General features: G+C 52.4%; 4 protein-coding genes and 6 non-coding genes across 11 annotated transcripts; 6 read left to right on the forward strand and 4 right to left on the reverse strand.

Moving 5' to 3' along the window:
• Positions 1–12,821: 12,821 nt before the first annotated feature.
• Positions 12,822–12,893, reverse strand: TRNAG-UCC (transfer RNA glycine (anticodon UCC)). The gene has a single exon. It is a non-coding gene; the product is annotated as a tRNA-Gly (tRNA).
• Positions 12,894–17,671: 4,778 nt separating this feature from the next.
• Positions 17,672–17,753, forward strand: TRNAS-AGA (transfer RNA serine (anticodon AGA)). The gene has a single exon. It is a non-coding gene; the product is annotated as a tRNA-Ser (tRNA).
• Positions 17,754–20,659: 2,906 nt separating this feature from the next.
• On the forward strand, positions 20,660–20,731 carry TRNAM-CAU (transfer RNA methionine (anticodon CAU)). The gene has a single exon. It is a non-coding gene; the product is annotated as a tRNA-Met (tRNA).
• Positions 20,732–21,985: 1,254 nt separating this feature from the next.
• Positions 21,986–22,057, forward strand: TRNAG-UCC (transfer RNA glycine (anticodon UCC)). The gene has a single exon. It is a non-coding gene; the product is annotated as a tRNA-Gly (tRNA).
• Positions 22,058–39,556: 17,499 nt separating this feature from the next.
• On the reverse strand, positions 39,557–39,628 carry TRNAG-UCC (transfer RNA glycine (anticodon UCC)). Its single transcript has one exon. It is a non-coding gene; the product is annotated as a tRNA-Gly (tRNA).
• Positions 39,629–44,409: 4,781 nt separating this feature from the next.
• On the forward strand, positions 44,410–44,491 carry TRNAS-AGA (transfer RNA serine (anticodon AGA)). The gene has a single exon. It is a non-coding gene; the product is annotated as a tRNA-Ser (tRNA).
• A 12,383-nt stretch (positions 44,492–56,874) lies between these two features.
• Positions 56,875–61,601, forward strand: DUOXA1 (dual oxidase maturation factor 1). Its single transcript, XM_009469611.2, has 6 exons — positions 56,875–57,024; positions 57,921–57,978; positions 58,600–58,734; positions 58,888–59,101; positions 60,329–60,543; positions 61,368–61,601. The coding sequence occupies exons 1-6, from the start codon at positions 56,881–56,883 to the stop codon at positions 61,580–61,582; spliced, it is 981 nt and encodes a 326-aa protein (XP_009467886.1). The 5' UTR covers positions 56,875–56,880; the 3' UTR covers positions 61,583–61,601.
• Positions 61,602–65,852: 4,251 nt separating this feature from the next.
• DUOXA2 (dual oxidase maturation factor 2) lies at positions 65,853–72,102 on the reverse strand. Its single transcript, XM_009469709.2, has 7 exons — positions 72,003–72,102; positions 70,385–70,548; positions 70,187–70,244; positions 68,176–68,310; positions 67,773–67,986; positions 66,504–66,718; positions 65,853–66,052 (listed from the first exon to the last, which is right to left on the reverse strand). The coding sequence occupies exons 2-7, from the start codon at positions 70,529–70,531 to the stop codon at positions 65,853–65,855; spliced, it is 969 nt and encodes a 322-aa protein (XP_009467984.1). The 5' UTR covers positions 70,532–70,548; positions 72,003–72,102.
• A 1,354-nt stretch (positions 72,103–73,456) lies between these two features.
• On the forward strand, positions 73,457–98,959 carry DUOX2 (dual oxidase 2). Of its 2 annotated transcripts, XM_087744262.1 has the most exons (34): positions 73,457–73,554; positions 77,536–77,627; positions 78,315–78,398; positions 79,976–80,140; positions 81,237–81,424; positions 82,759–82,960; positions 83,549–83,715; positions 83,800–83,860; positions 84,007–84,103; positions 84,298–84,385; positions 84,745–84,853; positions 85,189–85,352; positions 85,801–85,967; positions 86,168–86,286; positions 87,638–87,775; positions 88,091–88,204; positions 88,821–89,023; positions 89,270–89,455; positions 89,881–90,106; positions 90,811–90,904; positions 91,138–91,313; positions 91,576–91,645; positions 92,123–92,218; positions 93,694–93,872; positions 94,764–94,994; positions 95,239–95,338; positions 95,456–95,505; positions 95,637–95,764; positions 95,979–96,132; positions 96,673–96,905; positions 97,068–97,226; positions 97,362–97,517; positions 97,602–97,730; positions 98,183–98,959. In XM_087744262.1, the coding sequence occupies exons 2-34, from the start codon at positions 77,564–77,566 to the stop codon at positions 98,303–98,305; spliced, it is 4,620 nt and encodes a 1,539-aa protein (XP_087600388.1). In that variant the 5' UTR covers positions 73,457–73,554; positions 77,536–77,563; the 3' UTR covers positions 98,306–98,959. The 2 variants fall into 2 exon arrangements, with proteins under 2 accessions (XP_087600388.1, XP_087600389.1); XM_087744263.1 differs by lacking the exons at positions 82,759–82,960; positions 83,549–83,715.
• Positions 98,960–100,059: 1,100 nt separating this feature from the next.
• On the reverse strand, positions 100,060–121,077 carry SORD (sorbitol dehydrogenase). The gene is made up of 9 exons (XM_087744264.1): positions 120,924–121,077; positions 117,357–117,390; positions 116,467–116,631; positions 114,187–114,346; positions 111,639–111,757; positions 111,076–111,141; positions 104,076–104,251; positions 103,110–103,231; positions 100,060–101,382 (listed from the first exon to the last, which is right to left on the reverse strand). The coding sequence occupies exons 1-9, from the start codon at positions 120,981–120,983 to the stop codon at positions 101,217–101,219; spliced, it is 1,068 nt and encodes a 355-aa protein (XP_087600390.1). The 5' UTR covers positions 120,984–121,077; the 3' UTR covers positions 100,060–101,216.
• Between the last annotated feature and the right edge of the window lie 18,082 nt (positions 121,078–139,159).

Genomic DNA, 139,159 nt, shown 5'->3' on the forward strand with positions numbered 1-139,159 from the left:
TTCTGGGCCGCAAGCGTGCGCTGCCAGCTCATATTCAGTTTTTCATCTACCAGTACCCCCAAGTCCTTCCCCGCCCGGCTGCTCTCAATCCACTCATGGGCCAGCCTGTATCCATGTCTGGGATTGCCCCGCCCCACGTGCAGGACCTTGCACTTGGCCTTGTTGAACTTCATGAGATTCGCACGGGCCCACCTCTCTAGCCTGTCAAGGTCCCTCTGGATGGCATCCCTTCCCTCTAGAGCATCAACCACACCACTCAGCTTGGTGTCATCTGCAAACTTGCTGAGGGTGCACTCAATCCCACTGTCCATGTCCCCGACAAAGATGTTAAATAATACTGGTCCCAGTACGGACCCCTGAGGGACACCATTCATCACTGGTCTCCACCCGGACACTGAGCCGTGGACTGCAACTCTTTGAGTGTAACCATCCAGCCAGTTCCTTATCCACTGAGTGGTCCACCCGTCAAATTCATGTCTCTCCATTTTAGAGACGTGGACGTTGTGCGGGACAGTATCAAATGCTTCGCGCAAGTAGATGATGTCAGTCGCTCTTCCTTTATCCGCCAATGTGGTAACCCCGTCGTAGAGGGCCACTAAGTTTGTCAGGCACGATTTTCCCTTAGGAAAGCCATGCTGGCTGTCACCAATCACCTCTCTGATTCCCACATGCCTTAGCATAGTTTCCAGGAGGATCTGCTCCATGACCTTGCCGGGCACAGAGGTGAGACGGACCAGCCTGCAGTTCACCAGGTCGTCCTTTTTTCCCCTTTTTAAAAATGGGGGTTATGTTTCCCCTTTTCCAGTCGCTGGGAACTTCACCGGCCTGCCACAACTTTTCAAATGTGATGGACAGTGGCTTAGCAGCTTCATCTGCCTGTTCCTTCAGGACCCTCGGATGCATCTCATCAGGTCCCATGGACTTGTGCACATTCAGGTTCCTTAGATGGTCTCGAACCTGATCTTCTCCTACAGTGGGTGGTACTTCATTCTCCCGGTCCCTGCCTTTGGATTCTGTGAATTGGGAGGCATGGCTCGAGCACTGGCTGGTGAAGACCGAGGCAAAAATGTTGTTGAGTACCTCAGCCTTCTCCATGTCGGTTATAGCTAGGTCTCCCAGTTCGTTCTTCAGAACGGGGGTGGGGTACAGCTTCTTTCACCTTCCTTTGTTGTCCTGTGTTCCTGAAGAAACCCTTCTTGCTATTTTTCACGTCCCTAGCCAAGTTCAGCTCCAGCTGTGCCTTGGTTTCCTGATCCCTTCCTTGCACTCCTGGGCCATTTCCCTATAAACTGCCCGGGATGGGTGTCCCTACCTCCACTGCCCATGCATTTTGGTTTTGTGTTTCAGTTTGGCTACGAGGTCTTGACTTAGCCAAGCTGGCCTGCTGCCTCCCCTGCCTGACTTCTTGCACGTTGGGACTGACAGCTCTAGCGCCCTAAGAAAAATGTCTTTCAATACCTCCCAGTTCTCGTTCGCTCCTTTATATCTGAGGGCAGTTTCCCAAGGCATCCCATGCACTAGCACCCTAAACAGCCAAACCTTACCCATCCTGCACCCCTCAAGACTGAGAATTGCACCAGGGCATGATCACTGCAGTCCAGGCTACCTCCAGTCTCGACCTCTTCTACTGAATTCTTCCGCACTAGTAAACAACACTTTGTTGTTGTTTAAACAGCAGGCTCTCCATCACCTGTACTAGGAAGTGGTCCTCAACACACTCCAGTAGTTTCCTGGACTGGTTGCAGTTCGCTGTGCCACTTTTCCATCAGATGTCTGGGTGGTCCAGATCAGTCCCCTATCAGGATCACGACCTGTGAGCGTGAGCCTTCCTAGCGCTGAAATGATTCGTCTGTGTCCCAGATTCATAAGGCCAATTAACTCGGAGGTCTCAGGCTAGTGTGGAGGAAGATTTTAAGTGGGTTTGTGTCATACGGATTGCCATTGTCACGTTGCCCTCTTCATGGCGAGTGTGGCCACCAGTCGCGGTGAAATTCAGCTATGAGCTCGCGAGTGCTTTCCGTGCAGGCACTCAAGCTAATCCTAAGAGACGTTTCTCCAATGGGTCATCGTAGACACACAGGAGACAGTGGGTAAGTTCAGGCAGAAGGTCAAGACTGCACAATCCCATACGGGAGAAGAGACGCACCTCTCCAGGCACCTAGCAAAGCTCAGTGGCAAAGAAGGATCATTGTGGGCTGGAGGGAAGCCCCTTGCGGGCAGGACTGAAGGCCACGAGGACCTTGCTTACAGTCATCAGGCTCTGCCACAGCCTGTTTTCCTGTTTTTTCTGCCCACAAGCCCAGGGAACAACGGCAGATGCTTAGCGATGAAGAGCAGACCAGAGGGTCAGGCGGGTCTCTTTCAAGTGACTTCTCCCTAGGCTCTCCATTGCCATGTCCCTTGATGACTTGGCCAGGCCCTCACGCTTCTTCCAACCAGGGGTCTGGGCCCAGCTTGGGAAGTGGAGAACCTGCTGGAAACAGGCAAATCAAGGCGTAGGAGGGTGATCAGAGAGGTGCCCGCATCCTTCCCTGAAAGAGACCCACACCCAAATTGACCTGTTTTGCTCAGCACGGTCACCCCAGAGGCCAAAGCCCTGGATGGCCTGCTTTTGAGGAGAGGCGCAGGGCAGGGAGCCAAAAGCTCATGGCCCTTTTTCCTGGGTCAGGCATGGGGTGGCCCCATTCCACGCATTTCAAACTATAAAGGGACGTGGGATCAGTCTCCCAGAGCACCTGGGAGTCATCGTGATGTGGAAGAGTTGGGGAAACCCCTGAACTCCAGGCAAACATGAGTCACCCTGCTGCGGACTTCAGTGGACACCGTGCCCTGGTCTCAGGCATGCCAGGGATTACCAGAGCTCATAGCCTCATTCCTCCCAAAGTGCCGCTTTCCTCAAGGGCATTTCCACACATTGTAGCACCATTTCTGAAACAACTGGTGCTTCTGTGCAATCTCGTGCCACTGCTGCCTTCCAAGGCATTGCCTTTCAGTGGCTCATCAAGGGCCCGTGAGACTCAGTGCACCTCAGAATAACGAAGGTTAGAAGGGACCTCTGGAGGTTCTCTGGGACCCAGACTTCCTGCCCCGAGCAGACTAAGCTTCCCATTTACCTCAGGAAGCTCTGGGCCTTGCCCCATTGACTTGTGAACACCGCCACTGTCAGAGAGCTCACTGCCTCTTGGGCAGCTCTTGCAGGGCTGCACTGTGCCCCCTGTCACTTCTTCTCCCCCAAAGACAGCTGGCATTTCCCTTGTTGCAACTTGTTAGTGTCGATCTTGCCTTTTTGCAGTGCACCTCTCTGGAGAGACTGGCTCCATCCTTACACAGCCTGCTGTAGCTGTTGGGAGAATGCAGTTCTTCACTTGCCTGGAATTTTCCTCTCACTGGCCCATCTGCTACTCAGGTACCAGGGACCTTGCAGGCAGCATCCAAGCTGCTGGCCTAGCAGGCAATTAGGCAGAAGGGAACTTACAAGCACATAGCCCAAAATGTGCATGCTGCTGCTTATCAGGAACACAAGCACCTAGCACAAGCCTTGTTCCTGCAGATGGCCTGCGGAACCAGAGGTGACAACATCCAAGGAGGAGTCTCTGGTGACAACCAGAGGAGTCAACATCCAAGCCACGTTCTGGCTTCTGGCCAATCAGGTACTCAGGTAGCAGGGAGCTCCCTTGCAGATAGATACCCATGCCGTCCTCCTGCTGCCAGCTTGTGAAGCACTCAGACAAGGAGGACTTCTGGAAGAGGCCACTCTGGATTGTCTTTGCAAGGTGACGGCAATTGGCAGAGGTTCCTGAGGCCTGAAAGAAAGTCAGTGTCACTCCTATCTTCCAGAAGGGCACAAAGGAGGACCTGGGGAACTGCAGGCTGGCCAGCCTCACCTCGATCCCTGGGAATGGGAAGGAGCAAGTCATCCTGGAAACCCTTTCCAGACACATGAAGAACATGAAGCCCGTTTCTGTGTGACTGTGCTCTCCTCTTTTTGGGTGTGGGTGTGGGTGTGGGTGTGGGTGTGTGTGTGTGTGTGTGTGTGTGTGTGTGTGTTTGTGTGTGTGTGTGAGGTGTTGGCCAGGAAACTTCAGCTTGCATCAAACCAAAATGGGGCACACCAGTCTGAATGTGGCCTCTGCAGTGCCGAGGGAAGGGCAACGATCCTTCCCCTCAGCTTTCATCCATGAGCTTGTGTTAGAAGGGAGCTTTCGAGATGACCCCCTCCAACCATGTGTCCACCAAACAGGCACGCTTTCACCTGAGCAGGAGCTTGAGGCATGGTCCCCATCCTACCAGCCAGGAGCTCTCACAGCTGAGCCTCCCAGGCCCACAAGTGGGCCACCAGAAGATGACAGTGAGGGTGCCAGCGCTGGTGAGAAGATTCCAGGGTTATGGGGTAATGTCTGGTGGTGGACAGGAGGTAACTATAGGATTAGGCGTGAAGGCTTCCTTTGCGATTTGCAGTGAAAGCTGTGAGCCAGACTCTTCTCTTAGAAGAGGGCACTGCAAAAGGGCAAGAGGCAACAATCACAAGTTGGAACAAGGGAAATGCCAGCTGTCTTTGTGGGTAAAGAACTGACAGGGGGCACGGTGTAGTCCTGGAAGGGCTGCTCAAGAGACAGTGACCGCTCCGACAGTGGTGGTGTTCAGAGGTTGACGGGAGCCTTCTGAGGTAACTGGGGAGCTTGGTCTGCTCAGACCAGGAGGCTGGCCAGAAGAACCTCCAGAAGTACCATCCCTCCCGCATTATTCTGGGGTGCACTGAGTCTCATGGGCCCTTGAGCAGCCACCAGAAGGCAGTGCCTTGGAAGGCAGCAGTGGCACGAGATTGCACAGAAGCACCAGTCGTTTCAGGAACGGTGCTAGGACCTGAGGAAACGCCCTTGAGGAAAGTGGCACTTTGGGGCTATGAGCTCTGGTATCCCTGGCATGCCTGAGACCAGGGCACGGTGTCCACTGAAGTCCGCAGCAGGGTGACTCATGTTTGCCTGGAGTTCAGGGGTTTCCCCAACTCTTCCACATCACGATGACTCCCAGGTGCTCTGGGAGACTGATCCCACGTCCCTTTATAGTTTGAAATGCGTGGAATGGGGCCACCCCATGCCTGACCCAGGAAAAAGGGCCATGAGCTTTTGGCTCCCTGCCCTGCGCCTCTCCTCAAAAGCAGGCCATCCAGGGCTTTGGCCTCTGGGGTGACCGTGCTGAGCAAAACAGGTCAATTTGGGTGTGGGTCTCTTTCAGGGAAGGATGCGGGCACCTCTCTGATCACCCTCCTACGCCTTGATTTGCCTGTTTCCAGCAGGTTCTCCACTTCCCAAGCTGGGCCCAGACCCCTGGTTGGAAGAAGCGTGAGGGCCTGGCCAAGTCATCAAGGGACATGGCAATGGAGAGCCTAGGGAGAAGTCACTTGAAAGAGACCCGCCTGACCCTCTGGTCTGCTCTTCATCGCTAAGCATCTGCCGTTGTTCCCTGGGCTTGTGGGCAGAAAAAACAGGAAAACAGGCTGTGGCAGAGCCTGATGACTGTAAGCAAGGTCCTCGTGGCCTTCAGTCCTGCCCGCAAGGGGCTTCCCTCCAGCCCACAATGATCCTTCTTTGCCACTGAGCTTTGCTAGGTGCCTGGAGAGGTGCGTCTCTTCTCCCGTATGGGATTGTGCAGTCTTGACCTTCTGCCTGAACTTACCCACTGTCTCCTGTGTGTCTACGATGACCCATTGGAGAAACGTCTCTTAGGATTAGCTTGAGTGCCTGCACGGAAAGCACTCGCGAGCTCATAGCTGAATTTCACCGCGACTGGTGGCCACACTCGCCATGAAGAGGGCAACGTGACAATGGCAATCCGTATGACACAAACCCACTTAAAATCTTCCTCCACACTAGCCTGAGACCTCCGAGTTAATTGGCCTTATGAATCTGGGACACAGACGAATCATTTCAGCGCTAGGAAGGCTCACGCTCACAGGTCGTGATCCTGATAGGGGACTGATCTGGACCACCCAGACATCTGATGGAAAAGTGGCACAGCGAACTGCAACCAGTCCAGGAAACTACTGGAGTGTGTTGAGGACCACTTCCTAGTACAGGTGATGGAGAGCCTGCTGTTTAAACAACAACAAAGTGTTGTTTACTAGTGCGGAAGAATTCAGTAGAAGAGGTCGAGACTGGAGGTAGCCTGGACTGCAGTGATCATGCCCTGGTGCAATTCTCAGTCTTGAGGGGTGCAGGATGGGTAAGGTTTGGCTGTTTAGGGTGCTAGTGCATGGGATGCCTTGGGAAACTGCCCTCAGATATAAAGGAGCGAACGAGAACTGGGAGGTATTGAAAGACATTTTTCTTAGGGCGCTAGAGCTGTCAGTCCCAACGTGCAAGAAGTCAGGCAGGGGAGGCAGCAGGCCAGCTTGGCTAAGTCAAGACCTCGTAGCCAAACTGAAACACAAAACCAAAATGCATGGGCAGTGGAGGTAGGGACACCCATCCCGGGCAGTTTGTAGGGAAATGGCCCAGGAGTGCAAGGAAGGGATCAGGAAACCAAGGCACAGCTGGAGCTGAACTTGGCTAGGGACGTGAAAAATAGCAAGAAGGGTTTCTTCAGGAACACAGGACAACAAAGGAAGGTGAAAGAAGCTGTACCCCACCCCCGTTCTGAAGAACGAACTGGGAGACCTAGCTATAACCGACATGGAGAAGGCTGAGGTACTCAACAACATTTTTGCCTCGGTCTTCACCAGCCAGTGCTCGAGCCATGCCTCCCAATTCACAGAATCCAAAGGCAGGGACCGGGAGAATGAAGTACCACCCACTGTAGGAGAAGATCAGGTTCGAGACCATCTAAGGAACCTGAATGTGCACAAGTCCATGGGACCTGATGAGATGCATCCGAGGGTCCTGAAGGAACAGGCAGATGAAGCTGCTAAGCCACTGTCCATCACATTTGAAAAGCTGTGGCAGGCCGGTGAAGTTCCCAGCGACTGGAAAAGGGGAAACATAACCCCCATTTTTAAAAAGGGGAAAAAAGGACGACCTGGTGAACTGCAGGCTGGTCCGTCTCACCTCTGTGCCCGGCAAGGTCATGGAGCAGATCCTCCTGGAAACTATGCTAAGGCATGTGGGAATCAGAGAGGTGATTGGTGACAGCCAGCATGGCTTTCCTAAGGGAAAATCGTGCCTGACAAACTTAGTGGCCCTCTACGACGGGGTTACCACATTGGCGGATAAAGGAAGAGCGACTGACATCATCTACTTGCGCGAAGCATTTGATACTGTCCCGCACAACGTCCACGTCTCTAAAATGGAGAGACATGAATTTGACGGGTGGACCACTCAGTGGATAAGGAACTGGCTGGATGGTTACACTCAAAGAGTTGCAGTCCACGGCTCAGTGTCCGGGTGGAGACCAGTGATGAATGGTGTCCCTCAGGGGTCCATACTGGGACCAGTATTATTTAACATCTTTGTCGGGGACATGGACAGTGGGATTGAGTGCACCCTCAGCAAGTTTGCAGATGACACCAAGCTGAGTGGTGTGGTTGATACTCTAGAGGGAAGGGATGCCATCCAGAGGGACCTTGACAGGCTAGAGAGGTGGGCCCGTGCGAATCTCATGAAGTTCAACAAGGCCAAGTGCAAGGTCCTGCACATGGGGCGGGGCAATCCCAGACATGGATACAGGCTGGCCCATGAGTGGATTGAGAGCAGCCGGGCGGGGAAGGACTTGGGGGTACTGGTAGATGAAAAACTGAATATGAGCTGGCAGCGCACGCTTGCGGCCCAGAAAGCCAGTCATATCCTGGGCTGCATCAAAAGAAGCGTGGCTAGCAGGTCGAGGGAGGTGATTCTCCCCCCTACACCACTCTCGTGAGACCACACCTGGAATACCGTGTTCAGCTCCAGGGCGCCCAGCATAAGAAAGAGATGGACCTCCTCGAGTGGGTGCAGAGGAGGGCCACAAGGATGATCAAGGGGTTGGAGCACCTGCCCTAGGGGGACAGGCTGAGAGAGCTGGTGTGGTTTAGCCTAGAGAAGAGAAGGTTCCCAAGAGACCTTCAGCAAAGATGGGGAGGGACTCTTTATCAGAGAGTGCAGGGATAGGACGAAGAGTAATGGCTTAAAACTGAAAGAGGGTAGATTTAGATTAGGTATTAGGAAGAAATTGTTTCCTGGGAGGGTGGTGAGACAGTGGAACAAGTCATCCAGAGAAGTTGCGGTTGCCCCCTCCCTGGCAGTGTTCAAGCCAGGCTGGATGGGGCTTTGAGCAACCTGATCTAGTGGAAGGTATCCCTGCCCATGGCAACGGCATTGGAACTAGATGATCTTTAGGCGCCCTTCCAACCCAAAACCATTCTATGCTTCATTCTACAATTCTAGGTGGTATGAAGTGGGAGAAAAACATTTTGAGTGAAAGAGACAAGGGCTTAATCACCAGCGAGGCCTCGGCAAGCGGCAACTACTAGGTGTTTAGATGCTTCATGAGCGAGGAATGTTTGGGGCCCCATGGGGCACGCGGGACACAGCATAAAAGCCTGTGCTGCTCCAGGCTCTGCATCCTCCTCTTTTGCCTCCCTTTCCTCGAGGAACGAGGTAAGCCTGAGTCTGCTCCGTCTTTCTCTGTGGGCTGAGCTGCTGTCATGGTGGCTACTCAGGCTGATACTTGGGCTGCCTCAGCTTGGCCTTGCAATAGAACTGTTGAAGGGCTGTCACCTCTTGCCCTTTTGGTGGAGGTGGCTGGGGAGAGGTGGGAAGAGGGGGGTTCTTTCAAGCAGAACGGCGTCAATGGGGCTCCGCTGCAAGGAGGTCTGCCCACCAGAATTACTGCCTAAGGCAGGTGGTCTCTAACCAAACGGACAAGCGCATCCAGTGCCTTCTGCAATGCAGCAACGTTTGTTCTGGAGATGGGCTATGATCAGTCTTTCCACAGGTGCTTTAAACCCCCTGTGCTGGCTCCTATCCCACAAGCGGGTCAGCCTTCCTGTGCTGTGGAGCTCGGAGGGCACGATGAGTGCTGTGGCAGCTGTAGGCACAGTGTGTGTTTTTAAAACAAAGAGCGTCCACAGAGAGAGCTGAGGAAAAGAAAGACAGACTGATACTGAGGTTCGTGCTCCCTCCTTGCTCTGTGTTTCAGCTTTGCCTCCCTCACTGAGAGATGTCTTGCTTCAGACCCTGTCTCCCACCGCCCTGTGGGGCTTCTGGCCCAACCCCACTTGCAAGCAGCTGCAGTGAGCCCTGTGTCGCCCGCTGCGCCGACTCGACGGTGGCCATCCAGGCCTCCCCGGTGGTGGTGACCCTGCCGGGCCCCATCCTCACCTCTTTCCCTCAGAGCACAGCTGTGGGATCCTCTCTGTCAGCTGCTGTTGGGAGCTCCCTCAGCGCCGCGGGGGTTCCCATCTCTTCTGGGGGCTCCCTTGGTCTGGGGGGGTCAGGGCTGTGTCTGCCTCCCCCTCGCTGCAGTCTGAACTGCTGAAGCCGGCGGATCATCCCGTTCGGAGCAGGAAGGAAGACGGGGACCCTGCAGCAGCAGGAGCGTGGCCACGGCTTGCAGATGGGCTGGGTGTCCGCATCCCACCTGGCAGGAGGGACCTGTGCCCGCTGCTCCTCGCTGCACGGCAGGCCTCGCCGTGCCTCCTCTGGCTCTGCTTTGCTCTGGGCTCCTTGAGAAAGGGCTCGTTCTCTTCTGCTTTGCTGAACCTCCTGCTGACGGGGGGGAGGGTGCCGGAGTTAGGGACTGCTCTTGGTGGGCTGGGATTGCCAGCAGCGAGAGCAGAACGGGGAGAGGCAAGCGCTTTGCCTGGAGCTTGTTGTTGGGAAATGGGCCGTTCTCCATGCCTCCCTGAACCCTGCAGACGTGTTTCTTGGTCTCTGTTCTGTGCCACTGCAGTTGCTCCTTCTCATTAAAGACTTTGTGCAGCATAGCTGGAGACTGGTGCTGGTTTGTTCTTCTCCCCCTTCCGTTAGCCACCTGCTCTGCAAGGAAGAGGGAGAACCTGCTCTCTCCCATGACAGGAGCCTCCGATGCTGCTCCTCCCTTTGGGACACTGCAGGGAGGACACTTTGTGTCCCCCTTACAAGCTTCAGTGGGAAGCCGAGATCTCCCAGAGCTCCCCAGAACCTGGGAGCTGCAGCTCAGGCCAGGCTGACCCACACAGGAGGCCAGGCCGCTCCTGGGCCCTGCACTCCCGAGCTCTGTCTGGCTGAGGGCAGGCCTTGGCAAGCCAGACAGCCCCCTTCACACAGCAGAAGACTGCAGCCAGGTGTGCCCCCTCACCTTCTCTTCTCCAGGCTGAACAAGCCCGGCTCCCTCAGCAGCTCCCTCAATCACCACGTGCTCCGGCATGCTCTCATACCACCTTGTGCATGTCCCCTCTTCCTCTTCCCACGTGCACAGGAAGACCTCTTCTATGGCTCACACTTCCTGACTGCGGTCCTTCCGAAAAATGCCACCAGTGCTCAGGCAACCTGTGGTGGGATGGCGTGAGGCTGTCTCTGTCCTGTCAGCGGCGTTGGAGAGAAATGCCCCAGAGCCTGCAATGTCCCTGTTGGCCTCTTACTTGTGGGCCTTTACTCCCACCTACCCCTGTTCCTACTGGTGCTGTCCACGTTTGCTGGTGAGGAACCGCCAGCTCAGGGAAACTTTGTGGGTTGAAATCCTGCTGGTCAATGCCACATCCTAGATTGGCACCTATAGAATGTGCCACTGGGCCTGAAAGAGGGAAGGATGCATCTCAGGAGCCCTCCAGCTTCGGGAGCAGAGGGCAGAGGGGCTCCCAGGTGACTAACGAGAGGGAAAAGTTGCCCCAGTCTCCAAAAAAGGGGAAAAAGGACTACCTGGGGAACCAAGGAAAGGTGATGATAAACTGGAGCAAGTTCAGCGGAGGATTCGTAGGATAGTCAGGGGCCGGGGGCTCTGGCCTTGTGAGGAGAGGCTGAGGACCCAAGGCGTGCTTAGCTGGGAGAAGAAAAGGCTTTGCGGGGATCTAATAGGAGCCTCCCAGTGCCTACAAGGAGGCTACTGAGATGGCTGGCAGATGAGAGCTGACGGTCAGAAATTGAACAGGCAGTTTGTGACTGGCTAGAGGAACAAAAAGGATCACCCAGAGGGTGCCAAAGCAAGGGAACAGGGGTCCAGAGAGGCTGTGAAATGTCTGTCCTCAAGGTATTTTATGACCCGAGAGGACAGAGCACTGATCAGCTGGTGTGAGCCTGCTTGGAGCAGGAGGATGCACTCTCTGACTGCCTGAAATGCCTTCCAACCAGAAGAGTTGTTGGAGGATAAGGTGGAAGCAGGGAGAGAGCATTTTGTGGGTGAATGTTTGAAGAATGTCCCATGATCCACATTTTAGGTGAGAGGCATGCAGAATGTGAGTTTTGCAGGGGAGAGTGGAAAAGTGGAATTTCTGTTCTAGGCGTAGCTACCTGCAACTGGTGGCCACATGGGTATGCCCATTTCTTCTTCTTCAGGAGCTGGGACTGCAGCAAGACATAGTCAGCAGGCTGAGCAGAACCCCCAGCGGAGAGAGAAGGAGGCCAAGAGAGAGAAGCCATGAAGGAGGCCACCCGTAGAGAAGAGCCTGCCACAAGCGGGACTTGAACCCATGTCTCCCTGGGAGACGGGAACCTGAATGCAGTGCCTTAGACTGCGCGGACATCCTGACCTCCTGCTGCTGCTGCTGCTGCTGCTGCTGCTGCTGCTCCCCCACAGCTGCCAGAGCCAGCCCAGCTCAGCCAGCCTCCTCCGGGCACTGCTGCAGGGGGAGCTGGCTCCAGGGAGCACCCTTGCCCTGCTCCCACCAAGGGCTGCTGACAGGCAACCGCAGCTCCTACACGCACTTCCGACCACACAGTACCCAGCACGGGGACAGCGTCTCGCAAGGCCAAGGCAATCCTTCATGGGAGCAAGCAACAGAACTGTCAGCAAACTATGACTCTGCACATGCCGACACCTGGTCAGTGGGCTCCAGGCCCAGGTCTGCCTTTCCCATGACTTCCTCCATTCCCTCACGATATGGTGAGCCAAGCACTTGGACGGCAGTGCTGCCTCGTGGGTGGTTCCTGGGGCAACAAGGGTGCTTCCTTCTTCCCTGCACGGGGCCTGGAAGGCTGGGCAAGGAGGGCTCTGCCACACCAACCCCTGGGGGAATGCTGTGCCGGTCTCAAGGAGTCAGTGTGTGGGAAAGGGGCTGGAGGGTCAAGGAGAAAGGACAGGAGATGCGCCGAGGGCTGAGCAATGGCTGAGCTCCGGTTCCTGTGGGGAAGCGGCTCGCTTACTGCCCATGGTGCAGAGGAAGGAGGGCACAGCTCTGTCTGTGGCTGAGCTCCGGTTCCTGTGGGGAAGAGGCTCGCTTACTGCCCATGGTGCAGAGGAAGGAGGGCACAGCTCTGTCTGGGACTTGTTGAGCTTCACGGAAGGAGCTAGACTGCAAGGCATCTCAGCAGGTCACTAGTCCAAATGCCTGCTCAAAGCAGGGCTAGCCCCAAAGCTAGAGCAGGCTGCTCAGTGCCTGAGCCCCATTGAAACTTGAGTGGGATACCCCGGCACGGAGAATCCCACAGTTCTCTGGGCACCTGCTCCAGTGCTTCAACGCTCCCTGAGAATCTCTGCATGGTGCAGAGCAGCCCCCTCAGCCTGCTTTTGCCAAGGCGGGCCTTGCTAAAAGCCCGGCCTGTGTCTGCTGGGCTAGGAGGTGCCCAGAGGCCTGGCCATGAGGCAAGGCTGCAGGGGGAGTCAAGGGGAGCGGCTCGACCACCCTACGGCAGCTGCACTTGCTGAGGGAAGCTGGGCTCTTTTGGCGCAGGAGAGGCAAGGCCCTGTGGAGCCCCGCTGAAGAAAAGTTTCCCTGCGTTGGCCAGGAATCGAACCCGGGTCAACTGCTTGGAAGGCAGCTATGCTCACCACTATACCACCAACGCACCTCCAGCAGCCCACATCCAGCGTGCGTGTGGGGGTGCGGGTGGGGGTGTGCGCGCACGCTTCTCTGTGTGTGAGATGTTGGCTAGGGAAACGCGAGCTGCTGCGTGCTGGTAATGGTGCCGCTCCCCATCGGCGTTTATGCGTGTGCCAGCTGTGCATGCCCTGTGCAAGCGTACCTGTGTTTGTGTGTATGTACCTGTGGTGGTTTAAGCACAGACGAACACCCACCCACTTGCTCACGCCTTTCCCCACCCTCGGGGGATGCAGAGCCCTGAAAACAGGATGAGAAAACTCATGGGTCAAGATAAACACAGGGACAAGGCCTAGCAAAAATTGTTGCAGGTGAATCAGGCTTGGTTTGGGGACAATTAATTTCTTGCCAATCAAGACAGATTCACGCAGTGAGAAACAACAAGACAAACCTAAAACAGCGCCTTTCCTCTCCCCTGTCCCGGGCTCAACTTGACTCCTTCACACCACACTCCTTTAGCTGCCCAAGTGGCATGCTGATGGCTCAGCTGTGTCGTGCGTTGGGTCCACTGTGGAGCTGGAACTGGCTGTGTCTGACACAGGGCAGCCCCTTACCTTGTCTCACAGGGGCCACCCTGCAGCACCCCCTCTCCCCTCCACTACCAACACCTAGGCACATATAGCCAATACGGTGCCCTTTGGGAATACCGTAGGGCATAACATTGAGCTAACACAGGTCTCCCTCTGCCCCAGACAGAGGCACATTCACGCTGTCCCAGGCTAACGTGTGCTGGCATAATGTGCCCTTTGGTTGAATTAAAAAGGCACAGCAACTAGCCTGGATTTCTTCTTAGGCACCGGATATGTCCATATCTTGTACACTTGCCTAGTGTACATCAGCTCGGCAATCGGTGAGTGAAAAGCGGGCAATGCTAGGGTAACGATTCTCTACCCTGTCGTATAATGTGCAAGTAGGCCAGGTGGATCGTTTCTAGCAGAGGTTTCTTGGCCTATATAACTTGGTTGGATACGAGCATCTGCCACATGCCACGCTGCATGCCCATAAGTAATTTGTTTTGCAGGACTCTACCCATTACCTGTTCCTGGGCTGACAGCCATTTCTTGACCCCGTCCTACCCACCTGCTCTCAGGCAGACCTGTGGTTGGCTGTCAGGACCAGCCAACCCTACCCGTGTGCCCAGAAGCCCATCTGGAAAGGCAGCCCCCACTCTCTACATACAGGGAAGAGGCAACTTTTGACAGCGTCATTCCCCGTGGGTTCTCATATTGCTCTGTGATTGCCTGACAACCATTTTGGACACCATCATGCCTGCGTGTTCTCAGTGGCACTCTGTTCTGTGCCACTGCATTTGCTCCTTCTCATTAAAGACTTTGTGCAGCGTAGCTGGAGACTGGTGCTGGTTTGTTCTTCTCCCCCCTCAGCTAGCCACCTGCTCTGCAAGGAAGAGCAACTGGACTCTGTCCCGAGCTCTACCGCCAGTTGAGGGTGGAGCTCCAATGCACCAAAAATAAGCAAGCGGGCAAGAGAAAGACCAAAAAGCCTCGGGAAATGGAGTGTGAGTCTGTAACCCAGTCATCACGGCCCTGTGGTATCTCTGAGCGTCACCCTTGAGTACCACCATGGAAAGCATTCAAGAGCTAACATAATTTCTTCTGCCAGTGCACCCAGTGTGTCTTGCACGTACGCTCAGGAAGCAGTGACTTTTCACTGCCTGCCCTGAGTACCCCCTGACAGAGGACAGAAGCAGGCTTATGAACTGGGCAGAGGTGACAACACTTCTGAGGCCGCAGGAAATAACGGACACGCGTGCTCAGCTGAGTTGTGGAGGGTGCCTTCAGAAACATGCTGGGACAACTTGCCTTTCTGAGCCTGAATCTCAGCCAGAGCCCTGGCATTTGGAAGTCAGGTTTTATAGCTCCTTTCCTTTTGGTGATGCACCTTGCTGCTCACAGTTGTTTTGGAGGAAAAAAGCACCTAAGCTGCTCAGCAGTAAACCAAGGCCCCCTACATGCAAGCGTGCAGCGAAGCACAAAGCGAGATCCAGTGTCGCTGCTTAGTCTCCCAGATGATGCATTACTCTCCTCAACACTGCGCCACCAAAGCCTCTCAGCAGTCATTGCTGCTTAAGGTGCATCGGCTCTGGGGCAGGTGCACGTCTTCCCCTGACTGAATGCTGTTGCTTCCGCTTTCTCTCTTGGACTAATCTGCTTCCGGAAGCAAGTGGAAAGCCTTCTGCAAAGTTTCCTTCCTCTGCAGGAGACCTGGACATCGGCATGCCAGGTGCCTTCATAGGGACTCCATGGGTGTCGCTGTGTGGCTGATTCCACCTCCTGCACAGCTAGGGCTCTGTCCGCCCTGCCAAAGGGACACTGAGGTGATCAAGGACTTGGCTCATCTGTCATACAAGGACAGGCTGGGAGAGCTGGGGTTGGTTAGCCTGGGGAAGGGAAGGCTGAGGTGGCATCTTAGGCGTCTGTCTAAACAGCTGGGATGGGAGGGTGGACAGGCAGAGTAAAGAAGAGAGCGCCATCCTTTTGTCAGTGGTGCCCAGTGAGAGGGCAAGAGGCGATGGACAGAGGTGGAAATACAAGAAATGTCACACATAGTAACCCTGTTTTACTGTGAGGGTGGTCAGTGTCCCCACTGGTCAGATGTGAATGTTAATACAGACCTTTTGATAGGTCCTCTCAATTGTTGTTCGCAATCTTCATATGAAAAACAGCCATTGCAATTCGCCGTTTCATTGGTGCTGTGGAAATAAACTCAGGGGATGGGTACGGAGTGGAAAGGAGGAAAGCGCTGGTTTTCAGGTCTGGACGTAGGCAGTGTGACTGCAAGGTGGGGTTAGGGTGGGCATTTCAGTAGGGAACGGAGCAGGCGCAGCCACGATCCCCCTCTTTGTAGTTCCACCGACTTGTAGCATTGCTGACGACAGAGTGCGAGTCTGTAAATACTGTGCTAACACAACCCCCCCCATACAACCCTGAGAGCACAGCAAAGAACGTTGTTTTTTTCTTTAAGCAACCTTGGAATCGGAGGCTTAGGAAGCTTCGTCCCCTTCAGGTAGAAAGTCTTGTTGAGAGAGGCTCCTTGTGTTTCCCTCGGCCCACAGGCCATAAGCTGCGAAAAAAATGAGGGTGCCTCAGTTCTCAGCTACCAGGAATATCATTAAACCCAGTTCCAGTAACCTTCAGGATGCCTCTGCAATGCCGGATCCTGGACGGGGTAGGTCAGCATCTCCAGGGTGACTTCAGATCAGACAGACAGGCCTTTGAGCCAATAGACCTCCTCCCACCGCACTCCAAAATTGCATAGGTGGCCTCATGAAGCACAGTCTGTGCCCTGGTGACTACCTAGGCATTGTTGATCTTCATTTGTACCCTGCCACAGCAGCATGCTTTTCCTGCCAGTTGCAGCTAGCAGCACCACCAGTTCCAGGACTAAAATGCCTCTCTCCTGGCTCCTGCACCAGCACCGCAGTCTGAAGCCCAGCCTGCAGCCCTCCCTGCAGGCAGAAAGCACAGGTCTCAGTTGGTCTCAAGGCTACAGGGAGGCGAGGGGAATGGCTTGAACCCTCAGGGGAAAGCTGGGTGGTATTTCAGCAGGAGAGGCTACCTGCAGAAGATATAAGGCACCCTGGAGCCAGGCTGAAGAGACGTCTGCCAGCATTGGCCAGGAATAGAAACGGGATCCACTGCTTGGAAGGCAGCTCCGCTCAGCACTATACCACCAACGCACCTGTGGGCAGCGCTGCCTCCTGCTCCTCCAGATCAGAGCCTGGCCTGCCTCCTGCTCCTCCACTTCACACATTGGCTGACCTCCTCCTTCCAGCACCACCCGCCCCCACTTCCTCAAGTCACTCCTCATGCTCAGCCTCTCGACTGCAGCCACCTCCTACCCTTGCTCTGCATGCAGACACGCACTGCCACATGTACTACCTCCGTACCAACTACTCAACGCCATTTCCCAATAAGTCCTGCTCCAGAGCCAAAAGGGAACAGGAGCTACTTTCATCTAGTGATGGAAATGATCAGTTTTGCAGGCCGCTTGGTATTTTAGTCCATGTTCAGGAATTGGACAATGCTGGCCGGAGCTGGAAAAAGACCTAGACACTCCTGTTCCACAAAAACAAAGTCTCTCCTATCTCCCTTTAAGTCATCCACACCTCCCATTTATTCTCCCTTTCCCGTCCACACTTTTCCTCAGCCAGGCTCCACCTTGCCCTTTCCATAGATCTCTCCCACTCTTGCAAACCGTTCCCTCTACACACCCACAACCTGCACGGCAGTTGTGGGTTTTGTTCAAGGGTTGACACCACCTTACGTCCCCAAGAGGCTGGAGGTGTTGCCAGGAGGTCACCATCTTCCCTGCAGGAGCGTCTCCACCCTAGTGCTCACAGCAGGCTTGGAGTCCCCCTCAGATAAATTTGAGAAGCAAGGCGGGGTCTAATAGCCCACCCCACAGTCACGGCCATCCCTGGTTGCCTCCACACAGCAGCCTTCATTTCTTCCCTGGGAGCAGATGAGATGCCGTCTTGGGAGCGAAAACATCCCCCATGGCAGGATATCCCAGATGCCCGGCTGAGGACAAGGCGCTGGGAGCTGCAGCTGTAGCCCCTGGGGTTACGCCCCTCAAGGGCTCTGGAAGCCTGGCACCAGGTGCCCGTCATGCTCAGTGGAGGTCTGAACCGCAGGGCTTTGCATGAGGCCTGGCCTTGAAACTGCCAGGGAGGCAGGCGTCGTTGCAGAGGGCCTATGATCAGCAGGTCAGAGAGGGCTGGAGCAGGTAGTTGTGGCCGAGTGGTGAAGGCGATGGACTAGAAATCCATTGGGGTTTCCCCGCGCAGGTTCGAATCCTGCCAACTACGGCGCGCAGTCGCCTTTTGGGCTGCCTGCAGTTGACCCCACTGCAGCTGTGGGGCTCAGCTCCACACTGTACGTGGTGCCCAGGGAGACAGCAAAACCCCCTTGCCTACTGCACTTGTCCTCGCCCCTCCCCCCCCAAATTCCTGGATTAATGGGAAATTCTGCTCCCATTGACAAGGTGGGCAAGTCGGGGGAAGGGAACGGACCAGTGCTGAGTATGGGCCGTGATAAGGGGTCCACTGTTGGTGGTTGTTGAGCAGAACTTAAGAGCCTGGTCTCGCTCTGACATCCCAAGCAGCACAGCGTCACCAGCTGTCTTCCCTACACCTGAAACTACAGCAGCTCACCTCCAAAGAGAGCTTCCACAACATGGCCCTCATTGCTAACAAAGCAGGGAAGACACCTCATGGATCTGAGATCTTGCCAGCACTCACAAAGCGCCCCTCACTTTAGGTGTCACGAAGGCAGGCAGACCGGTGTGGAGCAGCAAGCAAGTGGGGGAACAGCAAGAAGGGGACAGCACTGACTATGACCTACAGAAGAGGTCCTTCTGTGCATACATGGGCCGCAGTGCTAACGATGAAGTGAAGACACGTCATAGGTCTGAGATCTTGTCTGGGGTTCTGGGGGTATTCTGCCTGACCCCTCCCCAGCCCTTGCACACATGGACAAGCTTTCGCAAGGGGCTTTCCAAATTTAACCTAAGGATGAGATGATGAGGGGTGGGTTTCTCCTGTCTCCGCCTCTTCTGGGAAAGATGTGGAAGTGCAAAAGAGGACATGGTGGTGACTGTGGCATCAGGAGACCATCCCCTGCCATCACAGACCCTCATGGGTGGGACAGAAAAGAGCTGGAGGCTTCCCAGAGGGCTTCTTTCAGTCCCTTACCCAGCTGCTCCCAACAGAGCAGCAGCAGAGGAGGAGCTGCCGGTAGCCTGCCTGGATGGTGCAGCATCTTAAGGAAAAGGGAAACCCTGACGGTTGGTTGCTGGTGCATTGTCCGTTCCCCGCAGCCGTTCCACTGTGGGTGAGGGAAGCATTGCAAGGGAAGAAGCAGCTCAGAGAGATTGTCAGTATGAATGGAGAAGGAAAGGGGCCAATGGAGAGGGCACCTGGAGCTGTGCCAGGGACCTCTTGATCTGCAGTGAAATACCTTCCGCTGAGCAATAGCCCCTGCAGCACGCAGGCTGGGGCCACACTCCCCATGCTCATGTCTGCACCCACTTGCCAGCCATCTCCATCCCGCTTTTGCTTGTCTCCTCTACCTGGTTGCTGCATTCTCTGGCCTGCGGATGGGACAGGAAACGAGCAGACAGAGCCCAAAAATGCAGGCCACAGCAGTGCCACCTCATCCCTCACCCTCACCAGGAGGCTCTACCAGCTCAGGCTGCCCAGAGCCTTCCTGGGATGCCTTGCAGCATTTAAGACTGGCCACCACCCAGTCCAGCTGGGCCAGCCCTGCCCTGTGGTGACTGGGAACCACCTCCACCTCCAGCAGTGTTGGGCAGGACAGGAATGGCACCAGGCATGGAGAGGAGGGGTTGGGGATTTTCTCTGGCTCTCTTGGCACCCTGCATGGTGGCGGGGGCAGCAGCTGGCTGTCTGGGAGCAGCAAGGGCGGGGCTGTGCCAGGAGGGAGGACAAGCCGGGAGCTCTGTAGGAGTACAGCGCAGCACGGGCAGGGCAAGGCCCTCCCAGCTGGTATGAAAGGCAAGGCGCTAACTGCTATGCAATTTGTCTGCCTCCTTGGCCAGCAAAGAACTGACTTTTACGCCGGGCACAGTCCCCCAGCCCCCTGGGAGCTGAATTGCCAAGCAGGGTGGTGTAGAGAACCGCTAGTGCAAAACAACGAGATGTCTCAAACAGCCTTGGTGCTCAACGGCTGCTAAAACCACAACGTAGAGCAGCGGTCGCTAGGACTGCAGGACCGGACAGTACCAGGAGTGGGGCTGAGGGAGGGAGTCCTGCGAAGGTGGGACGGTCTTGCCTCGGCCCCACCCCCCCGCGGTCTATGAGGTGTCTTATTTCTCCCCACACATGGGGCCTGGGGGAGGGACCTGGTATCACTCCTCTTGGTTTGACTGGTTGCCCCTCTGAATTCGACTGGTATCTCTACCACTCCTGGAACCGGGACGAGAGAAGGTTCCAGAGGTCCCGAGACGGAAATCTATAAATAGGGAGTGAATACCCCCGTTGGCAGGTCCAGCGCTGCATCCAGGACTGGTGATTCTCCTCTTCTTTCCTCTTTCTCTCTCTCTCCCCCTCTCGCTTTCACTTCTCCTAAGGTTATTAAGTTGTTAAGGTTGTTAAATTGTGGTGGGGTACTGCACGGCCTACCTCAATTTCCCATAAAGCTGCATAGCTTAGCCGCATAGCCGGGGTAGACATAATCGCGAGAGGGCTGGCGAGCATCCAATATTCGTACTCGATACTTGTTTCTGTAGAAGCTTTCCATTAAAGTTGGTGTTTGCGTACGGACCTTGAGTGTTGGCTCACCTTAATCCACACCGAGGGGATTTGCGAATCTTAGTCACTCGCCCTCTTCCCCCAGGTGGGACGTGACAGGTTGCAGCCCTCATGAGCTCGCTGGAGAGCAGCTCCTCTCCGCCCTGCAAAGCAACAGGGCTGCCCTCTCGCGCCGGTGGTTCCCTTCAGCGCCCGCAGAGCCAGCCCGGGTGGTCAAAGAGAAAGTGCCCCTGCAGGGTTCTGCGCAGGAGGCGTGGGGAGAAGGACAAAGCAAGACCCTTGAGCTACCCACCACAGGCCCCAAGCAGGCAAAGTTTCCAGGGAGACAATTTTCCTGCGCAGGTGAGGTCACAGGTAAGAGGAAGGGAAGGAGGCAGGAGTGCTGGCAGTGCCAGGGAGCATCAGGCAGGGCTGCGGGAGGTCCCGGCCGAGGCGTTGGGGGGAGCAGAGTGGCGCAGCGGAAGCGTGCTGGGCCCATAACCCAGAGGTCGATGGATCGAAACCATTCTCTGCTAATTGCGCTTTTTTTTTTTTCCCCCCTGCGCCTGGCAGCTGCTGCCTCTCCCAGCAAGTTTTAACCTGCACTGCTGCAGCCCTCTGGGCACCCATGCCCACAGGCCTCCTGTTCCCTCAGCTCCTTCTCTCTGCCACTGCCGCCTTCTTTCTCCTTTGCCTTCTGAGGAGCCAGCACTCCCAAAGTGCCCCTCAGCAAGGCAGACGGGTGGGTGTGGAGCAGCAGGCGGAGCTCTCCCCAAAAGGCAGTGAGCGGCCCGGAGACACAGGTGTTTCTCCCTTCCCATCAGGCAGCTCAATCCCAACTTCCCAGCCACAAGCACAACCTCCAGGGATCTGCAGGTGGGGAGAAGGACAAGGCTGGTGCTATTTTGGCAAACACCAGTGCGATCAGCTTGACCATCTGGGGGTTTTCTCCATCCTAGTCTCTTTGCTGCCTTGCCCACGCGCAGGTCCAGCCAGGAGCAGGGCCGAGCAGGTATGCCCAATGGGCACCGTATTGGCTACATGTGGCTAGGTGGTGGTAGTGGAGGGGAGAGGGGGTGCTGCAGGGTGGCGGCCTCTCTGAGATAAGGTAAGGGGCACAGCCTGTTCCAGCTCCACAGTAGACCCAACGCACAACACAGCTGAGCCATCAGCAAAGGTTGTGGCCCCTCTGTGAAAACGTGTTCCGGGAGGGGCAGAAAGCACCAGACAGGGACAGGAGGAAGGAACAAAAAGAGTGAGAGAAAGCAGAGGGAAGATGCATGCCACTTGGGCAGCTAAAGGAGTGTGGTGTGAAGGAGTCAAGTTGAGCCCGGGACAGGGGAGAGGAAAGGCGCTGTTTTAGGTTTGTCTTGTTGTTTCTCACTGCGTGAATCTGTCTTGATTGGCAAGAAATTAATTGTCCCCAAACCAAGCCTGATTCACCTGCAACAATTTTTGCTAGGCCTTGTCCCTGTGTTTATCTTGACCCATGAGTTTTCTCATCCTGTTTTCAGGGCTCTGCATCCCCCGAGGGTGGGGAAAGGCGTGAGCAAGTGGGTGGGTGGGTGTTCGTCTGTGCTTAAACCACCACAGGTACATACACACAAACACAGGTACGCTTGCACAGGGCATGCACAGCTGGCACACGCATAAACGCCGATGGGGAGCGGCACCATTACCAGCACGCAGCAGCTCGCGTTTCCCTAGCCAACATCTCACACACAGAGAAGCGTGCGCGCACACCCCCACCCGCACCCCCACACGCACGCTGGATGTGGGCTGCTGGAGGTGCGTTGGTGGTATAGTGGTGAGCATAGCTGCCTTCCAAGCAGTTGACCCGGGTTCGATTCCTGGCCAACGCAGGGAAACTTTTCTTCAGCGGGGCTCCACAGGGCCTTGCCTCTCCTGCGCCAAAAGAGCCCAGCTTCCCTCAGCAAGTGCAGCTGCCGTAGGGTGGTCGAGCCGCTCCCCTTGACTCCCCCTGCAGCCTTGCCTCATGGCCAGGCCTCTGGGCACCTCCTAGCCCAGCAGACACAGGCCGGGCTTTTAGCAAGGCCCGCCTTGGCAAAAGCAGGCTGAGGGGGCTGCTCTGCACCATGCAGAGATTCTCAGGGAGCGTTGAAGCACTGGAGCAGGTGCCCAGAGAACTGTGGGATTCTCCGTGCCGGGGTATCCCACTCAAGTTTCAATGGGGCTCAGGCACTGAGCAGCCTGCTCTAGCTTTGGGGCTAGCCCTGCTTTGAGCAGGCATTTGGACTAGTGACCTGCTGAGATGCCTTGCAGTCTAGCTCCTTCCGTGAAGCTCAACAAGTCCCAGACAGAGCTGTGCCCTCCTTCCTCTGCACCATGGGCAGTAAGCGAGCCGCTTCCCCACAGGAACCGGAGCTCAGCCACAGACAGAGCTGTGCCCTCCTTCCTCTGCACCATGGGCAGTAAGCGAGCCGCTTCCCCACAGGAACCGGAGCTCAGCCATTGCTCAGCCCTCGGCGCATCTCCTGTCCTTTCTCCTTGACCCTCCAGCCCCTTTCCCACACACTGACTCCTTGAGACCGGCACAGCATTCCCCCAGGGGTTGGTGTGGCAGAGCCCTCCTTGCCCAGCCTTCCAGGCCCCGTGCAGGGAAGAAGGAAGCACCCTTGTTGCCCCAGGAACCACCCACGAGGCAGCACTGCCGTCCAAGTGCTTGGCTCACCATATCGTGAGGGAATGGAGGAAGTCATGGGAAAGGCAGACCTGGGCCTGGAGCCCACTGACCAGGTGTCGGCATGTGCAGAGTCATAGTTTGCTGACGGTTCTGTTGCTTGCTCCCATGAAGGATTGCCTTGGCCTTGCGAGACGCTGTCCCCGTGCTGGGTACTCTGTGGTCGGAAGTGCGTGTAGGAGCTGCGGTTGCCTGTCAGCAGCCCTTGGTGGGAGCAGGGCAAGGGTGCTCCCTGGAGCCAGCTCCCCCTGCAGCAGTGCCCGGAGGAGGCTGGCTGAGCTGGGCTGGCTCTGGCAGCTGTGGGGGAGCAGCAGCAGCAGCAGCAGCAGCAGCAGCAGCAGCAGGAGGTCAGGATGTCCGCGCAGTCTAAGGCACTGCATTCAGGTTCCCGTCTCCCAGGGAGACATGGGTTCAAGTCCCGCTTGTGGCAGGCTCTTCTCTACGGGTGGCCTCCTTCATGGCTTCTCTCTCTTGGCCTCCTTCTCTCTCCTCTGGGGGTTCTGCTCAGCCTGCTGACTATGTCTTGCTGCAGTCCCAGCTCCTGAAGAAGAAGAAATGGGCATACCCATGTGGCCACCAGTTGCAGGTAGCTACGCCTAGAACAGAAATTCCACTTTTCCACTCTCCCCTGCAAAACTCACATTCTGCATGCCTCTCACCTAAAATGTGGATCATGGGACATTCTTCAAACATTCACCCACAAAATGCTCTCTCCCTGCTTCCACCTTATCCTCCAACAACTCTTCTGGTTGGAAGGCATTTCAGGCAGTCAGAGAGTGCATCCTCCTGCTCCAAGCAGGCTCACACCAGCTGATCAGTGCTCTGTCCTCTCGGGTCATAAAATACCTTGAGGACAGACATTTCACAGCCTCTCTGGACCCCTGTTCCCTTGCTTTGGCACCCTCTGGGTGATCCTTTTTGTTCCTCTAGCCAGTCACAAACTGCCTGTTCAATTTCTGACCGTCAGCTCTCATCTGCCAGCCATCTCAGTAGCCTCCTTGTAGGCACTGGGAGGCTCCTATTAGATCCCCGCAAAGCCTTTTCTTCTCCCAGCTAAGCACGCCTTGGGTCCTCAGCCTCTCCTCACAAGGCCAGAGCCCCCGGCCCCTGACTATCCTACGAATCCTCCGCTGAACTTGCTCCAGTTTATCATCACCTTTCCTTGGTTCCCCAGGTAGTCCTTTTTCCCCTTTTTTGGAGACTGGGGCAACTTTTCCCTCTCGTTAGTCACCTGGGAGCCCCTCTGCCCTCTGCTCCCGAAGCTGGAGGGCTCCTGAGATGCATCCTTCCCTCTTTCAGGCCCAGTGGCACATTCTATAGGTGCCAATCTAGGATGTGGCATTGACCAGCAGGATTTCAACCCACAAAGTTTCCCTGAGCTGGCGGTTCCTCACCAGCAAACGTGGACAGCACCAGTAGGAACAGGGGTAGGTGGGAGTAAAGGCCCACAAGTAAGAGGCCAACAGGGACATTGCAGGCTCTGGGGCATTTCTCTCCAACGCCGCTGACAGGACAGAGACAGCCTCACGCCATCCCACCACAGGTTGCCTGAGCACTGGTGGCATTTTTCGGAAGGACCGCAGTCAGGAAGTGTGAGCCATAGAAGAGGTCTTCCTGTGCACGTGGGAAGAGGAAGAGGGGACATGCACAAGGTGGTATGAGAGCATGCCGGAGCACGTGGTGATTGAGGGAGCTGCTGAGGGAGCCGGGCTTGTTCAGCCTGGAGAAGAGAAGGTGAGGGGGCACACCTGGCTGCAGTCTTCTGCTGTGTGAAGGGGGCTGTCTGGCTTGCCAAGGCCTGCCCTCAGCCAGACAGAGCTCGGGAGTGCAGGGCCCAGGAGCGGCCTGGCCTCCTGTGTGGGTCAGCCTGGCCTGAGCTGCAGCTCCCAGGTTCTGGGGAGCTCTGGGAGATCTCGGCTTCCCACTGAAGCTTGTAAGGGGGACACAAAGTGTCCTCCCTGCAGTGTCCCAAAGGGAGGAGCAGCATCGGAGGCTCCTGTCATGGGAGAGAGCAGGTTCTCCCTCTTCCTTGCAGAGCAGGTGGCTAACGGAAGGGGGAGAAGAACAAACCAGCACCAGTCTCCAGCTATGCTGCACAAAGTCTTTAATGAGAAGGAGCAACTGCAGTGGCACAGAACAGAGACCAAGAAACACGTCTGCAGGGTTCAGGGAGGCACGGAGAACGGCCCATTTCCCAACAACAAGCTCCAGGCAAAGCGCTTGCCTCTCCCCGTTCTGCTCTCCCTGCTGGCAATCCCAGCCCACCAAGAGCAGTCCCTAACTCCGGCACCCTCCCCCCCGTCAGCAGGAGGTTCAGCAAAGCAGAAGAGAACGAGCCCTTTCTCAAGGAGCCCAGAGCAAAGCAGAGCCAGAGGAGGCACGGCGAGGCCTGCCGTGCAGCGAGGAGCAGCGGGCACAGGTCCCTCCTGCCAGGTGGGATGCGGACACCCAGCCCATCTGCAAGCCGTGGCCACGCTCCTGCTGCTGCAGGGTCCCCGTCTTCCTTCCTGCTCCGAACGGGATGATCCGCCGGCTTCAGCAGTTCAGACTGCAGCGAGGGGGAGGCAGACACAGCCCTGACCCCCCAGACCAAGGGAGCCCCCAGAAGAGATGGGAACCCCCGCGGCGCTGAGGGAGCTCCCAACAGCAGCTGACAGAGAGGATCCCACAGCTGTGCTCTGAGGGAAAGAGGTGAGGATGGGGCCCGGCAGGGTCACCACCACCGGGGAGGCCTGGATGGCCACCGTCGAGTCGGCGCAGCGGGCGACACAGGGCTCACTGCAGCTGCTTGCAAGTGGGGTTGGGCCAGAAGCCCCACAGGGCGGTGGGAGACAGGGTCTGAAGCAAGACATCTCTCAGTGAGGGAGGCAAAGCTGAAACACAGAGCAAGGAGGGAGCACGAACCTCAGTATCAGTCTGTCTTTCTTTTCCTCAGCTCTCTCTGTGGACGCTCTTTGTTTTAAAAACACACACTGTGCCTACAGCTGCCACAGCACTCATCGTGCCCTCCGAGCTCCACAGCACAGGAAGGCTGACCCGCTTGTGGGATAGGAGCCAGCACAGGGGGTTTAAAGCACCTGTGGAAAGACTGATCATAGCCCATCTCCAGAACAAACGTTGCTGCATTGCAGAAGGCACTGGATGCGCTTGTCCGTTTGGTTAGAGACCACCTGCCTTAGGCAGTAATTCTGGTGGGCAGACCTCCTTGCAGCGGAGCCCCATTGACGCCGTTCTGCTTGAAAGAACCCCCTCTTCCCACCTCTCCCCAGCCACCTCCACCAAAAGGGCAAGAGGTGACAGCCCTTCAACAGTTCTATTGCAAGGCCAAGCTGAGGCAGCCCAAGTATCAGCCTGAGTAGCCACCATGACAGCAGCTCAGCCCACAGAGAAAGACGGAGCAGACTCAGGCTTACCTCGTTCCTCGAGGAAAGGGAGGCAAAAGAGGAGGATGCAGAGCCTGGAGCAGCACAGGCTTTTATGCTGTGTCCCGCGTGCCCCATGGGGCCCCAAACATTCCTCGCTCATGAAGCATCTAAACACCTAGTAGTTGCCGCTTGCCGAGGCCTCGCTGGTGATTAAGCCCTTGTCTCTTTCACTCAAAATGTTTTTCTCCCACTTCATACCACCTAGAATTGTAGAATGAAGCATAGAATGGTTTTGGGTTGGAAGGGCGCCTAAAGATCATCTAGTTCCAATGCCGTTGCCATGGGCAGGGATACCTTCCACTAGATCAGGTTGCTCAAAGCCCCATCCAGCCTGGCTTGAACACTGCCAGGGAGGGGGCAACCGCAACTTCTCTGGATGACTTGTTCCACTGTCTCACCACCCTCCCAGGAAAGAATTTCTTCCTAATACCTAATCTAAATCTACCCTCTTTCAGTTTTAAGCCATTACTCTTCGTCCTATCCCTGCACTCTCTGATAAAGAGTCCCTCCCCATCTTTGCTGAAGGTCTCTTGGGAACCTTCTCTTCTCTAGGCTAAACCACACCAGCTCTCTCAGCCTGTCCCCCTAGGGCAGGTGCTCCAACCCCTTGATCATCCTTGTGGCCCTCCTCTGCACCCACTCGAGGAGGTCCATCTCTTTCTTATGCTGGGCGCCCTGGAGCTGAACACGGTATTCCAGGTGTGGTCTCACGAGAGTGGTGTAGGGGGAGAATCACCTCCCTCGACCTGCTAGCCACGCTTCTTTTGATGCAGCCCAGGATATGACTGGCTTTCTGGGCCGCAAGCGTGCGCTGCCAGCTCATATTCAGTTTTTCATCTACCAGTACCCCCAAGTCCTTCCCCGCCCGGCTGCTCTCAATCCACTCATGGGCCAGCCTGTATCCATGTCTGGGATTGCCCCGCCCCACGTGCAGGACCTTGCACTTGGCCTTGTTGAACTTCATGAGATTCGCACGGGCCCACCTCTCTAGCCTGTCAAGGTCCCTCTGGATGGCATCCCTTCCCTCTAGAGTATCAACCACACCACTCAGCTTGGTGTCATCTGCAAACTTGCTGAGGGTGCACTCAATCCCACTGTCCATGTCCCCGACAAAGATGTTAAATAATACTGGTCCCAGTACGGACCCCTGAGGGACACCATTCATCACTGGTCTCCACCCGGACACTGAGCCGTGGACTGCAACTCTTTGAGTGTAACCATCCAGCCAGTTCCTTATCCACTGAGTGGTCCACCCGTCAAATTCATGTCTCTCCATTTTAGAGACGTGGACGTTGTGCGGGACAGTATCAAATGCTTCGCGCAAGTAGATGATGTCAGTCGCTCTTCCTTTATCCGCCAATGTGGTAACCCCGTCGTAGAGGGCCACTAAGTTTGTCAGGCACGATTTTCCCTTAGGAAAGCCATGCTGGCTGTCACCAATCACCTCTCTGATTCCCACATGCCTTAGCATAGTTTCCAGGAGGATCTGCTCCATGACCTTGCCGGGCACAGAGGTGAGACGGACCAGCCTGCAGTTCACCAGGTCGTCCTTTTTTCCCCTTTTTAAAAATGGGGGTTATGTTTCCCCTTTTCCAGTCGCTGGGAACTTCACCGGCCTGCCACAGCTTTTCAAATGTGATGGACAGTGGCTTAGCAGCTTCATCTGCCTGTTCCTTCAGGACCCTCGGATGCATCTCATCAGGTCCCATGGACTTGTGCACATTCAGGTTCCTTAGATGGTCTCGAACCTGATCTTCTCCTACAGTGGGTGGTACTTCATTCTCCCGGTCCCTGCCTTTGGATTCTGTGAATTGGGAGGCATGGCTCGAGCACTGGCTGGTGAAGACCGAGGCAAAAATGTTGTTGAGTACCTCAGCCTTCTCCATGTCGGTTATAGCTAGGTCTCCCAGTTCGTTCTTCAGAGCGGGGGGTGGGGTACAGCTTCTTTCACCTTCCTTTGTTGTCCTGTGTTCCTGAAGAAACCCTTCTTGCTATTTTTCACGTCCCTAGCCAAGTTCAGCTCCAGCTGTGCCTTGGTTTCCTGATCCCTTCCTTGCACTCCTGGGCCATTTCCCTACAAACTGCCCGGGATGGGTGTCCCTACCTCCACTGCCCATGCATTTTGGTTTTGTGTTTCAGTTTGGCTACGAGGTCTTGACTTAGCCAAGCTGGCCTGCTGCCTCCCCTGCCTGACTTCTTGCACGTTGGGACTGACAGCTCTAGCGCCCTAAGAAAAATGTCTTTCAATACCTCCCAGTTCTCGTTCGCTCCTTTATATCTGAGGGCAGTTTCCCAAGGCATCCCATGCACTAGCACCCTAAACAGCCAAACCTTACCCATCCTGTACCCCTCAAGACTGAGAATTGCACCAGGGCATGATCACTGCAGTCCAGGCTACCTCCAGTCTCGACCTCTTCTACTGAATTCTTCCGCACTAGTAAACAACACTTTGTTGTTGTTTAAACAGCAGGCTCTCCATCACCTGTACTAGGAAGTGGTCCTCAACACACTCCAGTAGTTTCCTGGACTGGTTGCAGTTCGCTGTGCCACTTTTCCATCAGATGTCTGGGTGGTCCAGATCAGTCCCCTATCAGGATCACGACCTGTGAGCGTGAGCCTTCCTAGCGCTGAAATGATTCGTCTGTGTCCCAGATTCATAAGGCCAATTAACTCGGAGGTCTCAGGCTAGTGTGGAGGAAGATTTTAAGTGGGTTTGTGTCATACGGATTGCCATTGTCACGTTGCCCTCTTCATGGCGAGTGTGGCCACCAGTCGCGGTGAAATTCAGCTATGAGCTCGCGAGTGCTTTCCGTGCAGGCACTCAAGCTAATCCTAAGAGACGTTTCTCCAATGGGTCATCGTAGACACACAGGAGACAGTGGGTAAGTTCAGGCAGAAGGTCAAGACTGCACAATCCCATACGGGAGAAGAGACGCACCTCTCCAGGCACCTAGCAAAGCTCAGTGGCAAAGAAGGATCATTGTGGGCTGGAGGGAAGCCCCTTGCGGGCAGGACTGAAGGCCACGAGGACCTTGCTTACAGTCATCAGGCTCTGCCACAGCCTGTTTTCCTGTTTTTTCTGCCCACAAGCCCAGGGAACAACGGCAGATGCTTAGCGATGAAGAGCAGACCAGAGGGTCAGGCGGGTCTCTTTCAAGTGACTTCTCCCTAGGCTCTCCATTGCCATGTCCCTTGATGACTTGGCCAGGCCCTCACGCTTCTTCCAACCAGGGGTCTGGGCCCAGCTTGGGAAGTGGAGAACCTGCTGGAAACAGGCAAATCAAGGCGTAGGAGGGTGATCAGAGAGGTGCCCGCATCCTTCCCTGAAAGAGACCCACACCCAAATTGACCTGTTTTGCTCAGCACGGTCACCCCAGAGGCCAAAGCCCTGGATGGCCTGCTTTTGAGGAGAGGCGCAGGGCAGGGAGCCAAAAGCTCATGGCCCTTTTTCCTGGGTCAGGCATGGGGTGGCCCCATTCCACGCATTTCAAACTATAAAGGGACGTGGGATCAGTCTCCCAGAGCACCTGGGAGTCATCGTGATGTGGAAGAGTTGGGGAAACCCCTGAACTCCAGGCAAACATGAGTCACCCTGCTGCGGACTTCAGTGGACACCGTGCCCTGGTCTCAGGCATGCCAGGGATTACCAGAGCTCATAGCCTCATTCCTCCCAAAGTGCCGCTTTCCTCAAGGGCATTTCCACACATTGTAGCACCATTTCTGAAACAACTGGTGCTTCTGTGCAATCTCGTGCCACTGCTGCCTTCCAAGGCATTGCCTTTCAGTGGCTCATCAAGGGCCCGTGAGACTCAGTGCACCTCAGAATAACGAAGGTTAGAAGGGACCTCTGGAGGTTCTCTGGGACCCAGACTTCCTGCCCCGAGCAGACTAAGCTTCCCATTTACCTCAGGAAGCTCTGGGCCTTGCCCCATTGACTTGTGAACACCGCCACTGTCAGAGAGCTCACTGCCTCTTGGGCAGCTCTTGCAGGGCTGCACTGTGCCCCCTGTCACTTCTTCTCCCCCAAAGACAGCTGGCATTTCCCTTGTTGCAACTTGTTAGTGTCGATCTTGCCTTTTTGCAGTGCACCTCTCTGGAGAGACTGGCTCCATCCTTACACAGCCTGCTGTAGCTGTTGGGAGAATGCAGTTCTTCACTTGCCTGGAATTTTCCTCTCACTGGCCCATCTGCTACTCAGGTACCAGGGACCTTGCAGGCAGCATCCAAGCTGCTGGCCTAGCAGGCAATTAGGCAGAAGGGAACTTACAAGCACATAGCCCAAAATGTGCATGCTGCTGCTTATCAGGAACACAAGCACCTAGCACAAGCCTTGTTCCTGCAGATGGCCTGCGGAACCAGAGGTGACAACATCCAAGGAGGAGTCTCTGGTGACAACCAGAGGAGTCAACATCCAAGCCACGTTCTGGCTTCTGGCCAATCAGGTACTCAGGTAGCAGGGAGCTCCCTTGCAGATAGATACCCATGCCGTCCTCCTGCTGCCAGCTTGTGAAGCACTCAGACAAGGAGGACTTCTGGAAGAGGCCACTCTGGATTGTCTTTGCAAGGTGACGGCAATTGGCAGAGGTTCCTGAGGCCTGAAAGAAAGTCAGTGTCACTCCTATCTTCCAGAAGGGCACAAAGGAGGACCTGGGGAACTGCAGGCTGGCCAGCCTCACCTCGATCCCTGGGAATGGGAAGGAGCAAGTCATCCTGGAAACCCTTTCCAGACACATGAAGAACATGAAGCCCGTTTCTGTGTGACTGTGCTCTCCTCTTTTTGGGTGTGGGTGTGGGGGTGTGTGTGTGTGTGTGTGTGGGTGTGTGTGTGTGTGTGTTTGTGTGTGTGTGTGAGGTGTTGGCCAGGAAACTTCAGCTTGCATCAAACCAAAATGGGGCACACCAGTCCGAATGTGGCCTCTGCAGTGCCGAGGGAAGGGCAACGATCCTTCCCCTCAGCTTTCATCCATGAGCTTGTGTTAGAAGGGAGCTTTCGAGATGACCCCCTCCAACCATGTGTCCACCAAACAGGCACGCTTTCACCTGAGCAGGAGCTTGAGGCATGGTCCCCATCCTACCAGCCAGGAGCTCTCACAGCTGAGCCTCCCAGGCCCACAAGTGGGCCACCAGAAGATGACAGTGAGGGTGCCAGCGCTGGTGAGAAGATTCCAGGGTTATGGGGTAATGTCTGGTGGTGGACAGGAGGTAACTATAGGATTAGGCGTGAAGGCTTCCTTTGCGATTTGCAGTGAAAGCTGTGAGCCAGACTCTTCTCTTAGAAGAGGGCACTGCAAAAGGGCAAGAGGCAACAATCACAAGTTGGAACAAGGGAAATGCCAGCTGTCTTTGTGGGTAAAGAACTGACAGGGGGCACGGTGTAGTCCTGGAAGGGCTGCTCAAGAGACAGTGACCGCTCCGACAGTGGTGGTGTTCAGAGGTTGACGGGAGCCTTCTGAGGTAACTGGGGAGCTTGGTCTGCTCAGACCAGGAGGCTGGCCAGAAGAACCTCCAGAAGTACCATCCCTCCCGCATTATTCTGGGGTGCACTGAGTCTCATGGGCCCTTGAGCAGCCACCAGAAGGCAGTGCCTTGGAAGGCAGCAGTGGCACGAGATTGCACAGAAGCACCAGTCGTTTCAGGAACGGTGCTAGGACCTGAGGAAACGCCCTTGAGGAAAGTGGCACTTTGGGGCTATGAGCTCTGGTATCCCTGGCATGCCTGAGACCAGGGCACGGTGTCCACTGAAGTCCGCAGCAGGGTGACTCATGTTTGCCTGGAGTTCAGGGGTTTCCCCAACTCTTCCACATCACGATGACTCCCAGGTGCTCTGGGAGACTGATCCCACGTCCCTTTATAGTTTGAAATGCGTGGAATGGGGCCACCCCATGCCTGACCCAGGAAAAAGGGCCATGAGCTTTTGGCTCCCTGCCCTGCGCCTCTCCTCAAAAGCAGGCCATCCAGGGCTTTGGCCTCTGGGGTGACCGTGCTGAGCAAAACAGGTCAATTTGGGTGTGGGTCTCTTTCAGGGAAGGATGCGGGCACCTCTCTGATCACCCTCCTACGCCTTGATTTGCCTGTTTCCAGCAGGTTCTCCACTTCCCAAGCTGGGCCCAGACCCCTGGTTGGAAGAAGCGTGAGGGCCTGGCCAAGTCATCAAGGGACATGGCAATGGAGAGCCTAGGGAGAAGTCACTTGAAAGAGACCCGCCTGACCCTCTGGTCTGCTCTTCATCGCTAAGCATCTGCCGTTGTTCCCTGGGCTTGTGGGCAGAAAAAACAGGAAAACAGGCTGTGGCAGAGCCTGATGACTGTAAGCAAGGTCCTCGTGGCCTTCAGTCCTGCCCGCAAGGGGCTTCCCTCCAGCCCACAATGATCCTTCTTTGCCACTGAGCTTTGCTAGGTGCCTGGAGAGGTGCGTCTCTTCTCCCGTATGGGATTGTGCAGTCTTGACCTTCTGCCTGAACTTACCCACTGTCTCCTGTGTGTCTACGATGACCCATTGGAGAAACGTCTCTTAGGATTAGCTTGAGTGCCTGCACGGAAAGCACTCGCGAGCTCATAGCTGAATTTCACCGCGACTGGTGGCCACACTCGCCATGAAGAGGGCAACGTGACAATGGCAATCCGTATGACACAAACCCACTTAAAATCTTCCTCCACACTAGCCTGAGACCTCCGAGTTAATTGGCCTTATGAATCTGGGACACAGACGAATCATTTCAGCGCTAGGAAGGCTCACGCTCACAGGTCGTGATCCTGATAGGGGACTGATCTGGACCACCCAGACATCTGATGGAAAAGTGGCACAGCGAACTGCAACCAGTCCAGGAAACTACTGGAGTGTGTTGAGGACCACTTCCTAGTACAGGTGATGGAGAGCCTGCTGTTTAAACAACAACAAAGTGTTGTTTACTAGTGCGGAAGAATTCAGTAGAAGAGGTCGAGACTGGAGGTAGCCTGGACTGCAGTGATCATGCCCTGGTGCAATTCTCAGTCTTGAGGGGTGCAGGATGGGTAAGGTTTGGCTGTTTAGGGTGCTAGTGCATGGGATGCCTTGGGAAACTGCCCTCAGATATAAAGGAGCGAACGAGAACTGGGAGGTATTGAAAGACATTTTTCTTAGGGCGCTAGAGCTGTCAGTCCCAACGTGCAAGAAGTCAGGCAGGGGAGGCAGCAGGCCAGCTTGGCTAAGTCAAGACCTCGTAGCCAAACTGAAACACAAAACCAAAATGCATGGGCAGTGGAGGTAGGGACACCCATCCCGGGCAGTTTATAGGGAAATGGCCCAGGAGTGCAAGGAAGGGATCAGGAAACCAAGGCACAGCTGGAGCTGAACTTGGCTAGGGACGTGAAAAATAGCAAGAAGGGTTTCTTCAGGAACACAGGACAACAAAGGAAGGTGAAAGAAGCTGTACCCCACCCCCGTTCTGAAGAACGAACTGGGAGACCTAGCTATAACCGACATGGAGAAGGCTGAGGTACTCAACAACATTTTTGCCTCGGTCTTCACCAGCCAGTGCTCGAGCCATGCCTCCCAATTCACAGAATCCAAAGGCAGGGACCGGGAGAATGAAGTACCACCCACTGTAGGAGAAGATCAGGTTCGAGACCATCTAAGGAACCTGAATGTGCACAAGTCCATGGGACCTGATGAGATGCATCCGAGGGTCCTGAAGGAACAGGCAGATGAAGCTGCTAAGCCACTGTCCATCACATTTGAAAAGTTGTGGCAGGCCGGTGAAGTTCCCAGCGACTGGAAAAGGGGAAACATAACCCCCATTTTTAAAAAGGGGAAAAAAGGACGACCTGGTGAACTGCAGGCTGGTCCGTCTCACCTCTGTGCCCGGCAAGGTCATGGAGCAGATCCTCCTGGAAACTATGCTAAGGCATGTGGGAATCAGAGAGGTGATTGGTGACAGCCAGCATGGCTTTCCTAAGGGAAAATCGTGCCTGACAAACTTAGTGGCCCTCTACGACGGGGTTACCACATTGGCGGATAAAGGAAGAGCGACTGACATCATCTACTTGCGCGAAGCATTTGATACTGTCCCGCACAACGTCCACGTCTCTAAAATGGAGAGACATGAATTTGACGGGTGGACCACTCAGTGGATAAGGAACTGGCTGGATGGTTACACTCAAAGAGTTGCAGTCCACGGCTCAGTGTCCGGGTGGAGACCAGTGATGAATGGTGTCCCTCAGGGGTCCGTACTGGGACCAGTATTATTTAACATCTTTGTCGGGGACATGGACAGTGGGATTGAGTGCACCCTCAGCAAGTTTGCAGATGACACCAAGCTGAGTGGTGTGGTTGATGCTCTAGAGGGAAGGGATGCCATCCAGAGGGACCTTGACAGGCTAGAGAGGTGGGCCCGTGCGAATCTCATGAAGTTCAACAAGGCCAAGTGCAAGGTCCTGCACGTGGGGCGGGGCAATCCCAGACATGGATACAGGCTGGCCCATGAGTGGATTGAGAGCAGCCGGGCGGGGAAGGACTTGGGGGTACTGGTAGATGAAAAACTGAATATGAGCTGGCAGCGCACGCTTGCGGCCCAGAAAGCCAGTCATATCCTGGGCTGCATCAAAAGAAGCGTGGCTAGCAGGTCGAGGGAGGTGATTCTGCCCCCTACACCACTCTCGTGAGACCACACCTGGAATACCGTGTTCAGCTCCAGGGCGCCCAGCATAAGAAAGAGATGGACCTCCTCGAGTGGGTGCAGAGGAGGGCCACAAGGATGATCAAGGGGTTGGAGCACCTGCCCTAGGGGGACAGGCTGAGAGAGCTGGTGTGGTTTAGCCTAGAGAAGAGAAGGTTCCCAAGAGACCTTCAGCAAAGATGGGGAGGGACTCTTTATCAGAGAGTGCAGGGATAGGACGAAGAGTAATGGCTTAAAACTGAAAGAGGGTAGATTTAGATTAGGTATTAGGAAGAAATTCTTTCCTGGGAGGGTGGTGAGACAGTGGAACAAGTCATCCAGAGAAGTTGCGGTTGCCCCCTCCCTGGCAGTGTTCAAGCCAGGCTGGATGGGGCTTTGAGCAACCTGATCTAGTGGAAGGTATCCCTGCCCATGGCAACGGCATTGGAACTAGATGATCTTTAGGCGCCCTTCCAACCCAAAACCATTCTATGCTTCATTCTACAATTCTAGGTGGTATGAAGTGGGAGAAAAACATTTTGAGTGAAAGAGACAAGGGCTTAATCACCAGCGAGGCCTCGGCAAGCGGCAACTACTAGGTGTTTAGATGCTTCATGAGCGAGGAATGTTTGGGGCCCCATGGGGCACGCGGGACACAGCATAAAAGCCTGTGCTGCTCCAGGCTCTGCATCCTCCTCTTTTGCCTCCCTTTCCTCGAGGAACGAGGTAAGCCTGAGTCTGCTCCGTCTTTCTCTGTGGGCTGAGCTGCTGTCATGGTGGCTACTCAGGCTGATACTTGGGCTGCCTCAGCTTGGCCTTGCAATAGAACTGTTGAAGGGCTGTCACCTCTTGCCCTTTTGGTGGAGGTGGCTGGGGAGAGGTGGGAAGAGGGGGTTCTTTCAAGCAGAACGGCGTCAATGGGGCTCCGCTGCAAGGAGGTCTGCCCACCAGAATTACTGCCTAAGGCAGGTGGTCTCTAACCAAACGGACAAGCGCATCCAGTGCCTTCTGCAATGCAGCAACGTTTGTTCTGGAGATGGGCTATGATCAGTCTTTCCACAGGTGCTTTAAACCCCCTGTGCTGGCTCCTATCCCACAAGCGGGTCAGCCTTCCTGTGCTGTGGAGCTCGGAGGGCACGATGAGTGCTGTGGCAGCTGTAGGCACAGTGTGTGTTTTTAAAACAAAGAGCGTCCACAGAGAGAGCTGAGGAAAAGAAAGACAGACTGATACTGAGGTTCGTGCTCCCTCCTTGCTCTGTGTTTCAGCTTTGCCTCCCTCACTGAGAGATGTCTTGCTTCAGACCCTGTCTCCCACCGCCCTGTGGGGCTTCTGGCCCAACCCCACTTGCAAGCAGCTGCAGTGAGCCCTGTGTCGCCCGCTGCGCCGACTCGACGGTGGCCATCCAGGCCTCCCCGGTGGTGGTGACCCTGCCGGGCCCCATCCTCACCTCTTTCCCTCAGAGCACAGCTGTGGGATCCTCTCTGTCAGCTGCTGTTGGGAGCTCCCTCAGCGCCGCGGGGGTTCCCATCTCTTCTGGGGGCTCCCTTGGTCTGGGGGGGTCAGGGCTGTGTCTGCCTCCCCCTCGCTGCAGTCTGAACTGCTGAAGCCGGCGGATCATCCCGTTCGGAGCAGGAAGGAAGACGGGGACCCTGCAGCAGCAGGAGCGTGGCCACGGCTTGCAGATGGGCTGGGTGTCCGCATCCCACCTGGCAGGAGGGACCTGTGCCCGCTGCTCCTCGCTGCACGGCAGGCCTCGCCGTGCCTCCTCTGGCTCTGCTTTGCTCTGGGCTCCTTGAGAAAGGGCTCGTTCTCTTCTGCTTTGCTGAACCTCCTGCTGACGGGGGGGAGGGTGCCGGAGTTAGGGACTGCTCTTGGTGGGCTGGGATTGCCAGCAGCGAGAGCAGAACGGGGAGAGGCAAGCGCTTTGCCTGGAGCTTGTTGTTGGGAAATGGGCCGTTCTCCGTGCCTCCCTGAACCCTGCAGACGTGTTTCTTGGTCTCTGTTCTGTGCCACTGCAGTTGCTCCTTCTCATTAAAGACTTTGTGCAGCATAGCTGGAGACTGGTGCTGGTTTGTTCTTCTCCCCCTTCCGTTAGCCACCTGCTCTGCAAGGAAGAGGGAGAACCTGCTCTCTCCCATGACAGGAGCCTCCGATGCTGCTCCTCCCTTTGGGACACTGCAGGGAGGACACTTTGTGTCCCCCTTACAAGCTTCAGTGGGAAGCCGAGATCTCCCAGAGCTCCCCAGAACCTGGGAGCTGCAGCTCAGGCCAGGCTGACCCACACAGGAGGCCAGGCCGCTCCTGGGCCCTGCACTCCCGAGCTCTGTCTGGCTGAGGGCAGGCCTTGGCAAGCCAGACAGCCCCCTTCACACAGCAGAAGACTGCAGCCAGGTGTGCCCCCTCACCTTCTCTTCTCCAGGCTGAACAAGCCCGGCTCCCTCAGCAGCTCCCTCAATCACCACGTGCTCCGGCATGCTCTCATACCACCTTGTGCATGTCCCCTCTTCCTCTTCCCACGTGCACAGGAAGACCTCTTCTATGGCTCACACTTCCTGACTGCGGTCCTTCCGAAAAATGCCACCAGTGCTCAGGCAACCTGTGGTGGGATGGCGTGAGGCTGTCTCTGTCCTGTCAGCGGCGTTGGAGAGAAATGCCCCAGAGCCTGCAATGTCCCTGTTGGCCTCTTACTTGTGGGCCTTTACTCCCACCTACCCCTGTTCCTACTGGTGCTGTCCACGTTTGCTGGTGAGGAACCGCCAGCTCAGGGAAACTTTGTGGGTTGAAATCCTGCTGGTCAATGCCACATCCTAGATTGGCACCTATAGAATGTGCCACTGGGCCTGAAAGAGGGAAGGATGCATCTCAGGAGCCCTCCAGCTTCGGGAGCAGAGGGCAGAGGGGCTCCCAGGTGACTAACGAGAGGGAAAAGTTGCCCCAGTCTCCAAAAAAGGGGAAAAAGGACTACCTGGGGAACCAAGGAAAGGTGATGATAAACTGGAGCAAGTTCAGCGGAGGATTCGTAGGATAGTCAGGGGCCGGGGGCTCTGGCCTTGTGAGGAGAGGCTGAGGACCCAAGGCGTGCTTAGCTGGGAGAAGAAAAGGCTTTGCGGGGATCTAATAGGAGCCTCCCAGTGCCTACAAGGAGGCTACTGAGATGGCTGGCAGATGAGAGCTGACGGTCAGAAATTGAACAGGCAGTTTGTGACTGGCTAGAGGAACAAAAAGGATCACCCAGAGGGTGCCAAAGCAAGGGAACAGGGGTCCAGAGAGGCTGTGAAATGTCTGTCCTCAAGGTATTTTATGACCCGAGAGGACAGAGCACTGATCAGCTGGTGTGAGCCTGCTTGGAGCAGGAGGATGCACTCTCTGACTGCCTGAAATGCCTTCCAACCAGAAGAGTTGTTGGAGGATAAGGTGGAAGCAGGGAGAGAGCATTTTGTGGGTGAATGTTTGAAGAATGTCCCATGATCCACATTTTAGGTGAGAGGCATGCAGAATGTGAGTTTTGCAGGGGAGAGTGGAAAAGTGGAATTTCTGTTCTAGGCGTAGCTACCTGCAACTGGTGGCCACATGGGTATGCCCATTTCTTCTTCTTCAGGAGCTGGGACTGCAGCAAGACATAGTCAGCAGGCTGAGCAGAACCCCCAGAGGAGAGAGAAGGAGGCCAAGAGAGAGAAGCCATGAAGGAGGCCACCCGTAGAGAAGAGCCTGCCACAAGCGGGACTTGAACCCATGTCTCCCTGGGAGACGGGAACCTGAATGCAGTGCCTTAGACTGCGCGGACATCCTGACCTCCTGCTGCTGCTGCTGCTGCTGCTGCTGCTGCTGCTGCTCCCCCACAGCTGCCAGAGCCAGCCCAGCTCAGCCAGCCTCCTCCGGGCACTGCTGCAGGGGGAGCTGGCTCCAGGGAGCACCCTTGCCCTGCTCCCACCAAGGGCTGCTGACAGGCAACCGCAGCTCCTACACGCACTTCCGACCACAGAGTACCCAGCACGGGGACAGCGTCAGTGTGTGGGAAAGGGGCTGGAGGGTCAAGGAGAAAGGACAGGAGATGCGCCGAGGGCTGAGCAATGGCTGAGCTCCGGTTCCTGTGGGGAAGCGGCTCGCTTACTGCCCATGGTGCAGAGGAAGGAGGGCACAGCTCTGTCTGGGACTTGTTGAGCTTCACGGAAGGAGCTAGACTGCAAGGCATCTCAGCAGGTCACTAGTCCAAATGCCTGCTCAAAGCAGGGCTAGCCCCAAAGCTAGAGCAGGCTGCTCAGTGCCTGAGCCCCATTGAAACTTGAGTGGGATACCCCGGCACGGAGAATCCCACAGTTCTCTGGGCACCTGCTCCAGTGCTTCAACGCTCCCTGAGAATCTCTGCATGGTGCAGAGCAGCCCCCTCAGCCTGCTTTTGCCAAGGCGGGCCTTGCTAAAAGCCCGGCCTGTGTCTGCTGGGCTAGGAGGTGCCCAGAGGCCTGGCCATGAGGCAAGGCTGCAGGGGGAGTCAAGGGGAGCGGCTCGACCACCCTACGGCAGCTGCACTTGCTGAGGGAAGCTGGGCTCTTTTGGCGCAGGAGAGGCAAGGCCCTGTGGAGCCCCGCTGAAGAAAAGTTTCCCTGCGTTGGCCAGGAATCGAACCCGGGTCAACTGCTTGGAAGGCAGCTATGCTCACCACTATACCACCAACGCACCTCCAGCAGCCCACATCCAGCGTGCGTGTGGGGGTGCGGGTGGGGGTGTGCGCGCACGCTTCTCTGTGTGTGAGATGTTGGCTAGGGAAACGCGAGCTGCTGCGTGCTGGTAATGGTGCCGCTCCCCATCGGCGTTTATGCGTGTGCCAGCTGTGCATGCCCTGTGCAAGCGTACCTGTGTTTGTGTGTATGTACCTGTGGTGGTTTAAGCACAGACGAACACCCACCCACCCACTTGCTCACGCCTTTCCCCACCCTCGGGGGATGCAGAGCCCTGAAAACAGGATGAGAAAACTCATGGGTCAAGATAAACACAGGGACAAGGCCTAGCAAAAATTGTTGCAGGTGAATCAGGCTTGGTTTGGGGACAATTAATTTCTTGCCAATCAAGACAGATTCACGCAGTGAGAAACAACAAGACAAACCTAAAACAGCGCCTTTCCTCTCCCCTGTCCCGGGCTCAACTTGACTCCTTCACACCACACTCCTTTAGCTGCCCAAGTGGCATGCTGATGGCTCAGCTGTGTCGTGCGTTGGGTCCACTGTGGAGCTGGAACTGGCTGTGTCTGACACAGGGCAGCCCCTTACCTTGTCTCACAGGGGCCACCCTGCAGCACCCCCTCTCCCCTCCACTACCAACACCTAGGCACATATAGCCAATACGGTGCCCTTTGGGAATACCGTAGGGCATAACATTGAGCTAACACAGGTCTCCCTCTGCCCCAGACAGAGGCACATTCACGCTGTCCCAGGCTAACGTGTGCTGGCATAATGTGCCCTTTGGTTGAATTAAAAAGGCACAGCAACTAGCCTGGATTTCTTCTTAGGCACCGGATATGTCCATATCTTGTACACTTGCCTAGTGTACATCAGCTCGGCAATCGGTGAGTGAAAAGCGGGCAATGCTAGGGTAACGATTCTCTACCCTGTCGTATAATGTGCAAGTAGGCCAGGTGGATCGTTTCTAGCAGAGGTTTCTTGGCCTATATAACTTGGTTGGATACGAGCATCTGCCACATGCCACGCTGCATGCCCATAAGTAATTTGTTTTGCAGGACTCTACCCATTACCTGTTCCTGGGCTGACAGCCATTTCTTGACCCCGTCCTACCCACCTGCTCTCAGGCAGACCTGTGGTTGGCTGTCAGGACCAGCCAACCCTACCCGTGTGCCCAGAAGCCCATCTGGAAAGGCAGCCCCCACTCTCTACATACAGGGAAGAGGCAACTTTTGACAGCGTCATTCCCCGTGGGTTCTCATATTGCTCTGTGATTGCCTGACAACCATTTTGGACACCATCATGCCTGCGTGTTCTCAGTGGCACTCTGTTCTGTGCCACTGCATTTGCTCCTTCTCATTAAAGACTTTGTGCAGCGTAGCTGGAGACTGGTGCTGGTTTGTTCTTCTCCCCCCTCAGCTAGCCACCTGCTCTGCAAGGAAGAGCAACTGGACTCTGTCCCGAGCTCTACCGCCAGTTGAGGGTGGAGCTCCAATGCACCAAAAATAAGCAAGCGGGCAAGAGAAAGACCAAAAAGCCTCGGGAAATGGAGTGTGAGTCTGTAACCCAGTCATCACGGCCCTGTGGTATCTCTGAGCGTCACCCTTGAGTACCACCATGGAAAGCATTCAAGAGCTAACATAATTTCTTCTGCCAGTGCACCCAGTGTGTCTTGCACGTACGCTCAGGAAGCAGTGACTTTTCACTGCCTGCCCTGAGTACCCCCTGACAGAGGACAGAAGCAGGCTTATGAACTGGGCAGAGGTGACAACACTTCTGAGGCCGCAGGAAATAACGGACACGCGTGCTCAGCTGAGTTGTGGAGGGTGCCTTCAGAAACATGCTGGGACAACTTGCCTTTCTGAGCCTGAATCTCAGCCAGAGCCCTGGCATTTGGAAGTCAGGTTTTATAGCTCCTTTCCTTTTGGTGATGCACCTTGCTGCTCACAGTTGTTTTGGAGGAAAAAGCACCTAAGCTGCTCAGCAGTAAACCAAGGCCCCCTACATGCAAGCGTGCAGCGAAGCACAAAGCGAGATCCAGTGTCGCTGCTTAGTCTCCCAGATGATGCATTACTCTCCTCAACACTGCGCCACCAAAGCCTCTCAGCAGTCATTGCTGCTTAAGGTGCATCGGCTCTGGGGCAGGTGCACGTCTTCCCCTGACTGAATGCTGTTGCTTCCGCTTTCTCTCTTGGACTAATCTGCTTCCGGAAGCAAGTGGAAAGCCTTCTGCAAAGTTTCCTTCCTCTGCAGGAGACCTGGACATCGGCATGCCAGGTGCCTTCATAGGGACTCCATGGGTGTCGCTGTGTGGCTGATTCCACCTCCTGCACAGCTAGGGCTCTGTCCGCCCTGCCAAAGGGACACTGAGGTGATCAAGGACTTGGCTCATCTGTCATACAAGGACAGGCTGGGAGAGCTGGGGTTGGTTAGCCTGGGGAAGGGAAGGCTGAGGTGGCATCTTAGGCGTCTGTCTAAACAGCTGGGATGGGAGGGTGGACAGGCAGAGTAAAGAAGAGAGCGCCATCCTTTTGTCAGTGGTGCCCAGTGAGAGGGCAAGAGGCGATGGACAGAGGTGGAAATACAAGAAATGTCACACATAGTAACCCTGTTTTACTGTGAGGGTGGTCAGTGTCCCCACTGGTCAGATGTGAATGTTAATACAGACCTTTTGATAGGTCCTCTCAATTGTTGTTCGCAATCTTCATATGAAAAACAGCCATTGCAATTCGCCGTTTCATTGGTGCTGTGGAAATAAACTCAGGGGATGGGTACGGAGTGGAAAGGAGGAAAGCGCTGGTTTTCAGGTCTGGACGTAGGCAGTGTGACTGCAAGGTGGGGTTAGGGTGGGCATTTCAGTAGGGAACGGAGCAGGCGCAGCCACGATCCCCCTCTTTGTAGTTCCACCGACTTGTAGCATTGCTGACGACAGAGTGCGAGTCTGTAAATACTGTGCTAACACAACCCCCCCCATACAACCCTGAGAGCACAGCAAAGAACGTTGTTTTTTTCTTTAAGCAACCTTGGAATCGGAGGCTTAGGAAGCTTCGTCCCCTTCAGGTAGAAAGTCTTGTTGAGAGAGGCTCCTTGTGTTTCCCTCGGCCCACAGGCCATAAGCTGCGAAAAAAATGAGGGTGCCTCAGTTCTCAGCTACCAGGAATATCATTAAACCCAGTTCCAGTAACCTTCAGGATGTCTCTGCAATGCCGGATCCTGGACGGGGTAGGTCAGCATCTCCAGGGTGACTTCAGATCAGACAGACAGGCCTTTGAGCCAATAGACCTCCTCCCACCGCACTCCAAAATTGCATAGGTGGCCTCATGAAGCACAGTCTGTGCCCTGGTGACTACCTAGGCATTGTTGATCTTCATTTGTACCCTGCCACAGCAGCATGCTTTTCCTGCCAGTTGCAGCTAGCAGCACCACCAGTTCCAGGACTAAAATGCCTCTCTCCTGGCTCCTGCACCAGCACCGCAGTCTGAAGCCCAGCCTGCAGCCCTCCCTGCAGGCAGAAAGCACAGGTCTCAGTTGGTCTCAAGGCTACAGGGAGGCGAGGGGAATGGCTTGAACCCTCAGGGGAAAGCTGGGTGGTATTTCAGCAGGAGAGGCTACCTGCAGAAGATATAAGGCACCCTGGAGCCAGGCTGAAGAGACGTCTGCCAGCATTGGCCAGGAATAGAAACGGGATCCACTGCTTGGAAGGCAGCTCCGCTCAGCACTATACCACCAACGCACCTGTGGGCAGCGCTGCCTCCTGCTCCTCCAGATCAGAGCCTGGCCTGCCTCCTGCTCCTCCACTTCACACATTGGCTGACCTCCTCCTTCCAGCACCACCCGCCCCCACTTCCTCAAGTCACTCCTCATGCTCAGCCTCTCGACTGCAGCCACCTCCTACCCTTGCTCTGCATGCAGACACGCACTGCCACATGTACTACCTCCGTACCAACTACTCAACGCCATTTCCCAATAAGTCCTGCTCCAGAGCCAAAAGGGAACAGGAGCTACTTTCATCTAGTGATGGAAATGATCAGTTTTGCAGGCCGCTTGGTATTTTAGTCCATGTTCAGGAACTGGACAATGCTGGCCGGAGCTGGAAAAAGACCTAGACACTCCTGTTCCACAAAAACAAAGTCTCTCCTATCTCCCTTTAAGTCATCCACACCTCCCATTTATTCTCCCTTTCCCATCCACACTTTTCCTCAGCCAGGCTCCACCTTGCCCTTTCCATAGATCTCTCCCACTCTTGCAAACCGTTCCCTCTACACACCCACAACCTGCACGGCAGTTGTGGGTTTTGTTCAAGGGTTGACACCACCTTACGTCCCCAAGAGGCTGGAGGTGTTGCCAGGAGGTCACCATCTTCCCTGCAGGAGCGTCTCCACCCTAGTGCTCACAGCAGGCTTGGAGTCCCCCTCAGATAAATTTGAGAAGCAAGGCGGGGTCTAATAGCCCACCCCACAGTCACGGCCATCCCTGGTTGCCTCCACACAGCAGCCTTCATTTCTTCCCTGGGAGCAGATGAGATGCCGTCTTGGGAGCGAAAACATCCCCCGTGGCAGGATATCCCAGATGCCCGGCTGAGGACAAGGCGCTGGGAGCTGCAGCTGTAGCCCCTGGGGTTACGCCCCTCAAGGGCTCTGGAAGCCTGGCACCAGGTGCCCGTCATGCTCAGTGGAGGTCTGAACCGCAGGGCTTTGCATGAGGCCTGGCCTTGAAACTGCCAGGGAGGCAGGCGTCGTTGCAGAGGGCCTATGATCAGCAGGTCAGAGAGGGCTGGAGCAGGTAGTTGTGGCCGAGTGGTGAAGGCGATGGACTAGAAATCCATTGGGGTTTCCCCGCGCAGGTTCGAATCCTGCCAACTACGGAGCGCAGTCCGTTTTGACCCCACTGCAGCTGTGGGACTCGGCTCCATAGATAGGGTCCCTCCAGCCACCCAGGGACTGAGCAAAACCCCCTTGCCTACAGCACTTGTTCTTGCCTCGTCCCCTTTACAAGGTAGGGAAGTTAGGTGAAGAGAAAGGGCCAGTAAGAAGTGCACTGTTGTCGGTTGCTGAGCAGAACTTAAGAGCCTGATCTGACATTACATTCCAAGGAGCACAGCGTCACCAGCTGTCTTCCCTACACCTGAAACTATAGCTGCTCTGGTGGGTTGACCTTGGCTGGCCACCGGTTGCCCACCAGGCTGCTCTATCTTTCCCCCTCAGTTGGACGAGAGATAATATAGCAAAAGATTTGTGGGTGAAGACAAGGACAGGGAGATCATTCACCAATTACTGTCATGGGCAACACAGACTCAACTTGGGGAAATTAATTTAATTTGTTACCAGTCAAATCAGAGTAGGATAATGAGACGTAAAACCAAATCTTAAAACACCTTCTGCCCACCCCTCTCTTCTTCTCGTGCTCAGCTTCACTGCCGATTTCTCTGCCTTCTCCCCCTGAGCAGTACAGGGGACAGGGAATGGGGTTTGCAGTCAGTTCATCACACGTTGTCTCTGCTGCTTTTTGCTCCTCGCTTTCTTCCCCTGCTCCAGCGTGGGGTCCCACCTACGGGAGACAGTCCCCCATGAAACTTCTCCAATGTAGGTCCTTCCCACAGGCTGCAGTTCTTCACGAACTGCTCCAGCATGGATCCTTTCCACGGGGTGCAGTCCTTCAGGAATGGACTGCTGCAGCATGGGTCCCCCATGAGGTCGCAAGTCCTACCAGAAAACCTGCTCCAGCGTGGGCTCCTCTTCATGGGGTCACAGGTCCTGCCAAGAGCCTGCTCCAGCACAGACTCTCCACAGGGTCACAGCCTCCTATGGGCACATCCACCTGCTCCAGTGTGGGGTTCTGCACGGGCTGCAAATGGATATCTGATCCACTCTGGACCTCCGTGAGCTGCAGGGGGACAGCCTGCTTCACCATGGTCTTCACCAGGGGCTGCGGGAGAATCTCTGCTCTGGCGCCTGGAGCACCTCCTCCCCTCCTTCTTCACTGACCTTGGTGTCTGCAGAGTTGTTCCTCTCACATATTCTCACTCTTCTCTCCGGCTGCAGTTGCGCATGTTTTTTCACCCCTTTCTTCTTAAATATGTTATCCCAGAGGCACTGCCACTGTCTCTGATCAGCTTGGCTTTGGCCAGCGGCAGGTCCGTCTTGGAGCCAGCTGACATTGGCTCTATCAGACACAGGGGAAGCTTCTCTCAGCTTCTCACAGAAGCCACCCCTGTAGCCCCCCGCTACCAAAACCTTGCCACACAAACTCAGTACAGCACAGCTGTGACTGCTCAACACTCATATCTTCCTTTGGGAGTGTACCTGCTCTGTCATGGGCTCATCCACAGGCTGCAGTCCCTTTGGGGATGTATATGCTCCAGCATGGGTTGTCCATGGGCAGCAGTCCATTCAAGAGGTCCCTCCTCCACCATGGAGCACCGCTTCATCCTCCTCCTCTGAACTGCTACATAGATCACTGGAGCAATGTTGCCCCCCCGAGCCACATGTTGCTGAGAAGCAAGGTGTCCAGCACCTGCCTTGGACACCATCTTAGAAGCACAGGATAACTCAGACTGGAGAGGAACTCAGCAGATCTCTAGACCAGCCATCTGCTCAAAGCAGGGTCAGGTCTGGGGTCAGACCAGGTTACTCAGGGCTTTGTCCCATCAGGTCTTGAAAACCTCCAAGTATGAAGGCTGGGTGACCTGCTCCACTGCTTGACTGTTCCAATGTTTCTCCTTCTCACATACAGGCAAGCAACCTCTCAAGCCCAAACCCCCCAGTCCCTCCTCAATTTAAAATGCAAACTGAGAGGGTCAGAAAAGCTTTTGAGGAATACCATTTTTTGGCAAGTTGCCGGCTCTGCCCTGGCATTTGCCTTTCTGACATATATCTGCTGGTCCACAGCATGCACAATCTCTCAGTACAATGCCCTATCACTCAGCAGGTCATTTTCTTTGGGGATTTCCAGGACCAAAGCTTTGTGTCCAGGCTAAGGAAATTGAGCAAATTCTTCAGTACTTTTTTGCAGCTCTGCATTTTTCCCCTTGCTGCTCTGGTTCAAGGCTGGCCCTCCATGCTGTTGCTTGGACTCAAGAACTTGCTCACAGCAGAGCACACCACAAGCACAGATGTAATGAGGCCACTGACTCAACTGAAGTCACTGGGACGACTTTTCTGGGGTGCAGAGACCACCGTAGAGCAGAACTGCAGCACAGATCCTCAGAAACCGTGACAGTTCAGAGCATGGACATCTGTGATCATAGCTGGTCTCCTGGATTTCCCCCACAACCTTTGGGCATGGTATGACCCCAGGGATGGGAAAAGGACCTGAAGTGAGATAAGAGAAATGGAGACAAGCCACCTTCACCACTGACATTCGTTATGTTTAGTCATGGGACTGCCCCATAAGGAGGAGCTCACTCAGAAGGATGTTTGTGAAAGTCCATTGCCACCACTTGGTGTCTTTGGTGTCCCAGGCTTGGTGAAGTGCTCCCTGTCATGTTCATTCACACAGGACTGGCTCTCCTGCTATGCCATCAGCAAAGGCATCAGGCCTCAGGTTGGTGTGCTCCTTCCTCCAAAAAGTGTCTTGAAACCTCTCTTCCATAGGAGACCAAAAAAACAGGCAATGAGGAAGGGAGAGAAAGAGGCAGAAAGGAAATCCCGTTGCCATCAGGAAGCAAAATAATCTTAGTCTCCTAAACACCTTTACCATCCCCCATGGTCCTCCAGGGAAAGGTCTTCATATCCTGGAATCATAGAATGTCCTGAGTTGGAAGGGACCCACAAGGATCATCAAGTTCAACTCCTGTCCCTGCATAGGACAACCCTAAAATTCACACCATATGTCTGAGGGTGTTTCCCAAATGCTTCTTAAATGTTGTCAGGCTTGGCACCGTGACTACCGCCCGGGGGAGCCTGTTCCAGTGCTCCACCACCCTTTGGGTGAAGAACCTTTTCCTAATGTCCAACCTAAACCTCCCCTGGCATATCTTCCTGCTGTTCCCTCGGGTTCTATCATTGGTTGCCAGGGAGAAGAGATCAGCACCTGCCCCTCCTCCTTCCCTTCTGAGGAAATTGTAGACTGCTATGAGGTCTCCCCTCAGTCTCCTCGTCTCCAGGCTGAACAGACCAAGTGACTTCAGCCACTCCTCATACGGCTTCCCCTCTAAACCGTTCGCCATCTTCATGGCTCTCCTCTGTACACTCTCTGGTAGCTTTGTATCCTTTTTGTACTGTGGTGCCCAAAACTGCACACAGTACTCAAGATGAGGCCGCAGCAGTGCAGAGTAGAGCAGGACAATCACCTCCCTCGACTGGCTAGCAATACAGTGCTTGATGCACCCCAGGACACGGTTGGCCCTCTTGGCTGCCAGGGCACACTGTTGGCTCATGTTCAACTTTCCGTCAACCAGAACCCCCAGATCCCTCTCTGCAGGGCTGCTCTCCAGCCTCTCGTTCCCCAGTCTGTATGTACATCCAGGATTGCCATGTCCCAGGTGCAAAATCTGGCACTTGCCCTTGTTAAACTTCATAAGGTTGGTGATTGCCCATCTCTCTAATTTGTCCAGATCTCTCTGAAGGGCCTCTCTGCCCTTGAGAGTGTCAACGGCTCCTCCCAATTTTGTGTCATTGGCAAACTTTGGTAACAAACCTTCAAGTCCTGTATCCAAGTGATTTATGAAGATATTAAAGAGTACTGGCCCTAAGATGGATCCCTGTGGAACCCCACTAGTGACTGGTCGCCAGCCCGATGTAATCCCATTTACTATAACCCTTTGAGCCCAACCCATCAGCCAATTGCTCACCCATTGCATATTGTGTTTATCCAGCTGTATGCTGGACATTTTGTCCAGGAGGATACTGTGAGAGACAATATCAAAGGCTTTACTGAAGTCCAAAAAGATAACATCGACTGGCTTCCCTTGGTCAACTGGGTGGGTAACCTTGTCATAGAAAGAAATTTGTTAAGCAGGACTTTCCCCTCGTGAACCCATGCTGGCTGGGGCCAAAGACTGCATTGTCTTTCAGGTGTTTTTCAATAACTCCCAGAATAACCTTCTCCATAATTTTGCCAGGCAGAGAGGTGAGACTGACAGGCCTGTAGTTACCAGGGTCATCCCTGTTGCCCTTCTTGAAGATTGGGACAACGTACGTCAGCTTCCAGTCAACTGGGACCTCTCCAGCATTGAAAAATCATTGAGAGAGGTCTCGCTATGACATCATCCAGCTCTTTAAGTACCCTTGGATGAATCCCATTGGGACCCATTGACTTATAGGGATCCAGCTGGAGCAGCGAATCCCGCACAAGTTCAAGGTTGGTTGGGAGTTTGTCATTCTCACAGTCATGGTTCTCTAGCCCAGGGCTCTGGGCATCGCAGAGCCCATCATCAGTGTTGAAGACCGAGGCGAAGAAATCATTAAACTTCTCTGCTTTGTCTGTGTCCCTGTTTGTGAGGTGACAAGTAATGGTGTCAAGTAATGGGCCAATGTTATTTCTCACCTGCCTTTTGCTATTTACATATTTAAAAAAGCCCTTTTTATTGCCCTTCACAGTACTGGCCAGATTCAGCTCTAGTTGAGCTTTGGCCGCGCGCATTTCCTCCCTAGAGTGGCGAACAGCATCTCTGTAGTCTTCCCATGTCGCCTGACCTTGCTTCCACTGCCTATAAATTTTCTTCTTTCGTCTTAGTTCTAGAATAAGATCCTCCTCATCCAAGCCGGCCTTCTACCTCGCCTGCTTGACTTCTGACATTTTGGGATTGCCAGCTCCTGTGCTCTTAGGAGGTGGTACTTAAAAAGTGACCAGCAATGATGGACCCCAGCACCTTCAAAAGCTTTTACCCAGGGGACCTTACCAAGTAGTTCCCTGAGCAGCCTGTAGTCAGCTCTCCTCATATCCAGAGCTGAGGTCTTGCTGGGAGTTTTCCTCCTGTTACCATAGATTTTAAACTTGACTGCTTCGTGGTCGCTGTGGCCAAGGCAGGCACCAATCGCCACTTTGCCCACGAGACCCTCTAACTTAGTAAGCAGCAAATCGAGGAAGGCACCTTTCCTGGTCGGTTCCCTTAGTGATATGGACATCAAAACCTGACGAAGGTAAACCCAACCAGTAGCTGAAATAGCCTTAGGAAGCAGGTGTCCAGAGCTTGGCACCTCTATTGTCTTAAAAATGACTTCCAGGTCTCAGTGAGCAGGGCATCCTAGTACAGAGGAGCCAAGGTTAAATGCAGTGTAGGGTTGCAAACCATCTGGATGCTCCATCAAGGATACAGAGGCCTTTTGCCCACAACGAGACCCAACAGCTCACTGCAAAGCACTGGCAGCATGGGAGGAGAGGGATACCAATGACACAGAAGGATCTCACATAATGGCAAACCACGGACAGAAAGGATGTATCCTGAATCCAGCACTGGTGCCTTCAAAATAGTCCAGCTCCATCATATGTGCTCAGGTGGCCAGCTTTCCTTGTTCAGCTGTAGGGACTGAGGATGGGGTCTCCGGGGAGGTGAAGAGAAGGGAGATCTAAGCCGTGTACCAACTTCCCCCCTGCCCTCCCTGCACATGGCAGAACCACTTTGGAAAACACAGATATGGGACCCTGTGGTGAAGCATTACATTGCATCAGGTCCTTGGCTTCCAGCTGAGGCCCCCAAGAAAGGAGTCAGCTAAAGATAAGCAGAACACACGCTCTGGTAGACAGTAAAAGTGCATTAGTTATGATGCATTTTTAACCTCCATATGGTGCTGAGAACCAGCCAAAATCTGTAATAGGAATGAAGTATTAATATATTAATTGGTTCTTCAAGCTCATGTTGTATATAATATAGTCAGCAGGCTAAATGTGATGTAGCACTGGGAAATTGCTTTGCACTGGTAACAGCTCCTGGAGCACATGCTCCTGCTGCACTGCAGAGAGGAAAGTGCCATAAACTGCTGCTACCAAGTCCACCTTCCAACCTTTGGACTCTTTGTACAACACTGAGACTGTGCCAGGAGTTGTAGAGCTGGCAGAATTGCTGCATAATTGTTGGCTTTTATAAAATGCATGTAGATAGGTACTGCAACACTGAGGTGTTTTCCTGGTGTGGGAAGCCAATCAAAGTGGTAATTCAGGCAAGCCCCCTTCCTGAAGCAGTAGGCAGAGGTGGATACAGTAAGACCCCTTCCTACTCCAGGTAGGATCTAGAAAGAGCGAACTTAGGACACATCTTTCTTTCCATTTCCAGATCTCAGTGTGCCCATGGTCTTGGCATCCCCCATCCTCTGATGGACCAGGGAAGACCTTTGCCTCCAGAAGGAAATCTGTACCCATTCTGGGTGTTTTCAAGCCAAAACTTGTTGCACAAACTGATCCAGGCTGGTGGCACTGACAAGAGAGCCACCAGCCTCCAGCACGCCCTCAGGGAGCAGCTCCAGCCTGGCCATGCTGCTGGTGTGGAGGGCACCAACCTGCTCCAGGACCTGGATGCATGGGAAGGGAAGGGCTAAGAGAGTTCCCAGCAGGGCAGGAGGATTCGTGGGAATACATATCAGGGACTTGGGCCAAGGTGGATTCTTCCTCTTGCCTGGGAACAACCAGGTGGCAGCACTAGACCTCAAAGACCATGTCCTTTCATGAAGGGCCAGCTTCCCAGCTTCCTCACCTGCCATGTGCCCTGAAAGGTTTTAGGGAACCAGCTCTGCCGGGAGGTCTGTGAGACTATGGTAAGAGGAACAGGGCCACCAGATTCATATAAATGCTAGTGGGAGGACCTCTGAACGTCTCTAGTTCAACCTCTCACAGCAGGACTGTCACCAACTGCAAGACACCATGCCAAGGTGATGCTTGGTGGGACAGGACCACTGGGTGGGAAGACCTCTGCACCCCAACCCACAAGTCCTTGTGACACCCAAAGCTGGTAGAGAGCATGCACAGGAGACCCGGCCAACCTCAGATCTGCCTTGGAAATCTTCCATCGCAATGTTCGTCCTGCTGCTCCAAGATCTGCAAGCTCATCCCCAGCAGGAGGTGGTCCAAGTCCAAGTGGAGGGACTCCGAGTTTATAAGAGGCCCTTGGAGGGCTCTGGGACAGCAAGGGGGCCTTGCAAGATCAAAACCAGTTGGAAGGTGGTTCCACAAACCCCAGAAAAATCTGTGCTAGCTCCAGCTGAATTGAACTATTTGTTGCACATAAGCTAAGGCAACCCCATCTCTGCTTGCAGACTACCTTGACTCCATGGATTATTTTTTTCTAATATTAAGCAAGCAGTTGGTTGTAATTTATTTTACGATATTTCTGCCCGCACACTGTGGAGCAGCCCTCAGGTCTTTCCACTGATTTTCAGACAGATGCATGATTTCTTATTACACCATGTATTATTGGCACTTTTGCCTGGATGGAAGAAACAGATATCCAAATGATGTTTTACCAACAGCCAGGGTACAGGGTGCAGACTGTGTGTCCTCAGACACAGACCTGCATTGCAGTCCGAGGTGGGGTAGCATTGCTCTGTGCATTAATTTCAAGGCTGGCAGGGAGACACTAGACACAGGAGCTCCATGGAAAAATGTGTATCACTTTAATTAGGCCTCTAACAACAGGGATGACAAGAGAATGCTTCTCTCTAAGTTGCAGTCTGGGACAAAAGTGCTAATTATCATGCAGTGCATCATTGACAAGCCCCAGCAAAGCCTAGAAAAGCTCAACTTGCTGATAGTTATGTCAAACTGGCAGGAATGGCTGTTATCTGTGGGAACAGGGTTTCCCAAGCTGGGACAGTAAAATCCCTGATGAGATGTGTCCCAAAGGCTAATGCACTTCCCAACATTCATGCCGGGGCAGCAGAGCTCTGTTGGATGAGTGGGGCCCTCAAGGATGAGGCTGGAGAGGCAATCTGGGAGCTGGGAAACCCACTTGCTCTTTAGTGGAGAGGCAACATCTCTAACATAGATGCAAGATGGGAAGTGATGTCCTCCCCCTCTCCTCTGTTCTCCCAGGGCATCAGCGTACCCACTGAGACCCTCCCACACTCCCTCCCTGTATGCCTCTGCCCCAGCAACTGTTGCAGAGATGCAACACTGGGATCAGGGCAGCCTGGAAGGGACACTTGGGGTCTGTGAAACAGTAGAGAAGTGCTGGACCTGCAGCCAGCCCCTCATCCAGGCTGGGCAATCCCAGCAAGGGGCACAATGCTTGGGAAGGAACAGGGACCAGCCCCAGCCCAACCCCCGCATCAGGGTGTCCCATTCCGCATCACAGACACTGGTCTCAGTGCCCACAGTGTCAAACGTGGGGTGTCTGGACAGGATGGAGATATTCAGGAGGGCAACAGGGAAGTTGGGTTTCTGTCCCCTGGATCTCTGAGAGCATGTGGAAACATGCAACAGCACTGGCAGGAGCTGAAAGCCTGTTTGGGGCTGGGAGCAAAGATGATCAAGCAGCCCCAAGTACAATGCATGTGCCTCTGAAGGTCCAGGCCATAGGAGACTTGTTCCTCTCCTACATGATGGCTCTTGGAAGGAGCAGAGGGCTGAAGACTCAACACAATTTCTGGATGAGAATTTCCTCGAAATGTGGCTGAAACCCTTCCTGTTTCAGTTCCCACTAGGATGATGGGTGGCTTCTGCTGAGCTCTGCCTCCATCTCCTGGCAGCCCTCTTGGTTGACCCTGAGGTGTCTTCATCATGAGACACGAAACCCAGCTCTCTGGGCAGTGTAGTGGGCAGCAACACCTTCCCCTTCTCTCAAAATCTTTAAGTAACTTCCAAGCAGAGCTGGAAAAGTAGATCCTTCTTGCAAATATATTTAGAGTCAAACCATGGCCACAGCACCGGGAACCTCTCTGCTCAGCTAGGTGGAAACTGGCCAGAGGGTGTCCCTCCATCCTTCTTCCTGTCTCTCTCTTCAGGCTGCTCCATCATGGGTCATTCAGCTGTTGCAAAGAATCCTGGGCAAGGAGCTGCGTCCAAGCATCGGGACAGGACACTTGACAGGCTCCATCACAACAGAGACCCAGCCTGACCCCAGCTGCAGCATCCTCCATGACAGGGACCAAGAGAGAGGGGCAATGAGGACAGCCAGTGGGTCAGGGTGACACCTGGACACAAACGCCATGTTTGTCCCACTGGCACCGATGGGTCAGGCAGAAATCCTCTGAGCAAAGGGCAGCCTCTCGGGGCTCCCACTCCATTCCCAAAACTGCGTCCCTGCCCAGGCATGTCCCTGTGCGTTCCCCGCCTTGGTTCCCAGCACCACGAGAGACGGCGGCTGATCTAACACTTCGTGGCTGCTTGCGCAAGAGGTGATGGGTGCTGCTCCCCTCGCTCCCACCTCCCTCAGGTGACCTGGATCGGGTGACTCATTCCTAATCACCCCATCCGTCCCTTGCAAGTGAGTGAAGCAGAAGCTGCCCAATAAAAAAGGGCTGCCCAAGCAAGGGCAGGGTGCTGATGGTGGGAGCAGCGCCCTGAGCGTGAGGCTGTAAGCTCCTGGCAAGCAAGAACAAGTCCCCAGACCTGTTCCCTGGAAACTGTTTGATGAACTATACATCTTTACTACCTGCAGAAATACCCAGAAAATTAAAAAGAGAGGAAAAAAACCCAAACCCCAGTTATCATCATGGCCTCAGGCTTTCTGTAGGACCTCCTTGTGGATGCAGAATGCTAAGTGAGGGCTAAATCCAGCAGTTTTCCCACACTTGCCAGCCCATGACTTCATCAGCACCCCAGGGAAGTGGACCACCCCCCCACCATCATGCCCCATTTTCATCACAGCTGGGAACAGGTGAGGGAACCAGAGCAGCCCTGTGAGCTCTCCCAATGTCCTTGCACACAAATGCTGTGTTGCTGGGCACCTCCTTTAGAGAAGGAGGGAAACTTCCTCCCCTCTGCTTTCATTTTTGGCAATAGGGCATCTCCCCAAAAGACATGTTTGTGATGCTCATCTGAACAGCACAAAACCCACGGTGCCTCAATCTCTTCCCCAGGCAAACCCCATCCATGGGTTTGGACAACCCAGTGCAGAGCCCATCCCTCCGCTGCCTCTCCCAGCTCCAGGGAGTGCAATGAGTCATGGTCTAATCCCTGGCCAGATCACTTCTCATCCTGCATACCACCTCACATGGGTGCATCTTCCCCACCTTAATTAATCTCAGCCTGCCAATTACCAGGCACCTCCTCGGTTATTCCTCTCCCACACCAGAGGGAGAGATATTTCTACCTTTCCAAGAGGTTCAAAGCCCCATGTGTGTCCATGGGATTGGCCCTGAGGATCTGCACCATTTCCTGTGAAATCCTTGTCTCCCTCCACTTTGCAGATGTTGCCAGAGCCACATCCCCAGTGTTACTTGCACCAGCAGACACCTCTGCAGCACAGCTCTGCACACATTTCCCAGCCACCTCACCCTTGCCACCCTTTATTTAATTTTTTTAAACAACCCCTGGGGAGGGATTCAGTGTTCAGACTGGGTAGCACCAGTCTGGGACTTGAGGGGAAATGGCAAAGTCTTTGCCCAGAAATGCTTTTATTTCCTGCTTTTTACCTCCCTCTGCCAAGGGGGTGGGAAGCACAGCTGTTCGGGTACCCAGCCAGGCCATCCGCTGGGATGCAGAAAGAAATACCCAGGGGATGGCAGTAATTGTGCCAGCTTTGGAGGGAAGTCCCCAAATGTGGGTCGAGAGGGTTTCTTCCACACTGGGACCTCTCGGCATCAGTGCAACCTGCTTCAGCCAAACAAAATGCCAAAGAATGAGAGCAAACGCCAAAAGCTTGAATTTCCATGACCTCCACACTGTGGCCAGGTTAGTAACCTGAGCATCTTCTGCATAACAGGGATGCCCTTCTAGATCTGTGCCTCTCTGCTGGTCCCCCTCGCCAGCCACTGTGTCACCTTGTCCAGTGACCAATAGGTCAGCCGGGACCTTCCCAGGGAACCTCCCCTGTGGGATGGAGTCAGGAGCAGGGTCAACGAGGACACCGTGCAGCCACAACCCATGCTAGATGACCTCAGCTGGGATGTTTCACTGGGCAGTGCAGGTGAGGGCTTTGAAGCCCTCTGCTGCTCTCCTCAGCAGGCTCCTGAGGAGCCTGGCAGCCCCAGGGTCTTCGTGCCGTAAGGAACAGCTGGATGTTTCACCACTCTGCAGGAAAAGTCAAGGAAAAGAAGGCAAAGCCCCACTGGGATTACTCACTTCTGCAACACTGCACGGCACCGTGCCAGCCCGTAGCTCCCTTGCCTGCCCTGGGGCTCAGGAGTGCCGGAGGGGGGCGATCAGCTGCAGGTTCTGCATGATCCAGCCACCTCTGGAGGCGGGCACCATAAAAAACGCTGGGAGAAATACAACGATGACACACCGAGCTGTCTTCTCGCCCACGGCCTGGGGAGGCAGCGCGGGCAGGGAGGCAGCATCCTGGAGCAAGACGCAGCTCTGCACAGCAGCCAGCCCTCGGGATCGGCCGTGGCAGAGGTAGGCTCAGCATGGGGAAGGGGACACGGGTATTTCTGCAGCTTCTAGTGGGATGATCCCTGCTCCCGGGGGATGCTGAGCAGCCTTTTCCTAGCAGGGAAGTGCCTTGGCCAAGTGCCGTGGCAAAAACCACAGCCAGCTTCCTGAGCAGCATCCCCCTGCCTGCGGTGGCACAGCATTGCCTCCAGCTGTCTCCTGGGACAGAGGGTTGGCAGGTGGTGATTGGCACCCTGCTGCCAGGGACAAGCAGTTTCTCTGTCCCCTCTGGGCTACTCCTGTTTCCTTGGATGGTGAGGAGTTACCTCCATCCGCGGCTCAGTGAGGAGCAGCCTTGTGGGGCGCAGCCCATGTTTGTGCGGTGATTCACTGAGCACTCTGAGCACAACACCCAAAAGTGGGAGCCAGGCTGTTTGATAAAGAGCTGAACCAGGGAGGCTGAGAGCACAGGCAAGAGACCAGGAGTCGAGACCAGGCAGAGGAGCAAGAGGCCCGGCAATGTGTGCACAACTTGCTGTCGCATCTTGGGGACAATCTGAGCATTGCAGTGGATGCCCCAGTGATTCCAAACCTGCTTTGCTCTGCGATGTACCCTGGGGAGATGGAGGGCTCCCATGGGAGATGTCTAAGCATACGCCCAGATGTGGGACTGCAATGTGCATGGGCACTGGAGATGCACGCACAGCCATGCCCAGGACAAGCATCGTGCTGGCAAGTGGGCAGCAGATGGCTCTGTGGAGAAGGCTGGGTGAGGTGGAATTGTGGAGGTGATTTTCTCCCTGATGGCTCTCTAGGTGCTGATTTCCAGCCTTCCCAGGCAGCAGGATGACGCTGTGGAACGGCTCCTTCCCCTTCTACCCTGGTGCCAATGTCTTCCCCTTCGACACCACCTGGGCCATCATCATCTCTGTCTTCCTTTCCATGTTGGCCACTTTCATCATCATCCTGCCGGGAATCCGGGGCAGGGGGGTAAGTGGAGGGGCTGGGGAAACTCATCCCTCTGGTCCCTGCCTTGTGCATCCCACGTGCCTTGTCCTTCCCAGCCTTGAAAACAAACTTGGGGAGCAAACATGCCCATAGGTTCACAGCCAGGTCTCTGGGATCTCTAGCAAGCCATGGGGGTGAGCTCCAGCCCAACCCAGCTTGTACCTGCATGCTGGAGACACCAACTCCACCATCCCAAATTTATGAGGTGGCCAGATCTGAGCTTGGCTGGATTTTGCTGTGAGCAAGCCCCAGTGATTTTGCAGGAGTAGAAAAACAGGGCGAGGCTCAAAGACCTTGCTCCACTTTCCCAAAACCCCAGTAAAAGAATGAGATATGCACCATGCATGCCGCAGCACTGCTCGCAGGGCAACAGACCCTGCTGCGAGCCCATGGCTCACATGCCACGCACTTCTTTTGTGCTTGGCTTTGCAACAGGGCTGGCCAAGAGCCGTCTCCCCCACCAGGGGACACACTGAGAATCCTGGGCGCTGCTTTTGTCTCCAGCTGTGGCCAGCTGCCAACACGTCCAAACACGTGAGGTTTGGATAAGTGTGGAAATCCCAGCTCAGGACTATTAAAGGGAGTGTCTCCATCCTCCTTCCCAGAAAGGAGGTGGCATGGCTTTCCCAAATGGGCTGTTTTGAACTTCTTGCTCTCCCTGGATCTCCCTGTTGCTTCCCCAACTCCACAGCACGGATGACCCAGCCACATGTGTGTCCCCCCGTGCCACCCGCCTGCAGAGCCTGTGGGGTGACTCCCCAGGGGAGGGACAGGCTTGTTTCTCACTGGCTGGCATTTCTAAATGACATGCTTGGTGCTGAGGTCCCAATGGCAAAATCTGACTGAGACCTGTCCCCCACCCTGCTGACCCCTCACAGCGCCTCTTCTGGTTCCTGCGGGTGGTGATGGGCCTCTTCGTGGGAGCGGTGGTCCTCAGTGAGTACCAGGGTCCTGGGGGGGAAGCTCAAGGCTGCCCAAGACACGGGGGATGGAGAAACAAGGCGAGGGAGGGTGAACAGAGTAGCCAAGCACCAAGTCCAGCCTGCAGGATGAGTTCATGGGGAAGATCGACGCCCGTCGGTGTCTGGGACCTGGCTCCAGCAAGTGGTGGGAAGTGCAAACACTCATCTGTCTCCTCTCCAAAGGCTGGCAGTTGTACGCACTGACCACCTCCAGGGCAGTCACCAAAAGCCCACTGCCAACTGCCACAGGACTCAGACAAACTGGCAGGTGCTTAGATGAGGACCAGTGCCTAGACAGTGCCCACACATCAGCCCCATTACCTCTAGGGCTAGGGACTGTGCTGGGTCTGGGGAGAAACCAACCCAAGTGGGGCTCTCAGGGTCATGGGTCAGAGTTGATGTTGGGGAAGGACATACAAGGCTTCTGCTCCTTGGGGCTCACAACCCAGGCCTTGCCCTTGGGATGGGGTAGATGATGCTCAGGCCATGGTGACCATCATGGCATAGCAGGTGCTTCCAGCACTAGATGTCTCTAGTTTACTAGTCGTTTACTAGATGGCTGCTAGGCCATGATTAACCTTTGAAGTTTTCACAGCCATACAGTTCACCAGGGACTGGGAGACTGGCTGGGTGACAGCAAACACCTCCTACAAGTCCTTCAGTCATGCCCTGGTGAACGTGGACATTGGGCTGCACATTGGCCTGGCGGGGATGAACATCACACTGGTGGGTGAGTGCATATCGCGACAGGAGGGGATTGGGTGCAAGTTTGGCAGCCGTGCACCTGGGTACTAGGGCTGTGGGCCCTTCAAGCCCCCACACCAGGAAGCCTTGGAGCTGCCTACAGGGCTGAGAAAGGTCCTTAGTCTTCATCATCTGGCAGGAAACCCGGTGAATCAGGTCAATGAGACCATCAACTACAACGAGCACTTTGTCTGGAGCTTTAATGCAGACTATGACCACAGCTATGGTGAAGGCCTGGAGAAGGGGCTGCCCAGCCCCGTCCTCTACGTGGCGGAGAAGTTCACCACACAAAGCCCCTGTGGCATGCACAGGCAGTACTGCATCTCTGGCCACTATGCATCCCTCACACTGTGGTAAGTCAAAGCAAGAGGTCAGCCCTATTTCTGCTCAGTGGGGAGGTGGAAAGAACCAGGTAGAACAGAGGAAGCTTGATGGAGCCACCCTCTTCCCTGTAAGGCCATGCCAAAGCATTGGCTGGTCTCTAGCACCCACCCTTTTGCAGAACCAGGGACTCTCATGCTTCCTGGCCTGCCCATCGCCCCAGAGTCCTCTTCTGTGTCCTCTTCCCTGCTGTGCAAAATTGCAGTTGGAGAAAACTTATTCTTAATTTAAAAGAAAGCAAGATGCAGAGCCCCGATAAGACCACCCATGAGGGGGTTCCTCCTGCATGCCCAAGACCTGCTGGTGGGGAGAAGGAGGGACTGCCAAGAGGGTGCTCAGAGGCTGTCTTGTGGTGTAAAGCTGAGAGCCCTTATGTGTGTTGTGATCATGGAGTCTCAAAGCATCCCCATGTGTCTCAGAGGCTGTGGGAAAAGCACTGCGGGGAAGACTGAGTCTTGCAATTCCCCCTATGGATGTAGGCTCCAGGTCCCTACCCACATCTCCTTTTTTATTTTCAGGAAAAAACTGGCCCTGCGCAAACCTTCCTGCTATTGAGGAGTATTTCAAGGCAGGGATGTTGATGTAAACTTATTTTTCATAATTAATCCTGGAATCAGAAAAATTTGTTAGGTTCACCTTCCCAGTGAGCTAAACCCAAACTCCATGCACAGGGCAGGGCTGGCAGCTTGGTTCACTCCAGGTGCTGAATCAGATGTGGGCACGGCTCCTTGTGCGGTTCTCCAAACAAAAGTCTCCCTTGTTGCCATTCTCCCTTGGAACAGGAGGCAACTGCCTGAGGGTGGCCAGTTGTGGAGTACCACAAGAGCCAGAGAAAGAGTTAATTTGGAGGGACCTCCAGAGATTTCTACTCCAGTCCCCTGCCCAGAGCAGGGCTGACGTCAAAGCCATATCAAGGTGCTCAGGGCTTCATGAAGTTCAACACTGAATGTCCCCAGGCGTGGAGATCCCTCTCAACCACTGCTGGGACCTGTCCCATAGCTCCACCATTCATGCAGTTACAGAATTGCTTGGGTTGGAAGGGACGTCCTTAGATCAGCCTGTCCAGCCCACCTGCTCAAGCAAGGCCAGCTAGAGCATGGTGCCCAGGGCTGTATCCCTCCATTGGGATGTGGAGAGGAGACCCTGAGAAGAGGCTCCAAGCATGATGCTTTCTGCTCAGTTTTGTGGTCCTTTTGCAGGATGGCCTTTTGCACATGGCTCATTTCCATCCTGTTGTTCTCCATGCCCATCCTGCTCTATGGTGGCTGCATGCTCCTACTCACTGCTGCGCTGATGCTCTTCTCACTGCTTTTCTTCTTCACTGCGAGGAACACTCCAAAGTGCCCCATTCAGTTTGGCCTAGCTTCCTTGAAAACAGACTATGGTGGATCCTTTTGGCTGACATTAGTGACAGGTGAGTGCTTGGCTTGCTCCTGGGGCTTTTGTTCTCCATTCCTGCAGTGATGCTGCTCAGTGATGCCCCAACAGCACCTCATCCCTTCTGTCTCCATGGCTGGTCACAGAAAATGATTTTTTTTTAAGTGGCATACGAGAATTTAGGATAGCATCATCAAGAGTGGGGGAGAAAGAGCTGAGCAGCCAGGAGATCCAAATAGCCAAAGTTATCTGTGTGGTGCGCCCAGACAAGTGCCATGAAAGTCATGAATTGCAGAGTCAGGGAAAGACCTGGCCTGGAAGGACCCTCGGGGGTGTCTCTCCCAGCCCTTGCACAGAGCAGGGCTAACCTCAAAGTCACATCAGCCTTGTTCAGTCTGGTGGTGGATGTACCCATAGCTAGAGATCCCCTCTGCCTTTCAGGACCTGCCCCACAGCTGTCCCACTCATGGGTAGTGATTACTTCCTTTTATCAAACCAAAATTTCCCATGTTACAACTGTGCACCTCCAAGAAGAGACTGGCTCTTTTTCAGTAGCAGAAGATGGCAATTAAGTCCCCCTGAAGACTCCTCTTTTTTGCCCAGCTCCTCCAGCCTTTCCCCATACATGACAGGCTTCAGCCCCAACTCTCAGCCATCTGCCCCAGTTCATTGACTTCTCTTTTGTACTGGGGAGCCCAAACTGATGGCAGAGTCCAAATGCTCAGAGGGAAATACACCTTCCCTTGACCTCCTGGGTGATACCATGTGCTGTTGGCCTCCAACCCCAGATCTGGGTCTGGATGGGGCTGGGACACAGCGGGGAGGAGGTGCTAATGTGTCTCCCCATGCTGTGCATTGCAGGGCTGCTGTGCCTGCTGCTGGGGCTGGGCATCATCATCCTGAACTCTGTGCAGCCAGAGAAGCTGAAGCTTATCTTTAACCTGGACGAAGGGAAGGGAGAAGAAGAGAAGGTGTGGGACAAGTCCTACCTGCCAGCTGAGCCCAGCTCCTCTGCACAGGACGTGCTGATGGTCCCCCTGGGTGACCTTTGCGAGGTGACAGCCACCCAGCTGTAAGGCACTGGAGGGAGGCAGGGCAAAGCCTGAGGACACCCCTCCTGAATTCACTCTCTGGTCCAACCCCCTGAGGAGCCCACGTGGGAAGAATATCCAAGTCTGGAAAGGTGTCCCAAACACAACAGTTTGCCCCCATTGTTTTTGCTGCTGTTGTGCTTATCAGCAGCTGGAAGAGCTTTTAGGGTGAGGAGAACCTATGCCACATCCCTGGCTGTCCAGTTACAGGCACTGGGCTACTGCCCTTCCCCTTAGTCCCTCCCCAACAAACTCTAAGAAAGAGTCCTCCCTAAGATGCAGAGACTAAACCAGAACAAACTGGAGAGAAACCAAGTAAGTGCAGAAGCATGGATATGAACCAAAGGAGAAGCAGATCCCCCCCCAACAGCACCCCAACCCCAAAGGCCTCTGAGAAGTCCCCTCTGCCCAGGGATGCTCTTCCCATCAGCTATCAGGAAGAGCGAGCAGAGCTGTGATCACCAGGGTGCCCTGTATTCAGCACCTCCTCTTGGTCAGAGGTGAAGAGCAGGTTGGCAAGAAGGCCCATGATCATTGGAGATACCAGACCTTGGAGGCATTCTGGATTTCAAACCCATCCTGGCACCCCACAGCTCAGGTTTGATGTGGGTCTGAGATGCACTGGGCTGTATGTTGGGCTGGAAACATCACCATCAGGGAGATGGTTGGTTGGCTTCTGCTTCTTACAGAGCTTATAAACACCCCAAACCACAGCCACCAGCTTGTGAGTTATCAGTGCTCTTGCAGCCCTCTGAAAGAAAGACAAAACGTTTTGGTGGAAGGGAAGCAGAGGAGGAGATGGGAATGGAGGTGCTACAGTGCACCAGAGAGCAGCTGTAATCAGTTAGCGAGAGGTGAGCATCACACCCAGTCTGAGAGGCTTGGTTTCCTCCTGCTCAGCCGTGGAAATACACATGTTCTGGGGCATGTGGCACTGAAATTCTGCACACACAAGGTGGATGCAGTTGCCCACTCCCAGCTGCTGACATCTAGCAGGTGCCTTGCCCATGCAGGGAGGGAGAAGAGGGAGCATGTTTCAGGTTTTCACTCCTTTAACTCCATGCAGCTTTTGCAACATTTTTTTTTCTGTTTTGTGCTCACTTATTTTCCCCTCTATCTCAATAAAATAAGTTGGACCTGGTCTTTCTCTTGTCTATCAATACAGGCATCCCTCTGAGGGCTGGCAGGCTGGGGATGCTCTTTTGCTGTGACATAGTGTGCTGGTTTTGGCTGGGATAGAGTTCATTTTCTTCTTTCATAGTAGCTAGTATGGGGCTATGTTTTGGATTTGCGCTGAAAACACTGTTGATAATACAGGGATGTTTTAGTTATTGCTGAGCAGTGCTTACACAGAGTCAAGGCCTTTTCTGCTTCTCACACCACCCCACAGCGAGTAGGCTGAGGATGCACAAGAAGTTGGGAGGGGACACAGCTGGGACAGCTGACCCCAACTGACCAAAGGGCTATTCCACACCATATGACATCATGATCAGCAATAAAAAGCTGGGGGAAGAAGAAGGAAGGTAGGGACATTCAGAGTGGCAGCATTTGTTTTCCCAAGTAACCATTACATATGATGGAGCCCTGCTTTCCTGGAGATGGCTGAACACCTGCCTGCTGATGGGAAGTAGTGAATGAATTCCTTGCTTTGCTTTGCTTGTGTGCATGGCTTTTGCTTTACCTATTAAACTGTCTTTATCTCAACCCATGAGGTTTCTCACTTTTACTCTTCCGATTCTCTCCCCCATCCCAGTGCAGGGAGTGAGCGAGCAGCTGTGTGGTGCTTAGTTGTGGGCTGGGGTTAAACTACGACACATGGCAGCCATAGGGAAGGCAAGAAGGCAAAGGCAGAGCCCTTTTGTGGTCCCGTATAGGGCATCTGACCACAGCTAGTCAGCACCAGGCAATAAAGGCAAGTCAACATGCAGTAAATAGCATGTCGGAGCATCCCCAGGCAAACAAGCAGGGGAGATATGGAAGGAATTTAGCTTCTGGAGTGACCCTGGGGCATGTGGAAGGTTTGATGGGAGCAATCCCCAGCCCAGCAGAGAGGTTTGCAGAGGGACCACCATGGGGCAGGCCCTCTGGGGATGGCTTGCTCAGACACAGCATCTTACCCCATCCTACTCCGGATGGAAGAGTCTTCAATGAGGACCTAGAGGATCCAACAGGCATTTAAAAATAGGTTAGAGCTGAACTCCTTGGGCTTGGGAGAACTCAGCCAGGATGTTCCCAATGGCATCTACCAGGAGATGCTTCAGCCTACATATGGACTAGATCCAAGGTGCAACAAACCCCTTTTATTTATTGAATTGAAATTCAGCCTTCATAAACCTCTGCCTTTCCCTGGCATGTTCCCCCTTGCAGCCCAGCCTGGGGGCCCGGGGAGTGGGCAGCTCTGCTGCCTGCTAGATGGTATGGTAGCTGCATACCCTGGTGCAATGAGAGCCTCCAGGCATGGGTACCACAGCCCTTGCAGAGCCCCAGGTTGTGCTCTCCGAAGTGCTTATGGTGTTTGCTCCATTGCTGGCACTGACTCTCTGGTTAGATGCCAGATTTCCTGGACAGCATGGGGCCAAAAGCAGGCTGAACCGAGAGCCAGGGATTTAATGGCAATTATTTTATGTCTTGTTGTCCAACAGTGGCTCAGTCGAGCCAGGAAACTGAGCCAGGAGCTGTGGTGGACAGAGGAGGTAGGACCTGCAGCAGCACAACCTGGGGGCTGTAAAACTCTTACAGTGCATATGAAGAAGCTGCTATGACAACAAGCAAGGCAAAATAATCATCCCTGAGCAATGTCGCTCATGTGTGCACTTCCTTGTGGTGGCAAGGAAAGAAGTCCTCCACCTGCAAATCTCCTTGCAGGTGGCCATTCCCTGTTGTCCTGACCCCCTGCTCTGCATGAGACACAATGGGTAAAGGGATCTCTACAGCCCCCATCACGTCACTGCCACTGCTCAGTTGGCCCCATGCAAACCCTGCTGCAGAAATCCCAGATGTCCTGCATTTGCTAGGAAGCGGGCAAGACACACAGAGACCTGGTGCCTCTGTGCTTCAAACAGATCAAATTTTGCTTATGTTTTGTTTATTGGGGTTCATGCCCCTGTATGTCTGATGCAACAGGCCAAAGCTTTTCTTCTGGTGAGGATGCTGTTGGGGCGGAATCATGCCTAAAAGCAGGACATGAGGCTCAAGAGTGCCAGATGCAGTGGCAGAAAAGATGGGAAATCCCCCAGCCTCCTGTGCTTTCAAGGCATGGTATCTGTCCCACACCAGCCCCAATAACTTGTGGTTGATTGTAGCATCTTCCCACAATGCCTCTGGACCTGACGTGTCTGGAGCAAGAAAGACTTGAGAAAGGATCCTCCCTTTCCTGAAGGAGTTTTGTTCATTTAATCTTATGGCTTTTGTCCTGCCGCTCAGCTAGGTAAAGTCCTTTTGAGGCTCTCCTACAGCTCACCTTGGCTGGGTCTGACTTCTGGCCTCAGGCTTGCGTTTTGTGGTGAGCCCAGCCAGCCCAAGTGTGTTCCAGCTGGAGGGGGGTAACTTCATTCTTCCCTCTCCTTCCTTTCCTGTGGCATCTTTTTGGCCCATGCTAGGCTACAAATCTTATCTAATAAAGCTCAAGTTTGAAAGTGAAAATAATCACATCACCGCATCCCCCCCCAGCAAACTCTATTCCATGTTTATTCAGTCTTTATTTCTGGAGCAGCTTTTTCACCTTAGCTCATGCAGCATCCAGCCTGATGGAGTCTGAGTCTGTCCCTGGCTTTCCTAGGTATGCCTGAAGGTCTACACTAAACATCAGTGCTTGAGAAAGAAATGAGCAGGTTTAATCACTGGCTTCTGGAGTTGTGGGTGCTCCCCATGAGAAATCTCACCAGTAAGCTCAGTTTCTGGTGTGGGAACTGGCCATCTGAGACTCACTGCACCAAGCTGTGCCAGGGCATGGAGCAGGAAGGGCATTTTTCCTGGGACACAGATCCCCAGGTGAGCATGCAGCTCAAGTCACTGGAGCTGTGAGCTGCTCCGATTGCAGTCTGCTGACTCTCTGCAAAGCCTGCCCTTTTCTAGAGGGCACGGTCAGGGAGATAAAGTCTGCAAAGGTACTTCTCAGCAAGTACCCATCCCAACATGGACTCATGCACTCCTCAGAGGCAGTTGGATGGGGAAATGGGTCTCTGGGGACATCAAGAAGGGTTTGTGCTCTGTCCTTTCAGGCCCATTTTCAGGGAAGAGCGGGAAAAACTTCCTTCTAGATGCCATTGGGGTTGAGTTTGGAGGGCTGAGAAGGCGATAGTTCTTTGCTCACAAAATGAGGGTTGACGTACACTTCAGTCATCTCCTGGTAATCCTCTGCTCTGTCCTCATGGAGATCAAAGAAAGTTTTCAGTAGGTCCAAGTTGAAGTAGTGCAGTGCAACAACAGAGATCCCAGCCACAAAACAGAGCAAGCCTGGAAGACAACGTGCCATCTGAGAGCATTCCTTTAAACACCAGCACACTTGCCACCCTGCACCCCTCCTCTGACAGCCCCCTGCCAGGGGACAATGCAGTCTCTTATGGAAGATGTCCTACTGTACGAGGTGGCTTCAGCTGCTCTGCTGAGCATCTTAAAGCTCAGGCATGGGTCTTAAAACACAGGCAACTGATTCCCATCTCCTTGCATTACTGCACCTCAGGGACTAAAAATCCCTCCATCAGCCCTTGAGATGGGGATGGTGCTCCCCTTCTGCCAGCCCTCTCCACATCTCTGCCAGGATCTGCTTTGCCAAGGCACAGGCTGGGGCTCTGGTGGGCTGCACTCCCTGAGCTCTATCACCTGCACTTCTGCGGGGAAAGCACTGGGACTCCCACACACTCAGAGGGACAAGGTGGTGTGTCCTGATATAGCTTGGTGTCCTTACCAATCACTAGCACGAGCCAGAAAGATCCCCCGTAACCTGTGCGCAGGATTGCTGTCCCAAACTGGATCGGGCACATCAGGGAGTTCCTCACAGTGGAGAACGAGAGCAATGAAAAGATCATGAAGGCCCCTGTGACCAGCAGCATGTAGCCCCCATAGACTAGGACGGGCATGGAGAAGAGCATGTTGGAGATGAGCCAAGTGCAAAAGGCCACCCTGGAGACAAGAGAAGACCAACAGATGAGTTGTGCAAGCACCACAGACTAGGACGCTCTGTGTGAGGTTTTCCATGTGGGAGGAGGAATTTGGGGTCCAGGTTGCATTGTATGAGGCCAAGAAGCTCTGTGGGCAGGCTGGAGTGAACCCTGGCCTCCCAGGCTGAGCAAGCAGATGTGCAATGCTCACACTGCTATATCCAGAAGGCAGAAGACTGGATTTCCTCTTCCCGTTGCTCAGCCTACTGACCGTACCAGCCTCAAGGAGGCCACAGCAGCCCACTCGGTGTATCTAGACTATCTCAGCTCCCCACCTGTGTGGCAGTGCAGAGAGCAGCACACAGGACTGGGATATTTGCAGAAGCAAGCATAAGTCATTTGCAGCAGCTCTGAATTTGTCTCAGGAGCTGAGTGACAGGGGAAGCTTTCAGCTATGGACCAGGAGCTCTTGCTCCATGGTACCACCAGGCCCCTCTCCTGGCTCCTGCATCCCTGCTCCCAAACCCAGCGCAGAGGGAACAGCACTGCAATGGTCGTTGCTGTCCACAGCCCATGGTAGAGGGTAGCTTCTCCTGACAGCCATGGACCAGGTCTCCCTCATCCCAGAGGAGCAGTAACATATCACTGCCCAGCACATCCAACTAAAGAGTCGAGATCAACCCCACAATAACAGCCTCATCAGCTTCTCCTCATCTGGTCCCACTCCCAAACATTAAATACCCTCACAGATGGGGATGGGTGACATGCCCATGGGCCTCTCCGGGCCACCGAGCACAGCAGCTCCATGGGGATGGACCCCTCTCATCATCACCACATCATGGCAGGGATCTGTACCACATTCTTCTCTCCTGTGCCCAGTCCTGGTGAAGCTGACCAGCAGAGAGAACCAGGACAATCCCTCTTATCTGCTCACCCCAAGGTCCTACAAGGCCACTGGTTTGACCACAGACCTTGCAAAGGCCCCTCTATGCACACGGCTTTCCTCCTGGGAAGGGCAGCAGAGCCTTTCCCATGTTTTTGCATCTCCCCGCCTGCACCAGGAGAGAAAGGCTCACCAGAGAGTGGCTGATGCATAGTGGCTGGAGATGCGGTACTGCCTGTGCATGCTGCAGGGGCTTTGCATGGTGAACTTCTCTGCCACATAGAGGATGGGTGTGGGCAGTCCCCTCTCCAGCGCTTCGCTGTAGCTGTGGTCGTAGTCTGCATTGAAGCTCCAGGCAAAGTGCTCATTGTAGTCAATGGTTTCGTTGACCTGATTCAGTGGGTTTCCTGCCGGAGGGAGAAGACTGAGGTCCTGCTGTGTTCCAGCAGCCTGGGTGCTGCCAGTAGGAGCACGGGCACCCCAGGGAAAGCAGGATCCCAGGAGCCTCCACACAGACCAAGGCCACCTGCAGAGCACTTGGAGATCTCCTGTGGCCATGGCTGCTCCAGAGCTGCAGACGGGGACATCAAACTCACCCCTGAGCGTGACGTTCACCCCTGCCAGGCCGACACGCAGCCCGATGTCCACGTTCACCAAGGCATGGCTGAAGGACTTGTAGGAGGTGTTTGCCTTCACCCAACCAGTCTCCCAGTCCCCTGTGAACTGGACAGCTGCCAGGAAAAGTAAAGCTGGGATTAAAGAGGGGCCGGTCTCAGGCTTTGCTGTGCTCAGGGGGGATCACAGGCAAGCACAAACAGTGGCGTTCCCACCACGGCATGGCAAGGAAGTGTAAGGAGAGCAGGAGAGCTGACTCAGCCACCAGGACGTGCCTCAACCAGCTCCCACGCCCTGGTGGAGCTCATGTCCTCCCCTTGCTGAGCATCCACTCCCTCAATCCAGGAGCAGGGGAGCTCAGATCCCCAGGGGTGAACCTCATGACCTGATTCCTCCTTGGATATCCTCTCCGGGACTTCCCTGCAAGCTCCCCACCACAGCGAGCACCGCAGCCCCCAGGGACAGGGCTCAGAAATGAGCCTGTTCCTCAGCCTCAGGAACAGGGGTGAGTTTCATTGTCAAATATTAAGCTCCCTAGATTGCACTACTAGTGAATAGTGAAGATCACTGTCAAACGGAGGCGGTAGAGAGGGGTGGCAAGTGCTGTCAGAGCTCTGCCAGCCATTTGGGGGGAGGGGGATTTGGAACATTTCTCATATATATTTTTTGGAAAAAAGTATCCTTTTCTGAAACACTTTCACTTTGCGGTGGGCTTAATTTTCTGGTGCTGAGATGAACTGAAATTGAAGAGATTTAATCTCAGGCTGAATGAGACCTTTTAAACCTGCCTGAAAATAAGTTCAGCTGCTGAATCAACTTCTGAGAGCACTGATCCAGTAGCAGCTCTGCAGGAATGTTTTCTAGCTGCAGGCTCGAGTGTGTCCTGCTGCCATCAGACAGAAACCCTGACGCGGGCTTTAAAACAATTAATTCCTCCTGTGTGCCCAAGCAACACCTGGCTGCATTTTTGTAAGAAGAGTGGTGCTGGATGGCTCTCCGGGGCTGAGCTGGTTAAAGCTGACCTCCACCCCTCTGCCATCTCCATCCTGGCACCATGTTCCCAGGCAGCTCTGGTAGCATCTCCCAGCACCTGGACATCCCCAGGTGGAGGGTGATCGCCGCATGCCGGACTGGCCCGTGTGTCAGCTGGCAGAGTCCCACGGCTGGTCACAGCCTCAATATCTACTTCTAGCGCTTGGTCAAATCGGGGGTTGAGTCATTTAGGTTGTGCTTCATCATCCCTCTCCAAGCAGTCTCGTAATCTGCCCTGTCCCTCACAGCAGCAGCAGAAGAGTTTCTTTGATTTAGGGTCAGGGCTGGTTGCTCTCCCTGTCTGTCATCTTCTATCCCCTCAGTACATCTTTTGCTTACATGTTCTGTTGTCCTGTCTGAGTTGGAAATCCCACAGTCTCGTTTCCACAACCAGTCCCAATTAGTAGAGAAGATTTCCTGGTTTCTACTAAATCAAATCCTCTCCATCTCCTCCTGCCTTGCTCCTTGGCAGGTCTTTAACCCACACACACACTTCTGCCCTGCCTGTGTTTTATTTAGGCCTGCTCTCTCCATGTCACTGTAAGGCTCCTCTCATCCTCCAAACATGCCTGGCTACAGTCTGAGCTTCTCAGCTGTGCTCCCTTGGCAGCGGGCAGCTCAGGAGGGCTTGCACAGCTGGAGGAACATGGGGCTGTGGAGTCCACTGGAGCTGGGGCTGTTCGACCTCCACAGTGCACTTAGAGCCAGCAAAGCTCCCTCTCGATTCAGAAGTGACCACGGGAACCTCCAGGTGCTCTCAGCCCCCATGCCAGAGACGGGGAAGCCGTTTTGGGAAGCTGCATGACTGCTTTGCAGAGCAGGGGTCAGGCAGACCCTGCAGCCAGTCTCGGCCAGGCCACGGCTGTGACCACGAGCTCTCATTTCCCAGACACAGACCCTGTCCCAGGTTTAATCCTGCCCACACACCCACCCCCCGAGGGCTGTGCAGCACTTACTTACCGACAATCACCACTCCCATGATGAGGCTGAGGAGAACCCGGAACATCCAGTACAGCCTCTGCAGGGAGAGAGGTGGGACATCAGGCAGGGAGAAACAGCCCTGGCTGTTCTCCTGCCTCACCCTGAACCAGCCAGGAGTATCCCAGCATCCAAAACATGGGGTGCACATGCTTATCACCAGGGAGAAGGGTCACGCACCGCCCGTCCACGGATGCCCGGGATGATGAGCAGAAAGGTGAAAGCAAATGTTAGGAAGACCACGATCACTATGACGGTGCTGACGTCAAACACGAAGACCTTCCTCTGCTGCAGGTAGAAGGGGTAGACATCATCAAAGAGAGTCATCCTTCACCTCTGGCAGCCTGCGGGAGAAAGGTGGTCACAGCAGAAACCCTGCACTGCCCTGTCCGGCTGCCTTGAGCTCATAATGGCCAGCCCCAGCTCAGCTCTCAAACAACCAGCTGCAGGAGGTCCACCTCAAAACTCCCCAGACGGACAAGAAAATGTGATGCTGCAAGGAAACAGGCAGGGCAAAATACTCCCCAGCAGAGAAACATGCTACCCAAAAGCACTCGGTGGAGGACAGGAGGTGCCTGGGGCAGGGCTCCACCAGCCTGGAGGGTTTCTGGCAGCCCTGGGAACCATGAACTGCCATTGTGCTGCAGCTTGAGGAGCAGCCCAGGCCCAGAAACCTGCCTAGCAGCTCCTCCCACACAGAGCCAGGTCTTTCCCTCCAGCAGATGCAGCCAGAGCTTTCTACTTTGTGGCACGCCCTTAGAGGAAGTCCATGAGCTGGCGACCACCAGCAGATGCAGCCTTCCTCCAAAATGACAAGGAACCACTGAGAACATTGACTTCACAGTAGCAAAATTATCCGCAGCCAGGGCCCACCATCATGAAACAGAGCAAGGCCCACCCCCCAATTTCCATCCCCTCTCCTCAAAGAGGCTTTTCCCCAGGAGCTGCAAAAGTACAATGTGGGGAGGGAGGCCTGTTCCTGCGCTTGGTCCAGAGGGGCCAGAAGCAATCCCTAGAGTTGGGATGTGGGTCCAAGGAGCAGACAAGCATCAGGAGCACATCTCAAAGCTAAAGGAAACTGAGTTACATGAGATCAAATGGCAGACAAAGTGTCACACACTGTGAAGCTGTCACACAGTTTTGAACTCCCACCGATGCTTTAGGTCTAGCAATTACTAGCATTCCTGGGTTAGATCTTTTCTACCAAAACTGATTACATACTTAGTCCTTTTATTTTGTTTATTTAATAGCATCTCTGCATGTCACTACCCCAGGAAGTCTTCTAAAGTCAGGGAATACCAGAGCTAATTTGACTCATGACCAAATACAATTTCACTCTGCCCCTGCACGGTGGAGTTGATTTTATTCTCATTTTTCTGAAAACAGTATTAATTGTATTTTTAGGTAAGATCAAACCCAGAGCAATTCAGCCACAAAAAAGTGGGTCCCAAATCCCTAGAAGTGGGTGGGGGTTACAATAAGTATCATAAAACAGTTTACTTGGGCAGCTGAAGTCACTTTTCAATGCATAAAGCAATATTTTGCTTCATAATAATTCTCTGTCCAGTAACCCATATCATTAAAGCAAACAGTTTAACAGAGACTGAGTTTTTACAACTGGCTCACAACTGATCTAGACCTGACCTTATCTTGCTTCTCTGCTCCAGACTAACAGAACTATCATGTGTACTTACAAATCTTGTTTTGGGCTACTTTGTTTTAATGGTTGTGGGCTATTTCCCTGGAAAGTCAAGCCCAGAGAAGGGCAGCCTTCAAGCACCATTCCTACTATGATTACCTGGCAAACAGGAGCTGTAATTGAGTCCCAACGCTACGATGTCGGACTGAAGTCCAGCTGCAGGGTCCCCAGCCCAGCAAATGTGCCCCCAAACAGTCTGAGCAACTCTAAGAGAAGAAATAAATGAACAGTTTAGCCTAGGACAAGTTAAATCTTGATCACTTGAATTCCACTGGTTTCATTACATCTTTGCCCAAATTTCATATGAGATGCAATGAAGGAAGGAAAGATTTCCAAGTCTGTATTCACCGTAAAAGCAACTCTTCACAGCTGAAAACAGATCAACAATATATAACAATTGAAAAACCAGAACATAACATGGAAAATGTTGCCTTTTAAAATCTAAATTTAACTTTCAAACAGTATCAAGGGATGTTTGCATTTCCTCTACACTTTGCAACTTCTGGGAATAGTTTTATAGAGAATTTCCAAGGAAACATCTCTTCCTGTTGCTGTCTGCCCAATCTTTCTCACTTGATTACCCTGCACAGAAGACCAACTGCTTGGCATTTTTGCAGCTTTGAAGTGGAAAACTGGTGCCTGCAGCTCAGGGCAGGAGAAACTGAAGTTGTTGCACCTTGGAGAACATCCTTCATGCAAAAGCATGGTTGTGGCCCTAGAGCCCCTGTGGTTCCCTCTGTCACAGTGTATGGAGAGGGAAAAGACTAGAGGCATCTTCAAGGAAAGATCAGTAATTTAGCAGAAATGGACAATTTAACTTTTGTTTAAAATATTCTGGACTGGCAGGGGAGAAGGGCAAAGGAGGCAGAAAGTTTGCCCAAACCCCAGCAGTTTCTGCTTACAGAAACCCCATTTTCCTGCCCCAGAATGAATCAAATTGGAAGGGACCTTTTGGAAGTGCCCAGCCAAAACCTCCTCACAGCAGAGCCAACAGCAATCCTAGATTGTGTTGCTTGGGGCTGCAGATTGTTATTTTCCATTGAAACAAGGGAAATCCTGTCCCCTGGAAACTGAATGATCAGAGCTGCAATTCAAGGATGGGGGGGGACTCCCTGCATTTTCCTGCCCCTGTAAGAGGGTCAAACCGGAATAGGAAAAACTGCTGGGTTAACTCGGGATGGGTATTCATCCTCTCCTCCCCACCCTTGCCTCGCCGGGACCCCTTCAGCAGGTTAGGCAGCCTCCGGGGGCTGCTCCCCAGAGAGTGCGAAGGGCCGGGGCAGGAGCGGGGCGCCCCGCGGGCAGGGGGCGGCGGCACTTTCTTTCCTTCTTTCCTTTTTTCGTTCTTTCTTTTCTTCCTTCCTACCCTCCTACCCACCCATCCACCTACCCACCCACCTACCTACCTACCCACCTACCTACCTACCTACCTGCCTGCCTGCCTGCCTGCCTGCCTGCCTGCCTGCCCGCCTGCCTGCCCGCCTGCCCACCCACCCACCCACCCACCTACCCACCTATGCGGCGGCGGCGGCGGCGGGGCTCGGGCGGCACCGGCCCGCACCGCGGTCTTATAGGCGGTGGCAGGCGCGGAGCCCTATGTAAATGCCGTCGCGGCCCGCCCCGCCGCACTGCCCGCCGCACCGCCGCGCAGGTGAGCTCCGCCACGGGGGGCCGCGGACACGCGTGTCCCCGACTGCGGGGGGGGGGGGGGGCGGGTCTGGGGGATCGGGTCTACGTGTGTCCCCACTTGCGTGGAGGCTGGGGGATCGGGGCCACGCATGTCCCTCCTCCTCCCCGCGTGAGGGACTGGGAGCCAGGGCCATGCATGCTGCTACCTGGGGGGGGGGGGGGGGGGGGGGGGGGGGTCGGGGGTCGGACTACGCGCGTTGTCGCCAGTGGAGGGGACAGGGGGTCGTACTTCTCCCGTCTCCTGCTTGGGGGACAAGTTGGGATGGGGCCATGCTTGGGGGGACGGAAGGGGTTGGGCCACGCGTTTCTTTCCTGCGTGATGGATGGGGTGGGATGGGACCGTGTGCCCCCCCACCCCGCCGCATGGGAACCAGGGTGCTGGGCTACTGGTGTCTTCGCCTGATTGGGGGACGGGGCACACGGTGAGATGGGGGTACACGTCCCCATCTGCATGGGGGACCAAGGGGCCAGGGCCACACACCTGCATGGGGCACACACCTGCATGGGGCACTAGGAGGTTGGGGCCACCCACGTCCCTGCCCGTATGGAGGACTGGGGGGCCTGGGTGATGTGTGAGGACAGGACGGGATGGGGTGGGGTCATGCACGTCCCCACCTGCAGGGTGCGATGGAGCCACGCACATCCCTGCCTGTGAGGGAGCAGGGCCACAGGACAGAGTGGGTTGGGACAATGCATGTCCTTGCCTGCATGGGCACAGGACACCGTGGGGACAGGCAGGGACCCCTTATGTCCCACCAGGGGAGAGAGTCCCCGCTGTGCACTGTGGTGACACTGAGGCATTTGGCCCCAGGGGTGTCCCCAGGTGGGAAAGCTGGAGACACCACTGGTCCCTGTGTGCATGCTGTCCATAGTGTGTGCACAGGTTTGGGATTTTCTGGATGACATCGAAGGCTGGGGAGATGCAGCCTGTCCTGAAACCCCAGGGCTCGCTGGCTGGTGGGGGAAGTGGCAGTTCCCCAGTCTGTCCCACCAGCACTGGGGAGAACTAGAAATAAGCTGTGACTAAAAAGGACCATAGGGATCAGGCTCCAGGCTTCTTGAATGCCTTGAAACTGCTCTCCTCTACCTGTATGGTCACACTAAGCTCTGCAGTGGGGCTGCTGCTCTCTCAGGATGCTGATGTGTCCCACAGTCCCAGCTGACATGTGGCTCTGGGGAGAGCTCAGGAGGCATTTGGAGGCTGAAGCCCTAACTTTACGGGAGACAAATCTGCTGAGATCAGGTGGAGCGGGGGAATCCTTGCTCTGGGGGAAGCCATGTGTTTGCACTCTCTGCAGCATGGTTTTTGGAGGGGTGTAAAACTCCAGGCCTTGACAGGACAAAGGGGTCCTCTCTGATGGGAGAAGACAAGGCTGGGGAAGCAGGTGCTTGATTTCACTAGTTGCAGAGGGAGGGAATGACTTTCCAAAGGTGGCACAGGGAATCTGCGGAAAGACTGGAGGGCCCATCAGTCCTTACAAAATTCCTGGAAAGCTTGACAAGTCTGTGGAACTAATCCAAGCCTCAGCAAGCCACACCATGGGCTTCCAAGGTCAATCTGGTTTCATTATGTTGAAGAACCCTCTGGGTGGTTTGCAAGATTTGGGAGGCAGGTGTGAGAGCAGGGGGCTTTTTCTGGAGAAGCCTGGCAACTGGTCCTTGTGGGACAGCTGGGTGCCACTCATGAGATGCCCATCTTCCTTGGGCATGAGGTCCCTAGCCCAGATCTGCAATTCCCATATCTGAAGAAACGGGAGGTTTTTTAAAGGAGGAATTTTAAAACACATTTTCTGCTGGAGCCCTGCAGGAAGACCCAAGGAGAAGGGGGAGACATGCTGTGCTGTGACTGTGGTGATATGCTTTGAGCCTTGGCTCTGCCCTATGTTTCCTCAGCAACTTTGGTAAATCTTCTGTGGCACCTTCAGGCCTCTGCTCTAGATGGGGATTGCAACTCTGCATTTTGAGTCAGCAGGAGAGAAATCCAGCTGTGTCTATGGGGACTCCCTTCCTACAGTGTGGGAGGTCACGTGGAGCTCTGCACACAAGCAAACCACAACTGCTGCAGGTTGCTCAGAGCATCTCCAGCCATGCAGCCCTCCACATTGGTTTCAGCAGGGAACAGGCTGTTTCAATGGAGAGAGCTTTCTGGCAGGAGAGTCCCATGTGGTGACAGTGACTGGGCTCTGCCACTCCTGGTAGAGGTCCTAGGCATCTCCATGCTTCACCTATTGGCCAAATTTTCGTGTTCCTCTGATGGGATGGGGCTCACGGAGCCTCTGGTTCCCACCAGCTGCAGAACCCAAAGCTCATGTCCACAAGATCATGCTCAGCAGAGGGCTGTGGGATGGAAGACCTCTGGGGCCCCTTCCACAAGGGCGTGCTCCAGGAGGACAGGGGTGGCACTAGGTGACCAGGGACACCACCCGATGCTGCTCTCAGCAGCTCTGAGGTTTTCAGCAGCCCCACCTCCCATGTGCATTGATGTGAGGCCAGAACCAAAAATGCAGTCAGTGTAGTGGTATTTCAACAGAGATTTAATGTTAAATCCATGTTATGGAAAGCTAACGAAGCAGTTTGCCTGTAATAACATTTTGTGAGGTGTAGAGTGCAGGTGAGCTGTTGTGACAGAGGAGGAACATGGAAATGTCACTTGAGAAACAGCTTGTTTTCTAATGCAAAAGGCCAAAACTACAGAAATCCGTGGTGGAACAAAGTTAATACAGGTCACACTGTGCTCACAACCTGGCAATGAGCAATTCTGTTTTATCAATGCAATTAATGTGAGCGCAAATGACTATTTAAATCTCAAACCACTTCATGTGCCCAGTAGATAGCGTATTTAGTGACTCACATTTTACAATTTGTGCCACTGGTAGTTGTAAGTGAAAAATCCCCACTGCAATTCCCAGAAAATGAGAAATAAAACCTACAGAGCTGCTGGCAATGTGTAAGCCTTTCTGAAACCATTATTTCTTTAAGTTTTGATTAAAACAATGAAAAAAGGAAACTAAAAGCATCACTTTGGCTTGCAACAGAGCAATGTAGGAAAAGCTGAAACCTGTGCAATGCCACATCTCTTGGCAACACAGCTCCTCTGAAATGATGCTAGTCTTTGGATACACACCCACAGTTCTGGAACAAGGGACAATGAGTCATATTTAGTGGAAAACCCTATCTTGGAGTTAAATCTAAGTTTGGCATTCTTGTGCATGGAAAGCCAGCGGCAGCATTGTATCATTTATGACTGAAAAATGTAGCTTTCGCTGGAAATCCCTCTCTTCAGTCAGGTGTTGGCCAGGGTTTTAAAGATTCATCAGGTCCCACTGATGAAATTTGCTCTGTATCCAGGGCCTTTGTGGAACATGAGATGGTAAAGCGTCACGAGAAAGGCTGGTCATGAGAAAGTGCCATCGAGTTAGCCCAGAGGTGATCAAGAGGTCTTGACCTGCAGCATTAGCACACTATAGGGCACCTGCCTGCATGCTGAGGCTATTCCCATCGTGTTCACAGCTGGATTTTGCTTGGATGGGACAATGCATGTACAGAGAAATTACCAGCTGAAATGTGTCTGTTTCTGTAACGAAGAGTGTATTTCTATAACAGAGATGGCACAGCTTAACGTCTTCCTGCCGTGGATGATGAGTTGTAAACCTACAGCTAGGATACCCCAAGGCAGGGGTACTGGTCCTGCTCCAGCAGAAAGGTCTTCTCAGGACAGTTGGTACCTCCTGACAGAGCTTTTCCAGGGTGATGGGGCCTCACGTTCCCCCTGCCACCTTCCCACAGCCTGAACTGGGCGATACTGCTGGTGGATGATGATGGCAGCGGGGTTTTACCAGGCAGCAGAAACCACAAGAGGGAGCTGAGACTATGGTCTGTCTGTGCATGTTCCCAGCCTCTGGGAACAGCCCAGCTCCAGCTCCCTCCTTCTCTCCATTTGCAGGTTGCTGCTTCCAAAGCCCCAGTGGCCGATGCAACCTGTGGAGATGATGTTGAGTTTGACCGTGGTTCTGCTGGTGATGTGGCCCTTGGGGAGTAAGTACAGTTTCAGGGAAGGGAATTCAAAGGGAGATCCTGGATAGTTTCTGCCCCTCAGAGGAATTTCCTCTAACTGATGGGGCATCATATCAGAGATGGGGATGATTCAGTTTGTGATGAGATAAGAAAAAAAATGGAGCAAAATGCTGAACTTGCAGAGCCTGCAGGTTGGAAGACTCACCTGCTGCCATTTATACGTGTACACAGCTTGTAATCAGGAACTTGAGCTTCTTGCTAGTATTATAATAAAAGCAATAAAAATTAACACAAAGGAAACAAAGTATATATTTATTGACAAAGGCTGATGCTGATGCACAATGCACAGAGGAGAGCATAACTCCAGTGTCAAGGCCTTTGCTTGACTCACATGGACATTGTGGGGGGTCAGAAGTAAGAGGAGACTTCTTCCCATACAATGAGAGAGAAGGAAAAAATGAAGATCTTTTAGGAGTAGATTGGTGGGGGCCAGAAATTGATTTGGGGACATCAGGATCACAAGCACGAATTTCTAATTTTAGACATTGCTTATCCCTCAAAAGGAGTGCAAAAGTTGTCTAAAAAACTGTACAGAAAGTTTTGAAAAGAATATGGGAAAATATCACAATATAAATATAATTCTGTAATGGAGATACTTGTTTCATGCATTTTTTTTACTGCTCACCAAGTGGGTCCGGTCTCTTCCAGGAGCCCAGGAGAGCATCTCCTGGGAGGTCCAGCGCTACGATGGCTGGTACAACAACCTGCTACACCACAGCCGTGGCTCGGTGGGTGAGTGCCAGGCCAGCGGACGGGGATGGGGGGACAGGGCGAGCTGGAACTCTGGCATCTGGCTCATTTTATGACTGAGGGAGAAACCCTTCCTGAGTTGAGCCTGAACCAGGCAGGTGACCAGGCAATGCCAGCTGCCATGGCCCTGAGAGGTAGCTGTTTGTACTCAAGGTAGGTCCCTAGATGCACCTAAGATCCCCATTAGAGCAGCCTGGAGGGTGCAAGCAGCCCAGCTTTGTGTCCCATGTCCTGGCCTTGCCACTTTTACCTGCTGCCCAGGCACCATCTGCAGGTTGCACTGGTATTGGATCAGTCCCAGAGCAGAGCTGTGCCATTCAAAATATCCAAGTTTGGGAGGACACAGCTCTTCCCAGCAGGCATTTCAGTGATGGTCAGGGATCTCAGAGCTGGGAAAAGGCATCTGATCAAAATCAGCATGCAGTTCAAGTGGCATTCTACACAAGGCCAGAGACAGAAGAGTTCATGGTCTAGGCATGCTGGACCTACTCCTTTTCTGCTCTGCACAGGACAGATAATTGCACTGTTGGGCTGCTGTGCAGCATGTACTGGTCTGTACTGGGACAGGCATGTGGGATTTTCCTGTTCCAGTGGTGAGCTACTTTCTCCTGCCTACAACCAGCCCATGGGCTCACCTCCAGGAGATGTCTCCAAGCCAGGGACCAGGGCAGATCAGGCAGGATCTTATCTAAAATATTAAAGATTATGAATCCTCTTATTTCCTGCAGCCTAGATTGGTCGCCTACACAGTGACACAAGGTGCAGTGACAATTACACAGCTTCCTCTGAGTCTGAATGCCTCTCCAATATGACATGTGTGTCATCAGCCCTTTGGTTACACCAAAGCCTGTCAAGGACATCCAGCAGGTCCCTGGCAGACAAAATCTCCCTCTTCCAGAGCAGACAGATCAGACCATAACATTTGGAAACAAACCTATGGAAACTAAGCCCAAAACTAAGCCAGTAATTCATGATTTCCCCCAGCTCTGGGGAGCTCCAGCAAATGAAGCCCACCACACAGGTGAAGAGCCTTTTGAAATGAACTCACTCATCAGTGAGAAATGACCTTCCACCTCCGGGCTTTTCAGTTATGGGACAGGCAGTAGGTGCGAAGTCAGGGTGTTTCTCTTTCATTTTCTCCCTTGTCTCTCTGCCTCTCCAGCTGTTGCCTCTCCTGTTTCCTATGGTGCTGGCAATCACCATGCCTGTGTAGGCTTGCATAGTCGACACGGGCAGCTCAATATCACTCCAGTTACCACTGGAGCACACCACCCCAGACCTCCAGGGGGCAACGGGGATGCACATGGACCACAGAAGGACAACTGGAAGGGAACTTGCCCAGGGAGAATCCCTCCTAGTTTTAAGAGGACTGATCCCAGTGTTGCAAGAAGTTTTGGGTGTTGGTACCAAAACTTGCGTGTTCTTGGCCACTATAAGTGTCTATGCCACCCCCTTGCTCTCTTCTGGGACCCTCACACATGCCGGTGTACCCCGCTATCGCTGTGTCTCCCATCTGTCGGGTGCCACCAGACCCACAATGTGTTGCTTTGGTGCCGCAGGTGCCAGGCTGCAGCGTCTCCTGCCGGCCAACTATGCAGACGGCGTCTACCAGGCACTGCAGGAGCCCCATGTGCCCAATGCTCGCCAGCTCAGCAACGCAGTGGCGAGGGGACCTTCCGGGCTGCCCTCCCGCAGGAACACAACTGTGCTGGCTGTCTTCTTTGGTAAGAGCTGGGGCCTGGCACCAGGTGGAAAAATGTTGGTTTGGGGGAAAAAAATGTTGGTTTCTCACACCCCAAGGCCACGCATTGGAGCGCTCCTCACCCACTACTTCATAGCAGACCCACACCTGAAAGATAAAGCCTTGGGTAACACCATACCAAAGTACTGTCCAGCCAAGAGATTTTGCATGAATTTTTTATGACCTTTGGGAGCTGCCGGAAATGCTGATATTTATTGTTTGGGAACTTCCTCGTTTGTTTTAGCGATAGAGTTACCTTGTTGCAAAATGCCTGACAGATGCAATAAGAGCCAGGCTGTGAGTGTTTGCTGGGAAGAATGGCTACAAGTCGGAGCAGTTTTTGCTGTTGCTCAGGAGCTCAGCAGGATCTTGGATCTCCAAGCCCGGGGATGTCTGTCTCTGGGAAATGCCCTTGGCTTATTGAGAAAACAGGCTGAACTTGTCAAAGAAAGGGAGACAATTAGCTCCCCATACAGCTTAAGGTTCATACACGTCCCTGGACACCCAAGCCAGGGTGTTCAGCCCCAAGATGGGCCACAGGAGGGGAAGACACTAGTGCAGTGCCATTTAGCTTCTCCCTGGAGGTAGTTTTTTCCCATCACACCAAAGCTCAAATGGGTCAACAGCAACGGCAGCCACGAGGTTCAGCATCAGCAGCAACCCTTGGCCTTGAAGGCCACAGGCAAGGAGGAGCTCAGGGAAACAGTGGCTAATGCAGAACCTTGCTCCTGGTGAAGTGGTGGCCAGCAGATGGTCCAGCTGCTGGTGGTCTCTGAACACCCACTGGCTGAGTTTGCCCACCCTGGTCCCTGAATGACCCTACCCTACTCGTGTGGTCTGGCCAGGGGCACCTGGAGCCCTGTTCCTGTGGACTGGAGCTCAGCACATCTGTGCTCCAGCCCAAAGCAACTTTTTCAAAGTTGTGGAACAAACCAGCAGTGAAGGCAGGAAGAAAACCACTCTTGCTGCACAGGGTTGTCCCCTCAGCCCATGTATGGCTCAGCTGCCTACCATCATGTCCTGCTCCAGGTGCTGGCAGCAGTCCTCCCAGCTGCTGCCCATGCTTGGGTCTCTGGCAGGTTTCCACGTGCTCTCAGACATCCTGGAGACAGAGAAGCCCGGCTGCCCTGCTGAGTTCCTGAACATCCACATCCCATCCGGAGACCTTGTGTTTGACCCTGCAGGCACTGGAGATGTGGTCCTGCCCTTCCAGCGCATCCACTGGGCGACGGAGACAGGGCAGAGCCCCAACAGCCCCCGGGAACAGGTAGGTAGCATTTCCTTTCCTCTTTGCCTTTCGGCTAAATTACTCTTCACCCAACATTGGGGTCTGTAACAGCAAAGGTAGTCTTTGGAAAAATAGGAGAGCACCACTGTTTCCTTAAACGTGTATGTCTCTCAAGTGTTTGAACCAATTGCAAATGAATGCAAAGCACAACCTCCAAGGTACTGGTTTATACAGAGCAACGTTTGTGGTTGCTCAAGGTCAGTGGTTTTCTTGGCCAAAGAAAATGTAATTACTCTAGATCTGCCTGTGTCATCTATTTTAATTAAATTTTAGCATCTTGCATGGTTTATGGAGGGCAGAAGAAGAAAGGGTAAAGCAGGAGCAATTCGCAGTCTTCCTTGGCTGCCAAAGTTTTTATCACTTCAGTCAAAATGAGCAAAGGTAGGGTTGTCTGTATCTGGTGAAACAAGTGATAACCGAAGCCTTTTTGGTACAAGTGTAATGAATTTCCATAACCCATTTATACACTTGTGCCACTCTAGAAGGTCAGTAATTATGACACATTTTTTTAGGCACCAACTCTTATTTTTATAATGCATCACAAAACTGAACTGGTACTGTCATAACTGTAAACTTGTAAAGCTTCTCTGAATTTCAGTCATTTTGGAAAAAATACAGATTTTCCCCCAATTTCTCTGTATTTTGCTGTGCTGAGGCTGGATGTGTTCCCAAGCCCATGTGCTTTTTCTTTCATGCTGGAAAGCTTCCCGATCAAAATCACCAAAGCAAAATACTCCCCTGAACCTTCCACGTGACAAACCATGATGAGACCAGATTAGCAAGTCATGTTTTTAGCAGTATTTCAAGCCTTAGAAAAATGAAAACTCCAGCATGTTTTCAGACTAAAAGGGATGTTTTCATGAAAACATTTGGCAGGGGAGATATTCAGCATGCTGCCAGGGCAGTGGGAGTCCCTGCTGTGAGGACAGGGCTCCCCAGAGGAAAAAGCCCCAGTGTTTCCAGTTTCCCCAGAGATGGGTTTAGTCCTCTTCCAGCTTGGTCTTGCCTACATAGGCATTCATAGATGTCTGCTTCTGGGCATAGCTGAAAATAATTTGGAAAAAAAACCCAAAATGTACTTTTGAAAAACCTGTACCTGGTGTTTTCCTGTACCTGGCACTAATCCCTGCAGTTTGCATAGAGATTGTCAGTGTATATATTGGCATTCTGATAGCTCTTCTTAAAACAGGGGATGGGGTGGCTGCTTTGCAAGACCAAAAAAGAGCTGGGTTGGGGCTTTTCAGACCTTTTTTTTGCACCTTTCTGCTGAGACCCTGGCACCTGTTAATGCCTATTCTCCCTACCTGCCCTAGACTAACGAGGTGACAGGCTGGCTGGATGGCAGCTCCATCTACGGCCCCTCGCACTCCTGGAGTGATGCCCTGAGGAGCTTCTCAGGGGGACAGCTGGCATCGGGGCCCGTCGGGCACCTCCCAAGGGAGACGGACGGGAGGGTCCCCATGTGGAAGGCACTGGATCCGTCCACGGGACAGGGTGGTCCCCGGGGGATCTACGGTAATGGTGGCATCCTCAATGGGTTTTCACCTGCTTGGCTCCATCCCTGACTGTGAGCAGGGGGACCAGGAGGTCCCTGGAGCTGAGCCCAGAGGGGACCCTGGGAAAGAGCAGGGGCTGCAGTGAGCTGGGACGCGTGGGTCAGGAGTCCCATGGGAGAGCAGGCAGATTCCCAGCCCGAGGGGGAGGAAGATGCGTGCCCCACCAAAGGCTTCCCAGCAAAGACATGCTGTGAACTTAAGGTGCCACATCCCCAGGGAGGCAACAGGTCATTTCCCAGCCAACATGCAGAGACCAGCTGGTGCTGGTCCCTCTGATCGGAGGAGATCTCCTCTGGGGAAAGGGGCTGCCGCTGATAAAAACCTGCTCAGCTTGTTTTGAATTCCTCACCTGCCTGACCTTTGGTCCATGCTGGGGGCTTGGTGCTGCTTCTCACTCAGGTTGTTTGTCTCCCTGGGGAGGAAGGAAGGGCAAGGGCATGAGGGGATGCTGGGCTGCAGCCACAGGGCTGGGGGTGCTCCTCCAGCCACAGGCAAGGCTAGACCCAGTGGTGGCATTCCCCACTGATGGTCCTGGTGGCTCTTGCAGACCTGGGGAGCGCCTGGGGGAATGAGAACCGCTTCCTGCAGGCTGAGAGCATCGCCTGGTTTCGGTACCACAACCACCTGGCTGCGGTGCTGGCCCAGGCACACCCCACCTGGTCTGATGAGGACCTCTTCCAGCACGCTCGCAAGCGGGTCATCGCCACCTTCCAGGTGAGGCCTGGGACCCCCTGGCTCTGCCAGGACCCCCAATACCCTCCCCGGCTCTGTCCCTGACCTGACTCCCTTGTGCCCTAGAGCATCGTGCTGTACGAGTGGCTGCCAACCCTGCTGGGGACATCCGTCCCGGAGTACAAAGGTGAGGGGCACGGCAGGTGATGGAGCTGTGGGGTGTGCAGGGAGCAGGGGTGTTGGGACCAGGGGAGCCAGAGGATGGGATGGGAGAAGGGGCTAGGCCCCCTTTCCCTCCAGGCTGAGTGCTGGACTGTGGCTGCTGTCCTGCAGGTTACCAGCAGCACCTGGACCCCAGCCTCTCACCAGAGTTCGTGGCGGCTGCGGGGCAATTCCTGGCCACCATGGTGCCACCGGGTGTCTACAAGAGGTAGGAGCAGCCCAGCAGGGCTGTGGAAGAGCAATGTCCGTGCTGGGGAAGGGGATGCCTGAGCTGGGGTGGTGGCTGGGGATGGTCCCTGTCCCTTCCCCAGCATCCTGCCCCTTGCTGTGACAGCCAAGTCCTGCCAGCTCAGGACAGCCCCATCTGGGGGCTGTGGGTCCAGTCCTTCTCTGCTGTTCCAGGGACCCCAAGTGCCAGTTCCAGAAAGTGCCTGGTCCCAGTGGCTCATTCCCAGCAATGCGGCTCTGCAACAGCTACTGGAGCAGAGAGGTATGGGGAAGGGAGCATGGGGTTCCTGAGGACGTGGCAGGCTGTCCAAAGGGGCTTCATTCCTTGCTTTACTTTATGGAGGACCCCACAGGGAGGTGAAAGGGCAAATGGGTGCAGAGCATGACAGCCAATCAAGGGGTGTGAGATCCTCCCCATCTAGACATCCCCAGATGCTGCCTTGAGCCATGGCAGGCTCAGACCTCAAGGTTGAGCTGACATGGAGAAAATAAGCCTGAAAGAAATCACTGGTACCCCTACACCCAGTGTTTGCACCCCTGTGGGCACTAGTTCAGGGGTGTGGGGCTGCCCCATGTCCTCGGACCTGTGAGGCATCGCCTGCTCTTCCCATCTCCCCTCAGGACACTGGGCTGCAGCAGGCAGAGGATGTGGATGTGGACAACCTCCTGCTGGGGATGAGCTCACAGATTGCAGAGCGGGAGGACAACATTGTGGTGGAAGATCTACAAGGTCTGCACTCCCCTGCACTGCAGCTGGCATGTCGGTGGGGCACCATCTGTCCTCGGGATGTGTGGGGGCCAAGATGGGGAGACAGGTCCCATCACCATTGCCATCAGTACCCAACCACATGCTCAGACCAACTTCAACCTTGTTAACAGAGGTGCAGAGAAGCTGCAGGGCATGCTAAGCATGTTCCTGAGACTGTCCTGGCAAGGGCGTGGAGATGATCTCCATGTTCATCATGGCCTGTGGCAGAGGGACGAGGCCAGCCCAGCAGCTGGGGCAGTTGGGGTTGCTCCTCCAACTCTGCCTTGCCATCACCACAGCTTCTAATCCACCCACAGATTACTGGTACGGGCCCCTGAAGTACTCCCGCACCGACTATGTGGCCAGCTGGCTCCAGCGTGGACGAGACCTCGGCCTGCCCACCTATAATCAAGCCCGGGAGCGATTTGGGTTGAAGCCTCTCCAGAACTGGTCGGTCCTTGCCCCACACCTGGAGCAACAGGTAACAGGGAACTGGTCTGGGCACAGAAAGTGTGTGGGTCAAAGGACACTGGGGCAGTCCAGGCAGTAACTGGCTTCTTCAGCAACGTAGGAAGAGGGACATCAGTGCACATCCTGCCCTAACTCATTTTCATGCCTGCGGGGCTGTGGCATTGGGGTAACTGTGTAATTACGTAGTATGAATAAATATATCCTGCCCCAGTGCTAAGCTCCTGTGCTGCTGTGTGCTCTGCTCCTCCTGGCACTGAGATGCTCTGGGAGTGTGGCGTAGTTGCTCAAGTCCAAGCCATGAGCTCAAGGCTGCGTGGGACTGAGCATCCTCCCAGCCCACAGACATGTAATGCCTGGGAAATGCACATTCCTCGCTCCTCCTGAGGCTTGCCAAAACTTTCTGAGACCCTGGCAGAACTCCCTCTGCTCACATGTGTGCGGTGGGGGTTTCTGGTCAGGTCCTGGAGAAGGTCGCTGCTCTGTATGCCAACAACACAGCTGGGCTGGAGCTGCTCCCCGGAGGCATGCTGGAGGTTGACAGCTCCCTCTTCAGTGCCATCATCCTGGACCAGTTCGTGCGCCTACGTGATGGTGACAGGTTTTGGTTCGAAAACACCAAGAACAGGTAAATGCCTCTTCCCTGTCTGGCACACAGAGCACGCTGCCCACTGGTCTGCCAGCCCCAGTAAGACATAACAACAGGGGTTGGAGGAAAAAACATTCTCCAGCTTCCTCAGTTCCTAAAACAGTGTGGGGAGCAAACCCCTCCTGCCGCCAGACAGTAACACCCAGGGCCACCGCTTGGCCCCACATCTTTTTCCCCAGGCTGTTCACAGTGGAGGAAACCAGGGAGATTCGTAACACCACCTTCCATGACGTCCTGTCTGCCATCACCCATGCAAAACCCACAGACCTCCAGCCCCACGTATTTGTCTGGAGCAAGGGTGAGTGCAAACAGCAGGGCACGGGAGCAAACGGCACCATTGAGTTAGGGAGGAAAGTAGACCCAACTCGGTGATGCAGCTGGTGACTCAGTAACACAGGGAAAGCATCGGGCATGGAGTTTCTCAAGCCTGACACCTGCTATGCCCCTAAGCCAGCAAAATGTGTGCAAAATGCAAGGGTGGCTTGTAAGCAAGGTGGGCAGTGCTGATGTTGAAAGTGGGCTGAAGTCCAGACATGTGCATTGCATGAGCCTTGGAAAGATATTGAGGTACAAAAATGCAACTGATGCTCTAGAAGGCCATGCTGGGGTTAAAACTGGGCCTCTGCCTACCCCACTCTGTGTCACACTCCTCACTGACCCGTCCTCTAGCTCCTTTGATATACAAGCACACACAGGTCTGCAGGTTAAACTGATGAGTGACCCGAAAAGTGATGAAGTTTGCAGACCAGTTAAGCTTTGCATACTGTAGCTGTAATGTTGCCTACTTTTGCCTTTAATTGCATCAATCCCTTAATGTGCCCCGGGTGCTGTACTGCAACACCCTCTCCTGCCTGGCTGCTCCGCCGACAGGGTCATTGGTTAACCAGGGCTGCTGGAAGGGCTGGCCAGGCTTTTCTGCAGATGTGGTTGCAACGGCGGCATGAACTGCACCAGACAGATTTCAGCCCAGGGATTGCTCAGGGCTTGTGTCCCAGCACGTTTTGGGTTCCCAGAAAGCTAGGAGCAGCCTAGTCCTGTGCTGATGTGCACCCCTCACCCTGGTGCACTCCTGTGCCATCCTTGAAATGAGCTTTCCTCTCCCCACCAAGACCCAAAAGAGTCCTGCTGCCATGCTCAGGGTGACGTGTGGCCAAACACAGCAGTATGCCTTTTCCTCTTGGGATCTCCCACACCCTTCCCATTTACCAAAAGTGTTTTATTTGGCGCACCTTCCAGCTCTTGCAAGGCATTTTGGTTCCCTTGGTGTACACTCCATGCAATTGCACCAGGAGGACTCCCTGGGTTTGCAGCATATGGATGAGCAGAGGCTCTGAGCCCCAATTTGCCATGGCCCAGGGTGCTTCTTGCTCAGCCCATCCCATCAGGAGAGGTGATGGTGCCAAAATCCCAGACTGCTTGAGTCCAGTTCTGCACTTGGTTTGTTGTGGCAGGCAAAGGTTCAACCCAAAAACAAGGGTTGTCCCCTAAGGTCTGGAGTTTAACTAACTCAAGCATTCCAGTTTTGCAGTGCTCCCTGGGTCACTCAGCCATGAACCCCACTGGCATCTTAATGCAGAGGTTCTTGGGGATGATAGAGATGAGAGGGGTAAAAGGTCCATGACACTCACAGCCTGTCTCCCCCCATGCAGGGGACCCGTGCCCCCAGCCCCAGCAGCTGACAGCTCAACACCTGGCCAACTGCACACCCATGACCGTGCTGGACTACTTTGAAGGCAGCGGTGCAGGCTTCGCGATCATCATCGTTGCCCTCTGCTGTCTGCCTTTAGGTTTGCTGCTCTGTTTCTTTACCCATCTCCTCTTCCACTGGAGAAAGGGGCTGAGTGCCCATGGTCCAAGCACCTCCCAGAAGGAGCTGCTGAGTCTTGGCCACTCTTGAAGTCCTTGAGTTAGCAGTGTCCTTGGGCATCAGGTGGGAGCAGGGCTTTCATGGTGCAGCCCTGCATTTAATAAAACCATGTAGTGTTGAACTGGGGGGTGATGGGGAAGAAATAAACCCGTCTGCCCCAGTTGTACAGGTGATGCTGCCAAAGCAAGAAGGAGCTTTGTGATATCTCATGCTTTCTTCTCCCATGTGTCCCCAGTGACTCTGTTTGTTGCCTGGATTGTTGCCATTCTCCGCAAGAGAGATTTCAAGAAGCTGCAGAAGAAGCAGAGCTCCAGTGTGCGGAGGGAGGTGACTGGCGAGGCAATACATGGTGAGGAGGCACTGTTGGTCCTGTGATGGTGTGTGGTGATGCTGCTGAAATCAGGGGACATACCGAGGCAGGGCTGGGCTTGGAGCTTACATCCAGACCGGATATAAGGAGAAACTATTTCCCCAGGAGGATAGTCAAGCAGTGGAGCAGGTAGCCCAGAGAGGCTGTGAGGTCTCCATCCTATCCAAGACCTGACCAAGCCTTGAGCAGACTGGCCTGACCATGTAGCTGGTCCTACTTTAGGCAGGACACAACGCGAGAGACCCTTCCAACCTGAGTCCTTTCCAACCCGAGTCATCCTATGACCTTCTTAATTACAACCCTCCGCAGATCACACCTCAGGAAACCTATGTACAGCAATTGCACCAGAAGCTCCAGGACAGGGACTGTATCTCCTTGTCCTGGACACTGGAAAAATTCTGCCTCCCTGCTCCATGGTCTGTACTCCTCCATTGTCCATGCACTTGAACTCTGCAGATGAGAGATCATCATTTTTCCATTGACATATGTCTGGTCATGCAATCACTCCCAAGCTGCATCTCTGGGAAGGAGATGCTGGGATGAAGAGGAGCATGGGTGCGCCTTTCCAGCTGAGTCCTATGCTCTCTCCCACCAGCCATGGAGTGGCACGGTCCCAAGACAGACAGCTCTCCCGTCTACATTCAGTTCCAAGCTGACAAAGTGCTCAAAGTGCTGGATCAGAGAGGGTCTGTGCTCCGGAGCATCAGCCTGAAAGCCCATCGAAGTGTGGAGGTGATCCTCTCTAGCAACAAAGGGAACAAAGCTCTGCTCCTGAAGAGCCCCAAGGAGTATGACCTGGTGAGTACCATGATGCCTGGGGTACGACACCTTCCCCTGGACCCTCCACCATCCTCTATCACTAGTCGCATACACCCTGCACCACTCAGTCCTGGGCGCTGGAAGCAGCGCAGGTCCCTGAAGAGTGGCTGTGGCCTTCTGAGAACCAGCTCATACCATGGCGCGACCACTGTGGTGAAGAGCCGCAGCACTCACATCCTGACTGAGCCTCTGCTGCTCACAGCCATTCGGTGGGGTCTTTTGCAGGTGCTGCTTTTCAGCGAGGAGGCAGGGAGGACCAACTTTATTAGGAAGCTACGAGGCTACTTGGAGGAGAGCAGCCTTGATCTGCATATGTCTGAGATGAAGGAGCAGAGACTGATGAAACGGGCAGTCACACAGGAGCAGAGAAAACAAATTCTGGAGACTTTCTTCAGGCACCTGTTTGCTCAGGTATGTAAAGGTGTGGCAGGCTCTGATGCATGGGGAAAGGTATTTCTATATTGATTAAGCAATGAATGTTGCTGCTGTTGCTCTCCATAAGAGCTGGCAAGCCATGCACGAGGAAGTTGCTGATACTTTCAGGACCAAGGGACATTTTCCCTTGCAGAAGACAAAGGGACTTCTGCTGTGGTGATATAAGTGTCTAAAGTTGCAAAGAGGCTTTTGGACGATGTAACCGAGGTCTCCATAATGGTCAGTGGTGTTTAGTGTGAAAGTCACATTGTTAGGAGAAATGCAGGACTTCCCCATGGTATCTGCCATGAGTTTTGTGCCAGAGGAGCCACCGGTCTCTGTGCAATAGGTCAGGAAAGTGAACATCAGCCTTCTGCTCTGCCAGCTCTCATGGGATTTCATTTGTGGAACACAACCTGCAGGTGCTGGAAATTGACAGGTCCGATGCTGGAGAGCTCAACTTGGAATCTTCACAGAAGACAAAGGAGTCTCTGACATGTGAGCTGAGCAGGGCTGAGTTTGCCAAGGCCCTAGGGCTCAAAGCCAACTCCATGTTTGTGGACTCCATGTTCTCCCTGGCCGACAAAGATGGCAACGGCTACATCTCCTTCCGGGAGTTCCTGGACATTTTGGTGGTCTTCATGAAAGGTGGGAGCTGGAGCTGGTCTTTGTCTGTTGCCCTAAGTCCTGTTTCTAGGCTCTGGCAACACCACTGGCAGAGTGAAGGACAAGATCCATCCAGCAGGTCAATCTGTAGATGCTTCTACAGATTAAAATTCCCTTCACTTAGGACAATTTCAGCTTGAGTTATGGGGCAGTGACAATGCAATTATGTTTTCTGTAAGACTGTTCATAAGGGGAGCTATCTCAGAGCAGTGATTTGCTGATCTGTCACTGCCATAGACAAGTCCGCTCCATCTTCTGAACAGACTGTGCATCCTGTCCTTGACAGACAACAGCCATATCAGATATCATATCTGATCCCCCCTAAATGACTACTGGAAAGGTAGATTCATAGATGGAGGTGCTGAATGCCAGATTCAATCAAAGCAGCTCCCAGAAAAACCATTGCTGTGCATAAGCACATTTTGAGTTTGCAAAATAATGCACAAGAACGAACATGTATCTACCTGATTTTTCACCTTGCATTTGAGAAATCCAAGCAGAAGGGCGGCATTCTATTCATGTTCAGTCACTATTCAAGCTACAATCAGCAGTGTGCTTTCAGTCTTTTCAGAGCTGGGTAAGACTTCACTGCTGCAGGTCCAGACTGTCAAAGACTATGTTTGAAAGCACTTTTGCCAATAAAAACAGGATCTTGTTTTCACTTGGCCTCTCTCTCTCCTCACCAGGCTCCCCAGAGGAGAAGTCCAAGGTGATGTTCAGGATGTATGACATAGATGAGAATGGGTTCCTCTCCAAGGAGGAGTTTCTGAGGATGCTCAGGTACTTCTCCTCATCTCTCTGATCATTTTCACAATGTCTGTAAATACAGATGTCTTCAAAAGCAGCCCTCAGTTTCTGTGCTTCACTCCCCAAGGGTGCTATGTGAGAGCCCATAGGCTCAACACTTGCAACCAAGAGCCCATTTCTCCTGTGAAACTGGTCTGGGGCTCTGCCCTCTGTTATTTGAAGGACTCAAGCTGTGGTCCTCTGAAGTTCCCATCTGCTTGCTCCAGGTCCTTCATCGAGATCTCCAACAACTGCCTGTCAAGAGACCAGGCAGAGCAGGTGACCGAGTCCATGTTTCGGGCCTCAGGGTTTCAGGACAGGGATGAGCTGACATGGGAGGATTTCCACTACATGCTGCGGGACCACGACAGTGAGCTTCGTCTCACCCAGCTCTGCATCAAAGGTCAGTGGGCAGAAGCACAGGGTCACCCCAGGCCCTGCAGGGCTGGAGGCGATGGGCAGCACCCAAAGAGTAGCTCCCAAATCTTGTCCCATCAATCTCTCCAGCCCAACTGCAGGAACAGGGCATCAGCTGTTGCTCCATGTGCGACATGTTCGGGTCAGCTCAGAGCCTCTCCCCACCCCTGCCCAGGGGAGATGCCTAAACCTTGTCCACTGTATATCACACACTAAAAGCAGCTGTTTGTCCTTTTGGCTCCTGAAAGGTGTCCCCGAAGTTCTCAAGCAAAACCTGCACAACCGCGTCTCCTTCATAAAAAAGGAGGAGCCAAAAGGGTAAGCTCTCCCCCTTAGTCTTGCTGCTGCTGCTGCTGTTTCTTCTCTTTCTGCCTGGATGCACATCCATCTTTCACCTCAGCCCCTCCAACAAATGCTCCCACCAGGCCCAGTGCCGGGGAAGGGGGATGACCATGCTGGGACATGCCCATGAGCAAGCCGGACACTGCAGTGGGGCTGCTGCCCTCCTCCCCTGGCACCCAGGCGGGCAGAGAGGAGGAACTGCCTCCTGCAGAACCCCTGTTGCATCCACTACGTGAGGATGGGAGTCCTACCTTGCTTTTCAGAGGGGAGGGTTATCTTGAGTGAATCTGGCCTGTGTACTATGCAGTTAAATTAACTCAAGCAGGCTTGCAGGAAAGAACTGGACACCTTCTCAAGCTGAGCCTAAGATGGAAAGTGGGGAAATGGGGACAATTTTGGCAAGCCCTGCCTGCAAGTAGAGCTTTGGACTAGACATAGTTCTCTTCCCAACAGAACCATCTCAGAGGAGGAGAAAGACCCAAACCTGGACACCGTGAGCCACTACGTGGAGCGAGAAGGGCGAGAGCTGAGGAAAAGACCAGGCAGAAAGTGAGTACAGCCCTCGCCAGGTGTGCTTCTCAGGTTCAGGTTCAGGTTCAGCCTGTTTGCTGTTTCTCATGTTTCTGTGTCAGACTGGGTAGCCCTCCAGTCAAATGGCACTGCTGCAAAGAGCCAGCAACCCCATGACGGTGGTGCAACATAGGGAAGGGGTGCCAGACCATCCCTGCAGGAGATGCCCCAGCCCAGGCAGGCACATCACAGCTTCTCGCTGGCTGAGGAGCTACGGGAACAGCCCTGTCTTGGTGGGGATGGTGACATAGCTGGGTCTGGGTGATGTGCCTCTATAAAAAAAAAAAATGAAGTGGCCAACTCCAGAGCCCAAGATAGTGGTTTTTAGAGTGTATGCCTTGCCTGCAGAGAGGGGCAGGTCCTGCCTGTGCTCCCTTGGGACACTGCTGGTTCACCTGTTGGCCGCCTGCAAGAGCTGCGGGAGAGACTCTGGTCCTCACTGCTGTGGCAGCAGCAAATATTTCTACAAGGAAGCAGTTCAGTGGTTATTATTCATGGCCAGAATATCCTGATTTACCTTAATAGCTCCAAGAATCTTCCCCTACCCTGGGATCAGTTTGGAGGTGTTGTGGTTTAACCCCAGCTGGCAACTAAGCACCACATGGCTGCTTGGTCACTCCCTGCCCAGTGGGATGGGGGAGAGAATGGGAAGAATAAAAGTAAGAAAACTCATGGGCTGAGATAAAGTTTAATAGGTAAAGCAAAAGCCACGCACACAAGCAAAACAAAACAAGGAATTCATTCACTACTTCCCATCAGCAGGCAGGTGTTCAGTTCAGCCATCTCCAGGAAAGCAGGGCTCCATCATGTGTAATGGTTACTTGGGAAGACAAAACACCATAACTCCAGACGTCCCCCCCCTTCTTTCTTCTTCCCCCAGCTTTATATGCTGAGCATGACGTCACATGGTATGGAATACCCCTTTGCTCAGCTGGGGTCAGCTGTCCCAGCCGTGTCCCCTCCCAACGTCTTGTACATCCTCAGCCTACTCACTGGTGGGGTGGTGTGAGAAGCAGAAAAGGCCTTGACTCTGTGTAAGCACTGCTGAGCAATAATTAAAACATCCCTGTATTATCAACAGTGTTTTCAGCACAAATCCAAGACATAGCCCCATACTAGCTGCTATGAAAGAAGAAAATTAACTCTATCCCAGTCAAAACCATCACAGGAGGGTTAAATATTACTATGAAAAGTATCTTGTACAGTTCTTATCCATGCTTTCATTTATAAGTCACTATCCGCACATTTGTTATCAGCTTTCAAAAGAGTGTAGACTGCGGGATGACCTGAGCTCAACCGCTAACACTGTGCTCTGCAGGTCACTGCCGTCACTGGTGTGCAGAGCTCGTCACAATGCTGTACAAGGAGAAAGACCCAAATCTGGGCAGCATAGCCTTGAGCCATACCTTGCCAGCTAAACCTCGAAATGACACCAGCCCTCCTCTTTTTGCCAGGGTGAATCAGCACCAGCTGCATTTATACACGGAAGCACAACGGAAGAAGTACAAGCGGAACAAAGTTCAGCAGAAGATCCAGGAGTTCAAGCGCTTCATTGAGAATTACCGGCGCCATATCGTCTGTGTGGTCCTCTTCTCTGCCATCACCACTGGCGTGTTTGTGGAGAGAGCCTACTGTGAGTGTCCATCCAGTCCTGCTGCCCCAGATGAGGAGGGGTGCATGGGCTTGGCTCCTCAAAGCTGCTGGTTGCATCAGACATGCTGGGGTGTGAAAGGTCCTGGCACAGCTTTGGGCAACAGTGTTGGTCCTCTCCTGGATAACCAGAGGATTACTGAGGTTGGAAGGGACCTCTGGAAGGGTCTGGTCCAATGCCCTGCTGAGAGCAAGGCCAATTTCAGACCTGAATCAGGCTGTTGAAGGCCTTGTCTAGAGAAGGTTTAAAGAGTTCTCAAGTTTGGAGATCCCATCACCTCATTGGGCCTGTGCTAGTTTTTGACCATCCTCCCTGTGAAGAGTTTTTATTTTACATCAAACCTGAATTTTCTTCAGTGAAACTCATGCTGTTGCCTCTCATCCTTTCACTGTGCATCTCTGAGAAAGAGTTTGGCTCTCTCCCCTCTGTAACACCCATTAAGTGGTTACAGACAGCCATATAGTCTTCCCTGACCCATCTCCTCTAGCCTGAACAAGCCCATTTCCTTCAGCCTTTCACCTATGTGATGTCCTCCAGCTTCCACCTATCCTGGTGGTCTCCACTGGACTTGTTCCAGTTTGTTGACGCCTATCATATTGGGATGCCCAACTAAGGACACAGTACCAAGATGCAGTTTCACAGTGCCCGGCAGAGGACAATCCCCTCCCTTGACCTCCAAGGAGATCCTGTCACTCAGCAGCTCTGGGGGGGGGGGGGGTCTGACATGGAGAATTGTGCACCTGTCCCCACACAGCCCCATCCCTGGTGACCTTTTCTTTGTGGAGCCATGCAGGTGGCTGTCCCCTTGTTGCAGGAAGGGTCACGGCCCTCAGTGCTGGGCATGTTGATGCCTCCTCTGCTTTCTTTCCCCAGACTATGCCTTCGCATCCCCCAGCACTGGAATCGCACAGACCACCTTTGTGGGGATCATCATCTCCCGGGGATCGGCTGCCTGCATCTCCTTCATGTACTCCTACATCCTGCTCACCATGTGCCGCAATCTCATCACCATCCTGCGGGAGACCTTCCTCAATCACTACATCCCCTTCGATGCCGCCGTGGACTTCCACCGCTGGGTTGCCATGGCAGCCCTGATTTTCTCAGGTAGGTGGGCTGCTGGGGGATGTGTCACCCATGAACCACAGCTAAAGCAGGAGGACCAGCCCCTCATGGCACAGCAGGACCAGGCAGAATCTTGAAGACCCATATGGAGCCTGGAGAGACATAGATGCCTTGCATCAGAGAAGAGGAGGAATTGCCAGGTCCCTAAGGCACATCAGCAGGGTCTGCTGCCTCTCCATCCACAGCAACAGTGATGCTTTTCTCTCCTGGTTTCTGTCTCTTACAGTGCTCCACACTGCAGGTCATGTAGTGAATGTCTACATCTTCTCAGTCATGCCTCTCAGCGTGTTGTCCTGCCTCTTTTCCAGTGTCTTTATGAATGATGGGTACGTGAAATTTAAAGCACAGTCCAGACAGAGTGTCCTGGGCATGGATGGGAATGAAAGTGGAAACCAGGAGTTTGCTTGGGCCACTCCATGGTGCAATCTCTCGTTCCTCTCCAGGTCGCAGCTCCCACAGAAGTATTACTGGTGGTTCTTCCAGACTATTCCAGGTGAGACCACCTAGCAGGCAGACTACCTGCACACCCGTGCCCAGGATGGGCAGCCCTCTGCCCAGCCCAGGTGGAGCCTCTGTGGGGCTGCCCTGATCCCTGCTGGGACCTCCCAACCTCTTCACTCACAGGCATGACGGGAGTGCTGCTGCTCGTGATCCTGGCTGTGATGTATGTGTTTGCCACCCACCACTTCCGACGCATCAGCTTCCAGGGCTTCTGGATCACCCACCATCTCTACGTGCTCCTCTATGTCCTGGTAAAGGATTGGGGCTGGGAGGGTGGGGTGGTGCCGATGCATCACAAGCCCATGGGTCAGCCTGGCCAGCAAGGCAAAATAGCTGGGGATGTCCCAAGGGAGCTGGTGGCCACAGTCCTGGCTCCCCGCTGCTGCTGAGCTGCCACCAAATCAGACATAGGGCAATGGCTTACTGTGCTGAGTGCCATGCTGATGGGGGCTGCTCCCTGCCCAGGTCATCATCCACGGCAGTTATGCACTGATCCAGCAGCCCCGCTTCCACATCTACTTCATCATCCCAGCTCTCATCTACAGCACAGACAAGCTGCTCAGCCTGAGCAGGAAGAAGGTGGAGATCAGCGTGGTGAAAGCCGAGCTCCTGCCCTCAGGTATTGCATCCTCCCCAGCCATGCATCTGGGCCTGCAGCGATGGAAGAAACGCAGCTCTGCCAGCACTGAGATGGCAGCAGTTCCCAACCCAGGTGGCACATAGCTGACACTCTGGCCCCAGGAAATGTCTTGCTGGCTGTCACACATGCTGGTGGCTCAGGCTGGCACCTCCAAGAGTTAGCTGCATCCATTACACGTTGCCCCAATGCCTTTGCAGCACCCCTGCATGGCAAGGGTCTCCTGTGCTTCCCTCCCACAGGTAGGGAAATTGAGGCACAGAGTTCAGGCCATCACACCCTGCGATCAGTTATTTACCCAAGAAGAACCAGTTGGCCCCAAGTCTGTGCCCCGGCATGGCCTCTCCAGCATCCTGAGCCCTGTGCCCGGCTCCACAGCTTGTCCCCAAGCCCCCTCCGACCCACTCTGCACACAGCTTTAATGCTCCATCTTTCCTTGAGCCCACTCATCTCCCCCAGCCTTTCCTCTCCAATGCTCAATGTCTCCACCTTAACAAAGTCCCCATCCCTGTGTCCCCCTAGGCGTCACCCACCTCCGGTTCCAGCGGCCGCGGGACTTTGACTACAAATCTGGGCAGTGGGTGCGCATCGCCTGTGTGGCCCTGGGCACCACTGAGTATCACCCCTTCACCCTGACCTCAGCGCCACATGAGGACACACTGAGCCTGCACATCCGGGCTGTGGGACCCTGGACCACCCGCCTGCGGGAGCTCTACTCCCCGGAGAGCCTGGCTCTCATCAGCAAGCTGCCCAAGGTGAGCCCCACACTGATTCTCCAGGGATGGGGACATCCAAGCCCAAGAGCACCTCAGCAATGGGTTGTGCCCAGCCCGAGGCACTTCTCCAGCATTGAAGGTGGCCAAGACCTGGGCAAGTGGAGAAGGGAGATGCTATGCTGATGGCTGGCTCCCTTCCAGCTCTATCTGGATGGGCCCTTTGGGGAGGGCCACCAGGAGTGGAACAAGTTTGAGGTGTCGGTGCTGGTGGGAGGAGGCATCGGGGTGACACCCTTCGCGTCCATCCTCAAGGACCTGGTCTTCAAGTCATCCATCAGCTCCAAGCTGCTATGTAAGAAGGTGAGAGGAAGCATCTGGAGGACAAGAGCCCCACCAAGATGCCTCCTGCTTCTGGTGGCCCTCTTTGGGGGCAAAATCCCCCATGACCCAGCTGGGAAGGAGCCCCATGCTGAGCCTCCTCCCTGTGTGCCACAGATCTACTTCATCTGGGTGACACGCACACAGCGGCAGTTTGAGTGGCTGGCAGACATCATCCGTGAGGTGGAGGAGGCAGACAGGAATGACCTGGTCTCCGTGCACATCTACATCACACAGCTGGCCGAGAAGTTTGACCTGCGCACCACCATGTTGGTGAGCCTGGCCACCCACCGGGGAGGACGCCATGCCATGCTGGGCCATGCTGGGCCATCTGACATGCACTGATCTCTCTTCCAGTATATCTGTGAGCGGCACTTCCAGAAGGTGCTGAACAAGAGCCTGTTCACAGGGCTGCGCTCCATCACCCATTTTGGGCGCCCTCCCTTTGTACCCTTCTTCAACTCGCTGCAAGAGGTGCACCCGGAGGTCAGTGCCTGGTTGGGGACAGGAGGGGGGAACCCACCAGCCAGTGTGGAGAACTGGTCCCAGCTTGTCCCTGAGGCCCTGGATACCTTGGTGGCATCCACACCAAGGGCATGGCAGAAGGGGCATGAACGCCACTTTCCCTCCAGAGCCAGGATGAGCTGCAAGAGTCAGCAATGCCCCGTACCAGCCAAATACCCCCTGCTATGGCGAGACTCTGGCTGCAGCCACTGCCCAGAGCTGGCAGAGACTTTGGGGGACCCCATCCTTCCTCCATGGCCCTAGCAGCTCCATGGGGAGGTGACAACCTCCCCAAAAGCCTCCTCAGGCCAGGACAGACTGCTCAGCCAGCATCCATGCCCAAAGCTGCCGGAGGGCAAGGGTCCAAGGGGGGCTGGGCTGGAGGGAGAGCTGGTGCTGATGGGTTTGACCTCTCTGGCTCCCTCCTTCCTCAGGTGCAGAAGATTGGGGTGTTCAGCTGTGGCCCGCCTGGGATGACAAAGAGCGTGGAAAAGGCTTGTCGGCAGCTGAATAAGAAGGACCAGACCTACTTCGCACATCACTATGAGAATTTCTGACTCTATGCCATGCCATTTCACCCCTGGGCTGCAATCTTCATTGGAAATGTGTGTTCAACCCCAGCACCTGTGCGGCAATGCTTTGGGTGGTCACAGTCCTGGGCTCCCACCCACCACCATCCCTGGGAGAAAGCCACCCGTGGCTGAGAGCATGGATGCCAAGACCCGCAGAGCTGAGACCAGCACGTGGCACACCAGTAAAGCGTTGCCATCCCAGCATCGCCCCACACAGCCCTGGTGTGAACCCCTGAGCCCAGAGCATTCCACTACCATTCACGCACTCCTGCAGCACCACACCCAGGGTCAGGCTGGCGTGTCCCAATCCAGAAAACTCAGTGTTCGAGTCAAGCCCAGCTCTGCCACCTTAATCCCGCAAGCCACAGCCCATGCACTGCCAGGTCGCACAGGGAATGGCTCTGAACAGCTTTGGGGAACAGCTTGGTGCCTGCACAACCTGAATTCACAGCACTTTGCCCCAAGACCTGGGTGGCGTGCACGTGGGGTGAGGAGCCAGAGAGCTCCCCACCATCCCTCTCCTTGAAACAGGCTCATCTTTCCTAATGCACTCATTTGTGCCTGCTCATTAGCGCTCCGAGCCTTCCCTGGGTTTGCATAGGGACTTAGTTGTGTTTGCGTTGGCTTCTTTCAGCAACATCACCATCTCTTGATCAGGGATCATTTGTGCTTGTTTAACTAATGCCTGGCTTTGCATTGCTGGGCTGCTGCTCTCGCAGGCTGTGATTGAGCTTAAATAAAGCTGATTGAAGTCTTAAAACATTTTCTTGCCTCCTGCAGTAGGGTCTCGTTCACCTGGAGACTTGCAATACTTGTGGCATAGTGCTGGTCTTGCTCCTGCTACAGAGTATTTATGCCAGCCCACTGGGAAATGGGTTAAACAGGAGTGTTTCCCCTGCACTGGTGATGTACGTGGGGTGGAGGAGGGGCTACAGATTTGAGCCCAGGCACAGCCCCATAGACTGTGTTGTACCAGGCTCAACACTCCGAGCAATGCCCTGATGATGGCAACGACCCCCAGCAAGACCTGGAATGGGAGCAAATTGCAGCCAAGGAGCCCAAAGAGGTTGAGCCATGGGAATAGCTTCAGCCCTTGGGGTGCTCCCTGCTCCCCAACTGCAGGGAGTAGCTCTACATTTCATGGTAATAACAGGGTCTTGCAATGGCCCCCAGCCATGCCAGTGGGGCTCCCCCCAGCACAGAAGTCGGGGGTCAGGAGAACCCCACGGCACAGCAAGAAGCCTCGGCTCACCCCCACTGCCAAAAGCTGGGCAGCCTTCCCTTCCACACCCATCACACACCCTTCAGCAAGGTGCCTTTTAACAATTCTTGGATGGGCTCTGCGAACACCACATCTGATTACAGCGCCAGGCTCCTGGGTAGGTTTTACCTGGTCAGGCTGACACATTAACAACTCAGTTTACTCTGAGCAGTACTTTGCTTCTCCTTCCGGCTACAGCAAGTTCCCCTGGGTTATCTCTTAGCCCTGTAAAACACAGCACGGACTTGCAGGCTTCTACCTCTGCCAAGATTAACTTAGTCACCTCTGCAATAAATACAAGCTTTGACTTGCAAGCAGTTGGGTCATTTAAGGTTTCATGGTCCTGCCAGCACTGAGCTCGCCTGCAACCTGGCAAGACCCAGCAGTGCAACAGCCCAGGGGTCTGCACAGTCCCCAGGGCCCAAAGTCAGAGACCCCTTCAAACCACCCACCCAACGCTTTAATGGACACAGACACATCAGGTAGGTAACATTTATTGAGGAAAGTTCAGTACCGGCCCCAGAAAGGGACTGATTGCCCAGTATTAAAATTAACGTGACTGTAATCAAAGATTAGATTTTGTTATCTGCAACCTGCTACCTCACTAGTACCTTGTTCGTAGCTCACAAACTCAGCAGGAAGGCCTGATATCCCCAAAAAGTTATGGTTCATTTGCAGTGGTAAAACCTTTGAGTGATGCTGTCTCCTTACTTCTCACCTGTGCTTCCCTCCATGCTAAAAGCGAGTTGTGCCCTCTAACTGCAGCCCCTCCTTGGGAGCCACATAAGGACAGGGCTGTCTGCAGTCCCAGCTGGAGACAGGGCAGTTTACCTGCAAACACACTCCAGCCTGCTATGCAGAGGTCCTTTCTACCCCATGGGGAGCTGCCGGGGTGGGCTTACACAGCAGATATAGTCCCAGCCAGCCTCCAGACCATCTGTTCCAAAAAAGCCCTGAGCTCTGGGCTTTGGGCCCGCAGTTTGCTATTTGCAAAGAGCATGGAGAGAATGACCTGCATGTGCAGATGCTTCCGGCAGAGAGGGGCTGGACAGGCTTTGTTCCACAGGCTGTTACAGTCCCTTTGCATCCCTGAGGGAAGGTGCAACTGGAAGGCAGAGTATTCACGTAGGGCTATCCCACGCCCAGGGACTGCCACACAGCGGTAAGCACAGCCCCAGGGCAGCGCTGGGGCAGGAAGGCGGAGCACCGGCACCTCTGTCCTCACTTCACCCATGTGGCTGGTGACACCCTTCCGCAGTGCATCCACACACACAAACCCCAGAGCCACGCAGGTGGCTCTGCCTGATACACGCAGAGAGACCCAGGATCTTCTGTGCAGTGGGTCTGTCGGAGAAGAACCATGTGAACCATCATCTCTAACCAAACAGTGGTGTTTTGATTCAAACTATTCCCTATTGGTTCTCCATTTGTAATTACCCGTTAATACTCTAATGGTGTATCCCTCAGTGCCATTCACCCTCATTACCATTTGATTTTCTAGCTCTATTACAAAGCAGCGCCTGCATAAGGTGACTGTGTAAACATGCAACAGCCATACATCAGCCTCCTGCGGCCTCATGCTTTGCATCTCAGGCAGGCGGTGTAACGGGGAAGAGGACCGGGCACTGTAGCATCTCAGGGGTTGTGGTCAGTGGGGTCACACTTCAGCATGACTTTTACCCCCTCTCCCCTCTTGGTGGTCTCGAACGCCTCAAGAGCCTTTTCCAGGGGGAAGCGGTGCGTAACCAAGGGTTTGACGTTGATCCGCTTGGATGCAAGCAGAGCAATTGCCACAGGCCACCTGCAAGGGAAATGGAGAGGAGGAGATGAGAGCAGTCACCAGTTTGGAGCCCCAAGGAAAGAGCTTGGAGGAGCCTGGTTTCATTACAGTAATTTCTTCAGCCCAGGCAACCAAGGGGAGTTTTGCCCACAAACAATCTTCCAGAGGGGAAACCTCATGCATCAGGCATGGGAGGTGGGACAAGCCAACTGCTTTGGGCTGTTGAGCACCAAGAAGGTAGGCCCTGCTATACACAGACAGTTGGTGGTGCTTCACCCTCAAGAGGCTGAGCAAGTGAAAATCACAGGAAACAACTATACATCTGAAGCATTGAATGAAAAACAAAACTGCTGTGTGCCACTCTTTTCTTGCCCTGCCTCCCTGCTTGCAGAGTGATCACTCCGGAGTTCAAACTCACTGACTCGGTGCAGGGAGAAGAAAGGAAAAGCCTCAGCCAGCTTCCAACCTCTTGTTTGGTGGAAACTCATGCAATTTCATTGCTTTGCTGCTCCATTTGAATGGGCCAAATTAGAGTGATGGGGATACAAAGGAATGCAGCAGTTAATCTAATTCCCAAACCATCTACTTAAAGACATTTCTCATTTTAAGAAGGAGCTTCACTACATCTCATAAATCCTTCCTGGAAAACCACCTCTACAGACTAAGCACAGATTCTTGCTCTGCTGGGAAGAAACTACAGCTCTGAACACAGCAGAAACTAGGCTGCCAGTGTGCAATGCTGGGTCTCAAGCCCTGCCCAAGGAGAACAAGACCAAAGAGAGAACAGCTGAGCTTTTCCTGCCTTCAGGGAGAGGCCAGCCTTCAGTACACTAAAAGATGTGCCTGTCCACGAGCCATGCAGCTCAGTTCTCCACAGAGAGCCCACATGCCTTCAAACTGGCTCCAGATATATCTTCAGCTCCAGCAAAATGATGAAAACTAAACATGGCTCTTGCTCATCCAAGCATTCACTGATCTCCAACAAGACTGACAACATGATTTCCTTCCAAGATGAGTGGGTACAACCAGCAAGGCTGTGTATTCACAGCTTGACACAGGATGCAGTGCTTGGCATTTTGACTCTTTGCCCAGAATTATGATTCCCCGTACCACTTGCCTCAAAATTGACAATGTAACAGTTAGGAAGGTGGACACCAGGAGGCAGCCAGCTTTTCACAAAGCAGTGTGGGGGGACAGTGCCAGGCCATGTTGCTGCTGATCTCCCACCACGAAGGGTTGAAGCAGCTAAAAGCTGTGCGTTCCCCTCTGCCATGCCATGAGCCAGCACGCTTGTGGACAAGCCAACCTCCTCCAAAACACTCCCAGCACCTGGCCTTCCCTTTATACAGGACGTGAGTTGAAGGCACAAATGTTAATTTTGATTTTTTTTTTTTTCATTTTGGCCCGGTTGCTTACAGCACAGTAAGCGTTTGTTGGGTCTCTTCCTTTCTTTGCACCAAATGCTGCATGAAATAGGACAGCGGGACAACCCAATTGGCTGCTTTTGCTGTGGTCAAGTTTGCAGTGCAGGACTCTTCTGGGAACAAAGACAAAAAATGCAAGACACATCAGTCACACTGTCTGCACTAGAGCGCTGGTATTTCAGAGTGACATGAGGTTTAACCAACTGTAAGGAAAACTAGCCTTTTCCACATCCTCTCTCCTTGTGGAAAGCAAGAATTTCTTAAGGACAGACTTGCTTAAGGACAGACTTGGAGAAACACCAGCCCACCCTGCACAAGACTCACGTGTTGCAGTAGCGGAATATCCCCCGGATATCCACTTCCCGCACAGCAGCATTCACGATGGGCACAGTGACCATCTCAGGCCCAAGACCCACCAGCACCAAGGTCCCACCAGAACGAGTGGCCTGGAAAACAAACATACAAATATGTTATATTTTGCAAAAAAACAGTCACCAGAGCCTACACAGAGGTCTGTAAAAAAATAAAGCCACACTTTGTGGGTGTAATGGACTGTGCAGGGCACAGTGGAGAAGCCAGGGGAGAGGGAGGATGCTGCCAGGAGCCCATAAGAATGAAACATGCAATAAACAAGGCTTAAAAAGCAATCTTTAAAAAATCCCCGAAGGATTTTGGTATCTAAATCTCATTCTGAAAAATGACTGGCATTTAGGAGTACGAAAAGTACTTTCAGATTTGAATGGGAGAGATGTAAAACTAAGAGCCTGATGCTCCACTGATTTTCTCTTTTTGCAGCTTGTCCCATTCGTCTCCTGTCCTTTCACTGTGAAACTGTGCACTACCTTCTCCACATCCTCCCATTAGGCAGTTCAGGACAGCAAAACATCCCCTCCTTAACTGCTTTCTTCACCTGCTGGCATTAATTTTATTAATTATTCTCCTTATTTGGACATAACTTCAACTTAATGGAAGATGCTGCCCTACTTGTACCAGCTGCCTGACGCTGCTGTGTAGCCATGCTTGGGTTTCGGGGTCTTACTGTAGTCTCTTTGGTAAGTGGTAAAGCACCTGAGCATCAAATCAAACAATTATCTCCATGCTGTCTGCAAAGATGTTAACTCTTTAATTCTCTCTCTTAGTTTGCTGTCTAACGAGCACCTTCTCTCCCCCCCACCAAGCCCCTTGAAATTAAACACTACGGGGGCGAAATAACCGTCATTCACTGCTGCGTCCCAGAAAGAGGAAAGCCAATGCCATCACTGCTCTACCCTGGGGCCAAGTGGTACTCACATAAATGCCAGCCTGGATGCAGGCCTGCACTCCTGTACACTCCACAGTTATTTCGGGCATGCAGCCAAGCAGACTTTCCACTTTGGAGGCCACCTCCTGTGGGGTCTCATTTTTTACCTGAATGGTGAAATCTGCCCCCACCTCCTTAGCTTTTTGCAGGCGAGAAGCAGATAAATCTAGAGAAAGACAAAACAAGTCAATAACAGGAGGATTATATGAAGCAGAAGGGGAGCAAGACTGAGCCTGCAGTCTGCTTCCTACCCCCATCTGATGTCTCAACAGAGCCACCTTCTTTGGTGACCAGCTATCTCAGAAGAGAAGGGAGTATTTGTTACACAATAGGAGAAGATGGAAAGCTCCAGCCCACTTGTACCTTCTCAAGAATTTATGTAGACCACCCAGACCAAAGGGCTTCCCACTCTTGATGTAAGTAGGCCACCACCAAGGAGCCCTGATGGAAGCACAGTCATCTGGGGTCTGAACATGCATTCACAGGGCAGCACACAACCAGGAAAGGAAAGGGTCTACATTCCCTCCCTCAAATTCATGCAGCCTTCAGTGAGGAGGCAGGGAGGAGACCTGCTCACTTTTCCAGGCAGGCAGAGAAGGACAAGCAATGGGGACAATGTAAATACTCAGGAGATGCCAAAGGCTTGAGGGTGTGCTTCAAAGAGGTTAAAGTATAAACTCACAGACAAAATCCACACCATGCAAAGCAACGTCCAAGTGAAGGAACAGCTGTCACTGCTAGACACAAGGGGTGTCTTCTGTAAGAACACCAATCCATATATCTCCCAATTTCTCTTTGGTACTGCAGAACATCCAAGAGTGTGCCAAGACAAAGAAGGCAGCCAAGCTTAACTCCCAAGGGCACGCACATTGATGCAAGAACTGCAGCAGGAACAGCTGTGGCCAAGCACTGGCGAGCTACTGTGCCTGCCCCGGGCTACTGCGCGTTGCTGTCCTGATGCTCACCGCAGAGCAGAGGAACCTCAGTGCAGGCAAAGGCAAAAGGCAGCAGGAAGGCAGGACAGACAGGGCAGCACTGACCTACACTCGCCCTGTTTGAAGAGTGCTGTTGTATCTTACCAAAACTGCCACTGTCTAACCCTGCACTGCCCAGTGCCTCTCTGGCCATGAAGCAGCTTCACTAATTGACACGGGACCATAATCCACTAGTGAAAAAGGACGGTAAAAAAACACGTTATACACACGCTCAGCGAGTTAACCTAGGGAGGAGCCTACAATGAGGCAAAAAAACACCACTCACTTTTGCATTTTCCTTCCCTGGCTCTCAAAATTATTTGCTATTGCTCACACTCTCACAGATATCTCTCAAAGGGCACTAGGAAGAGGCAAGGTTGCTCTGACCTTGCACCCTGATGGCTCAGAAATCACCTGGCTATGGACAGCACAGCATTGAGAAGCTTTTCTGGCAGGAGACATTAGGCTCAGAGGATTGTTAACGTGGCTATTTCACTTCTAACGATACCAGACGAAAGCAGATCACGAACTCTCTGAGGGCTTCCTCAATGAACCATCAGCAGATGCTTTCAGCCAAGCAAACTGCAGAACGCATTAGTTGGCAACACTAAGTGCATCCCTGCTGTTACAGACCTCTCCCATCCTTTTACCCTCCTTGTAACAGCACTAGAGGCTGCTGAGCATCTCTCAAGGCAGTTTCCGCCACAGATGAATTAGCAGGCAAGCCCATAAGAAAAAGGGAGCGGATCTGGTAATATGGTGGACCTTGGATACCCCATTAACACAGAGCAACAAAGCTGGTGATGATAAATGTCTATGAGGGCGTGGCTTTACTCTGGTACCTCTTGACAGCGCTATAAATATCTTTTGAAGATCCATAAAATGGTTTGTACCATGGAGCAAGCTGCCCTGGCAGGTAGCCATACTGTTTGTCTCTTCTCTTCCATGTCCCCCAGAAGAAAGTCACCCACCCCTCTCCAGGCATCACTGGTGACCAAGACACCTCTGGAGATGAGGAGGTGGACAGCAGAAAAGAGGAGTGGCATTTCCCAGGCATAAACAGCCTCTTTGCCTTCCACTGAAGCAGTGGTCTACAGGGGCCTGTGTGTTGGCACTGGAAAAGACATCCGGATCGAAGGAGGATGTAACAGCCAAGATTTCCTACACCCAAGATTGAGGGGTGGGCAATGTCTCCTGCCACAGGTACTAGGCTTGAAGACTCGGAAAATCATGCCTTTGCCAGGGGCACACTTGTCTCCAGGACACACAGCATACTCACCACAAAGAAGAAAATACTGCTCTCACCAGGACACAGTCTTCAGAGAAGTCAAAGAGGGGGGTAGGGGGGAAATACCAAGGGAAAAGAGAAGGAGGACGAGGCCACTGCTCTGACATGAGCTGCTCTGACTCAGCCCCAGCGCTGGGAGGAAGCCAGGGCAGAGGACCTGCCCTGCCCATCACGCAGCAAATGTGACATTACTTACTGCCAGGGCAGGTGATGGACATGCCCCCACCAGCAAGTAGGAGGGCTTGGGATGCCTGGTGCGGGCACACTCACCAAAATGAGCACCCAGGAGAGCTGTGGAGGGAGTTTGAAGAAGTGAGAACAAAGAGTAATAAAATGCAGATGAAGGAGCAAAAGCCAAGGCTGAAAAGTAAGGGCAGTATCACCCTGGAAGCCTGGACATGGGCTCTCATTCTTATGGCTGCAGGAGGCATGAGTCACATCTGTCCATCCCAAGCTCTGATTGTTGGGCCTCAGGCTGTGCGTGCAGTCATGCTTGACCCTCTGCTAGCAGCGCTGCACTCAGAGACCTCCCAAGCAGCAAGAACTGCTATTTTTGAGGCACCTGAAGAGTTAAGAAGCACTTCTGCCTGGCATGGCTGGTGTCTCCCAAATCTCAGTGTACAGCAAGACCATAAGGGCTCAAAAGTGCTCCCAGCAATGGACCAAACTCCCCACAAAGTGCCCTGCTCAAAACACCAGTGTGCAACAGATACAGCTGGATTCAGCTGTTTGTAGTATCTGCCCACTCACTAATTACTCTATACTGTCTCTCTGGCAGAAATACATCCAGAAGCAGTGTCCTGGAGCAACAGGAGAGACAGGCTGTCCTGCCAGCCAATGCATTTCAAAGTGGCCACAAAAGTTGCTCTCAGGCAGGAAAACCCCACACCTCTCCTATAGTTGGCCTCTAGTTTGCTGACCTGCTCAAGGAAGTCCTCGTGTTGGAGAGGCATACAGGATGCAGCAGCAATACTGTCAGACCCATCAGAACTGTGATAACATCTTGGTACACCTGGCCTAAGTGAATCATCGTTAAGCACTTACTGAAGCTGACAGATCTGCAGGTTATCAAATGAGAAGGTTTAGAGCTTCAGACACTTGTGAGTCTTGAGAAGGACCAAGTCATTCGGATTTTAAACCTTACTGTGGCTGAACCCCACACAACTCTTGGGAAACTGGTCAATTATACAATTAAAGGGTTGCATCTTGCCTCTAGTCAGAAATTTGTTTTCACTTCCCAGCCACTGGAGCTAATTAAAGTTTTGGGTGCCAGACTAAGAGTAGCCCATTCTTGCTCACACAGAAGTTATCAAATTAGATTTAAGCTTCTCGTGACGGTTTATGAGCCAACTTAGCAGGCAAATATTCTTGAAGCTCTCCAACTTCCTATGTTGATCTTCTTTCACAAAGGAGTTGAACTCTGTCCAGTTATTTATCTTCCCTGACCTTGACTTCCAGGGTTTCTGGAGGCACCGGCACCCAGGACTTCAGATTTAGATAGCACAAGGAGAATAGTTTCCCTTAAGTAGAAATTACTAAGTATACCTTTAGTGACAGACAGAGTAAGGCAAGACAGCCCAACACCGCCATACGAACAACCAAACTGTCACTTCACTTGCTGAGGAATAAGGCTGCCCTTTTACATGCCTCTAAGGAGAAAAGCAGCTTTTCAGAGCAACAGCAATGTCCACGGCAAGGCAGAAGGACAGTAGAAGGTTGCCCATAAATATCAATCACACCAACTCAGCAGCGGAGTGGAGAAAGCCATAGACCTTAGGGAAGAGTAGATGAGGACCCATGAAACAAACTGATCTTCTGCACCCAACTGCGGTCCATTAAATACATCAAACACCACCACCCCCCGCCAAAAGGGAGAACACTAGTCTGCCAGGAATAAAGCACTTCAGGGAGAAGAGCAAAGGTTAAGCACTAATACCTTTTATCAGGCAAGCTGCCTTATCTGGGAGGAAAGGCAAGCTTTGGCACACACAAACCTTTGGAAGGGTAGGGCTGAGCATTAGTCTCTAGCTACAGTGCCAGCTGCTCTCCGGGAGTCCCAGAGAAGGGACAAGACCCCTCGGCAGAGACATAACTTTCCAAAATTCGTTGACTCCACATGTGCCAAAGACACCCACCACAGAAGCTGTAGGTGGTGAGTCCTCTCCAGGTCAGGAGAAAGCTCTTCTAGATATTTCTATAGTTGTGTGCAGCTTGTCAAAACAAACACAAACATTTAAAGCCTTAAGTGCTGCATAGACAAAGCTCTTCACAGACAAACACATCATAAAATCTCCGGGCAATGAATTCAAAGAATCTGGTAGCAAAGTACAAGAGGGCCTTTGTCGGCAGACAGGCACCTCACATGCTCCTAAAACCGACACAAAAAGCAGTTCCTTGAGAAGGGCAGCAAAATCCCCAGCGGCAACGAGCCAAACTAAACCCGTTCCTCAGTTCACATCACATACAAATATTTGACTAGGGACAGCACCTCCATGGGTGTCTCTGAGCATCTCAGCCATACACCTCTTAGGTGGGAGATGTCTACAAGTTACAATCATTACCTAGGCCAAAGCATAAAGATAAGAAGGGGTTAATTCCATGTAGCTGAGCTTGCTGACCCTACAAACCAGGTACCAAAAACTTCCTATGGCTACCTGAAGCCCTATGGCACATGCTATACAGACCTGCTTGCCAAAGGTCCCCAGGAGCAGTCTACGGGCAGAGACAACAGCAGCTCCCAGTGTTACAGGGAAGAATACACCCAGGCAGGACCAGGAATGGGGCAGAAGGCTGAACCAGCTGCCTCAGCACCACCAACCCCTGCCAGCTCACCAAACCCTTCCCCACCCAAGGACTGGGTCACCCACCACTCCCTGCACCAGCTCAGCTCGGCAGCAAGGTTCCTCATATGTGATTCAAGAGGCAGAGTTGCTTTTCCTGCTATGCAAACATCATCCTCAAATGACAACGCTTTGCAAAATCTAAAGCCTGGACCGATCACGTCCACCAAGCACACACCTGCAGGGTGAGGCCAGTAGAGCAAAAAGTGCCCTGGCCTCGTCAGCAAGAGGATTTAGGGAGGAGAAGGCAATAATCTGCCTTAGGTTTTGATATGCTACTGAAGAATGTTTCCACAAAGGCAAGAGGGTGGGACCTGAATTTTGTCTCTCAACCCAAAGATGGAAACACAGTAATAGAGAGGTCAAAAATACAGCTGGCCCAAAGTGTGGGAGGTGGAGTAACAGCCGTCTGAAAGGTCCATGTTGGGTCTTTGGCCCAAAATTGCTGCAGCAACCCATGCTCGTTGTCTAGTCGTACCTGTAACTGCTCCTCCCAGCCACCACTGCTCAGAAGGATCAAAGAGTAGTGGAAAGACCACTCCCAGGCCCTGTCCAAATCCCAGCTGAAAATTTCAACCAGGGAACCTCCTGAGGTTACTCCAGCTCTCACTTCTTGTGGGCAAGCTACACAGAGAAGAGCCTGACCTTTGAGGAGAGGTGGAGGGAGCTGGACTGGGTTAGCAGGGCAAAGAGAAGGGGGGATTTAACGGCTGTCTGGAACAACCAGAAGATGCTGCAAAGACGATGGAGGCTCATTTCAGTTGTTGCAGACAATACAGGGGGAAATACCTACACGTGATAGTTTGTGAGCGGACCCCAGAAATACCTTCTTCATTAGGAGGTGGTGCTATCCTGGAGTAAGTACCCAGAAAGGTGTGATCTCCATCCTCAGCAGTTTTCCAGGTGCAGCTAAACAAAAACATGGCTGCAAGCAGCAGTGGACTAGAAACCTCCAGGACACAGTTATGCAAGGAAGACCCATTTCTGAAATGCAGGGACCCTGAAAAGGTCGTTTCAGTCATTGCGGATAATCAGTGGAAAATTAAGCCCCCCAAGTAGGACAGCAGAAAGAAGGGCAGCAAAAGAGAACTAGAGAGGGACAATGTGGTTGGACACAGAAAGGACTGTGAAAACACGTGTCCAGGTCATCACCTAGCACTACAAGAGAATGGAAAAAAACTGCTCAGAGCAAACCTCCAAGAATAGCTCCAAACAGGGTATAAAATACACTGTGTTGCCTGGTCTGCATGACTAGGTGAAGACTAGAAGCAGATATAATCAAAGTCTATAAATACTACAGGGAAGACGAAACCTGATCCTCAAGGCTTGATCTATGAGCCAAAGGCAAAACACAAAGTTGAAGTCAGAAGAGCTCAAATCGGGAAAAAAAAAAAAAACAGTCAGTGATCAGAGGCACCAGGAGCAAGCTGAGCTTCTGTAACTTGGAGCTTTGTCATACAGATGCATTGCCTCTTCACAAAAGACCTGCTCAAAGGCTGAAAAAGGTCTCTAAGCTTCATCCAAGAACCACTCATTAGCCTCTGGTTTATTCTCATTGAAGCACTGTAGCTACTCCACCTGCACAACTTGTTTGTGCTAGGAAGCAGAAGTTATTACCCTGGTCCGATAACCTAGCAGAGAAGCACTAGTTGCAACCTGCACCTTCTTACAGATCCCATTTAGTGCAAAGATCAAAGTCTTGTCCTGGGGAATGAGGCATCTGTTAGGATTCCCTCCAGACAGGCACGCTACTACTCCATTCATGAATAGACTTTGCATTGGGCTTGGGCTGCCTTCCTCAGCAGTTACCTTGAAGGAATAATGTGGAACTAGTCAAAGTGTCATATTGTAGGAAACAGGCACACTCTTAAGGGTTAAAAGGACTTACCTGTAATTACCACAGTTGCTGCACCCATCATCTTAGCAACAAGCACGTTAACAAGGCCAATTGGTCCTGGGTACAAAGGGGAGAAAGAGAACATATACAACTGCCAGACAGCACCAGCCATAGGCTCTGAACATGCCCAGAGCTCAGCATGTTCCTAGGCTCAAGGAGGCTCCGACTGTGTTTCCAGGTGGGCAGCTCTGGGATCACAGCATCACCACGATCCCAGGGCAGCGAGACCAGCTGCTGAGAGAGCAGCTATTGCTACACAAGGGACTCTGCAAGGAAAAAGGGACTTTCTGCAAGGAAAACACCACCTGCTCCTCTGCGCCCTTGAGCTGGTAGGCTCAGCACGCCCAGACACTGCACTTTGCATTTGGGCTACTCAAAATGCAGCACTGTAGTGCAGCATGGGCAAGGACAGCCTCAAGGTCCCCCTTGGCATCCCTGTAACTCTGCCATGACCCATGCTTACAGCAGAGCCTAGAAGCCCAGCCTGCACCCTGTCCATCCCTGTCCATGCTGCGGCAGGCAGAGAACCCAAGAACTAGATATGTTCACCATACCAGAACCAGACACAAAGACTTTGCTTCCCAGAGTGACTCCCGCCCTTCTGCAGGCGTGGATTCCCACCGAAAGGGGCTCGATAAGGGCTCCTTCTTCAAAGGTGACATTATCTGGAAGCCTGCAAGAACAAAACACAAGCAACAGTCACCAAAGAGGTTTATGAGGGTGATGAGGAAAGCTGTGACACTCGAGGACCAAACATGGCATCTAAAATCCCAATGGCAAAATACACTCTCACTGTTGGTCTGAGAAATGCAGGGCTGGAAGGCGTTTCAAGAGGTTATATTGCCTCCTTCCCTCCTCTGAAGCACCATCAAGTACACCTAAACCATTTACCAGTGAGGTTTGCCTAAGCACCAAACACAGGGATCCACAAACTTCCCCACACCATCTCTCCAGTACTTGGTGAGTCAACCCTAAAACTCCTTTGCCGCTCATTCCCTTTGGAATAAACCCCACAGTTGCGTATGCATCACCTCGAAGGCTGCCTTATGGCTGGGACCCATCATTAAGCTCCCAGACCCTTCACCTGGGTTGAATCATTCTGCTCCACACTTTTAGAAAACATCTTGCTGCCAATGGTGATGCCACATAAAGCAAAGGCAGCCAGATCCAGGTCTCCCCATCACGCCCTGGATGTCCTCCCCTGATGCACCAAGTGCTTCAACCAGTAGACTGGTCCCAGCAGTCAGGGAAAATGTGAACAGTGAGTACAAAACACGTTTTGGACAGAAACAGCACTGTAATGCAGCTAGCACAAGTGATGGAAAAAAGCAGAGGGGGGTGAAACCCTTCTGAACTGCTGACAGAAATAAATCCCAGCCCCACAATGCAGCCCTCCAGAAAGTCACTAGCGTGGTCTCTCACATAGCAGGTGCTGGGAGCTGTGTCTGTGAGGAAAGTCTTTCAGACAGCCCTGGGAAGCTTGAGGTCAGATCTCAGCCAACACGAAGACAAAGTAATGGAAATGACAGTTGTGGGAAGGCAGCTGTAAGATGTCTACATGTCCCTTATCTCCAGGAGGCACTGAAGGGCTGACTCCAAACGTTCGGTTGTCTGAGAGTTTGGTATCACATTTGCTCCTACTGGGTCTGGGTACTGCTCCATCAACAGGGAGGGCAGCTTTGTGGCACAATCCCACCTCCATCAAATTACTCAGAGTACCCAACACAGGGTCCATCCACCTGCAGAGGGACAGACAACACCTGCCCAAATACGTGAGAACCCACTGAGCTCAGCCTTCATCTATTCTTAGCAAATCTGTGCTGGCAGAGTGACTTCATGCCAGGGAATCTGCTCTGCATCAGATGGCCACGACATTGTTGATTTGGACCTGGGAGCACCAGATCCAGGCTTCGCATTTCACAGCTTAGGAAAAAAAAATTTAGCCAAAGTAATATTTACTCAAATTGGAGAAAAAAGCAGGTCTCCGCCTGGAAGAAGACAGCTACAAACCAGTTGCTTCCTCACAAGCAAAAACTTGTGATGTTGTCAGAAAATATTATTTTAACAACACACAGAAAATCAGTGATAGCTGGTCTGGACAGTGAGAAATTAGTCCCATCCAGACCAGCATTTCATCCTGACAGCAGCTGCTTGAGATCTGCTTTGAAAGGAGCTTCCTGCCCGAGGACTCTCGTGAGAAGAGCATTCAAGTGCCTCCTCCCAACTGATTTGATCCTGAACGCTTCCTCTGCAGACACCAAAGATCAATCCTGAGGACATTCTTGCTCATGGAAGTACCAGCTGCACACAGACTGAGAAAGAACAAGCTCCACAGGTAGACCCGTCTCAGGAGGCCACTACCTTAGACTATTTTTAACTCCTTGTGTAAATGCGCTTATGTGGGTAAAACATTGCACAGGTTTATTTGGGTTTCTAGTGTATTTGCCAGAGTACTTAAGCACAGACTTGCTTTTAAGCAAATGTGTCAGTCCTGCCACAATTAAGAATATACTCAAGTTTGCTGAACTGGATATGGAAACAGATGTGTAATGCTGGCAGCTTAGTGGGGCCACTCGGTGCCACACAAAAAAGCAGCTTAGCAGGGACACTGCTTTCTGTTCCTGTTCTGCTCTAAGTAGGATGACTTTGTTTCAAATGACAGAGTGAGGTGTCAGCAGTCAATGTGGTGCTTCCTGAAAAGCAGCACTAAAGCCAGCTTAGCTCAAAGAATCAGACCTTCAGGCACCATCCTAAGAAGGCCAAGATATAAAAAGACAGCAGAAAAGAAACCAAGAGCAGGGAGCAAAAGGGAAAAGGAAAATAATTAAAGGGTAAAGCAGTGGTGACATTCCAGGAAACGTGCAAGAAATGTTTGTTTATGTCTGGCACCAGAGGGGATAAACTGCACCTGCCTGACAAACCCGTTGCAAAGTGGCTGCCATCCAAGCCTTATACATGTTATTTATGGATCAGAAAGCTATAAAACCTGTTGTGTTCAAGTAAAGAGTGTTCACTGCAATACTCAAAAGGGCCAAGAGGCAATTGCTTCAGCTAATCCCCCCCCAGGGAGTACATATTTCTCTGCGGGGGGCATCGACTAACTTGTAGCAGTAACCGGCACTGTGCTTGTAGTAGCGGCACAAGTTCCCATCATCAGGAGGCGTCGCGCAGAAGAAGATGGTTGGAGACAGGTTATAGCGGCCAGTTTTGCAGAACTCATCCATTTCTCTTGGGACGCCGGGCTCAATGGCCACTCGATCACCTGCCAGGGTGAAAGCAAACTGTGTTACTTGGGAAGAAGGTGGGCACATAGGTATGAGTAGCACTGAACAACCACGGAAGACAGCATGAAACCCTGGTACAAGAGAAGCATGAGGGACATCTGCTAACTGAGGAAGATCATGCTGCACACACCAGGCAAGTTCCTAACACTTCCTTAATGGCGGACTCATATCTAAGATCTTCACAGTTACTTGAAAAGAGCTGGTGTTTCAGAGGCACAGACACAGAGCAGATGGAAGCTCAGTCACATACAACCCTCTCTCCAGCTGCCTTGCACTCAGCCTCAGTAGATGAAAAGGCAGCCCTCACCCCAGGTAATCGCATGGTGATCAGATTTTTTTCAGAATCTGTAGTAACTGGAAGAGGAAGTAATTAGGACACAGCAGGTTAGCTCTGCTAGCCACCACACTGCCAGCTGGAAATGGCTGTTCCTTGGGAAGGGAGCTCACAGTGCAGAAGCACACCCAGGAGTGAGGCAGGACTCATTGGGGAACAGAGACATCTTGATGCTACAATGGAGCAGCGCAGACTGCTGGAAGGACACACGCTGCAGGACAAAGAATAATTATTTAATTGCAATCACGAGGCAGGATGGACTAAAGAAAACAACTGTGTGACCACAGTACAACTTGCAAGTACACAAGGGACACAAGACAGCCCATTTTATTTGGCAGAGGAAGCCAGTCAAAGCCAAATCTCTCTGCAAAGCTCCCCACCAACAGGCTTTCAGTCAAACAGGAGGATGGATCGAAGTAAAGAGCCATCTAGCCCACTCCACCACCTGTGATATGGCCAACAGGGGATGTCTGGGGGTGAGAGGAGCAGGACAAGCACATACTGAATGTTCTCCCAGCCTCCCATTATATTCAGCTGTGGGGCCTCCCAAGCTGCATGTGGTTTCTTTATTAGGTATTTAGTCGAGGGTATTTAGTAACCCTCAACAATTTCTCTTCCACCTTCCACCATGTAAACTTTTAGCATCTACACCATCCTTTGCCAAGGAGGCCTGCAGGTCTGCTACATCTTGGGTGAATGCTGCACCTGGCTCCGACTGTCCCTTACTCTGATATTGGAGGAACCAGAGAACAGGTAACCTTTATGTGCCCTCTCCCTGCCCTCCATGAGCCTTCAGACCTGTGTCACATGTCCTTGAGCTGTCTCTCCAGCTCCTAGCTCAAGTTCCTAACTTAGTCATTTGTCATAGAGACGCTGCTCCACATCTCATCATCTCCTTGTCTTCCTCTGAAACTTCTTCACTTCTTTTATATCCCTTTGGAAAGGAGGAGACTAGAACAGCATGCAGAGCTCCAGATGTGCAATGATGTCCTCTGATTGAGTCTCTGTCCCTTTCCTAACACTGATTTGCGTTTTTCACCATTACTGAGCCAACATTCCCATGCACTGTTGTCAGAGCCAAAGGTCTCACTCTTCAGCAGTGATGGTGAGTCCATCATTTTAGATACGAAGCTGGGTTTGTTTCTTCTGTCGTGGACACCACTTTATGTTTATCTGCATTGGATTTCCCCCGCATCTTATTGCCCAGGCACCCTTAAGGTCTCTCCGTAATTCTTGCTAGCTCTTCCATGTCCTCTCCACCCTGCCTAAGTTGCTATCATCAGCAAACCGCAAAATTCACTGCTTAGCCCATTTTTCACAGCAAACTGTAGAGGTCACACCACGGGGCCTGGTACAGTTGCCTTAGTGACCTCTCTCCACTGCAGGAGGCCATTTGCTCCTTCAAGAACACACACAGTGAAGAAACATTAACAGCAGGTTGTTGGTAAGAGCAACACACATGGTTTCTGAAGCTTTATCTAGCTTCTTCAAAAGGCACTGTGTACCAGCATACGCCCTACTCTGCATTAAAATAAAGTCAGACCAGCTCAAGGTATCCCAGGATAAAGCATACCTAAGAAATACCATAAACTACAGTGGCCAAGCTGGGTGATTAATAGCACAGTGACACTCTTGGAAGGAGAAAGTCATATCTCACAACATCAGATAAATTTACCTAACAAAAAAGCACCGCCTATTATCAACACATTCTCAGGAACTGATTAGCAGGAAAACAAATAAAAAGACAGTTTTGATTCCAGTTACCTGGTTTCAGATGAGTCACTCCTGATCCCACTTTGATGACAGTCCCAGAAGCTTCGTGCCCCAACACCATGGGGTCCTTCACAACAAAATCCCCGATTCGACCGTGCTGCCAGTAGTGAACATCAGACCCGCAGATCCCAACAGAATGCATCCGCAGGAGGACCTCTGCCAGAAAAGGAAGAAAGGTTCCTTGTAAAAAACCTTAGCTTCTTGGGCACCAGGAGAGCGACATGTGTGCTGTCCCTGTGCCCCACAACAAAGGCCAAGCCAGCACTGAAACAACCCAAATTTACTAGCATTAAATAAATGTACCAGAATTGCACATGCATGCATTAGGATGAATGGCATACTCATGAGACACCTGCTGAAATACAAAACTATACAAGGATTTCCAAATCAGGAAAGCTTAAAATATGGTAAGACCCCTGTCAACAAAAGTTAATGCAATCTAAGAGAGGCGTGACTATTACTGGAGCAAGAATAAAAGAGCAAGTCCATTCAATTTTTCCTTCTTCCTAAGCTATGATTTCAGCCCTGGAGAGTTAGTGAATCAAATTTCTATCAGCCCATATGCCTAGCCTATTAATATTTAGTCCTGCAATAAGATCATCTGACATGTCCCAAGAGCTGTTTAATGTGAAATACACGAACTGATGAAACAGGAAGCAAAAAAAGCCAGATAAAGGGGTGTATCTGTGACTGCTCCAGCTCTTCTTTGCAAGTGGAAATGCAGCATTATCTGTTGCAGCCACACTTTTTTTTTTTTAAATTATTTTATATTTTCTCAGAAATATTTTATCTCTGTATAATATCAAGGAGCGACACAAGAGAATGAGAAAAGAAAGAGATTAGTAAACAAAGCAGACAGAAGCAGTCATCTCTAGACCTACCATTGGGACCCGGTTCTGGGATTGGGCGGTTTTCCTATGGACAAAAAGAAAACAAAAAAGCATTCAGCTGCTTGTGCATGGCCATGGAAATACTTCATGAAAAGTCAGTCCAGGTTAGCTCAGGTAAATCCGTAAGCAGATCAGGTTTTTGGTTCTGTCTGCTCAGTAAGACATTGTTGTGCAACGAGGAGGGATATAAACGTGCAGTCTCCACTTCCTCCCTAAGCTCACCTCATTTTGCTTGCACGGTGGAGTACTGTGGGCATCGAGTGAGCACACAGCCAGCTTGTAAATCCACTCTCCAAACTATTTTGCAGTAACTTCCCCTTCCCTGCCCAGACAAGAGCCACATACTAAACTTTCCTGCCCTGGAACAGCCTCAAGTTTCAGGTGAATCCTTCAACCCACTGGCTGACAAAAAAATTCACCTTCTGCAACCAGGAAGATTCTGAACCACCTATTTCTATAAAGTGTTAATATTGCAGTGTTTATATGATGATGATGATGATGAAGAATATTTTTACTACATAATAACTCAATGTATAAATCAATTGTAAACATTACTGTACATCACATTTAAAGTCACATCCTCTTGTAATTGGCATGACACCTCTTTATGGGATGAATGATAAAACCAGAATTATAGTAGTCACTTGGCCCCAAGTCACCCTTCAACCCAAAAGGTCTGCAGGCCTTTTGCCTTCACTGAACTCCCTCTTGATGTTTTACAACATCAAGACAGTACGATACCCACCTAGCACCCACCTCTAGGATCATGTCTCTAAGAGAAGCCCCACTAAAGTAGTTAGTGCTAAAAACGAACTCTTCGTAATCCATTTGCTACTCATATTTTCATGCATCTTAGACCCCTTTACCCACAGTGCAAAATAGGGCACAAGACCTTTGAGCAGAGCTCACACAGTTCCTCTTCAAAAATTTGGTGCATATACATTAGTGAGCCCACAGCCGGTTATTTCTCCTTGCGAGAGCATCTTCAGTTAGCAAGAAAACTGATCTCTGGATTTGAGAGATGAGCAATCGTTTTATAGGAGTCCTCCACATATTAGCTTCACCAGTTAGAAGCTGCTATATAACAACAAACAGGAGATTTTCTGCTGCCCTACTGCAGAGAAAGCGGGGTATCCCTTCCTGCTTTTGGGGAGCAGTGTTTTGCGTTTTAGCTAATTAAACACATTCTCAATCCCAGTATATTCCTCAACTTGTGCCTTGTACTTCACCAATCTAAACATCAAAAAAAGAGAAATTCTGGAAATACATTCTCAAATCGCTGCTCTGTTAAAATACCTGCTGAATAATCAGTGCTGTAAGTGGGCAGGATGGCCCAAATTCTATTGAATGGAGTGCAAATCAAAGTACAACCCAACCTACTGAAATTTTCAATGTTCAAAACTGTATCTGCATTTTTTTCTATGTGGGGTGTTTGTTTTGTCCTACTAAGGACACAGCCCAGAGCATTATTTTTAAAAGAAGTTGATCTAGATGTCATCTCTAATATAGAAAATGCCCAATAAGCATGCAATCTGGTAACACATCAGAGGTACAGACCACCTCAGCTATCTCAAAGGGACTGAACAGAACAGTCCATGGTGAGAGATAAAGCAAGCCAACTTCTAGCTGAATATGTGTATGTCGCATTCCTCAGCCCAGAAAAAAACAGCTGTGCCGAAAAACAGACACTGTGGTAGAAAGTGAATCCTCCAGCCTGATTTGTAGAAAACAGCGAGTGACCAAACTGCAAGACCCCAAAGTATGTCAGGACGCATGTTCTGCTTACTGTCCATTGTTCACTGAGAAGTTCAGAGACAGCAACTGGTGCAACTGAGGGTGTGAAGGAAATGCAGCAAATGTTTTCTGTGAAAGGAGACATATAAAGAGAGGATATGGTACATGCATAAAAAACAATAAATCCTCAAGTGGCAGCAAACGTGAGCCTGTGGCAACCACTTAAGGTCAAGAGGAAAGTCAACAAAAATGAAGCCAAAACATTTTCGCATAAGGCAGGTCAGCTATTGAAGTCATGGTGACTCTCCCCAGAGGAAACACATCCACAAGAATCAAGAAGGGCATGGGAATTACGAGGAAGATGATCTCATCTACCTTTAGGTATCAATAACGCAGATAACTTCAGATTTCACTGCCTAGACTCCTTACACAATCAGTGGGGCAATGAAATGAGTGCCATTCACATTGTGGCAAAGAAACTTTAAAGAAGCCCAGGAGGATCACACTCCGAGGAGCTGCCAGGGGAGCACTGATGACCACCTCCAATGTCTCCAACAGTATGAATACCCCAAAGAAAACTCATGCATCTGGGTGTAAGCCAGTTTAGAGACCTGCAACACAGACAGGATGGAGCCAGCATCCACTCTCACAAGTCTCATACACCTTTCTAAATCACAGGGTTTTGGAAACACTTTCTTGAACTAGAGGGCCCATGTCAATTCTCACTCACTGTGGCGATGCCTTTTATTTCTAGTAGAAGTCAAGCTGCACATGCTTCTAGTGAAATTGCAGTTATATCAAAGGTGGCTGGAAGCCACACAGGAATCACCCACACGAACGCTGCTTAGCCTTTGGAATGGGTCGCTTGAGCTGTGCAGGAATGGTAAAATATCAACTGCTTCCCTGATAATCATCCCCCAAACGAGGTGCTGCAGGTATCCAAAGTCTGTGTATTCGTAAGAGATCTCCTGCCAGAACTGTTTGTACAGAAAACTGCCTGTCCACGTTTGCCCATGTAAATCTTCCTTCCCCCATCTGCCACTTGCCAAACAGGGAAACACAAATCTCCATCAGCACCACAACGATTCAGCACCCAGGAACATCCAAGCGTTCGCAGTCAGAGAAGCAGAATCTGTCTGAAGCACCGACTGAAAATAAAGGTCCCCTTATCAATGAGGGTATTCCAGCATAAGCACAGGTGTGACCCGGGGGGCTGCTCCCCTTGAACCCTCCTGCCTGCTTCTCACTTGGGCTCTCAGGAGCCCGAAGAAGCCACAGTCACCCTCCATTCCTGCTTTCTGGGAAGACCTTGCTCACGGGACTGTCTACCGAACAGCACCTGGTCCCCGTCCCCTCCTCCTCCCCGCACAAACCCAAGAGGGGCTCGGGCGGCCCTGAGCCATGAGGCAGCCCCGAGCTTTGGGCTCCCCGCGCCCCGCCTGCCCCACGGGTCAGCCCCCCTCGAGCATGGGGGCAGCCGCTGCCCTTCCCCGCTCCCAGCCCGGGGCCAGTTCAGCTCACTGACCCGGCAACGGGCCGGGGGACCGGGGGGCACGGAGGCCCCCCCGCCTCGGTGCCGGGGGCTCAGCCCCAGCGGGCTCCCGGCCCCGCGGGGAGCTGTCTGCCGGCGCGGCGGGGCGGCCCGGCCCGGCCCGGCCCGGCTCCCCCGCACCCGCGCCCGGGCCGCGCTGCGGAGCCGCCCCCCGCCGCCATCCGGCTCGGCCGCCCCGGGCCTGCAGCGCCGCTGAGCGCGGCCCCGCTCGCGGCCCCCTCCGCCCGGGCCCCGCCGAGCCGAGCCACGGCCCCGCTCCCCCCGGCCCGTACCAGGCGCAGGTCCCCGGCTCGGTGCACCACCACGGCCAGGTTCTGCCCCGGCGCCGCCATGGCTTGGCTCGGCGCGGCGCGGCTGGGCTCGGCGCGGCGCCCGGGTCCAAGGGCCGGCGGGGCCTCCCGCCGTGCGGCCGCCCCTGTGCCCCCGGCCGCCCTCCGCGACAGGCCCGGCGCCGCCCCCGCGGCACGGAGCGCCAGGCCCGGCCCCAGACCCCGGCCCCAGGCCCCGGCTGCAGGGCCCAGGCCCCAGGCCCGGCCCGGCTGGGCCTTCCTCAGAGGGCGTCCGCAGCCCGGCAGGCCGCAGCCTCGGGCCCCCGCCGCCCTCCCTGGGCACTCACAGCGCCTGGGGAGCAGCTTCAGCTGGGGGCCCACTGGCTGCCCTCCCTGCACCCCCACCCCGCCCAGACACAGCTTGGGCAGGGATGCAGCGGTCCCGGTGTTTCAGAGCGTAACTGGGTGCCACCAGGCCCTGTCCCCTCTCATGTCGCGTCCGCCCGGGTGTGTGCCACTTCTGTGCTAAATGGAGCGGTTTCGTTCATCCTGCTGCTGGTGTGAAGCTGGCGTCAATGCAGCACTGTGCACTTTGTCTAAAATTCAACAAAATGCAGGCCCGTGCACTTGCTTGGACCCAACCAGACACAGCATCGTTGGAATGTGGATATGTCAGCTGGGAGAATGGCTTATTGGGAAAAAACTTGAGATTACGGGGATTCTGGGTTTCAGGAATAAGCGGTTTTCTGCCCAAGATCCTTGGCTAATGGAGTTGGCAAAGATCTCAAGGTTATCCTCTCCAGTGCTCCCTAAGAGTAGTCTGAAGCTGAAAGCTTTCCGAGCTTGACTTCCTTGGAAAAATAGAAAATGTATAGGATATGTCATAGAAAGTTGCCAAAACCAGATAAAAATACCTGCACTTCTAATATTATTGTTTCCTCCTGCTTGCATGAATGGGAATATTTATGAATTTGCTGTCCTTTTTGCAAAAATGTTTCACCTTCTAGGCAGATGAGGACTGATGCGTTTCTTTTCTCGCTATCAGTGACATTCCCCGTAATGCTTATCTGAGCGGGAGTCAGCATCAAATTAGTGGCCATGAGCCGCCCCCGTGGTTACTCTGAGGGCAGGGGAAGGAACGTGTGTGCGAGGGAAGCTGTGACAAAATGCCTTACTCAGTGTTACACAGCAGTGCAATTCTTGCCGCATCCGCTGCCTCAGTGGATGAATCAGGAATAGTTACATTTCTGCAAATTATGGAAAGACGGGGAATGGCCGTCTTTTCCTGGGCATGCTCATTTTCTCAAGGAATCCTTTTGTGCCTCTTCTTTTTGGGACATATTTGCAGCTAGCCTCCAAACTTGACTTGCTGTGCAAATTGTCTGTGGTGTTCTGTCTGCATCGTAGCTTGGAAGTCGCCGTGAAATCCCAGAGCTCTACCAGCAACAGTCTGCCTGGCCCTTTGGCTCTGTAAATCTCAAGAAACGCTGGAGGCACATACTTGGAGATTAGCTGAGAACTTGGGGCTCTTGCTACAATACAAGTCCTTTGGGTCACAGGAGTCATCTTCAGCTCCCACAACACTAAATCTCGCTCTCCTGATGGACTCTCTTCCCTGATACTGCTGATTTTCAGATAAAACCCTGAATAAGTAGAGTTGCTCAGAATTAAGCATGCCTGGGGATGCCCGGGAAACTGGTCATTCCCATGTGGCCTTATTCCTCCTTTTCTCAAGGGAAATTTTTCACAGGCTCAATATTTGCCCCAGATAATTTCTCTCCATTTGAAACCACCTCCGTTTCTTGGGGCACAGTTGCCCATTGCAAAAGCAGTGCTGGCTCCTCGCATGCTGCAGCACACACTGAGATTTACTCTGTGTGCATCAAACAGATCAGGCCAAAGGCAGGTGTGTTTCAACTGCCATGGGCTTTGTCTTGCTGCAAAAGTGCCTTCTGTGCTGCTTTGATCTGCTTTTGCGCACCAGGGGATGCTCTGAAGAACCCAGCCTCTGGCTGCTGCTGTGCCCAAGGTGTCACTGCCTTGATGGGATGGGGTGGCAGATTTAAAGTGCTTTGGTTCTGTCGTCTTCTCTCCCAGGAAGAACTGATGGTGCTGGCTCTTCTTCTCAAGGCACAAGTGATGCCCTTGGCCAACACGGCCTTGTGGCCAGACAGCCTCTGCTCCTGCCCTGCAGGAAGATGGGGAGGAAGATGGTTCCTTGCCAGCATTTGGGCAGACAAGTGGGTTTTTGTTGGGGCAGGAGAACTGGTTCCTTCAGCTCTTCTGCTCCTCCCTACCATGACTGTCAGCACTGTGTCTTCAGTTTCCTCCCCTTCTCCTTCCCACTTTCCTTCTGGATCAGATCCACTTCACACCCATCTGTGTTTTCTCTGCCAGTATTTGCTGCCTGACAGCTAGCTCCAGCGTGCAGACTGGGTCTGCTCTTGCTTCAAGATCACATGGACTTCACCAGCTGCTACAAGTCCTCTGAGGTCCTTGTTTAAAAGAAGTTTTGAAGCTCTTGCCATGGTCCATTTCTCTTTGTTTGCCTTCAGCATTGCCTGGCAAGCTCTTTTGACTGCCAACCAAAGAGAGCTCTAAATAAAACATACTTAGGACTTAGTTGCACATTCATTTCTTTTCCTCTTATGCTTATGGGCATCCAACTTTTATTGACCACAGAGGTCATTCACATTGCTTCAAGCACACAATAGCGGTGCTATAAAGATCATGTCATAGCCATAAGTTGACCTTGCAAAACAATCCTTATTACCAGAACAGTTTCACTTTGCATTAGCTCAACAAAAATATATGCTTGCCTTTTTAGTCAATGATCAGGATCATTGTTGCCTTGCTAGGTAACTTTAGTGCTTTGTTGACATGACTATAAATAACTGAGTTCACTTATAGCAGTCAAACTCGGCATATATTTTCCTTGTTTGCAAGTTATGAAACACCCCTCTGGACCATCTCAGGTGAGGAAAGGGGTGACATGACCTCAGGGGGACTCATCTCCACATCCCAGAGGAGGGCAGCGTCACAGGTCGCATACCCGCTGGTTCCAGAAGTCCCTCTGCACAGTGTGTTTATTCTCAGTAATACGGAGCTTACAAGCAACATCTCTTGCAAACAAGCTTTGTCTGAATGGCAGCAGCAGATCTGGGACGTTTGTTGGCGTGGCTGGTGCTGGGGCATGTGTCCACCAATTTTTTTTGTGTATCCTTCCCTGGAATATCCCAGGCCCACATACACAGTAGAGTGAGTCACCCAAGAGGCTTGCAGGCTGTGCAAGGGCAGGGTGCAAACTGCCACATAGTCACCCAAGACAGTTTGGTGGAGTTTAGGGTTTTGAGGCCAGGGCTACATCCCAGACAAACTTTGCTTTACTCCATGACTAACTCTCACTTCACATGCCCAGAAACACCCCTCTTCAGCTAGATTTGCTAAGCCAATGGAGAGTGGCAGAGCTCTATACCTTTACATAAGTGCCTAGTGGTTAAAGCACTGTCTCAAGTGCAAGTATGAAGGGGACTGAACCCAGGGTTGACAGGAGCAGAGAGGTCCTGCTCCCGAGGGCTTATAAGGACAAACCATTCTCCCAGACATCTGCAGTTATAAAACAGCTTTACAAACAGCAAGATCTTCTTGCTAATGTATTTTGAAGTCGCCCATACAGCTTCCTTCCTTGCTCTGACATTGCCACCCCAAGAGCAGATAAATCCCACCCTACCATATCCATGCAACAGCATTGTTCTGTTAGCAGTGTTGCTGTGCCCCCATCCACCTGCTCTGATCCCCTTCTGTTTGACGTACAATTTTACTGACTTTACGTTCTCTTTTCCCTCAAGAGACTGCCAAATCTCCTCTGGCAGCTAATTCCCAAGCCTTACTACCATTCATGGGAGCCATACACTAGTATCAGTTCCCTAGGCTAATAGTCTGCCTGCATGTGCTCATGCTGCACATTGGTGGACTATAACCAGATCTGCTTCTTAGTCCAAACCAGCAGAACATAGCACTTGGGTAGCAGGTGTTTAATTCAGGAGACGTGCCTGGATTAATCATTAATGTTTAATCCGTGACCACCCATATGCCACAGCCATGCAATACCCTACTGAAATTCCTGCCTGAATTCAAACCTGGTATTAACCCTGTGCAGGTGAGCAAAAGACACCAGCAATCGTGTTTCAAATGCCCCTAAGAGCCCAATGACCTTTGCCCGTATCCTCTCTCTAGCTGTGGCTAATCTGCAATGCATCACAGCAGCAAAATATAACCCAACTATCTGACCCTTTCTGGCCCCACAGAAGCTTTACTCATGGAATTAACACAAGATAAGTGGGACAAAGAAACACAGTCATCAGAACCTATCACCATCTAATCACAGAGAGATTTAGCCTACAAGAACCTACTGGGGGTCTCTCATCCATCTCCTGGACAAAGCAGGGTTAACTTCAAAGCCACATGAGGTTGCTCAGGGCCTTGTCCAGTCTGGTGGTGATGCTCTCATGGCTGGCAATCCCTTTCCAAATCTTTGGGCCTGTCCCACAGCTGCACCATGCTTACATTGAGCAATTTTTTCCTTTCCTGGAGTGTCCCTACTGCAATTTGAGCTGTTGCCTATTGTCTTTTCTCTGGGCGTCTCTGAGGAAAGTCTGTGTCTGTCTTCTCTGTATCATCCCTCTAGATAACTGAAGGCAGCAATTATATTCCCCAGAAACCTTCTCTTCTGTGAGACAAGTCCCACTACTTCAGCATCTCTTCATATGCTGTGTACTCCAGTCTCAAACATTTTAGTGACCCTCTGCTGGACTTTGCAGTCAGCCAACCTTTCCAACACCCCTCTGGAAGGATATACTCAAAGTCTTGCTTCCACAAACACAGGCAAAATCAAGTCATCAATGATGTTACTTCCCCTCCATTGCAGCATCCCTTTCTCCATGTACCACCCTGAAGCTATCTGTCTGCATAAGTATGATTATCTTGTTCGTGTCTTTGGCTTTTTGCTGTTTTTTCTGCTACTTTTCACACACCATTGACTCCAGAATGGTTTAAGACCCAGCCACATGGTACTCACGTTCAACCCCAGAAAAATGGCTAGAGCCTATGTTTTGGGGTTCTAGTATTTCTATTTTTCCATAAGAAAGGACCATGACTTTTGATGAAGGAAGGACAGAGAAACTGCCTGGATGCTTTTCAGAGCTTTTCCCAAGTTCGTGATATAGCCCTCTCTGAAATCACCATTAAGTCTTCATGGGCAGCTGGGCCCTGATAGATCCATGTGGGAGAGGTGAAGCCAGTTTTGGGGGAGCTGTTTCATACCTGGGGGACCAGCTGAAAAAGCAGAAAGCTCCCTGTGAGTGAAGCAGAGAAATGGGACAACAGAGCACAAAACAAGTGGGGCTTGGTGAGAGATGCGTATCAGTAACTGAAGAAGGACTAGCTACAAGGAGGCTTGAAGGCAGAGGGGACCATGGTGTGATGGAGACAGGGAGGGTAGTGAGGAGCAGCAACAGAGCTTGGATAATGCATAAGGAAGCTACTACATTCTCACACAGAAATCAGGCTATGCGGAAGGTCCAGCTACTTCTCAGCAGGGTTCAATACTCCAAGATAGGCTCTGGGTGATAAGAGATTTTTGCACTTTGTCTCTCTTTTTTGCTGGGTGATTCCCCAGGTTGTGTTTCCTGGAAGAGCCTGACCTTTTTTAGCACTAGTAGCGCCGGGCTGGAGATCGTTGTTTGCTTTGTTTTGTAGCCATATCTAGTCCATGCCTGCACCATCCACCACTAAGTTCACACCAGCAATACAAAGGAATACTATAAAACCACATGTCTTCAAACACATCTCAAATAACTAAGCACTGTGGAATGAATCATAAACCACACTCCCTCAACAGATGAGGAAACACAGGGAAGCAAAAACATCAAGTGCAGCAAGGAAGCTCAGTACTAGTTTCTTGCCCTACCCCTCAAGGTTTGTTTGGGAAGTTAAAAAAAATGTGTTGACGTTCTTTCTTGTGAAACGAGGTGACCTATTTACAATAAATTCAACCACCCAGGGCTAGAAATGCATGATAGATCTGACAGGGGACTGAGTAACTTCCTCTTCGCAGGGGTTGAAGCTTTTGTTTCTGATGTGGTGTGGACCCCATTTCTGAGACAGGTATGAGCAGGAGGGCAAGTATTGGCCCCAGTGGAATCTTGACCCCTGGATAGCATTAATAGCCCATGTGGGCAAAAGAGGTTGAGACTTTAACAAAAACAATTTAGGGTATCTGGGTAAATGTCCCGGGGGAAGATGCTGAGAGAAGAAACAAGCTCTGCCCCATGAGCAGATGCGATGAATGCAAGTGGTCCATACTGTGAACATCCCCAGGAGCAGGGACTCGGACACAGAAGGAGCAGGGACTCGGACACAGAAGGAGCAGGGACAGGGGTCCTCCTGGGTCCAGTGCAGATTGGACCTTATGTCTGGCTGATTGCTGAACAAAACTCCAGTTCCTGAAGCATCAGAAGGACTCGGAGAAACCTCTCTTATTGATGAGAATAGCAGGATTTCCTCAGGGCTCAGTATTGGGGCCAGTTCTGTTTATTATCTTTATCAATGATCTGGACAAGGGGATCGAGTGCACCCTCAGTAAGTTTGCAGACAACACCAAGTTGAGTGCAAGTGTCGATCTGCTGGAAGGTAGGAAGGCCCTACAGAGGGATCTGGACAGGCTGGATCGATGGGCCGAGGCCAATTGTATGAGGTTCAACAATGCTCAGTGCCGGGTCCTGCACTTCAGTCACAACAACACCATGCAACACTACAGGCTTGGGGAAGAGTGGCTGGAGAGCTGCCTGGCAGAAAAGGACCTGGGGGTGTTGGTCAACAGCTGGCTGAATATGAGGCAGCAATGTGCCCAGGTGGCCAAGAAGGCCAATAGCATCCTGGCTTGTATCAGAAATACAGCAGGACTAGGGAAGTGATCGTTCCCCTGTACTCGGCACTGGTGAGGCTGCACCTCGAGTACTGTGTTCAGTTTTGGGCCCCTCACTACAAGAAGGACATTGAGGTGCTGGAGCATGTCCAAAGAAGGGCAATGAAGCTGGTGAAGGGTCTAGAGCACAAGTCTTATGAGGAGCGGCTGAGGGAACCTAGAGAAGAGGAAGCTGAGGGGAGACCTTATCGTTCTCTACAACTACCTGAAAGGAGGTTGTAGCAAGGTGGGGGTCAGTCTCTTTTCCCAAGTGACAAGCAATAGGACAAGAGGAAATGGTCTCAAGTTGTGCCAGGGGAGGTTGCGATTGGATATTAGGAAAAATTTCTTCACCAAAAGGGTAGTCAGGCACTGGAACAGGCTGCCCAGGGAAGTGGTTGAGTCCCCATCCCTGGAGGTATTTCAAAGATGTGTACATGTGGTGGTTAGGGCCATGGTTTAGTAGTGGACGTGGCAGTGCTAGGTTAATGGTTGGCCTTGATGATCTTAAAGGTCTTTGCCAACCTAAATGATTCTATGATTCTATGATTTGGGGCCAAGGAAACTCGTCCTTTCCAAAGGCTGTGGATCTTCTAACAACAGATGTTTATGTGGTTCTTGCTTGCTGGCCAACTGCCAACAACTTGAGGAGCACCTCTGCCAAGGGGAGGGAGCAACCCAAGGAGATCACAAAATCATTGCCCACCCTGAAATCTTCAACCACAGAGGAAGCACGGTTCCCATTCAGTCCCTGTCTTGTCTACTGCTAAATGGCCATTCCCATTTATAAGCCTGGGATGATATACTAGGGACAGGAATGGCCTGTCCTACATATCTTCCATAAAAGTAATGCATAGTCTCTGCCACCTTCTAATGGAAACACCTTAGGAAAAAAGTAGGCATTAGATGGAATAAATGCATAACGAAGCCAATATGTGAGAGTTCATCAGCTTCTCACCTCCAGAGGTGTCCAGAGAAGAATGTGGGAACACTAGGAACATCCCACCCTTCCAGATCTCACCCTTGGAGAAGTTCTTCCCCTTTCCAGTCAACCCCAAATGTCCTTCTTGGCAACTTCCTCTTCTCCTGCAAGGCCTCTTCTCTTTCCTCTCAACTCTTTTGCCCCTTTGAGGTCTTGTACAGGGTCACAGGTAGCCCTGTTCCTCGCCCTCAAGGCTAACACCCACACAGTAAACATCTCTCCTTGCAATCACCCACTCCCTCATTCCCCACTCCTGCCAGACTTCTCCCTTGGCTTGCCCTTTTGGTTTCTCCTGGTCTTCTTGTCACCTACAGGCATTGGGCAGGCTTCCTGTCTCCTCTGCAAGAGGTGGGGAGTCCCCAGACCTCAGTGGCTCTTTTATGCTACTCAACATGGCTGAGGGCTACAAAAAAACCTCTGCCCTTTCTGTCTTGGGTGGTTCTTTACCAGTTTGTAGGGACCATTGACTAAATTTTCTCCATCCAAGTGTTTTTCAACAGTGTCATTTTAGACAGTCTTGGAGTATCTCCAGTTTCTGGAAACGACCATGACGAGATGTTCTGACATTTCTAGTGTTCCCACATTCTTCTATGGATACCTCTGGAAGTGGGAAGCTGCTGAACTCTTATATATTGGCTTTGTTATGTATTTGTTCCATCTAATGCTGACTTTTTTTCTAAGGTGTTTGTATTAGGAGGTAGAGACTATGCATTACTTTTATGAAAGGTATGTAGGATTTGCATGCTCACCCTCCCACTGTGAGCAGCCGGAATGATCTGGAGCATCCTTTTGGGCCCAAATAACTATGAGCTGGGTGTGGTTGGAAAAGCGCGCTGGGCTTGGCATGACCAGCCCACTGTCTACGTACAAATGCATTCCTTCAGAAATGCAATGGAAAAACAACTGCTGAAGAAGGAGGCTGAGCATGGAAAGCTAGCTTGAGTTGAGCTGGGGAGAAGACCTAGCACACCAGTGTTGGGAGTGGGCTGGAGCCCATTGAACCGCAAGCCAGAGATGTTGGGCTGCCAGCTGGTACCTCTTCTGCACCCACCTGAACACCAGTGGGACTGCAACTGATGAATGCTCAGCTTTTTTCAGCATGTGGGCTATCGACTTTCACCCAGTGGCAGAAGACACACATGGACTGTGACTTCTCTGCTGCTGCATGGCTGAACTGAGCTGCACTTGCATGGTGATACATCCTACTCAGAAACTTGCTCTGGAGACCAGTCTAACAGCTTATATGCAAGGCTTCCTCCAAACAACTCTCAACCCTGTGCGATTTGCTTGTTCTAATTTTGCACATCGTGTTCCTTTTGGAAAGCAGTGACTGGTTGGCTCCTTCTCTGGGGAGCAGCTGAGCCCAGCTGGGCAGAAACCCCAGGAGTAATAGCCACAACAAGGCGATGGGAAGCTGCATCTCCAGAAGAAGCTGCAAGGAGGAGCAGAGAGCAGGCACTGGGGCTAAGATGGAAAGAGGCCAGGAAGATGTCAAGTCTGGCCCTAACTTGCAAACTATAGATAATTAATTGGTCTTTAGGATGCTGAGTATGACCTGCTCATTCCCTTCTTTCCAACATACCAGTTGGCATACACATGAGATTTCAGAGTTGACTCACTCCTGCATTTTCTTGTCTTCCAAAGCAGTGATTGAGTTGGAAGTTGCTAGTCCTATTAGAGAAGCTGTTTTGTAATTGAATGCTAAGTCCGTCTCTTGCAAGGTTGTGCACTCCCGTGGCTGAGTCCATCACCTCTGCTTATCACCATCACATCTGCATGCCCCAGCAAAGCAACTAGCAGTCATTACCTATTTCTCACATGCATATTGGTGGACACAGCTGTTAAAACGCTAATCATCGCTAACACGCTGGCAGCTGCCTGCGAAGTCTGAGCCGCCGGGCGTCTTTGTTTACCTGCTCACCACTTACTCCACAAAACAAACTTGACAGAGCACTTCAGCTCTTGCCTGTAGTTTGCATTGCCAACCCATTTTGGCAGGGCCACACCACTCCTTCCAAAGACCTGCTCATTTCTGCACACAGGTATTCTTACGATCTTGGCCGTGACTGCCTCTGCCAACAATTCAGGGGGAGAGAATTTATTTTTCTGACATTTTGTCATTATGTTTGTTAGGTTTTTCAAAAGACTGGTTAAAAGTGCACTTTCGGTTCCTTTGAACTGGACATTTACAAGTGGCTTTGTCCAGCTAGTGCTGTGCTAAGTAGCCTCAGAGGTAGGGAAAACCATTGCATTAAAAACTTTTAAATGCAATTAGCTCAACTCAGAAATGGAGCAGCAAGTATGACATCACTAATGTTATTATTTTCAGGTGCAAACCTGTTTCTCTCAGTTATGCATTTGTCTGGGAGGTGGTTTAGAACTGCACAAAAGCTGTAATATATCAGTGATAGAGAAAATGTAGTTTTAGACTTGAGTACAATAGGATTCAAATCTCAGTCAAACTGAGCACATGTCCACATTCAGCTGTCCTCTAAAGCCTTCATGATCTTGGCAACAGCTCCTTCCATGCAGTACTTTTGGCAGTTAGCTTTAAAAACCTACAGTGAGCCTCTAAAGGTGTTGTAGTTTGAGTTTTTCTAATGTTGTTCTCCCAGCCCTGCCAGGAACCCATTTGGTAAGGATGCCTGCATACCCATCACCAGCAGAGGTGTGGGAGAAGATTTCAACAGGATGATAGAAGATGATTGCACTGTTGTTTGTTACCACAGGGCTTGGCATTAAATAGGAAAATTCTTTATTTTCTGTCCAGGACTTTAGCAGAGTGTTTTATACACAGACGCTTCTTGCCTGAGCCTTGGAGCAATTCTCTAGTTAACAAACTGAGGTTGCTGTACCAACTTCTCCAGCAAGAAGTCCTGCGGGATTCTTGTGCTTCGCACATGTGAAGACTCTGTGTTCCAGACACAGCCTGGAGCACTGCTGACACCCATGATAGCTCGCTCCTAGGTGAAGTCCACGTTGACATGGACTTAACCAGGATTGTGTTTCTTAGCTGGGAAACAGCTGATGGGGAAGAGGAGCCATGTGGTTTTGGAGGAGCAATGCCAGGGAGAACCTCAGGATGCAAAAGAGTTGCTGGATCGGAAGAAAATGGTTTCTCAGAGCTGTGAATCAGCCCAGGGCCCTCCCTTACTACTGGAATACTCCAAAAGACTTCAGCTGAGGAAGACAGGAGGATCCCAGTCTTGCTGCAGGCAAGGTTGACTCAAAGGGAAAGGCATGGTGTGGCTCCATGGGTGGAGAAGGGTGCTCCCCTCCAAGAAGGCAGCAGAGGTATTTTTTTGTTGCTACTGTGAACTGGGTTGAGTTGCCTGTTGTTTTCATTGGACTGAAGCAGAAAGGTTGCTTTGAGACACCTAATGAGCAAGGTGGTGGCTGAGAGGCAGCACCAACCTAATAGATATCTGCCATTGCCAACCACCATCCAAGCTCTTAGCTTCCATCGGGTCCTACCTCCTCTAGTCCCTGCAGATCCTCTAAAACCTCCTGCTCCTACAGGTTGCCACCATTGACACTAGGATGAACATCTTCAGGGCAGAGCTTTCACTCTGGTGCTCGATCCTCACCCAGGAGGGTTCGTTCTGGTCTGCCAGGACACGCAAGGAGCAATGAGAGCAAGGCAAGGCACAGCATGAGTCACAGAGACATACCGAATTGCCTGCAGCAGTCTGAGAGTGCTCATCTCTGGCAAATGAAAACCAGTCCTTTAGTTTTGGTTTTTTTTCACACTGGAAAATATCTAGAGTGGCCACTTCTGTGTAAGTCAAGCATGACCTAGGTCCTGTAAAGTGTGCCTGACTCACCAGCTCAGCTTCTGCTCTCTACTGGAGATCTTTGTGCAGTTATTAAGAGAAATTTGATTTAAACGCATAATGGCACAGAGAGAGATTTTTGTCCTAAAATGAGGAAAATACTTTCTGTGTATTTGCTTTTACTTTTCTATATTAATCTTCTTATAAGATTTTTTTCAATGACCTTATTTAGAATCAAATTATCACTGTAGCATTTGCCTACCAAAATACATGTTTTCCTGCAGAACACTTTGTCGTTTGTTAGCCCAAGCTTTGCTCCTAATGGCCTCATTCACGCAAGCATCAATGCTGGTATAAAGCCTATTTGCTCTTCCATAAAAGAACATTTTCAAAATTATTTAAAACAGCTGACTATTTTTCCCCACAAAGAGTTAACACACATTTTAATAGTGACCAGAAATATCCCCAGTAGCAGGAGATCCTAGAAAAAGAATAAAAGAATGGGATGCAGGTGATGGAGAGAAGGGATATGGAAATCTGTCCAAAATCCATGGGAGGGAGAGGTACAGAGGAAGATGTACGTAACAGCACTTTCAGGTGCTGGAGGTGAGCATGTGCATTTCTCTAGACCCATAATCTTCACAGAGCAGGTTGGTTTTGCCCATGTTTACTCTGCTTTAAACAGCAGTGGGATTTCTGTGGGCAAGTCAGGACACCTCAAGGCACATCTCTGTAAGTAGAAACAAAGACTGTCAAATGCTTTCTTGACACCAGTTGCATTTCCAAGGAGTGTCTACTCTTGAGATCTGTTACCAGATGAGAATCAGGCCACACACAGCTTGTTGGGTTGACATGGAGCTGATTTCCTTCAGTCAGTCCCTCATTTCTTTCTGGGACAGTTTTGTGGACCATCTTGTCCAAGGAAGGGCATGCATCCCTGCTCCATTATCTCAGGAAGGCAGATGTCTTCTCTCCTAGTATCTCTCCTTCATCACAGGCTCTGGAGATGATGTTCCTCACTAGTTCTTGGCAGTGCTCTGTCACTTGGGTTTTCTCCTGCAACTGTCCCAAAACACTGCCTCACATCCTGCCTTGTCCATGCAAGAGGGTTATACTGGGAGGAAGAAGCATGAATTTAAACGGAAGTAGTTATAACAATATTATTTTCCACAGTCCACTGCAAAAAGCATTAGATGTGGTGGCTCAGGGATGTTTTTACCATGAACAGCTTAGCCCAACTCTCCCCTTTCTCATCTTGACTTTGACTTTGACTTTGGCCAGTTCCTCTCTGTCCTTTGGAGCTGCAAATGCTTCAGACCTAACGTTCATGCCTAAGACTTTGCCCAGAAATGAAAGGTCCGTAGCTCTGACTATCCCCCTCCGAAAAACATGAGAAGATGCAAGGGCTGTGGATGTGTTAGAAACCACGAAAGTTCCTGAGAATGGTCACGTAGGAATTAGGGCTTTTCCACCCAAAAAGGTGGCAGGATTCATAGCCCAACTGAAGTGCATCTATGCCAATGCACACAGCATGAGCAGCAAACAGGAGGCGCTGGAAGCCATTGTGCGGCAGCAAAACTATGACATAGTTGCCATCACAGAAACATGGTGGGATGACTTGCACAACTGGAGTGCTGCAATGGACAGCTATAAACTCTTCAGAAGGGATAGGCAAGGAAGGAGAGGCAGTGGGGTAGCCTTGTACATTAGGGAATGTTTTTATTGTCTAGAGCTTAATGATGGTGACAATACGATTGACTGTTTATTGGTAAGAATCAGGGGGAAGGCCAACAAGGCAGATATCATGGTGGGAGTCTGTTATAGACCACCCAACCAGGATGAAGAGGCAAACGAAGTATTCTGTAAGCAGCTGGGAGAAGTCTCACGATTACTAGCTCTTGTTCTCATGGGGGACTTCAGCTTACCAGGTGTCTGCTGGAAGTACAGTACAGCGGAGAGGAAACAGTCTAGGAGGTTCCTGGAGTGCGTGGAAGATAACTTCCTCACATAGCTGGTGAGGGAAGGTGCCCCGCTGGACCTGTTGTTTGTGAACAGAGAAGGACTGGTGGGTGATGTGACAGTTGGAGGCTATCTTGGGCATAGCAATCATGAAATGATAAGAGTTTTTGATTCTTGGAGAAGTTAGGAGAGGGGTCAGCAGAACTGCTACCTTGGACTTTTGGAGGGCAGACTTTGGCCTGTTTAGGAGCCTGGTTGACAGAGTCCCTTGGGAGGCAGTCCTGAAGGGCAAAGGAGTCCAGGAAGGCTGGACATTCTTCAAGAAGGAAATCTTAAAGGCACAGGACCAAGCTGTCCCCATGTGCTGAAAGAAGAGCCGGCAGGGGAGAAGACTGGCCTGGCTAAACAGAGAGCTTTGGCAGGAACTCAGGAAAAAAAGGAGAGTTTATGACCTTTGGAAGAAGGGGCAGCCCACTCAGGAGGACTACAAGGATGTCATGAGGTTATGCAGGGAGAAGATTAGAAGGGCCAAAGCCCAGCTGGAACTTAATCCAGCTACTTCTGTAAAAGACAATTAAAAATGTTTCTACAAATACATTAGCAACAAAAGGAGGGCTAAGGAGAATCTCCATCCTTTATTGGATGTGGGGGGAAACATAGTGACAAAGGACAAGGAAAAGGCTGAGGTACTTAATGCCTTCTTTGCCTGAGCCTTTAATAGTCAGAGCAGTTGTTCTCGGGGTACCCAGCCCCCTGAGCTGGGAGACAGGGACAGTGAGCAGAATGAAGCCCCCATAATCCAAGGGGAAATGGTTATTGACCTGCTACACCACTTAGACACACACAAGTCTATGGGGCCAGATGGGATCCACCCAAGGGTACTGAGGGAGCTGGCAGAAGTGCTCACCAAGCCACTTTCTATCATCTCTCAGCTGTCCTGGCTAACCAGGGAGGTTCCAGTTGACTGGAGGTTAGCAAATGTGACATCCATCTACAAGAAGGTCCAGAAGGAGGATCTGGGGAACTACAGGTCTGTCAGCCTAGCCTCAGTGCTGGGGAAGGTTATGGAGCAGATCATCCTGAGTGCCATCACATAGCACATACAGGACACCCAGGTGATTGGGCCCAGTCAGCATGGGTTTATGAAACGGAGGTCCTGCTTGACTATCTTGATCTCCTTCTATGACAAGGTGATCTGCTTAGTGGATGAGGGAAAAGCTGTGGATGTTGTCTACCTGGACTTTAGTAAAGCCTTTGACACCGTTTCCCACAGCATTCTCCTGGAGAAACCAGCTGCTCATGGCCTGGATGGGCATATTCTTTGTTGGGTAAAAAACTGGCTTGCTGGCTGGGCCGAAAAAGTCGTGGTGAATGGCGTTAAATCCAGTTGGCAGCCAGTCACAAGTGGTGTTCCCCAGGGCTCAGTATTGGGGCCAGTTCTGTTTATTATCTTTATCAATGATCTGGACAAGGGGATCGAGTGCACCCTCAGTAAGTTTGCAGACAACACCAAGTTGAGTGCAAGTGTCGATCTGCTGGAAGGTAGGAAGGCCCTACAGAGGGATCTGGACAGGCTGGATCGATGGGCCGAGGCCAATTGTATGAGGTTCAACAATGCTCAGTGCCGGGTCCTGCACTTCAGTCACAACAACACCATGCAACACTACAGGCTTGGGGAAGAGTGGCTGGAGAGCTGCCTGGCAGAAAAGGACCTGGGGGTGTTGGTCAACAGCTGGCTGAATATGAGGCAGCAATGTGCCCAGGTGGCCAAGAAGGCCAATAGCATCCTGGCTTGTATCAGAAATACAGCAGGACTAGGGAAGTGATCGTTCCCCTGTACTCGGCACTGGTGAGGCTGCACCTCGAGTACTGTGTTCAGTTTTGGGCCCCTCACTACAAGAAGGACATTGAGGTGCTGGAGCATGTCCAAAGAAGGGCAATGAAGCTGGTGAAGGGTCTAGAGCACAAGTCTTATGAGGAGCGGCTGAGGGAACCTAGAGAAGAGGAAGCTGAGGGGAGACCTTATCGTTCTCTACAACTACCTGAAAGGAGGTTGTAGCAAGGTGGGGGTCAGTCTCTTTTCCCAAGTGACAAGCAATAGGACAAGAGGAAATGGTCTCAAGTTGTGCCAGGGGAGGTTGCGATTGGATATTAGGAAAAATTTCTTCACCAAAAGGGTAGTCAGGCACTGGAACAGGCTGCCCAGGGAAGTGGTTGAGTCCCCATCCCTGGAGGTATTTCAAAGATGTGTACATGTGGTGGTTAGGGCCATGGTTTAGTAGTGGACGTGGCAGTGCTAGGTTAATGGTTGGCCTTGATGATCTTAAAGGTCTTTGCCAACCTAAACAATTCCTCTTCTCCTCTTCTCTTCTCTTCTCTTCTCTTCTCTTCTCTTCTCTTCTCTTCTCTTCTCTTCTCTTCTCTTCTCTTCTCTTCTCAACCTGTCTTGTTTTTTCCAGGGCTCACCCAACACTGTCCTCTGTGGTTTCATCAGTATTTGCTTCCACTTTCTAGTTTAGGAACATCCCGTGCATTGCAGCTTTACTCTGATCTGATACACAAACACGCACCTCTGGGAGATCCCCTTTCTCTTAACCGCAACCTGTTTTCTTTAGCCACCCAAGGTTTACTTACTGGCTTTGGATTTGTGTGTGTGTTTGTAATAATATTTTTTTAAGAATTTGAACAGTTTAAAAAGCTGTTAGCTTCCAGTTTGTTTTTATATAGTGTTTTTTTTAAGGGCAGGTGTGATGACAAGTGAACACCAAGAAGTGCTTGAACACTAAGAAATGCTTAAACACTCTGGAAAACATTGGCTGCATTCAGTGAGTATAATAAATTTAATCCCTAAAACAACAAGTATTTTTTGTTCTGAGCTAGAAACTTACTTTTTTTTAGGCAAAAATCTGTTCATCCACATATATTAAGTGGTAAGTGACTTCCTACTGAATGTGGCCAGACAAACCTGCTTAGCCAGAGTTATCCCCTCTCCCATGCAATGTCCCCATAAATTGCAAGAGTCAGAGAAAGTTTGAGGGTTGAAGGAGCTCTGGAGGTCCCAGTCCACCAGGTGTGCACTGAATGTCTCCAAGGATGGAGATCCCTCTCAGCTTCTGTGTCCCCTGTCCAGCAGCTCCACCGCTCTCAATGTGAATTTTTTCCCTTGTATCTGACTGGAATTCCCCCCCTTTCCCAAGAGGGGTGGTTGGTTGTTCCCCAGCCACAGGACCTCTCCATCAGAAATAACAAATAATAATTTTAAACTGTTAAATGTTAAGAAAGTACTAAAAGAGTTTTTAAGGTTCCACCACCAAAATTTTTGACATATATTGGATATAAGCTTTCCTGTGTCTGTTTAATAAAGCCAAATCCATCACATGAACTCAGCGCATCTTCCCAAGAGATGCCCTTCTAACCTTCCAATCTGTAACAAATTTTTCAGAAGTAGCATTTTTTTGAGAAAAGAAACCAAGACAACAGGCCCAGTGGTCCCTGGGCTTTCCAGGTAAGCCTTTTTTCATAAGTATTAAGAACAGAGGTCCATATCAAAGTGCTCAGTTCAAGCCAAGAAAGGGTCATTTTAAGACACATCTGTTGAAATCCAGTTTTATATATATATATATTTCAGAAATATACTGGCACAGCCAGGCTGATCCACAAAAGAGGAATATTTCTCTCCAGTTCCCCTGAACTGCCCCAAAAGAGGCCATGTACCTACAGGTGGCAACTTCCATGGAAAAGCAGTATTTTCTTACTGATTACCAGCCCACATCTAAGTGCCTATGCCAGAGGGGTAACCCAAAAATATCGGTATTTAATTAAACTTTAATCTAATTTTACCCTTGTCAGCATTTTGATGTGCTCAGGACACAAATGCAAGGGCTGGTTCAGGAACAGGATAGTCGTGACTTGTGGTCAGTGATTTGTTTGGGAGTAGTTTTCTTGCAGAAATGGCATTGGAGGTGCTCTTCTTAATTAATATCCCTGTAAAGACTGAGCTGTGGGGTTCAGGGTGGTGGTGGTGAGGCTAATAAGTGCATTCATTTCTAGAGGAACAACTTGCTCTATTTTCAAAGGCATGAGTTTGGGGGTAAAGGCAAATAGACCACTTAGCATAGCTGGAAAAAAAAAAAAATTAGAGATGCAGCAGCATGACTGAATATCGTAACTGTGGCATCCAGACCCTTTCTGAGCCTGGGATGTGTTTCTGAAAGCATGGCAGCTGGCAATTAGGGCAGGTAGTGATTCCCATTCCCAAAGGTCTCAGCTGCTTCACCAGTGAAGCCCTCATCACGACTGGTCTTCATTCATCTTAGAGTGAGGATGAAAACTGAAAGTTTTTTGTTGAGTGGTCTGGCCTCACAGACAAAGTGGTGGAGATCTTCTGCAGGGGTGATCGATTCCCAACAGCCAGTCAGGGAGCTGGAGTGCATTTGTTCAGGTGGAGGTGACACTGGAGGTGACACCTGATTTCCAAACCCACGGGCATCTCCTGGACAGCACAAGGGCCACATGCTCACACCCTCATGCTGCTACATCTTGGAAAGGAAGGCCAATCCCA

Source organism: Nipponia nippon, unplaced genomic scaffold (assembly GCF_047370975.1).
Source record: "Nipponia nippon isolate SJK-2023a ecotype South Korea unplaced genomic scaffold, ASM4737097v1 scaffold_9, whole genome shotgun sequence".
NCBI lineage: Eukaryota > Metazoa > Chordata > Aves > Pelecaniformes > Threskiornithidae > Nipponia > Nipponia nippon.

Excerpts from the sequence above, each read along its gene's own strand:
- DUOXA1 (XM_009469611.2), top strand. The coding sequence starts at position 56,881 with ATGACGCTGTGGAACGGCTCCTTCCCCTTCTACCCTGGTGCCAATGTC. Across the intron at positions 57,025-57,920 it reads CGGGAATCCGGGGCAGGGGG|CGCCTCTTCTGGTTCCTGCG; the intron begins GTAAGTGGAGGG and ends GACCCCTCACAG. Across the intron at positions 60,544-61,367 it reads TTGGCTGACATTAGTGACAG|GGCTGCTGTGCCTGCTGCTG; the intron begins GTGAGTGCTTGG and ends TGTGCATTGCAG.
- DUOXA2 (XM_009469709.2), bottom strand. The coding sequence starts at position 70,531 with ATGACTCTCTTTGATGATGTCTACCCCTTCTACCTGCAGCAGAGGAAG. Across the intron at positions 70,245-70,384 it reads CGGGCATCCGTGGACGGGCG|AGGCTGTACTGGATGTTCCG; the intron begins GTGCGTGACCCT and ends CTCTCCCTGCAG. Across the intron at positions 66,719-67,772 it reads TATGCATCAGCCACTCTCTG|GGTGGCCTTTTGCACTTGGC; the intron begins GTGAGCCTTTCT and ends TCTTGTCTCCAG.
- DUOX2 (XM_087744262.1), top strand. The coding sequence starts at position 77,564 with ATGCAACCTGTGGAGATGATGTTGAGTTTGACCGTGGTTCTGCTGGTG. Across the intron at positions 89,456-89,880 it reads TCAGGCACCTGTTTGCTCAG|GTGCTGGAAATTGACAGGTC; the intron begins GTATGTAAAGGT and ends CACAACCTGCAG. Across the intron at positions 90,905-91,137 it reads GAGTTTCTGAGGATGCTCAG|GTCCTTCATCGAGATCTCCA; the intron begins GTACTTCTCCTC and ends TGCTTGCTCCAG.
- SORD (XM_087744264.1), bottom strand. The coding sequence starts at position 120,983 with ATGGCGGCGCCGGGGCAGAACCTGGCCGTGGTGGTGCACCGAGCCGGG. Across the intron at positions 114,347-116,466 it reads AGTGACTCATCTGAAACCAG|GTGATCGAGTGGCCATTGAG; the intron begins GTAACTGGAATC and ends TCACCCTGGCAG. Across the intron at positions 103,232-104,075 it reads GCATCCAGGCTGGCATTTAT|GCCACTCGTTCTGGTGGGAC; the intron begins GTGAGTACCACT and ends TTTGTTTTCCAG.